The following is a 120,690-nucleotide window of genomic DNA, read 5'->3' as shown; positions in this document are numbered from 1 at the left end:
AAAAAGGATTACATCATGAAAAAAACGCCCCCTCTGTAATATCAGGGGAGTAATACATCCATCTGGCAGGTATTATCAAAACTGTGGATTACCTCATGTGACTTTGGTATTCCATCGGGCATGTTGCTGTGAATTGCCTCTGTCTCACACTGAAATAAAACTGCATATACTTTTCCAATGTCTGTTAAGGTAGTAAAGTGATTTATTTACAACAACATGCGGAAGCGAATATTTGTCATGGTGTTCTCTTGTAAACACACAGGATAGTTTTAAAATGTTAGTAGCGCCATTTCTTTGTGTAGGGCCGATTTATACCTCTGTAATGCTTAACAACGACATTGGCCCATTGGGATGCATGTATGAACATTTTTGTTCGTTTAAAAGTATTTCAAATGCTCCAATTATATATTTATACTGGTATACATACATATTCATAATATATGCGAAGCTTTTCATTAAAAAGACAATTTAAAGCAGGGTATGTTTTTAAAAGTACTGCAAAAATACGACCGATAATATTTTCATGGTTTGTTTTTTGTTTCTTTTTTAGCGATTTCGTTCATTGTTTTTGATTCAATTTCAAAAGCACGTGCACACTATATCCTAATTACAAAGAAAATATATATATGCAGCATACATGTAGCAACTGTAAGAAGCACTTGATCCCATCGCACATGATAACTTGAGCTTTTAATGCAAATATGCCATCAAGAAATCTGGATTCTTTATGGATGCTTTTGTTTTGTTCATCTTTCCCCACTTCACTGTTTTATAATGTATAACTGCTGCATATTGTATTGAATTTACAGATATCTAGATTTTGACTACGGATAAATCCGTTTTCCTGATCAAGATATATGGCTCATGGCGGTTGTGACCACTCGAAAGGGGATGTTTACTCCTGCTTGGCACCTGGCCCCACCTCTGGTGTGTACAGGGGCTCGTGTTTGTCCAACTATCTATTTTTTATTGCTTATGGAATTGATGGGATTGATCACTGCTCGTTATCTTCACCTTTCATCTATTAATAATTACAAGGGATTAAATTGCTTTTAGCTCTTACAAGTTTAATGTTATTTCGAATTTCCAAAATCTGGGCTTGAGCATCACTGAAGAGACATTATTTGTTGAAATGCGCAGCTGATGCATCAAAATTGGTACCGTATAATTATACATTGCTGTGAAATTGAATTATAAATAAAAAATCACGTATATTGCTTTGTTCCATTCCACTATGTACTTATTCAACATAGGAATCGTTTTTGTACCATTTTCTAAACATGTATATCTATAACTCAATACAACATGATGTTATGTTTGATATATTTGCTGGAATCCTCTTCAAAACCTGATCTACTGAATCAAAAAACTCAAGCAACATAGAGGTAGTCAACTTTGTTATCTCTCACGTCGACTATGCAATGTGGGATTTCATCATAAATTACCGACTTTCATTACTTGCAGTACCTTGATTTAGAAATGGATTTCATAAATATTACAATGCCGAAACAATATATAAATCCTAGTAATAAAATCAAATGGGACCACCACAGGATAGTAATTCCAAAAAATTAAAGTAAAGTCAGTAATTAAACCATATAAAACTATTCAATAGATGAGGAAAAATACCAAATGTAAGCATGCGGATCACATATCATTTCGACACTCTTTTTAAGTACTTCAGATTTTATACCGGATAATCAAGAATTTGCAAAAACACATAAACTTCCCCAAATGGAAGGGTACATAATGCCTCTTCCTATTACTGTCGCAGTTCTACGGAACTTTTATTTTAAAGTATTCTAAAATCATGAATCAATGTATTCACTTTATCAAATCCTTCCTCCATTGGTAACAAGAAAACAGTATAGCATAATTCATTGTTAAGCCGTTTTTGGCACACTGATTTGACTGCGGATAACTTCGTTTACCTGATCAGGATATGGGGCTCATGGCGGGTGTGACCGGTCAACAGGGGATGCTTACTCCTCCTAGGCACCTGATCCCACCTATGGTGTGTCCAGGAGTCCGTGTTTGCCCAATCCTTTGTGATATATTATGTTCTCGATATGTATATATGTTATAGACAGGACCACAATGTAAACTAGTTTATACAACTAATTGTGCAATCCTGTATAAATAAAGGATATTATTATTATTATTTTTAAAATTGTTATTTTTACATCCTTTTTGAGAAAGTTTCACCAAGATTAATGCACCATCAGATATGAGGAAAGGGTCACCAGTTAAACGAAACCTGCAACCTCTTCGGGTACGCACCATTCGCAGGTTAATAGAACCGATTTTGTTGTGACGAAAAATGTGTGAATTTTTCCCTTCCAAATATATATTCAAGTGATATACTAGCAAAACATGATGTCTCATTATCACTCGGTTTTGTGGAACTCGGATATGCGGAGACAGAAATTTAGTACGCTTGTGAATATTTGAAATAAAATAACTCGAAGAAAAATCGATATCCATCAATTGTCTTTGCTAAAACTAGCAATAGTGTCGATGAGGGGGCATATATAATCACTACTAACAAAAGAGCTGAGAACGCGGATATTGCGTATTTCGTCGGATCTCGTGATGTAAGTTTTCATAACTTTGTCGATGTTCATAAGGTTCTTTCCCCTACCAGTCATTTTACTGTGTCAGAGGACCGAGTATATGATGATTTGCTTACATTCTGCTTGACATTACATAATAGATTCCGGTAATGCACTTCTATCAATAATTTTCGTTATTCATTCCTTCTCCAAAGCTTTGTAATGAGTTTGTTCACTTAGTCACACATAAAATAATGTATGTTTTCAACATATATTGCATTTGCCCTTTGGTATGACTAATTATGAACAAAAACATTATCAAACATATCCCCCATGAATATACTGGTATTTATCTGTTTTATACAAAATGGTTGAACAGATTGGGAAGTATTTGAATAGGTAAAACAAGTTGCAACATAATAAAATGAAAGCCAATACTTAACAGTTTAAAGTAAAATGTTAAAGGAATATATTAGAAAATTACGTTACATGCGCATCACTTTCCAATAACACATCACTCTATATTTACATATTATAATCTTCACATATGAAACAATACCACATGGCATTGTCTTTGTTTAGACTGTTCAAATACTTGTATATTTTCTGTCATTTTCATCTATGAAATCTATAAAATTTCAGGCCAAATTCTTCTAAACAGCTTCGGTATACTGGTGGAGGTCTTCGTATGTGTTCGGTTTGTCGAGGTCTCCGAGTTCTGCATACGGAGATCTATCTCTGGTAAAAGGGAAATTCAAATTGAGATTTTTTTGGATTTTGTTACGCTATACATCACATCATAGTGTACATAATTCTCATAATTCTGAAAATGAAAATAGTACATACTGATTTTCGCTGTTTGGTATGTCTGAAAATAAAGTAATTCTGTTATCATATTTTACAGTTAAATTTGCATAACGATGTAAAACTTATACGGTACCAATTTTGATGCACCAGATGCGGATTTCGACAAATAATGTCTCTTCAGTGATGCTCAACCAAAATGTTTGCAATCCGAAATAACAATGAAGTTTTAGAGCTATTATAGGGAAAAACAGTGTGCCAAAAAATGGAGTCAAATTCGTATATTCTCTCCTGTAATATTAACACGATTATGCAACAAACCCTGTACCTTGGAATAACTACAACATATTAGCATGGATTGAAAACAAATTATAATGAAGTAAAATCACCAGATAAGAATATATAAATATATATAAATAGTTATTGTCTATAATGAAAAACATGAAAAAAGACAAAGAAGGCAAGGGAACGTGATACAAAGGCTGATAAATGTTGATCATTTTAGGTGATATTCAATACATTTAACAGCAAATAGTTTAATCTGAAATGTGCAAATATCGGTATGGTCATTTTTTGATGCAGGTAAATTAATTTACGTTTGGAAGATTTAAAAGTAAGCTAAAGTATAATCAAACAAGAGGCCCACATATCTTATTGATCACCGGGCATACGTTAAAACCACCAACAATACCTAGGCTATGAAATTGATAATATTTTTCATATTCTGCATATTTAAGAAAAATATCTAATATTCAGCAGCAGTAAAATGTAATACAATTCCCCCAAAATGTCCAAACTATTGAAAGACTTTATATTAAATGGCATGATAGTATATTACTATTTTGGGCCCGCTCTAGAGTTGTACAATTCACAATCTTGGTACATCTGTTTCTCTTTATGACTATATATGCAATTTGTTTTGTTTTTTTTACAATTGAAGAACTGTTTGAAATGATAAAAACAATAATCACTATGATATTTTGGGATCCATCTTAGAAGCAACACCCCTACATTTGGATGTGCTGTTTACAATGATGATGATAAAGGACCATCGTTTTCTTCTGAATATTTATTTATTTTAAATTTACTAACAATATTATTAAAATGTCATTTAAATATTTTACACATAAATATTATATGAAAGTTGTGATGTTGCCTTGGAGTCAGGATCTCCACACCCAGCATTAAGAAATTTACAATTGTTTTAGACGAGTTGCTGCTCTGCATGGGAATGCATGCATAGTTTTCTGTTCAGATGTGTGCTTTTACAGAGCAAGAGTTGTGGACATCAATTTTACCGAACCCCAAAGGTCCCATGGATGAAGGAACCCTAAATTTGGAATCAATGCCCCTTTTCCCCAATAGATAATTCCTACTAAATTTGAAAATTGAATAGAAGTTACATGCATTAAACAGTTGATAACGGACGATAGGTACAGATCAATTCTAAAAATACTTAAGAAAGCCGATGTCCATGCATACTAGTGATGTTTTACAGAATTAAAACCAGTCAAATAATGGTAAACATATATGATGCAAATAACTATCTCTAATTCAAAAAGTTGATCATTTCAGTTTTTAAGATTTGATTAACCCACCCTCCAGTTTTAAATAATTCCATTTTTTTATTGCCAACTTGTAATTTACGAAATGTACACTGTAGTTGTTGGTATTATTATTTTATTAATCCTGTCAACAGAAACTTTGGGAAGGACTAGTATTTTATGTTTTTAGATTAGATATGACGTCCCGGGTAGGAGTCCCCCATACAGTGGAACGTTGGTGTTTTCAAAGAATATCGCTACATGTATCATTCGCTAATGTCCTTGTTCAGAATTTACTGATTCCAATGAAATGAATACCATTTTTTTTGGTCTGATCTATTTACCACTAATAGAAAGTTGCTGTGTGAATATACACACCGGGATTTTTAAGTGTATCTACCCACTCAATCAGATTAAAATACCTATATCTCAAATAGTGTAGAGCGTTGTGCACTATTTGAGGGATCTGTATTTTAATCACATTACCACCGCATTAACAGTAGGTAACATTTAGGAGAATTGTATGAACTTATGTACATAATAGCTACCTAGGATGCATGTTTGAATTTTTATATTGGGCCCACGGTGGGTGCGACCGGTCGACAGGGGATGTTTACTCTTCCAAGACACCTGATCCCACCTCTGGTGTGTCCAGAGATCCGTGTTTGTCCACCTATCTATTTTGTATTGCTTATAGCTGTTATGAAATTGATCACTGTTCATTATCTTCACCTTGAACAGAGATTTCAAAGGCAAACTAACAATAAATTTATAACAAACATGATGACATCAACTTCTCTATCATCAATTTCCCATATATATGTAACATTATTTCTTTATCACCTGCAGATGCTTTGATACGCAAGAGCCTGTGATCGGTTTTTGAATCGAGGCAAACTATAGGGATTTCAATAATTTTTATTTACGGAGCAGTCACACCTTAGCGGGTGGTGTAAACAGATGTAGCACAGATAAAAACAATTTTGAGAAAATGATGTCCGTTGGTATCCGTTGATGAAAGTCGCTTCCACCGTTGTTCGGGTGTGAAGTGTATAAAACGCGCAAACGCCGCAGGATTACTGGACATGTACCGGAGAATTAACTTTCGATTAATGACATTGGCGTCTGAATAACGGACAATGGACACAAAAAAAATCTGATAGAACGTTAGATGAACTGATCAGTACCTGTCTTCCCGTTGACCTCTGTTTGACAACCTTTATTCGCCATGCCCATGCGGTTTTTTTTTTCGTAAGCATGTTGTTGGTATCCATTAAACATCTTCGGTTGAACCATTGCTTGTCCGAAATTTTAGAACTTCAGAATTAGAAAGAAATTATTTTGAAAGATTCTATTGTGCTATTAAAGTATGACCACTTGGTTTAGTCAACAAGAAATTGAGGTATATGGTCATCTGACATTTGCAGAAAAGTCCATTAGCGTTATCCGGTGAGTTGTGATGGCAGCTTCAATGATTTCGCAAAATATTTGGTCTTCATAATGATCCTAATCTAAATATTGTTTTAAATTGGGTCAAACTCTGTCGCTTCTCAGAACAATTGTTAGATCGTACTATATCGTCTAATGTTGACTACTGATTATTATGTTTGCCTCATCAGTAGGGCTTACGGAGGGTTTGACCGTTTGAAGATATCGAACAGTGATCAATCTCTTAACCCTTATAAACAATGCAAAATAGAGAGTTGGGTAACGACGGTCCCCTGGATATATCAGATGTGGGATCAGGTGCCTAGGAGGAGTAAGCATCCCCTGTCGACCGGCCACACCCATCGTGGGTCCTATATCTTAATCAGGTAAATGGAGTTTGCTTTCCCCGTTAAACAAAACTGTCAATGAATGACATCAACATACCTTCCTAATATTCATAAATTATCAGCGCTTCATATAACATATATATTCCATATATTCCATGCCATATATTTCAAATACTCCACATTTTGTCGATATTTACATGGCACACAGAAACAAATTCCTTACATGTGTCAATGCCACTCCATGTATAGTCTTGACGTCATCAGTTTACTTTCATATTAATCAGACAGAAAATACAAGACAACAGTATAACATTTTGAATTTCTTTGCAGCTAATAAAGTTGTAATAATGAGCCTAACAATCAAAGACATTGTTTGTACAAGCTTTGTCTGCTGGAATCAAAATATATTCCTCATGTAACCTATCTAATTCTTTCGTCACTTCTGGTTGACTAGATACAGAAGGATAGACGGTACGTACTTTTGATTTAATATGTCTAATACGGGATTTTAATATTCCTCTTATACTTTCAATTCATTCTGACAATGTATCAAGTGTTTCTTTTTCATATTTAGCCCATCGTCTTACATAATCCTCGACAGAATTCATAATAGAGATGAAGTTATGTCGCCAATTGAAAGACCGAAGTTCTCCGTATTTCGAGTATTTCAGAATAAGTGATTTGAGGTCCCCACTTTCAACTATATCAACATCAGCAGTAATGATACGTCAAGCTAGACTATAGTTGAAAAAAGATGAAGAAAAAGAACACGTAGTTGGATTAGGTACAGGATTGTCTATATCAAGGTACTGCAAAGCTCGTTGATGAATATTGTTTATAAATATGAATTTACCTGAAGGTTCATGCGCCGTGGTGTTTGGGCTGCTAGAATTTTCTTTTAATCTGAAAAGGGAAAATAAACATAGCTTTACCCGAACAATGACAAGATAACTTAACACACATATTTTTCATCAATTACAACAAAACATATTTACCCTCCTTTTACGTTCTGGGCTGAAATGAAAAAAAGATATGTGATCATACTTAAAAAACGTCAACTCTACCAAATTTAGCTGATACAAAATATACAGAGACTATAAACCACAGACAAATTCAAGGAAGAAATGTACCCAGTAATGCAACAGTTGTGTTCTAACAGGTAATGTATTATTATGTATAGATATTTGATGACAAGAGCATTACTCAAATTCTCTTCACTCTTTTGACATACTTTTGACTATTTCTAAAGAATGGCTTTCAAATATGAGAATTAAGCACTTATCAGAATTATTTGCCTCTTGTTGTAAATTGGTTTACTCACACTGGTTTCTTCTCCACAACAGGAAGTTTACGGCACTTCCTGTGAGAACAATGACAACAGACACTACAATGCTGACGATGATCATACTGCTGTCACATTCAGTGGTAGATGGTTACACATTTTCTGTAATAAATGTCAACAGCTATAATCACACACCAGTGGCTAATAAGTTTCGGTATAACGGCAAGTGCGTACAATCGGTATACGTTCATCTAAAAGAAGTCCTCAAAACGCGACTTTCTAATCTTTTGGTTCAGTATTTAAATGCATGTAGGTTGGCATTATGTTGGACACGCCTATGTATGTCAGTATTGAAACAATGGGGCAATGTGTATCAATGGCGAAGTAAAGAAAAATTGTCATGTATAATGCACATTTGTGGATCAATATATGAAAACATATCGTCCGACAGAGTTTACTTTTATTGAAGACATGTTATCTTTAACAACCTGTAGTCATTCCACAAAAAATATTTGATAAACAATTATCGTAAGAGAAAACGTACGATTTTCTATCTTTTGACAAAGAATCTTACTTAAGATTGGAAGTTGTAATTCGACGAAAACATCTACCCTATCTCTCTCTCTCTCTCTTCAGTTTAAAATAGCTCTCTTAAGTGCAAACTATTTGTCGTAAGATAGATTAAATGAAGTATGACTGTGTTGTTGTAGTTAGTTCTTTTTTTATTATTTTGGTCCACTTCATAAATGAACAAGCTTTGTGTCGAGATTTTTTTTTATTGGGGGGAGGACTATTCTGTTATATATGTGCGATGAAGCAGATTTGTTTGCAAGATATCGGTTGCCAAGACAAGTAATCCTAGAACTCCTTTCAACACTATATTTCCAGATCATACAAGTAAGATTTGGTTGGAGAGGTTCAAAAGGTCTTCGCTAATTTTATTTTCAGTGACAGATAATGTCCTCCCAATTTCAAGATATCATCCAACAACATTTGCTTTGACTGCAAGCCTGCCATAGCAGTTTACTTACCTTCGTTTATTAATGAAAGCTGAAGATAACGAACAGTGATGAATTTTATAACTTTCACAAGCAATGTAAAGTAGATAGTTGGACAAACACGGACACCTGAACACACAAGGAGGACCAGGTGCCTAGGAGGTGTAAACATTCCCTGTCGACCGGTCACACCCGCATTTAGCCCTATATCTTGATCAGGTAAACGGATATACATGTATCCGTAGTCAAAATCAGTGCGCCAAGAACGGCCAAACAATCGGTTTGAAACACGGCAGACAACATTTGACCCAATAATACACGGTGGGTTGTATTGGAAAATATATCGTTTTAACGACCATTCAACTTCAGAGTACTAGTGCGTGGAATTAGAGTGGTGTTTAACAAAGTTTTTTTTTTTGGGGGGGATGACTGATCATTAGATAGGAATATTTGCGTTTTCCATTTTTTGTTGAAGAAACAACTGTTTATGATGTGAAAAAGTGTAGTCTTTAATTTATCGCGAGGAATGGTCTTGTAAAGAGTTAAAAAGTCATACGTTATGATGTTGTTGATTTGAGAGAAGTTTCGTGATTTCAAATTTGATAAAAGTTCTTTAGAAGTTTTTATAATCCACATTTGATTTGACTTACACCACTTCTGGTTGATGTAGTTGCACAGTAGGTGTGAAGTTTCTCCTTCACAACTGTTAAATCCGTGATGCGGATTATAAAAAAAGCGTAAACTGGCTCAATCCAGGTTGTACTTGCATAATATGTCCCAGAACTATATTTTTTTTATAATTTAATGCAAGAGACAAAGGTACTGACCTTTGTTTATCAAAATGTACATCAATTCGGAAAAATACAAGTCAATGGAACCGCATAATAATTCACTTAACAACAACGACAAAGCGTCTAGCTGCGAAGGCAGCAATCTTTAATGTTAGTTCTACGGAGCCTATTTATCTAAATAGTGTACCGATGGTGAAGTTTGTCATGACAGAAAATATATGTAGGATATACATGCAATGCGTATTTTTTCTGCCCTTTAGAGATCGACTTTGAAGTCGCTCATCTCAGATAGATTGAGAAAATTAGGAGATTACATTGTTTAAACCTACCCAAGCTAAGGTTTGAAATATCAGAAAATGCAATAATTTTTCAGCTTTTAACTCTGTGAAAATTTCTACTACTTGAAAAGGAAACAATCATTCCCTTTAGACTGGACGGACGTGCTTTTTATTATAAGCACACTCACCGGATGTGCAGTGCTATGTCTTCAGAGTATCACTCCCGAAATCGATTTTGACGGGGAGGTGTTTTTTTCTAATACGGGTATCTCTCTTTGTCCATATTCGCTTGGGGAGTCTCACTTTAAACCAAACTTCCGACAGTGAAACATTTTTCTAGAATTAGATTTCATTAGAGAGTATCTCTTCAAACCCTGACACTTGGAGGGAAAGTAATCAATCTACAATCCCGGTTTGACCTCGTACTATTTCGTCACTTGCGGTAACCAATCTTAAAGTGCTTTACAGTTCGTATTATAATGAACAGGGTGTTTTATATTTAGTTCGTTTTTAAACACTGCTAAACTATTAACGTTTCATTGTTTGTAGTTTTGATAAAATTATTGTTTTGGGAGATGATGTTATCTTAAATCTTGATGAGATGATGAAAATATTTGCTGGTCATATATTTCTCATTATTTTGTCTGTATGCCCATATCTGTAGAGTTTCAATGTATGTAGAAAAACTAAAAAATATAAAAAAAAAATCCAGAATATGCAGTTTGTTTTTACTATTCAAAATACGACAAGTAGAATATAGGACGATTATTCAAAAAGTATCCCTTGATACATTCTAATCTTGCATTATTTTTTATCTCTCCAATAATAAAAAATAAAGAACTGGATACCAATTACTTTAATAAATCTCAACTTACTGTCACACTGGTCCCCAGCCCAGCTTGGTTTACATCCTCCGTGACATTTTCCCGTCTGTTGATCACACGTTCCCTCAGCACAGTTTACGCTACACGTGTCTCGGCAAGACGAACCAAAATAACCGCTGCTACATCCACTGCATGTACCGTTATATCTGTCACATCGTCCGGGATTACAATGAGCACTGCATTCGTATTCACATCTATACCCATAATAAAAATCAGCGCATCCGTTCGTACATACTCCACTGTTCTGAAAACAAGTGTTGTCCGAGCATTTTTCATTACATGTATATTCACATTTATCCCCGTATCGTCCTTGTGTGCCGCCCTTACTACAATATTCATTGCTTTGATCACAAACACCTCCGTTACAGTTTTGAGGGCATATCGTACTACAATTTTGTCCCCAATAGTTATCACTGCAACCGTTACAGTAACCACTGATCCTATCACAACTTCCACCCTGACAGTTTTGTGGACAGGTTGATGTACACCTGTTCCCCAGTATCCGTTAGTACATCCGTGTGTACAGTTTCCAGTCGTGGATTCACATACATCCCTCACACAGTTAGCACTGCAAGGCATCGTCGCTGTTAATTGTAAAATGTTTAATTATGATTAGAAATTAGTAATGTAGTATTCCTGGAAAGAGAAAAAAAATGTGTGAATATTTGTGAAAGTAAAGAAAAACTGTATCGGGGATATGTTTTACCAAAGGGGAGGATATAACACATATTTCAGAAGTAGATAAGCAAATGTCATTTAATTTCACTTACTGCATAGACCGCTGAAGACGTCACACGTTTGACATCCAATGCAATTTCGACATCCATCACCATACTTTCCAATCTCACATCCTTAAAAAGTAAATCGTTAAAATTATTCAGAATGTTTCCAAGGAATTCTTTTCGATTTTTTTTTCATAATTTCTTATCCAGTTATTTGCGATAGGATTTTTTAAATCACGACAAAACGACTCTAAGATGCAAAAATTGGGAAGTGACCGAATCCTTGTCGATTTTTTGGCTTTAAAAAGTGAGAGTTACGAGTCATTTGTATGGAACTATGAAACCTTGCTGATATATTTTGTCTTCTTTAATGTCACAAGATACCACTTGATATTTTCTTGTATCTAATCAAGCATCAATGTAAACTGCTTATTAACACAAAAAAATAATAAAACCTGAATATAAAGATGTTTAAACCGGTCATTAACACAAGAAAGGCCTCAATATGATGATGTTTAAACCGGTCATTGACACAAGAAAGGCCTGAATATAAAGATGTTTAAACCGGTCATTAACACAAGAAAGGCCTGAATATCAAGATGTTTAAACTGGTCATTAACACAAGAAAGGCCTCAATATGATGCTGTTGTAGAAGAATTTTCATTTTTAGTAATGTTTTCCAATGAATTTTGAAGTAGAAATTTGTGAACAATACAAAGATGAATGTGGTTTATGGGGAATATTCTGGGGTTTTAGCAATATCAAAACATTTACAAATCGTTTGATATGTACGGTGTGACGGTTGGACCGAGCGAAGCATGAAGTGACCATTGTCGTGTCCCAAATGATAATTATGAATCTGTACAGTACGTTCAAACATTTAAAACTATATTATTATCATTTATAAAATTGCCCTTTTGCTAAACGCTTAGCAACATATTAAAGGGGGTATATGCGGAAAATTGCAGGATCCACCTATTCCTTTACCGTCGAGGAATATAACGCTAACCGACATAAACCGTTCCTTGTTCCGTCACATGCAGACTTGACTTGTTCGTCTTTCAAATAAAACAATTACAAACAACAAATCCCGTTTGCAATAATAAAAAAACCCAGCTAACACTAAACAAACAAAATGATTACACCGATTATTTTAAACAGACTGGGTGTTTTAATTACAAATTGCAAGCCTGTCTTGTATTTTTATCATTAAAATCAAAACACAAATAACCAATGAACAAAAGAAAATGACGGCTCCGATATGGATCACAAAATTTTCAGTTAACGTATGCAGATATCATATCTATTCAATTGCTGATTTTTTCTCTCTCCATTTTTTCCTTTATACATACGTGTTAACTTTAGAGTCTTGCTTTGCTAGATATAACATGTTTTAACAGATTTATTTGGGTATCCCATGCCCTTAACATAATTTTGAAATAAACCCCTCTTTAATATGTGGCAAAACCAAAGCGTTTTTACAAGTGTGGTAAAAATTAAGATATCTGATAAAATATTTAGCCAATCTGAGAGCTCCTAATAAAAACCTTCGATTTACGGCGCAAAAAAATATGCATGGCTGAGACCTTCTACCGTTGTATTGGCATCTCAAAAAATAGCATAAAAATGCTAATATAGTTCCCTATTGCATTTGTGAAAGAAGTAAACAAAATCGAATAATTTTCTTTTAAGAGGTGCTCTCGGAGATAAAACATGCAACATAACTAAAATCCTCCAAATGGGTACATAGAAAACTCCATATATTTTGTTATATACTATTTTTATCTAAAATGTAACATGATCTGAAAAATGTACTTTGCAATTCCTCAACGTGTTTCTATTTTAAGGAACAAATGGTTTTAATATATAGTAATGACATAACAGTAACTATTGATGCTTGACGCTTTATCAAATAATTATAAACCCTTTTTTATTTTTTTTTATATCATCAAAGCATGCATTAGAATTCAATACTATTAATATTTCGCTATGATTGCCTCTTCGTGTGATTAATGGCAGAGCCACATGCAATTGCAATTTGGCATTACAGATGAAATATGGAAATTTGGTGGAATAGTGCAACTTTCGTGGAGATACCAATTTCCATGTAATGATGAGAGGTGAAGATAACGAATATTGAACAATCCCATATAACTCATATAAGTAATACAAAATAGATAGTTAAGTAAAAAAGGACACCTGTACACACCATCCCCATTTCACATCAATAACGGTTTTCTGAGATGACTTTGCTTTCATAAACAATTTAAACAAAGAAAACCCTAGATATGTCAACATATATAATATTCACTATATTACACCTTTGTATAGTTTAAACATGAAAATTAATTAGAATCCATAACCACTATTAATATAGGTTTATAATCTTGTACGAATGTATTATTTTTGTAAAAAATGTCTTACATGTATCAGGACATTATATTATGCCCAACCATCTTTTTTGTATTGGTTATACACATGTAAGAGTTATGAGATTGATCACTGTTCTTTATCTTCACTTTTCATATAGTTGGGAAATCACAGATCCTGGACACACCAGAGATGGGATCAGGTGCCTAGGGAGAGTTAACATCCGCTGTCGGCCGGTCACACCCGCCGTGAGCCTTATATTTTGATCATGTAAAGGAGTTGTACGTAGTCAAAATCAGTGTGCCAAGAATAACCTAATATTCGGTATGAAACACATCAGAGAGGATTTGACCCAATGATAGGTTGTATTGACGACCATAGCATTTGCTCATGCGAAATGCTGACTTCAATCGAAACTTTTGTAACCCCTCTACCATACTTTTACATATCAATATGCACCTTTTATCTCATCATGAACATGATGCTATATGGTAAACATTTGTCAATGTGAAATTATATTTCTTTTAACAACAACACTTTGTATCATATGTTTTACATCAACATCATTTCAATATCGTGGCAATTCCGAATCAGTATATACACCTGAATATGCATCTGTAAACAGGAACAAAAGAGAATTAATCGGGTATAAACATTTTGTGTTTTGAACACATGTTATGGACTATACATTAAGCGAACCAAACATTTATAATGAATAAAGTATAACAAAGAACATACCATAAACTTGTATTTCACAAATTTCCAAGATGGCACCTTTTTCCGGATCATCTTCAGGCGTGTCGTATGTTGTTTCTACAATGACGTATCTTGCCGTTTGATTACATGGAATGCCTATTACATTGTCAGGTAATCCCATGGATCTGTCGGTATAACATCGAGTTCTCTCTGACGTGGTAGTCACTGCAGCTGATGAGTTAGAGACGTCCAAATAAAAATATTTAAAGCGTATTTGCAGCCAATCATCTGAAGTGTAAAAATATAAAGATATAGGGCTTACGACAGATGTGACCGGTCGACAGGGGATGCTTACTCCTCCTAGACATCTGATCCTACTTCTGTTATATCCAGAGGTACGTGTTTAACCAACTTTCTATTTTGTATTGCTTGTGGATGTTATGAGATTGATCGCTGATCATTTTCTTCATCTCGGTAGGGGTGGAAGTGGGTATCCAAATAAAGTGATATTTTCTGTGCTTTGTATTAAATATTTCTTCACTTAAGGCAGTTATGTTCATTTAAGAGTCCATTACTATTTCCGTTCTTTATACAAAATACTTCAAATGCAATGTGTATCTTGTATGGTCCTTTTCAATGTACGTTAAATAACTGTATTTCATTTCCATTTTCAATGACCGTGTAGCATTTGACAGCGTGGCGAGAATTCCATGTAGGGCTCACGGCGGGTGTGATCGGTCAACGGGGGATGTTTGCTCCTTCTAGGCACGTGATCCCACCTCTGGTATGTCCAGGGGTCCGTGTTTGCCCAACTATCTAATTTGTATTGATTGTAGGAGTTATGAGATTGATCACTGTTCGTTATCTTCACCTTGCATAGTCAACAAAGGCAAGTTTTTTAACTTGCCTAGATGATCGAGGGGTTTAGCGCGCTGGTTACATGTTGCTAGGAGAGTTAATTCCGCAGGTCGTGAATTCAACCCCGGGTAGGGGTGGAAGTGGGTATCGAAATAAAGTGAAATTTGATGTGCTTTATACCAAACATTTGTTCACTTAGGACAGTTATGTTCATTTAAGAATTCATTATTATTTCCGCATATATATATATATATATATATATATATATATATATATATATATATATAGAGAGAGAGAGAGAGAGAGAGAGAGAGAGAGAGAGAGATTAGAATAGGTCCTTAGTAGCCCTTGCTTGTGATAAAAGGTAACTAAATAAGGAGGTCCTTCGGATGAGACTGCAAGAAACGAGATACCGTGTCACAGCAAGTATTATTACTCACACCCCAGAGGCCTTATACGCCGATCATAGGTCTACATTGTGTAGTCCTTCACCGGTAATGGTGACGTCTCCAAAAGACTGAAACATTCTCTAAACAAAGTACATCCCCCAACCGAAACCAATTAAATTGAAGCACATGTTGGTGAATGATTCGTATAAAGATCTACTGTACACATGTTTATTTATTCGCTTTACCTTGTTTTCTATAGTATATTTTGACGCTTGTTATGCTGTACTCTTCTCCCAGATCCACTTGTAACCAGGCTATAGGATTCCCATGAAGAGTATGGGCACAGAATGGATCATCTGTTCTCAAGTTATTATCGTTGGCATATGATGCAGATAGATTGTTGTACGTTGAACTTTGTGATAGTGTTGTTGTCCGTCTTCTGCTCAGGTTTTCTAAAGAAAAGATGAAATCCTTTGACATGCTCTGCACGTAAAACACAGGGTTTTTTGTGCGTGGTAAATCTTCAGAAATACATATTGCTTTTAAAAATGAATGTTATACTGCCAAAACTAGCATCATAATCATATTATGCAGTGCAGGTAAGACAATCATTAACTGAGAAAAATTGAAGATACGTTGATGAGACCATGTTTATTTTTCATGGCATTCATATCAGTTATGATGATGGTTTATAATAACATGTTATATAATGTTTACGATGTTTTTATTTGTGTTCGTCAAGCGATCGAATATTCATGTGGATGTTGTATCTCGTAAAAATGTAGGTCGACCTTGAGGTAAATGTTCAAGGTAAAGACTACACATGCGAATTTCGTTCACGATGTTCCTTTCTATGGTGATATTGTTAATCGGTTATTAAAAGGCATTAAATTGCATTAAATTGTAAACTCCGCCAAACGCAGTCAAGTGAATATGTTCCTGTCATAAAGATTTTACTCCAAGGACAATATTCATTCACGCTGTGTTACACATAAAGCATTCCATACAAGGATTGGTGTGTTTGCTTGTACAGACCTGTTATGTATTTCATTTCTGAGAATGTATATTATATCTATTTTTGTCTCATTGTTATCAAATATTTTTTTTTTGCTACATGAATTTAAGTTAAGTAGGGATATAACCCGAACGTACTTAAGGACGGATGTATATCATTAAAGAAATGAAGCCAGAAGGAAGTTAAATCCTGAACTTTTGAGCACAACTACGCGTATTTACGGGTTCAATACTGATCTCATCCGTGGAAACATATTACACATATATTCAGTTTAAAAATTGTGTCAATTCAAATTTTAAAGGGTTTGTCAGGAACTGTATTTTGTGGCAGAATGTTTGATTCACCGCACAGTTTCTAAATTTGCGTAATTCTATAGTTTCTGTTCCACTCAATATATTCTCCATGAAAGGAGAATATAACGAACAGGGATCAATAAGCAATACAAAATAGAAAGTTTGGGCAAACACGGAACCCTACATTTACCAAAGGTGAAATCAGATTCCTAGGGGGAGTAACCATCCCTTGTCGACTGGTCAAACCCGCCGTAAGCCCTATATCTTGATCAGGTAAATATCCTAACAATCGGCATGAAACAAGTCAGATAATGTTTGACCCACTGATAGATTGTATTGGCAAAATAGATCGTTATAACGAGCAAAAAATTGTAAAAATGCTGACATTAACGAGTCTGCTGACACCCTTGCCTCATTAATTTGTTTGGCAGCAGCCTGCTTCGATTTAAAACAAATGACCATATACAGAACACGATCTTGCGTATCGAATCATTTGGGATATGCAAACACCATATGCAGGTGATAATGGGATATTGCTATATAAATATAGGACGTTGACGATGGAGAAGCTGAAATCATCCTGTTCGTCATAAAGTTGAGTTGTTAGTTTGCCGTTGATATCGATTTCCAATAAAATATCTAACTATGATGCAAAAGTGGACGACTGTGTGGTATCCTTTATTTCGAGTCTACAGGGATATATCGAATCGACATATGAATAGAAATTTTGTTAATAGATCACACGTCGTCGATATATCTAAATGCAGACTCGAAGGACACGGTAGGATTTTTTTCTCACATAGAATTTTTTGAACAAAACAAATCCCGTACTAAAGGAGACCGAATCGTGCCCATGGGAATTCCAACACACCCTTGGAAGGCCTGATCACAAAAGACCATGAACATATTGTCAATGAGGCATTCTAACATATCTTTATTTCAGAGTACTTGTGCAGGGAATCAAAGTGGTGTTTAACAAAGCAAATTTTATGGACGACTAATCATGAGATATGATAGGAAGCAGCTGTCTATGATACAACAAGATTTAGTCTTTAATTGATCATGAGGAATGATTTTGTAAAGTGTTAAACAATCATGCTTTTTTCATGTTGTTAATTTGAGAAAAGTTTTGCGATTTCAAATCTATTAAAAGTAAAAGTATATACTTCTACACGTGTTTTCAGTTTTATAATTTCTGATAAAAGTCGTTGGATCTTTGAACTAGTTCAAATGTTGTAATTTATCACTTTGGTTGAGATACTTGTCTCAGGCACAACACCGATTCCTGTAAGAATCTAAATCAATCTGCTCGAAATTTTGTATAAAATTCAAAATGTTGGTCAATCATTTGAAAATTTGATCGGTAACCCCTACTTTGTAAAGTTTCATTTTGAATTTTAAGACAGAGGTCTATGGAATAGAGTTATGACCTTATTTTTGTCTTTTTGATTTCCAAATCCCCATTCAATGTAGAAATGAAAGACATACTCCCCATGAAATTGCTACTACTATAATTCTCAGGTGCGAACCATTTGAACAACACTCAAGACATTTACTCAGTCTTAGGTGAAATTCTAGAACGATTATTGATAAGCGTTTTATAAAGATTAAAACCTTATCCAGACTAATGTTTTCCGCTCCTTTTGTTATCGTGAATTGATCTTTAAAAAAGATATACCTACCATAACAATGTATACATCCTATTAATAAAATAAGACATATCAAGCCGTGGACGGCCATTCCAAACGACAAAGACAACTTTGAGAATTTAAACACGCGGATTTCTTAATGCTTTCAACTCTCTATATGATAAGTTAAGACAACATAATGCCGTATTTTGCAATGGCAATATAATTTAGACCCGGTCAGTGAGTTTACACGGACAGATGAACTTCCCTGTTTTAATGTCCAATTGACGATAGAGCAATTAAGTGGTTATTTCTTGTTTAGGTTTTGATAAGAAATGGTCTTGACTCATTCACATATCGTTGTCATTCTGCAGGAAGTGTTGTGAAGGAATACATTAATTGCGTAGATCCTTTGGTTATAATCAAGGGAAGTCAGTGTGCGCATGTGAAAGGGTACGTTTATTTGAATCCAATCGTGATCCACTGTAGTTAGAAAGAAAAACCCATTATCTTGATACTTTTGTTTATTGATCGAAATGCAAAAAGATAGACGCGAGGAAATCTTTTTGAATATTTCATTGTATATTGTTTAACGTCCCTCTCGAAAAATTTTCACCCATATGGAGACGTGAAACGCTTATGTAAGCACGCAAACGGCCTTTGAGCATGGAGGGATCTTTATCGTACCACGCCTGCTGTAACACAGATTCTCGGCTTTTGTGCTTTTATCCGACAGACCGCCCCGTTTATTCGCCAACGTACATAAAATAAGTAAAAATGTTTGTAAAGCATACATGCCCCGTGATGAAAAAGAATTATACACATGCATCATTCAAATCATTGTAGTCTCATTCCAATTTAAGATATAGAGCAGACAGCATGTCAAGACTAGATCGCCTATACGATCTAAATTTCAACGGGTGGCATCTACTCCTTTGATGCACCAGTCAATTTGTTGTCGATCAAGCAAATCATTCTTAAAACATAGGAGTCAATATATGGCAATGTTAAGTTTTACTCTTGACCGTTGACGATATGAACACCAATTTCATAGGGTTAATCTACTCCTTCTGATGTAAGAGTGTACTAAGTTTCATATCTGTCAAGCAAAGAGTTTCAAATACATTGTTCGGACAGTATTTTCCTATATCCAGTATGACCCTTGACCTTTCTCATGAGACCTCAAAATCGACAAGATGTGCCAGTGTACCAAGTTTGATGCCTGTTCAGGAAAAGGGTTATCAAGATATTCAGTGGAAAGTATATTCCTATGTCCAGTATGACCTATGACCATGTCCTATCAAAATCAATAGGGGTCAGCTACTTATGAATACGTACCAGTACACCAAGGTGGATATCTGCCAAGTAAAGAGTTATCAAGGTAATTAGCGGACAGTATCTTCTTATATCCAGATCATATTAACCCTTGGCCTTTGACCTTTTAACATGAAGTTTAAATGGGTTACCTTTCGTCTCATAAACAACCCACGTATGAGATATCAGAGTGATAAAGTGAATCGTTCTCAAGATATTGAACGGGCAACATGTGGTCTACCTAGCGACATACCGACCGATCGACCCACAGGTGCCTAGTACGAGATATCCCTCTTCTTTAAATGGTCATAATAATGTAAAACGTATACGGTGCCAATTTTGATGCACCAAGTGCGCATTTCGACAAATTATGTCTCTCCAATGATGCTCAACCGAAATCTTTGAAATCCGAAATAACAATGACGTTTTAGAGGTATTATAGGCAAAAACAGTGTGCCAAAAAGTGTAGTCAAATTCGTTTAAGGATAAGAGCTATGTGTGAGATAATCCTTAATTTTGAAATGAATTTCTAAATTTTATAACACCAATTAAATATACATCCGTATTTTCAAGCTAGTAACGAAGTACTTAGCTACTAGGCTGTAGAGACCCTCGAGGTCTAATAGTCCATCAGCAGAGGCCTCGACGCAGGATGTAAATGTAAATGTTAGATATGCAATCAATGTTTCTTCACAATCAAATATTAAACGATTTAAAAATTAACAAACATCCGTTAAGAAGGCGACCTATGTCAAACTTCAGCACTTGAGTTTAGTCATTGATACCGACAGTGTCTACTTCGAACAGCAGCTGCTGCGAAGACTCTTCTTTGAATCGCGTGAATGAGTCTGTTAAATGTTGTTATTGAGATGCTATCCCACTCTACCGCCACTGTTTGTACCAGCTCACCGGTGTTTGTCAAATGCCTTGATACTGGCGATCTCCTCGATCAACTTTATATCATAATTGTTCACTCGGATGACAGGTAGGTGCCGTGTACTAGCCATGCAAATGATACGATGTTGTCGCTTGCCAGAAATCCCTGAGCATGTTGATATCTTAAGAATCACACTCACAAGTATATATGCACAAATATGGATACACATTTCAAAATCTGCTCTTGTAGATGGATAATAAGTTTGAGGTGTCATACCATTCTTACCAGAAACAATTAAAACATGTGTTGTCAGCTTCAGCAATAATGGCAAATTTCTCGGCTTTGGATAATTAAGGGTGAATTCGATTAAAACAACTCTTGTTACACTATAGTTGAATTTACGCATGCTCAGTTAATGAACTCCAGATGTGAAAATAAAACATATCGTGTTGTGTGGTGTTTGTTTACAACATGGAGGGTAGGAACGTAAGGAATGCAAACTCTGATGGGGAAATGTAATATAATAAATTCATTGTTGTATTTACATAGGCAATTGTTTTATATCTTCTAATTATCATATAATCATTTATAATTGCATTTTGTAAAATTAGTAAACGTCAATTACGAAAAAAAAATCATTACATAGTTTTATTATTATTTAGTAAATTCAGTATTTCGACAGTCTGTACATTCGCGAATGTGATTTAAAGTTTCATTTTAGTATCCAGTTCAAATTTAAGTGTCAAAATTATGTTTCGTATCGTGTTTTTATCGATGCATTACATGTCTGGTACGAAATATAGACAAAATTAATCTTCACCCTATGTTTCTTCCTAACACGCCACTATATTGGAACACGTGTTACTCCTGGTAAAATGGGGAGTATACTTGAGTAACACGAGTTCAACACTAGTGTCGATAATTCGACATTTTATTTACAACTCTAGTTACCCGTGTAACTCAGGTGGCTTAATCGAATACACTCTAAGTGTCACTCCTGCCTCGCAACTGAGTCAGATTTCTCATGTGACACTATGTTGTTCTTTATTCCATGTTCTTGTCTATGATGAACATAGACATAATGATGAATGAATCTGATCCCTTCATTGTTTCTTACTCCCATGTAAAGCTTGGTATTAAGCATTAATTTAAGTAACTGTTCGTTACCTAGGAATCAACAAAATATACATGTACCTTAAACTCGACGCATGTACGTATTTGGAAAAGTATGCGATACAAATATGTAACTTACAATGACCAGATCATATATGTTTGGAAAAAAAAACCCGCATTCCTCTAAACGCGTGAAATATATTGCCGCTGAGAATATTTGCTGGCGATACACACACGACGCACAGAAGCTACTATATGTACATAAATGCACATAACCCACTACATGTACATGAACGCACAGAGGTTTAGAAGTCAGAATTCAAGTGGAATATGCGTACAGGTACGAACTATTGAAATGGAAATAGCAGTACTCCATTTTCATATTCCCATCTTTTATTAACACAAATTGACAATATAGATTGGTCACTTTCGTTATCGTCACCTTTCATAAGAATAAGAATAAGAAACAGGGGATCCTTACTCCTCCTGGGCAACTGATCCCTCGTATGGTGTGCCCAGGGATCCGTGTCTGCCAAATTATCTATTGTATATTGCTTATAGGAGTTATGAGATTGATCACTGTTCGTTACCTTCACCTTGCACATTATAAGCATTTTAATTTATTGATTTTTTTTTTATTTCTAAGCCTATTTTCACTCCTCTCTTTATTAGATAGAACCAGCTATTTGTGATTTTCAAATGAAAGGGTTTCCATTTTACAATTGTCAAATTTAATGTCCTCGGTTTCCTAAACAAACATCTATCTACTTTCAATAGCTTCAGAGAATTATAAATCCACAGACAACTTAAAACGACAGAATGAAGTTTCACTCTCTGTCGATTAGTGATTATTATAGCACGAAGTACATAATAAAATGGACACTAAGCCTTCACCTAGTTTTAGATTGGTAGGAGAATCCCTGCTTTTTCATATTCATTTCGTAGGTGTGTTTTTTTCCCAGAAACATGAAACGTAAATATAGATTCGGTAAGTACATGTAGTAGCAAATGACAAACTTATGAATTCCATCATGTAGTGAAAACGGACGGTCCACCTTCCCGAATTAACATTTCCGAACTTTAGACCTACATTTTCTTGTTCTTTTAATCATTTATAGTGTTTTTAAGGGTTTTTTGGGGGGAGGGGGTGTAGCTTATTTATTTATTAATGTGTTGCCTTGCATGCTGTCTCCAACCCCGAATCTACGATTTTGAAGTTTGGGTAAAATAGCACATTTTGTGTATTATTGCTCCCTTACCATTCATTGCAAGAGGAGATATAGTGATGTGAATGTTCGTTTGTGGGTGATTTATGTGTGCACCGCGATCTTCTAGATTCCATACTCCACATGTATCTTTGTTATCAAAGAGGAAGAACCTATAATTTTGGTGATCAAGAGTAAATGTTATTACGAGGCTTGATAAAAATGATGGTGGACACTCATTGTGAGGGGATATACTCCACCTTGTAGATATTTTATTTGTTTTATATTAAAAAATTAATTATGTAGTATGTTAAAGAAACAAAACGAAGCTTTTATGTAAAGGGGGTTGTTCTAAGTTATAGTTTCCTTTCCGGTGGATGTTTTTGAGCAGAAAAGAAGATAGATGTGTTTATTAAACTGATGCTAACGATATACAGAACCAAAATGTATTTGGCATAAACGATTTACCAACATATTACTAGACCAGTACAAGATACATATGTATCATCATTGATATGAGTTAATTTTGTTTTTGAAAGGTAGTATAATTCACATGTATTGTTTTGTACTGTTGTCGTGCAATTTCAATCTCTTTTTTTGTATATGAAATTGATATTTGATGGTTGTCATTTGAACAGATCCAGCATTAAACTAATTTATAATATTTCCTTCTGCAATATCGAATCTCGGGCGGGACAGACCTAGTTCGTTAAAACGAGTAGTGACAGTTCCATCGCCAAACGCTCGGCATCAGGTGTGAATGTCACGGGTCCTCGGAGATGACATTGAAACGGATGCCATGTGTCACAGTAGATGTGGCACGGTAAAGAACCATCACTGCTCATTGGTCGGATGCGCCGAACAAAGGCCTAAATTTGAAGTTCTTCATCGGTCTTTGTGATGTCTCCATATTAGTGAAAAAATCTTGACAGAGACGTTAAATAAGATACAGTCCGTTAATAAATCCATTTGCAAGAATAGCGCATGTTGTGTTGATTATTTCATTACATATCAACCCGTGATTCATTAAATATCAGCGTATTACGAAAGTCAACTTCCTAAGGGACATATTTTGGTAAAGTACATTGAAATTAAATAATAGATCATGTTTGGTTGTTCATGCCTCAAGTTCCTACAATTACTAATACAATAATGATCAACATTTATTAAATAAGACTTTGACAGACGCAATTTCGACTTCAAAAGATATAACAAGACCTAAAGGGTTTGGCTTTGTAGGTCACCTGAGTGATAATTGTGAATCATTGCATTTCTAAGTGATAACGGACCATTACTACATAGATATGTGGAGTTGACGATATAGAAACTAAAGTCACCCTGTGTGTCATGTATCTTGAGTTGCTTAGTTTGTCGTTAACACCTACAATGTGTATTTTGATACACCATCTACAGGACGCTGTGGACGACTCTGTGGTTTTTTTAAATTTTAGTTTGAATGTAGTTGGATGCATAGAATCAATATATGAATAAAAATGATAACAGTTATATATAAAACGTCATCAACATTTCTAAATTTGGAGATGAAGACCGCCATCAGAGATTCTTGTCCTCTGACGAGGAAACTTTTAAATGACTTCTGTCTCGCAAGGACATAAAACAATTTAGCTAATAAAGAAGCAAATATTGTACTCATAAGAATTCCATTACACTTTTGGTAGAGCCCATCGCTAAAGATTACGAAGATGTTGTCAATAAGGAATTCATATTTTCATATCAAGTTTAGAATAGTTGTGCATAGAATCAGAGTGTTGCTTTACAAAATACATACCTGATCAAGATCTATGGTCCACGGTGAATGTGACCGGTCCTAGGAGGAGTAAGCATCCCCTGTCGACCGGTCACACCCTAATCTAATTTGTATTGCTTATATAAGCATTGGAATTTTTGAATGGCTGTTTGATATGAGGGGAATTTTGAGGTTTTTAAGTTACTAAATGTTCTTTAAATGTGTGTAGAATTCCCATTTGATAAAGTTATCGAACCTTTACTGTATTCAAAAACTTCCCCAAACCTTTACAAACAGATATGCATTGCTGGATCAAGTTGCAGGCCATTATTTTTTTTCTTCTCACCGCTGTGAAGAAGAAACCTCCAAACTTAGTAGACTGTTACGTACTCATAATAATATACAGACAGGGGTAACAATATGGATTTGAGAAATCAATTTATTAACAAACCACCTCAATATAACAAGATCGTGGTACAAATAGTTTACGAAAATATTAATGAAAATAGTACTCTGTTTCAAAAATAAACTGCAAATGTTATGGTGTATTTGAAAATTGATATAAAATTTTATAATAATGATTGATTAAATATATATATAAAAATTAAAGGTTGTGGATATTTAAAAGTATACAGCTTAAGTACCAAAATTTACAACAACAACAAAAAACAAAAAAACCCAAAACCAAAAAATTCCACTGATATATGTGTTCATCGTATCATCGTAGCTTAGCAATGCATGTATGGTAAAATGTACTCTGAATAAAGTGAACATATTTAGAAAAAAAAGAGCTAGCATGTGCATTCATAGACAGTGCTCTTGAATTCAGTCCAACGTATCTAATATATTACAATTGTAGTGTATATTCAGAAAAATGTGTATCGGATTTGAGGTGTAAAACGTCAAAAATTAATTCGAGAGGCTCCTTTTCTAATTACAACATGATGATCGTTTTATAATATATTTCTGTTACTGATTAAATGCAAGTAAACTACATAAAAGCTACATATTTACAATTTGTGACACAATAACGTGTGGAGATCGTAAAATATCTAAACCACAATAGCCATCAGTGAAATCTATGCGCAATATGAACTCCAGTGAATATTCAATGCGTCTTTTAAAACTAATAGCCGAAGTTGTTGACCCGCCCTGACTTGGAAATCATAAATTGAATACAATTGAATCGACAGTACGATACTACCTTATTCTATCAACAAAATATTAGACTAATTGTTTTTTTTTTTTGGGGGGGGGGGTTGCGTGTTATTTTCCTTTCCATTCGAGAGGTTATTCACTTATATTGAGACATTATCAGCTTGAATTGAAATGATACAACACTTTGATCTATGCATGGCTCTTATGACCATGCAAATTATGTATGATATCGTGAAATGCCGATCCTGATTGGGGACTTCCGTGTTGAAGTTTATTACTGAAAAACCCGTTACTTTCACATTTGGGTGTTTGGCGTAGGCAAACTATTTCGGGACATGTTTGATTTTAAATATTTTGGAAAATACCCACAACATATGTAGGGTGTAAGTGATTAAATATAAATGTTGATCCCTCCCCAGTGCTATGATTTGAACAAATTTGAATTAACTTTGTATGAAGATGCTACTATTCTATTTGATAAACTGTGGACAAGTGGTTTGGGTGTTACATATATTGTGACCGACATTTGAATCACTTATGACGATCGTATGTAACGCATTCATTGACAATGCTTTTTGTACAGAATTACGATATTTCGACAAAAATATACCATGATATTTCGCATTAATATGTATTGAAGTTCGGAATATATAAAAATAAAGATTTCATCCAATCTTTAGAAGTGTATGTACTATTAGGGATAAAATTCATGTATTTCATTATTATTTTACAGTCCCTAAAATACAGCAAAATATGTCTAATAAAAGATGAATATAACGAACAGTGATCAATGTCATAGCTCCCACAAACAATACAAAATAGAGAGTTGGACAAACACGGACCTTTGGATATATCAGAGGTGGGAGCAGTTGCCTAGGAGGAGTAACCATCCACTGTCGACCGGTCACACTCGCCCTGAGCCCTTTATCTTGATTAGATAAACGGAGTTATATATAGTCAAAATTATTGTGACATAAACAGGCTAACATTAAGTATGAAACAAGTCGGACAGCATTTGACCCAATGATAGGCTGTATTGACAAACTAGATTGTTTTAATAACCATAGATTTTGCGAAATGCTAACTATAAACCGAGACTGGTCATACCTCTACACCACCAACTTGGAGATACTTTTTGCCGCACAACACAGTGCGTCGGGATAAACAGTGAAAAACATTGAAGATATGGTATCTAGAATAAAAACAAGGGTCGGAATGTCCAAGGAAACGGATTGCATATGTGTCGAATTAAGCAAAGTTCACTGTACTGGAAAACTGCTCTATGGAGACTGCGATGTGAAGTTCCTGAAATGTTGATAATCTTAAAATGTTATTGCAGGACATATGACAACTGACGAGCATAGACCACACACAGATGCCCAAGTAACTCGGATTGATTATGAAAATAATCTTAAATATCTTTTACCCATGCTTAATATTTATCGTGCTTGATTCATAGATTAGAGTTATTTCTCTTTATCCCCATATTAATTCTTTACGTGGAAGCTGGGTAGTTTAATGAATAATCACCTTACCATTATATCAACATCAAGTTACTTTTTTTTCAGGTAAAAAATTGAACTATGGCAAAATTGTCATAAACTATACAAATGCATAATCACTCTGACCCGGACGGCATTGTTTGTTTAAAAACAATCAAATGATGACTCATAGGTTCGATTGAAAATGGACATTGGATCAGGAATGAAATACCTGCAAAATACAGGTTTGAAATATAGCATGACCAATATCTCACAGAAATACTGTCTTTTAAAAACTAGCTGTATGCAGTTGATCACATTCAAAATACTTTTAAATCCCGATCGAAATGCTGCAATTCTTAAATTGACACAGAAAATCAATTTCAGATTTTGTCAAATACAATTGCTTTATTTGTAGATTTTGTAAACCGATCCACTGCTTTTCTTAAACCAATTGCAATAGACTCGTTGCTGTTACTTGCACATTCTGCTTGCAGAAAATCAATCTGATCTCCATAAACCATCCCGATTGCATACAGTTTATCCTTTTCCCGTGTCAAGACGATCGCCCCACTATCCCCTCTATCAGAGAATTTCCCGTGTGCATTAGATGCATCAGTGCTTTTCGGCACGATGATCATCACATCACCACCAAACATTTCAAAATCGTCAATTTTCTCAATAAAGCCAAATGTTTCCTTCGTTTCTGCCCCAAATTTGAAAACTTTTTTGTAATTCAAACTTGCTTTTGAGAGTTCATCGACAATGACTTTTTCCTTAAGTATGCTTTTTTGCAACCTTCCTAACATGCAGAAATCTAACTGGATAATGGATATATCGTGTAAGTTTAAAATCGGATTTTCGTTTCCTGTTGGCCATATGCAATGGCCAATCCTCTTTAAACTCTCACTGAAAGAATATTTTGCAATTTCCCCTTCATGAAAGAGGTGCCCCGAAGACAGAATTACGACCTCTGAACTCTCTAGTGAATTTCCACGCGTAGGGTCTTTCAATTCCCCGAAGATTCCTATCGTTCCTTTTCTATCTCTGTCAGCATTCTCCAAAAACTCTCCACATTTGACAGTGCAATGTGGCTTAAATGATGTATTTGCCAATGCGTGAAAGATTACTTTTCCTTGGAAATTCTCTTGGATGGATTTTCTAATTGGTAACATGAATTTTTCATTCTTCACGACAAGGTTTTCGTTTTCCAAGATATACAAAGTGTCCCCGCAGAGCCTGTATCCAATGACTCCAAATCGAATTCCACTGAAAGTGATATGCAATAATGATGTTACGCACACGCTGATTACGTACATGTGAAATATTTGGTTACTGGTACACGAATAAATCAAGAAAAATCATTTCATATAATTATTCCCGTATTCATATAATCATTAACAGTACCCGTGTAAATAGTTCGATGGATAACGAGCAAAGAGTTCAAAAGATAATGGGTGAACTCTATTTTCTAGTATAATTTATTCTATAAGGACTACAACTTTATGTTTGTGAAATAAAATGCTCTCGATACATGGTTAAACGAGTGGCCGTCAGGTGCAAACCAATATTTACCTATTGTTCAAAGAAGGTGATGTACATGATATGTTACATTTAGTGAAATATAGGACAACTTTTCTTACGCTTTGATTTTTCCGATGCAAGCTTCTCTCAGCTTTGACACAGTTATGGATTTCCTTGAATGAAGTTTTCCTATCAGAATTTCCAGCTGTGACTTGTACCAACTAAGATGGCGAGTTATTGTTTTCGTTTCCAAATCAGATAAAAACCTAGACAAATTTGATTCGAGTATGGCATAGAGTCCATCGTAGATGACCCCTTTGTCCCCATTTGCTCTGATGATATGAGAAGCTGGACATAAACTGCGACCCTTGACCAGCTTCATCTTTTTCTCAATTCCATCCTGCGATTCAATTACGATAAACAAACGCGAATCTTCAACATCTTTCACTGCATCACCCACCTCCTGCAATGTTACCTACAGTAAAATATATCAAGACATATCTCTAGATGTTAATAAATGTTACGCCTTGACAAAAATATACAGTTTGCTACATATGTAGCAAACATCTGTAATGAGATTGATAATTGTTCGCTATCTTCAACTTTCATATGGAATAAAGATACATTCTTTTTATGGGGAAATATATTCTTCTAACTTTAAAAAACCCAGCTTTATTAAGTCTCAAGGTTAACATAATGCTTGTAACAATAGCATATGGATGAAATGTAATATTTTGTGTTTAAAATATGCATCGTAATGCTTTTATGTAACTAATTACCACAGGAAAACATGTTTTTGAACGTTTATCGGATTCGTGTATTTAACATATGATGATTTAGTAATGTTTAAATGTAAATGTGACGTATACCTTGTTTTCATTCCAAAATGATACTCCAAGATAGCATACTACTATGTAGTCCTTTTCTTTAAGTAATCTTGTTCCAGCTGTGAATAAAGAGATGTACATGACCATATATTCTACAGTATTAGTGTTTAATCATTTTTACCTCTTTCAACACTGCTTTCAATAGCAGAGAATCTGAATTGCAACAATCTCCTTGCTCCCCCCAAAAAATTCAGAAGAATATGTAGTCGCCATTGTATCTGCCCGTTCACCTGAGCTCATATCATCACAAATTGATATAATCGATCACACTTGTTCTCGAGACAATTAATTGTAAACCAAGGCCATTTTTGGGAAACTTCAAGGGCACTCAGAACACATAATTGTCTTTATGTGAGCAGATTTTAAAGGTGTCTATCTCCCAAACTTTTCATCGGAAATTGATCATAATTGATAACAAACATTTCATAGACGATTTTTGGACCAAGATAATTTTTGGTAGGATAAAAGTCACTTGGATAATATACTTTATTGCATCTTTTTTGGAACATGAATTGATCTTGAATATAAAGCTTTCATTTCAACAATGGTTCAACATTGATCGATTTTTTGCACCAATATTTTGGAAAGGTAAATGTCACTAAGAACATATATTTTATATGAGGAAAATGGTCCTTATCTCAATAATTGTTTGAAACCGCATTGATGATATGTCACGCAGATAAGTAATAGGCAAATACCTTCCAAGCAAATGTCAAGGAATGCCATTTTCTAACGATCAAGGTCACTAAAATATATATATATATATATATATATATATATATATATATATATATATATATATATATATATATATATATAAAACTTCTTCATTTCTACAGTATTTTAGCTGTTATTGATCGTAGTATCAGTCGTCATATGAAGTTTGGGGAGCATCCATGGGTTTACTGATATTGTTTTGCCAATGCGCATGGTACATGGTAGTTTCTAACTCACGAATGTGTTTGATGACGGAACCCCCCTTATCCGATCATATCAGAGGACCTATGGCTTCCTCTTCTCGTTTTAGTTACTTTGTTAGCGAACGGTTACTGCCAACGTATCACTCACTTCAAAAATGTTCTTAATCATTGACAATATTGAATATACGTAAACATTAAGCATACATAATATGACATCGAATATAAATTGTATATATCCGCGCACATACATATTGATTTATCTAAAATTATCATTATATTAAAATGCGTTTTATGTTCCAAGGCAGTGCCGTGTACACAGTTTTACAAACTTTGAAGGTTTGGACATTTCTATCATACAATTAGTAACTTCAAAATATTGAGAGTAGAAAAAGGGAAAGTAGAGGGAGTCGAGTGCTGAGAGCATAGCGTTCAGAACAAGTCGTACATCAAAGGTTAAGCAAGTCACAGTGAAGGCAGCAGAAATGAAATGAATATATAGCATAAAATTTTTCAATCACATCCATGTATATATTTTTTTTTAATGTTTTAATGATTTTCAATATAAAACCCTGGGAGAAAACTAAAACGAGCAAATTGTTTCAGCTACCTAATCTTATTCATGTAATGAATATTTGGCAAATATATATTATTTAAATTGAACCTGAGCAAAGCATGAACATTATAAAATATGTGCATACATGAAGTTGCGATCGTTCAACGGGTAGCACTGTCAACATATTAGCATATGCGTAAAGTAATTAGGGTACGGATTATATCGGGAAGAGTTTGTAATTCACAGTACCAGACGATTCTCCGTACAGTATCGAATGAAAAGACCGTGTCTTCAAGATATCACACGTGCATCAACTCTTGGTAGGACTTAAGGTACCCATGTGTCCATAGGAACTGTACGTCGTAGATTAGATCAGGAGGGATACAGGAAAGCAAAATTCACAAAACATATAATATAGGTAAAGTCAACAGATAACACTAAATTATATAGTGCCGAAGAAAACAAGGTAATGGAAACCTGAACAGTTTCAGAAAGGTATTTTCTCAGACGAAACACAGGTAGGGATTGAAAAAAAACCCTGAGTCTATGGAGCAAATCATCCGAGATATGGAAGCTTTACTGTCTGAACCAACATAAAACACACTTGGAATTACGCTGCATGTTTTGGGGGTCTAACATAGTGCACCAATGCTAGTATTGGTGTTCCTGTACATATAAATGGAAATATAAAGTCAGTAAAGTATATTGAATGGTTGGCTAATCAGCTTTGGTATGTAGGTCTGTTGCCAAAGAGTTTAGAAGTTGGAATTCATTTTTCAAGACGACAAAGCCAGCCCTCATTCCTCTAGACATACCAATCCGTGGAAACAAGAAAACGGTATTCCAAACGTCAACGGGCCTGCACAATCCCCAAAGCTTAACGACAAGATTTGACATTGCATCAAAACCATACTGTCCCGCGAGATATGTAACATTGAAATCCGGGATGAGCTAATGGCCTGCATTATAGGAATCGGTATTTCCAAAAAAAGCTTTGCAAGAAAATACTAGTACAATAAGTAATGTTTAATTCACTTTAATTTGTTTTTGTTCACCATGTACCACTACATCCCCTACGGGGACCCCACCCAATATAGCTGCTGTTTCAATTGTGACGACGTCAGCCACCTTAGTTACATAACTTTTGGTCATTCAGTGTAGTGACACATTTAAAAATTCACTTTATCTTCCAGCTACTTACTTTCATCGGACTTTGTTGTCTCTGGAGCAAATTCAAAAAGCTTCAGACATATATCCTGTATATTATCCGATCCTCCATGAATGAAGATCAGTCCATCTAACGGCTCACTGTCATTCCTCAAGGCGTATGTTTCTTTGGTTTTTCTCCAAAGAAATGATGATTCTTCAGCAACGTATTTGTAAAGGTTAAGTTCTGATGGACCAAATTCAAATGTGATTAAGGAAGGTTGTAGTCTGTTAATTCTAAACTCTTCACAAGATGAACTGAAAATAATTAATTATCTAGTTTTATTGATGCATCGACTATGTTATACAGTGGTCTGAACTTACAAGTTTTTTTTATCGGAAACACATTATGTCGTAATAACCAGCGGAACGCAATTACAATATGAAATGTTGAATGAAAAAAAGGGTCCGAATTGACAGCAAAACGAGGTACACAGGTGCTGGATTATTCAGTGTTGCTGCAGTAGCTTTACAGATATCGATTACCATTATATCTGGAAATGCAAATTAAAAGACAATTCCCAGCATTTGATCAACTCATTTTTTTCAACAACAAAAAAATCAACAGAATTTTCATATTAAACACACATAACATATTTCATAACGTTAGCAATCAGTAGTTCTGATAGTGAACATGCAAAATAACAGAACACTTCAAATATTTTGAATGATCATTGATCCTCTGCAAGGTTCGGTAACTCGAACTGCATGTGTCAAAAGCACCAACTGCCACATCACAGGGTTAGTTCTGATGATATAACGGTATTTGACCTCTTTACAGAGACTTTACGGCAAGTCTAGGGATACGTTTCAGATTAAGCAATTCTACTGTGATAATTTCGGAAATATTGATGACCAATTATATCTCGAAATGCTAATGATGAAACAATATCAAACAGTTGTCAAGTTTCACCCCCTTCCCAAAATGAAAATCATTTGAATTTTCATATTAAACACAGATGGTAGGGTAAATAACCAAAGCGATCAGTCGTTCTGATCGTGAGTATGCAAATGAATGCAAAATCACAAATATTTGTAATGAACGTTGATTCTCCATAAGGTTCAGTAATTTAATTCTTGTTGTATTCTAGTCTCTGATTGGTCAAATTCCAATTGAGAAATGCAAGTTGCTTTTGTATAACCTGGTTTGGTAAAGGGACATGCACCATTGACAACAAGCTGTCGGAACTGGGTTTTTTCCTCTCTAAATTTACATCGCAACAGCTAGCACATCACATAATGGGCTGTGATGGTATATATGACTTTCAGTGCCTTCAAGGCAAACCTAGGGATACCAAGCGAACAAATATATTTGCTGCTCTCTCTAACTTTTTGGAAGAACCATAACTCATGATATTTAAGTTAAAGTTTAAAACAGTCATGTATTGTCTTCGTTGTATTTCTGGACACGATGATTTTTTTTTTATTATTATTTTCATAATCACTTCAACCATAAAATTGTATTGTTAAGCAGCAAACTAGTAAGCATAAACTGATTTGACTTGGAGTTATTTTGTGTGTGTTTTATTTACTGTTCAGGTAACGGCCAATGATCTCATCAGATAACTTGAATATATTGACATGCAGTGTTGAATTCCTTATCATAAGTATTGCATCAAAAGAGAAACTTTTTTTTTTTCATTTCGTCCCTAAGGGATGAAGTACCTAGAATTTTATTTTCACAACACTAAAATCAATTTAATTTTCAATCACATACAAATGGGGTATTTGTTTTATAGTACAGTAGTTAATATCATCCCTCATTATGAGCATGCGAATTCAGAAAATAGTCCTAAAAATTCGACCACGTTAAAATATATAAAACCCATTTCAATTTATATTTCAAGAACATGCTGGTCAAAAGCTCTGATCATGCGAATGCTAAAAACATTGCAAAGTGTTTATAAAGTTGAACATTGATGATCGGTACAATAACTGCAGCTGTGATCTTCCATTTGAATCGTGTGAAAATAGATATTCTTTTGAATTTATATCACATGCACATGCTAAAATTGACAATCACCATTGATAATGAGCATACCCATTGCAGATAAAATTGCAATCAGAATCCAATCATTTGATTACTTTCAATTTAAGTGCATCCAAGCCTGACTGATCGATGACTTGGTGCTGAAAATACAAGATCTGAAAAAAAATGGAATCAATCTGATTTCTTTATAAATAATAGCCATCATCACCTCTTATCTTAAACATGTAAATGTAAAGAACATTTCGTAAGATTATCCCTAAATGTCACCATGTAAAAAACATGATTCCCATGACTTCTCGAGTCAAATCCTTCTTGAACAGAAGCGTTTTAAAAGATACCGACTTATTTTCACTATTTTAGGATCATCTTCTGAAAAAGGTGTGATCTTTCAATTGACCAGCTTTTAATCCCCTTCACCTAAGGATGTTTTATTACAACTTTGGTTCAAATTTGCCCAGTGTTTCTAGAGAGGAAGTTGAAACCGTCAGTATATTTCCGGAAGGACGGACGCCGGACAAAATAAGATGAATAAAGTTCACTTGAGTTTCAGCCAAGGTAAGCTAAAACATTGCTTTGTAAATTAGGTATTGGTGACTCATCGCAAAACAAAAGTTGTTTTTAATGCATAGAAGAAGAATTGTACGTGTTCTTATAACTGTGAAGACATCCAATCAGTAGTATTATCACCATAAGCATAACACAGTTCAAAATTACCTGCTACGTACATTGTGGGACGGTTCGGTGCGTCTTGTGTTTCAGGAAAAAGAAAAAAAATATCATTTTGAAATGTTTTTACTTTTGTGTCATTATATACTTTAGGTGCATTCCACTTGTGCTCAACATTTGCAAACATAGATTTACCTCATTTGCAGTCTTGGGATTTTAATTGGCTTCGGAGGATTTCCATATAAACCTAAAATGAGAATGTACCGATTGCTTTTATTTTATAATAATGCAAAATATAAATTGCACTGTGTTCATAGCAAAATCAATCTGAGTTTCTCCATTATTAAAAAAACCCAGATAAACTTTCAACATGTCTGTTTAAAACAAAGAATAATCAATACATGAGGTGCAGTATTTGAAGTCAATATTACTCAAGATAAAATTTCCTAACATTGCATGACATAAGCATGTAGACAGCTTGTCTGCATAAAATAAATAATTGATCAACTTAAGCCTGAGAAACAGAATCCTTGTCGATAAAATCAATATTCAGGCATGATAAAGTATGATGAAATTACAGGGCTTTCAACAGTCTCGTTCAAAGTCAGCCTGTCGCAAATTATATGGTCGTTATAACGATCTATTTTACCAATGCAACCTATCATTTGATCAATGCTGTCTGACATGTTTCATGCCGATTGTTAGGACGTTTCTGGAACTCTGAATTTGACTAGGGGTTACTCTGTCTATGGTAACTACCTGATCATGAGATATGACTAAATACATGTGTGGCCGTTCGATAATGGGATACTTGCTGCTCTTAAGACCAGATCCATGGGGAGTCCAGAAGTCCGTGTTTGCTCTACTCTAAAATTTGAATTACTAAATTGATCAGTGTTCATTATCGATGGGTAGAGGGAATTCATATTAGTAACCACGTCATTTCTATTACGAAGCGAAGCTCTTCCACTTCTACTGAAGTACTGTACCACGAACGGTGTGTTGGTGTGAGAAATGTATTTGATGAAAGGCGAAAATAACGAACAGTGATGAATCGCATAACTCCTATAAGGAATACAAAATATAAAGTTGGGGAAACACGGACCCCTGGACACACCAGAGGTTGTTTGTCACTTGCAATTTCATAGTAGGATAGAAGTCGTTTTTTTTCCAAATACATATACATGTATATATTAGCAGAGAATGAAATGTATGTACACTGTGTAATTAAAGAATATCACAATATGATAGTAGTTAGGGCACTTCCATCATGAACAGAATGTTCTTAGTTCAATCCATACCGAGGACAGTGTCAAACTTATGACTTGTTAAAGAAGACAGTGGCTGTTCCGTCATCAACTGTTAAATAAGCGAATACTACAATAGGTGTTGTCACGATAAGACACAAAAACTCTTCCATTTTACGATTTTCAACTCCAAGCATAAGTTATTTTTTGACACTCCCACAAGTTACTGAAATTACACCCCAGTATAGGTGAGAATTCAGAGAGTGGAACGTAAATTAACAAACAAAACAGCAGGAAGTGACAGTTCACCATCTTACAAGTAAACAACTCTACCTACATGTATAAAATACCAAACTATATCGCACAACCCTTATAATGGAAGAACTCTGGGGTCATTTTTTTCCGTTTAAACACTTACAGAAGGCTATTGACATTTTTTTTCTTATTCTGGAGTGTTTGTCTCACCTACTCACTCTTCGCGCACCAGTGACGTATCTGAAAGGGGCTATGAGGGTATCCTCACCTCTGTTGAGTTATTTATGAAATTGTCATCTGTCTGCCTTTGATGGTATTCGGTGCTTTTAGACGGGGAAGCAACCGTATATGGCTGTAATTTCTACCTTGATGTTCTTCCAGGATTCACCCATGTGCTTTTCAAATTGCTTTCCTTACTTTTGGATCATTAGACAGATGTATTTCAATACAATATCACTAAGTAGACATTAACGGCAAACTGACAACTCAACTGTATAACAAACGGGATGATTTCAGCTTCTCCATCGTCAACTTCCCACATTTATGTAGCAATATTCCATTATCACCTGCATATGGTGTTTATATATCTTAACTGATTCGATATGCAAGAGGTTGTTCTGGGTATAGTCAGTTTTTAAATCGAGGTAAGCTACTGACAAACAAGTTGATGGTACAGGGATTTCAACAGTCTCGATTGAAGTCAGCATTTTGCAAATTTTATGGTCGTTATAACGATCTAGTTCGTCAATACAACCTCGCATTTGGTCAAATCCTGTCTGACATGTTTACAGATTGTTAGGCCGTTCTTGGCACACTGGTTTTGAATGTAGGATAACTCCGTTTCCTGATCAGGATATAGGGCTCAAGGCGAGTTTGACCGATCGACAAGGGATGCTTACTCCTTCTAGGCACCTGATCCCACCCCTGGTGTGTCCAGGGGTCAAATTTTACCCAACGATCTATTTTGTATTGTTTATATGAGTTATGAGATTGATCACTGTTCGTTATCTCGCCTTTCATGCTTCATACCAAGTCTGGTAACTGACAAATATTATTCAGAAAGCGTGAGGCCCTTCCTTGACGTATTTAATACCGATTGTTAAGCCGTTCTTGGCATACTGATTTGACTGCGGATAACTCCGTTTACCTGAGCAGGATATGGGGCTCACGGTGGGTGTGACCGGTCAACAGGGGATGTTTACTCCTCCTAGGCACCTGATCCCACCTCTGGTGTGTCCAGGGGTCCGTGTTTGCCCAACTATCTATTTTGTATTGCTTGTAGGAGTTATGAGATTGATTACTGTTCGTTATCTTCAACTTGCATGTTAGTGCAATATTATAGTGTCGAACGTATATTTTTCCGTATTGCTTCATTGTCTACCATTTCAAATCGTTGTCTTCGTCTTGTTTTATACCTATACATCCTAAGCAGATTTGTTTTGTCATAGATAGTTGCTACTTTGAACGATTTGATTATAATTTCAATAACTTGAAAGGTGTTTTCATTTGTCTTGATCAAGTCAATTCTTACGTTGATACTTTGAGAACATTTCAACAATATATTTTAGCTCACAGTTACCTATATCAGCACGTCTCCTTGTTACAACGCCAGCCATGATGTTTCCAGGTAGATCAAACTTCAGATTTCGCGCAGTGTAACATCTAGTGAAAATACAAAATGTGATCCTTTATTTAAACGGATCTGATTTCTCAATTATTTTAGTAATACATCATTCAGGTAGTTTATTCTGATTTCTCTCGTTTGTGCAGTGTTAACATTTGGACTTTTTTCAATTTCTCAATCTTCAAATTTCGCGCAGTGTAACATCTAGTGAAAATACAAAATATGATGCTTTATTTAAATTGATCTGATTTCTCAATTATTTTAGTAATACATCATTTAGGTAGTTTACATCTTCCAATTTCCCTCGTTTGTGGTGTATTAATATTTGGACTTTTTCAATTTCTCGGATGTGATTGGTCTGATAGTTGTAGTATTTATAAGAAACAATGATGGTGAATTTCGCGGTCTTTGCCTATATCTAGGTTAAGATAAAGCAATCGTTCATGATTATTTTCAGATGTCTAAGTCAATTTATGTGCATATTCATGTTTGGTAAGGATATATGTGTTTGTATAGAAATCGTAAATGTCATGACACCTTGGACAGGAATTAAGGCGGTCAAAGGTAAAAAATACATGGACCTCAAACGACCATACATATTAATATTGAACACATGTGTTTCCTCACCATATCTAAACTTGATAAACCCTGGACCAGGTATTTAACTCCATGCTATAGGAATCATGCAGTAAAAACTTACCATTCCATTTTGCATCATGGCATGGGTGTCCGGATTCAATCCCGGTGTCAAACCCACGACGTTTGAAATAGGTAACAGCTCTTCAGTCATCAATCGCTCGACATTAAAAGGGGAAGTTAGTAGTATTTCAATAACGAACCCTCAATAATAATGTTGTAAGCGCACTACTTAAGTCAAAATATGTTATATTCCATCTAAAATTTGTGACCTTTTTAAATCTGTGAAAAATTTTCGAATTTGACGTAGAACAATAAAATGAATTCTTGATTATAAAATGATTATAAACTGAATGCTTGATTATTGTAACATTTCTATTCTCATCTACAACTAAAATACGAAAACATCACCCTTTTAATTAATTTTAAATATTTCACGACCATTAATATGTGTATATATTTGAATATCGATGTCTACCCTTGACTTTAAAATTAATTATCATTTTTTTTAGAAAAGTTTGAAATATATTTTCCATACAAGAACTAATGACTTAATGACGGTTTATATCGACACTCTTTGGGTGTTAAAAACCCACAACATTGGCCAAATATTCGCAAATCCAAACACCCAATTAGGACCGATACTGAATAAAACCTTGATTCTCATTTCTAATAGTAAATGTAAGAGAACTCACCATAAACAGAAAACCTGCAAATATCCAAGATATTCCAATGGTCCCATCCATCTGGCAACTATCAAGCTGCAAGTCGTTCTTGTTTTTAAAACTTTAAATGTCACATTGCATATCAAGAGATCGAAAATTGATTGTGATACCATGCGTTTAAAACCTATACAATGGGATCCCCATGTTATATTCAGTGAACGTGAAGTTCGTACATTCAAATATCCGATATCTTGGAATAATGTAATTAATCAATATATAATTGATACCAAAAACGTATGGCTATTTGAAAAGCAGATTGGGTACAGAAAATGTGATGAATTTTATTGGCCTTAGATTCTGTAAAATTACCTCTTGTCAAACTAAAGATAATCATCGGTGAAGGCATAAAAGGCACAACTTGTTTGTTGTCAAACGACTTATACTTTCTCATTCAGGATACACTTTTTTTAAATTAATTAGGAAGAGATTGATTTATATATACAGGGTGTTCTTTGCATTATGACACACACTCATAGAATTAACGATGCACACTTTTGGTTTACGACAGAATCGACGGATATTTTGTGCACACAATGTTGATATACTGAATTACCTAATTATATATGCGTTTCAAAGGTCATAGAGGAAGAACGTTGTAATCATGGACGCCGTCTGTGTAGCATGTATTACTTTCTTTCCAGACTTCCTGTGTGATTATTTCCTTATATTTATTTTCTTATATTTTGACACATTTTGTTTACATCATTAATACATTGGAACATATGTTTAGGCAGACTTTTTAGCTCACCTAAGCCGAAGGCTCAAGTGAACTTTTCTGATCAAAATTTGTCCGTTGTCTGTCGTCGGTATCGTTGTTGGAAACCTTTCAAAATTTCAGCTTTTCCAGAACCACTGAGACAAGTTTAAACAAACTTGCCACAAAGCATTATTGGGTGAATGGCTTTCAAGTCTTTAAAAATGAAGGGTCAAGTACTTTTCAGAGGGGAAATAATTAAATCATGACCCCCGGGGTTAAGGTGGGGTCAAAATCCGAGGATCAAAGTTGTACATGGAAATAATTAGGGAAAATCTTTTAAAATATGTTTAAGAACCGCATGACCAGAAGAGCTGAAATTTACATGAAAGCTTCCTGACATAGAGTAGATTCAAGTTTGTTAAAATAATGGCCCCTTGGGGTACTGTGAGGCGACAATAGGGGATCAAAGATTTACATACAAATATAAAGGGAAACTCTTAAAAGTCTTCTTCTCAAGAACCACAGAGCCAGAAAAGCTGATATTTACATGAAAGCTTCCTGACATAGTGTTGATTCAATTTTGTTAAAATCATGGCCTCCGGGGGTAAGATGAGGCGACAATAGGGGGATCACAATTCTACATACCAATATATCGGGAAAATCTTCTCCTCAAAAACTACTTCGGCAGGAAAGCGGATATTTACATGACATCTTCCTGACATAGTGCAGATTCACGTTTGTTCAAATGATGTTCCCCAGGGGTAGGTTAGATGCACTATAGGGGATCAAAGTTTTGTATAGAAATAAGTGGAGGATTTTTTTAAAAAATCTTCTCAAGAACCACTGGACCAGAAGAGTTGAGATTTACATGAAAGCTTCTTGACATGGTGCAGATTTAAGTTTATTCAAATCATGACCCCGGGCGTAGGATGTGACTACAATACAGGATCATTTTTTTACATACTAATATATAAACACAACCTTTAGATGCAAGGTGAAGATAACGAACAGTGATCAATCTCATAACTCCTACAAGCAATACAAAATAGATAGTTGGGCAAACACGGACCCCTGGACACACCAGAGGTGGGATCAGGTGCCTAGGAGGAGTAAGCATCCCCTGTTGACCGGTCACACCCGCCGTGAGCCCCATATCCTGATCAGGTAAACGGAGTTATCCGCAGTCGAAATCAGTGTTCCAAGAACGGCTTAACAAGGATACCTCAATATTATGCTAAAATTCTTAAATGATAGTCCAATCATACAATGTTTTAATTTCCTTTAATGGGAACCTAAAAGCGACCAGTAGAGTCCTTCCTTCTCATATTATTTTTCCACGCCCATCTAATTTTCGACCAGGCTTATAAAGCGATTTGAATGATGATGGTATGAAAGTGAAAGAAACATGAGTGTCATTAGATTTTGGGTTTCATGAGATTATATTCTAAGCCATACACGTTTCAAAAATTATGATGGCAAATCTGTTTGATGGACTGGCTATATATAATGCATGTCTGTAACTCTGATTGCACACCACATTAAAATACACTCACATGTAAATATATACATAAACATCTGCAGCTGTAGCATATTTTATCCAAATTAACTTATTGTTCTATGTTCCACATACTGTCATTACGGGGGTACGCGTAACAAATCGTATAAAGTCGTATATTCATACTATATGTTTAGTAATGCATACCAATTAAACGTATTGATTTGGTAATGATGATATCCATGTTACACGTATTCCAAATAATGTTATACACATGATTTGATCAAAATATGGTGACAAGACGTAAAACATGTATGCTACTGTTGGTATAGTTCACGATCTTCTCTTAATTCCAGATTTTCTTCTTACATACCGCGTTACATACATTAGTACACAGCGATTTACAAAGAAATCCAGATGTTCTAGGGTCAGCCTCTGAAAGAAGAAAGGTACATATTTTAAAAATATATATAATCATGGTACTACCTTGGATTTAGAGATATATTTCATTATATTTCAATTCAAAGACATTTTGCTGCAAGAAGTGTTCGCTAGATTGGATGTAAGCAAGTTGTGTATCAGCTACTAGTTATTGACTGGTTCGTCTGCATGGTTGTCCATTCCACTTGTTTGTGACATATAGTTCGCTTCGCAGGGTTTGACACTAAGGCACGCACGACTGACTGAGTCTACTAAATGATAGGTCCGGTTGTGTAAAATTTCGATTTACTAGTTCGACTGGTCGTATTTAAAAAAAGAAAAACAAGAAACTTTACTTTAAACCATAATATATTTTATTAACTAAAACAAAATAACTGTAAAGAGTTTGCAAACAATCTTGAACCGTGTGATGGAATAATCTCTATTTCTAGTTCTAATAAATACGTCACAGTAGGAGGTGATGTTTTATGACATCTACTCGATGCTAATTTTAAACAGTTTATTTGAATTGACTACAATGAAGTGATTAACAAGTTAATAAATTACGTTGTAAACAGCTATTTATCGGTGTTGACATATATTTTAGAAGCGTGCAACCCAGTCGAAATCGCGCACTTATTCTGTGCGGTATCAGTACAAAGCACTTCGTGGTACGAAAGGGAAAATCGACCTGTAGACCCATGTTTTGTTGCAGTTTTCAGCGATAAGAGGCAATGGATGCAGTTATGTCATACATGTTTTTTAGTTGAATGATTGTACAATAGAACGGTAGTAAATACATTTGCATCACATATTCCCCAGAAGTTCAGAAGGCCGACATTCTCAGGGGGTACCATTCTGTGTCATTTGAAGGTTGGTGCCTTGTGTTACATGTATTGTAAGAATACAGAGGTCATAAGTTATTTACAGAAAGAAGTGCCTGTGGACCCCGTGATCGGACAAGAGTTGGCACGATAAAGAAATCCTGGATATCACGGTCATGGGCGCTAAGGGTGTGTATAGGTACTTCAATTAAAGCTCAATATGAGTGAACATACAACAAAGAAATCAACAAATTCTTTAGTTTATACATATGTTTATTATAAATGTAGCAATACGCATTTCCTAATGACAACGCGTTCTGTATTTCTATAGCGAGATTCCTCTATAAACAGGAGAATACTACATGCAGCTATATCTTTATCATGATTTCATAACAAACATGGCACCAACCTTCGTCACATTTCTCTCCCTTATATCCCGGTTCACATGAGTCAGGACAGGTTCCGTTGATGTGGTTACACGGTTCGTTGTTTGCACAATAACCACACCTTTCCATGCAAGCTTTCCCGTAAGATCGTCGGCTGCATTCTGAAATTCATCTTTGTTAAATTAAAAACATATCGGTTTATTTCATGAATAGAAATCATTATAATCTAAACAATTAAATCGTTTATGACGAAGATACCCTCTGCTTCATACAAACTGTGTCACAGAAACAAAAAACTAGCTAGATATTTTATTCCTTTCATTGAGCTTTACACAGTACAGAGAGGCATTTTATTCTTTGGGTTTATAAAGAGCGCATTGATCTCTAAAGAATTGACAGAAACAATGATAGCTACATAAACGTGGGAAGAATCTCCCATTACCCTAACGACCGTCCATTTCTTACTTCATATTCACACTCCAATAACCTGAGATTTAAACTTACGTGGGTTAGCTCATCTTAGTTTTACACTACATGGTTCCCTGCCATATTCATTGGAAATTCTTTAGATATATAATGAAATACAATATCGATCATAGTCAGACGATATGCTTAACCTAACTGTCTCTATGTGATTGTATACTACAACTGATGACTTGGTGAATCTAATGGAAGATACTGTTCTGTATAGCAGAAAAGACAAGCATTTGGATTTTCCCGTATTTGCTCATAGCAACCGTTCAAAAGTGTTTAACATGTCTTGTAATGGTGAACAATTGTGACAATCTACTCCAAATTATACTATTGATTTATAGTTAGTTTAACACACACGCTTAAGATAAAAAAAAATACTCATTATGATAGAGACCCTGTACCTTGTACTCGTATCTCGCTGCAGGACTGAAATCAAATTATCACCATTACCGTGATGGAATCCAAGGTTTTTGAATGAAAAGAGGCATGATTTTAAGGTTAGTTTGAAATCATTGTAAAAAAAAACCGTTCATGGATATATAACTGCGTTTGCCCAAATGATATCACCGTAAATATTATTTGGGATAGTAGTGCTCTCCTTTTATGCCAAGTTGAAAGTCTTTAAACCGTTATAATGCTAATAATGAGAATACAAAACTCTGGATTATTTAAGGATTGTTACATATTAAAGCTTGATTAAAAGGACATTTCTAAATGGGAAAAAAGTTACAGAAAGAGTGTAGTAAATCTACTTGGGTTGTTACTTCATAATGACATACTTTCGTTGCAATAAGGATTTGTCCATCCCTCCATACATTCCCCGGGACACACGCCGTCTGTTTTACTGCACGGCAATCGATCAGCGCAGTGACCATTGCAAGTCAACATACAATTATATCCAAAATTCCCGTCATCACACTCTGAAAGCAAACTTATCTTTATACTAAAAAGGGAAATATAGTTGAGATGCATATTATGTACAAACCTTGACCGATGGGTTTTGTAAAATGTAAATTGTGTTCTGGAGAAACTGGAACTGGGTTAAAAGTCACATTCAAGATTGATTGATTGATTAATTGGGGTTTTACACCGTTTTTCGAAAGCTGGTTAACTTTAACACATTGGTTAAGTTTAACGCAGTGTTGACTCCTAACCAAGTGATTAGCTAACACAATGGTTAAATTCTGTTTTTCGAAAGCAATTTAACACATTGTTAGTTAACACTGTGTTAACCGAGTTAACCACTTGCTAATCATTCGATTACCCATAATGTACATGTACTTCCTATGTAAAGAAAACGTATGCAGGCGTAAATAAGTCTTCTTTGTGGGAGATAGCTGATGAGATAGTTCTCATCGTTAGTTTCGAAATACATGACAGTGACTGTGAGCCAAGCACTTATATTTGTATAAATGCATTCATTAATCTATTCAATTTAAATAATCATAGAGGTATTAGATCATCATATAGTGTTTGCCCACATATCTATTTTGTATTGCTTGTAGGAGTTATGAGATTGATCACTGTTCGTTATCTTCACCTTGCATACTAGGCCTTTAGAAGCCTAGTTAAGAAAAACGGTGCTTATGTTGTAGAAAGCAGGCTCATTGCATAGTTTATCAAAGTGGGAGTTTATAAGGAGCAGACAAAGTTGACTTCACGATTGTCTGAAAATACTTGACAAGTCAAAACAAAATAATTTATAACCCCCCCCCCCCTAAAATGAGTTGTTCTGTACGGGCCGAACCTAAAATCCTAAGTTGCGTGATTGTGGAGGGCGGGGGGGGGGGGTCGGTTTCATTATTTATCAGTAAAATATACGCATTCAGTTCAAGCTTACATTTCAACTACCAATCACTGGTGCTATGATATGAAAAAGCGGGAAATGGGGGTGTCAGACTCTGTAGGTAAAAATAACAGTAAACGTATGTTGTCAGAAATAAGAGGATGGGGTGCTATATGTTTTGAACTACGAAATAAAACATATGGTTGTCCATATTGTTTGATTCATATTTGGACAACATTTATGGGAGGGGTTTAACGACGATGCTAGCCTATAAACAATTCTAAATTTCCAAGAATACATAACTTTCTTATATATATATACTTTAAAGCCTTATTTCCCCCAAAACAGTTAAAAATATTCATGAAGAAAATGATAAATTAATTTACCTTATGATAGTCTGTTCACATACATATCTATGCAAGGTGAAGATAACGAACAGTGATCAATCTCATAACTCCTACAAGCAATACAAAATAGATACTTGGGCAAACACGGACCCCTGGACACACCAATGGTGGGATCAGGTGCCTAGGAGGAGTAAACATCCCCTGTTGACCGGTCACATCCGCCGTGAGCCCCATATCCTGATCAGGTAAACGGAGTTATCCGCAGTCAAATCAGTGTGCCAAGAACGGCTTAACAATCGGTATGAAACACGTCAGACAGCATTTGACCCAATGCGAGGTTGTATTGACGAACTAGATCGTTATAACGACCATAGAATTTGCGAAATGCTGACTTCAATCGAGACTGTTGAAATCCCTGTACCATCAACTTGTTTATCAGTAGTTTACCTCGATTTTAACATTGTATATCTATGTTCTTTTTATGCATGTAATCATTATAATATTCTTTTTATTTTAAACATAACACGTGATCCACCACTCCATTTCCCCTAAGGGAGATTAATCAGGAATATCAACAATGAAAAACTCTTCTTCCTAACTTTGTGTTAACAACTATTCTGTATTAGCCTGAATTGAATACGGTTCATATTAGATAGCCTTCAAAAAGAAAATACATGTATGTACGTTCGATGCATGCACATTTTCATTTGAATCAGTTTTAAATAATACAAGGGATTTTGAAAAGGTCAAGGCCAGTGCAGACGATAGTGTTTTTAAAGTTGGTGTTTCATTGGAGATTATCATCATGGCCTAAGGGCCTGCATGCACTTTGACATTTGGAAGCCAAAAATAGGTCAAATTATATCTTAAGCATGGTTCCTGTTGCAGGGTTTCATATAAGTGAATATAATACGAGTTTTATTGACACCCACCTCCCCCCATTATTGAAAGTTTATGCCGGAAGTATCTATAGATGCGTGGAAGATATTTCCATTGACAGAAAAATGTAACACCATCATCAATCTGTACTAGTTTTTCTATTAGCTGTTCCCCTTAGGTAAATTTCATGAGATTTGACGAATATATCTATTTATGACAACATAAACAACACACCGTCATAGTTCAGCATCAATACACATCTCCTTTGAAATTTTCATGATTTGTGGTCTGAGACGGACAGAAAACTAAGTCGACGGTTATTTTTAACCACTGTGGTAAGACATTTAAACATAACACAGTGTGGACTGTTTTCTGTCAAAGCTGAATATATAACTACAGGTACTGGAGGTAGATTAAAGTGAACACGGAGTTAACACAGTATCAACGCAAACTCGCATTTTGAAAAAAGGTACTCACAGAAAGTAACACCGAGTTAACACTGCTAAAGTTAACCACCTTTCAAAAAACTGGGCCCAGATAACTTTTTGGTCTTTTGACATCTGTCTTTGGTATTTTGAATATGGTATACCATGATAAGAGTTTGTCACGCGCCATTTTTTATAACCTTTGACATTGACCTTTCATGTAAAGGTCAAATAATCGAAGTTTTGGGCTAGTCCTTTGACATTTGGTATTTTTGGTTTACCATGATAAAACAGAGTGTCACGTGTCACTTTGATGACCTTTTATGTAAAGGTCAAATAATATAATTTTTGGAGCATTTTTTGTTTTTCGGACCATAGCATTTTTGTCTTTTGACTCAGGCCTTTGATATTTGGTATGTTGGTACGTTTAATTTACTATCATACGTGCACAACACTGTTCCTCGTTTGAAGCACATATACATGTAGGGGAATGTACTGTGCTTTAAATCTTAATTTTCAGCTTTAATGATGATCCCTAACAATGATGTTTAAAGAATTATGGAAAATGGAACGGGAAACATCCGTTATAGTGCGCTAAACTAATTCTTCCTAGTTTTGTGAATAAAAAGTAAATTGCTTTATAACACAATCTAATTAAAATCAGATTATAAAATACGCTCACAATCGCAATAATAGGATCTGACATAATCCCATCAGGAGTCATGTCCACACGACCTTTCGTTTGAAATATCCGTGAGAACTATCAGCCAGTCATTTTGCGCCATACAATGATGACTATTTAGGTGGTTCCCGGCAATCTGTTAACAAGCTGCAGTATTTCTCTCCCACGAACTTTATTCCATACTATAAAATTGGATATTCTAATATAAAGAATTTCAAACTTTCGCAGCAATGCCTAATCTATTCCGTCCATACAAACAACAATATGTACGATGTAAAATACACCCATAGTAAATTAATTGTGAATTGTAATTTATGAATGAATAGGGGTGGGTACGATTTGAATAGTTTTCAAGATGTTTACATAATTAAAGCGAGAAATGAAATGTCAATCGACGTAAATGGTGCATTGCGACGTCACATCTAGCTGCGGTATGTTTTCTTTCAAAGCAAACAATCGCAGTGATTTTCCTTGAATTATGAACACCGATGAATTCATAGGCGAGGCGCTGATTGGCTAACATACAGTTCGTATGAACATGAGCCCTAGTTGGATTATGTCAGATCTACTTACGCAGAGTATACAGCGCGGATCTAAGAAGTCTGATTTTAATATGATTGATTGATTACAAAAAATGTATCATCAGACTACAGATACTTCGCCACTATATGGTACAATGATACCTTGGTCGCATTTTCCATTAGATGAGTGTTTCCATCCTGGTGCACAATACCCAGAGGGACATGAACCATTCACGTGATCGCATGTTGCGTTCCCTGCACAATGTCCACAGACATGAAGACAATTGGCGCCGAACAATCCTTTATTGCAGGCTGTAATTATAGGCGTTTTATGTCAAATATGTATTCATTGATGATTCTTTGCATGCGAATATTATTATCACAGATTGATCTAGAAGCTAGTACATGTAATGTTATGGTTAATTAAAAACAATTACAAATCTTGTTTAATAAAGTGGTTGAGAAAAATACATCAGCGAATCATTGTAATAGGTTACTGAATAAAAATACATTTCATATTCCATATTTCTTGCACAGTATGAAATCAGCGTAAATACAAATCAATAATATATAATGGTGTGAAAAAAAATAATAATAAACTATTTTACGTCTTTCAAATTATCCAAGAACAGCTGGAGTTCAGAATAGTTTGAACAAGAGGTACTGTGAGCAATGCTCACTAGGAATACCCCCCGCTTACCCCAATCTCCCAAAGGGTGTTGGTAATAGGTATAAACTACCTCTTTTCTGAGTGTAAAAAACAAATGGCATGCCAAACCGAACCATATTGCTACTTCAATGTCCAGTGCCCGTGACCTTTGACCTTTTGACCCCAAAATCGATAGGGAACATCTCCATCCCATGGGTAGTCCATATGTATGATATGGTGACTGTAGGTGGAAAGGATAACGCGTTAGCTCCTGGAAACCATATTGCTACTTCGATGTCCAGTGCGCTTGATCTTTGACCTTTTGACCCCAAAATCGATAGGGAACATCTTTATCCCATGGGTAGTCCATATGTATGATATGGTGACTGTAGGTGGAAAGGATAATGCGTTAGCCCCTGGAAACCATATTGTTACTTCGATGTCCAGTGCGTTTGACCTTTGACCTTTTGACCCCAAAATCGATAGGGAACATCTTCATCCCATGGGTAGTCCATGTGTATGATATGGTGAATGTAGGTGGAAAGGATAACGCGTTAGCCCCTGGAAACCATATTGCTACTTCGATGTCCAGTGCGCTTGATCTTTGACCTTTTGACCCCAAAATCGATAGGGAACATCTTCATCCCATGGGTAGTATATATGTATGATATGGTGACTGTAGGTGGAGAGGATAACGCGTTAGCCCCTGGAAACCATATTGCTACTTCGATATTCAGTGCGCTTGACCTTTGACCTTTTGACCCCAAAATCGATAGGGAGCATCTTCATCCCATGGGTAGTCCATATGTATGATATGGTGACTGTAGGTGGTAAAGATAATGCTTTAGAGCCCGGAAACCATTGCGTCTACAGACGGACGGACGGACGGACGGACAGACAGACGGAAAACCCGATTCCAGTATACCCCCCCCCCAACAACTTGTTGCGGGGGGTATCATTAGTGGAAATTTGACAAAGAGGAAAATAAAGAAATATATTGTTTGTGAAACATGCTTCATTTCTCCAGAAAAACGCACGATATCTATCAGAAAAATCGGCACTCTAAACTTTTCAACATTAGACCTTATTCATAACAACGTGGTGTTATTCAAATTGGATTCCATTACCACAACCGTTTGACTACGTTTGACTTTGATATTTTCTCCTATGGTTTATTCTATGTGAAGTGCTTGTGTACGAGTTCGATATTCGGGATCCTGCATTATTTCTTTAAATAATCATTATTGCGAACTTCAGTATTGTGGAAATGAATACACATTCGTTTCAATGACCCTTTAAAGGTTTTTTGCAGGATATCCAGTCTAGGATGGCTATACGAAACATAGCATTTGTCTCCCTACGGTACTAATGAGAATTCCAGCAAATCTATACACCCACCCTGCCTACAGCGAAACCCTTGATATCCCGGTATACAGCCCAGACAGTGGCCTGTAATGACGTCACATTTTTTTTCTTGACATTCATCGGGACACTGTTGATCACATTTCACTCCATAAAATGTTGGGTCAGAGCATCCTGTATAAAGGAAATAGAACTACTCAAGCTTCTAATGGTCCATTTTTTATTTTTTTTTACATTTATTAATAATTTCAAACTGCACTCCAAGCAAAGACAGACTGACACAATTCAGAAACTCACCGTAAACCTCCACTTCACATAGTTCATTATATGCGTATCGTGAGTAATAACTAGGATAGGTAACACCTGGCCTCCGCTCGTTGTAGTATATGACATATCGTCCATGAACAGAACAGCTTATTGTCTGGTTCTCTACTGGTGTACCGTTCACATTCTGTATTTCATGGAAACAAAGATGACCGTCATCCTTTGTCGTACTGTTGGATACGTAAAGGAAAAATCCGGCAAATCGATTATTATACACCCCGGGACCTACAGATAGAATCAACCTTAAATAAATTCCGACGGCGAAAAAGGGCCCAGATGAGTAAAAAACCTGAATTTATTTTTTTACTTCTTTATAACTTTATAACTTTGAAGAACAAATTAAATACAGAAAAAAATCATTTAAATATCTCTTAAAACAAAGAAGATATAGTCTTATATATACAACACATCCATTAAGATTCATAACGTCATCAAGCGTTCTGACGTATTTACAGCTTTCAGTCAATACTGAAACATTCTTTTTTTAATCTAAGCTTTAAACATTTATTAATTCCTGCTTTAAAAATGTCAGATAAAATCAAATAAACTATTGTATAAACCATTTTTCTGAGTTATTATGACAATGGAATTCATAAGGCTGACTATAATTTAAGGAGACTGTTGTCAACAAATGCAAGGTGAATATAACGAACAGTGATCAATCTCATAACTCCTACAAGCAATACAAAATAGATAGTTGGGCAAACACGGGCCCCTGGACACACCAGAGGTTGGATCAGGTGCCTAGGAGGAGTAAGCATCCCCCGTTGACCGGTCACACCCGCCGTGCGCCCCATATCCTGATCAGGTAAACGGAGTTATCCGCAGTCAAAATCAGTGTGCCAAGAACGGCATAAGAATCGGTATGAAACACGTCAGACAGCATTTGACCCGATGTGAGGTTGTATTGACGAACTAGATCGTTATACCGACCATAGAATTTGCGAAATGCTGACTTCAATCGAGACTGTTGAAATCCCTGTACCATCAACTTGTTTGTCAGTAGCTTACCTCGATTTAAAAACTGACTATACCCAGAACAAGCTCTTGCATATTGAATCAGTTGAGATATATAAACACCATATGCAGGTGATAATGGAATATTACTACACAAATATGGGAAGTTGGCGATGGAGAAGCTGAAATCATCCCGTTTGTCATACAGTTGAGTTGTCAGTTTGCCGTTAATGTCTACTTTCAATAAAATAGCTGAACAATACAATCATTTTCAACTATCTAAGACTTCTTAAATTACTAGTAGCCCATTTGACATTTTCATACATTTGAAATATATTTGCAATCAATTAATTATTAATTGCATTTTACATTAGTTAAAACAGTTAAAAGAACAAGCATTTTCTTTTTTTCAGGAAAAAGAAAAGGTATCTAAAATGACCATGACTACCTTGCCTCTTTAATACTTTTTTTTTAGACCTCAATGAAGAAGACAACAACTGCAGTTTTCATTTGAAATAATAAGATAAGAAGAAACATTATTTGCACAAAAACAAGCAATGAATGTTTAAAACAAATAAACAATGAACATTGGAATAAGAATTACATGCAAGTTACATGTAAATTGAAATTATATAGTCATTCCTACAAGATGTTTACATGTAGACAAGATATCATGTTCCAGTAAAAATGAGCGCAGCAAAAAAAAAAAATTACAAATCGGTACAAGTATCAACTGCAAGACAACCATCGCAAAAATAGACAACTATGTAAAATAAATAATTACTATCAACAGATAAATACATCCTTGCATTAAAATGCACTTTCATTAACAATATATACTGTTTATATCACACATTACATGTATCATAAATCATCTAAGGAGTAAACATTTCCTTTTACCCATGTGTGATGTGGCAGCGGAAGAATCGACTGTCGCCTCCTTTTAGGTACCACTGGTTTGGGACATGATATGTCTTTCGCAGTAGGGGACCGACAATGTTCACGAATTTCCTCAAATAAAGACCATCGTCTCCTAGGCTCAAGACCAGGTGCTAGAATCTCTTGGGACAGAGGATCATCTATGGAGGGAAGGATGTTCCAATCTTTCAAGAAATTTACACATACAGGGACAAAATTGCAAAGCTCCTTACATTCCACAACACCAGGAGTCTCAGCATGCACATAGAAATTATGATAACCTCTAATTTTTTTCATAGGCCTAAGATAGCGCTGTAGGTATGACTTCCAATCTCTAAATTGCACAGGTTTTTGTGGATCGGACACAAGCTGAGGAATGTTATGCCCTCGCCGAGATGAATGACGGACTGTTTCTGCAATCTCAGTCATTGTTTCAGCAGTGGATGAACGCCACTTCAATTTCCAGACTCCGAAATGCCAGTCCGGATCAAACGTGGTGTGTCCTGCGACCATCATGGAATATTCCACAATCATATGGAGTCCTAATTTAAAGATGTCACAGTCCTAAATTTTCTATCATACTTTCATTACATTTTACTGTACTTCATGTCACTTTAACAAGTCTTACATATGAGGTGCTTGCCCTTACTCAAGAAAACAATCATCAGAGATGAGTAGTTAAATGAACATGGATAATTGAAGACTAATTAAATTGAAAGATCAAAATATACTTTTAATAGTTAATACATATATATGAAACTTACCAACAAGAACTATCCATAGTCCATACCATAATACACAATTGTTTTTGTTTTGTTCATTGCAATTGTCAAAATGTATGGAGGCTATTTTCTCTTCATGATCATGGTGCTGAAAGAAGTGGTGAGCCATACTAATGATAGAATTTGCACCCTTCCCAGTGTTCTCAGCTTCATCAATCTATTAAAACATTTACCTTCCTACAAAAATTAAAACAACTGATTTTAAAGTGAACTAATCATAAAACTGCAAGTTGAATACTATTTAAACATGCAGCATCATTCATCAGGGATAAAATTTAGAATGTGACAATATATTGCTTAGAAATCCAAAAATGAAATAAGATTTGATATAAAGATATCAAATATATTTAATAAAATTTTGATTTACTGTAAATATATTTTACATCAAACAGCTGACTAAATTGATCTGTAACTGATTCCAAGTTTATTTAAAGATTTTACAGTTTCTTTAAATAATATTTTATACAACACATGATATAGGTATATGAAGCATGTAACAAAATGTCAAGTACATATTCACAAAGTGTTTCTATGATGCCTGATAATTTGCATAGTTTGTATGTATTGTATTATTCAAAGAACCTAATAATATAATTAAAAAATATGTTTTGTTTAGAAATTTATATACCTGAACCCTCGCAACATACACCAAACACATTACACTTCATTGGTGTCTTTAAAAATATGGGACCCACTTGCTGGGCATGATGAGGGAAATGGACCTCTTGTGCATAATCCCAAGAATAATGCATGTGCATGTCCACATAGCATGGTGGATTTTCTAAAATATGATTGCATATCATGTGTATGATAGTTATCGGTATTTCAAATCATTTTCTTGTAATGCAAAATCAATTAAAAATAGGAAGATGTTATATGTATCCACAAAAATAATTTTCCGTCATGGTTTTTCAATGATCAAAGCCAAATATTGAAAGAGGCTTTATCTACATTGTATATTTTTTTTAACATCATCATGATCATGGAAAGCATTTCAAAGTTTAAATTGATATCCTAGAAACGAATTACAACCAGAATGTATCAACTCATGTATTTTCATACGAAAAGCTGCCCATGACATACATGTGCATGAATATCTAGAACATACATCTATATGTCATAAATTAAGCATGTATGTAAATGAAAATTTTCAGTAGAATTTGAATTTACCTGTCTGTTTCGATTCATCTGATAAGGAAAATAATGTATCTTTATGTGTGCATTGTTGTCTGTAGTAGTCCCTTTGTTGTTTTGCCCCTGATACATGTTGAGTGTACTGGGACAGGATTTCTTTTTTTCCTCGTCATTCATGTTTGAAACCATATAAAATTTATGGGAAAAATCTTGACAAAGTTGACAGAGATCAATGCATGGTTTCATAATAGTAATGTATGGACATAACTCATGCGATGTTCTCTGGAAAGTCCTTAGATGTATACTTCTGAAGCTCATTTCTTTTGCTAGTCTCTCATATAGAGCATGCATATCAGCAGTTGTTGTGTCTGAAGGAAGAAGAATTTTCTCTGATTTATAGTTTGGCAATCGAGCTGGTAATGACAGTGCATGGTGACTAGCATACTTGGTAAGGAATGTTTTAATCCGCTCCCGATCCTTCATGGTTAAGCTTCATTGCGGTGCTTTACCACTGTTACCATGCTTTCTTGGTAAAAATCCATCTGTATCCAGATATCTGGCAAGTTTATGTAGCTTCTTCCTCTCAACAGCATGTACAAAACAAAACGTTGTACGACACACTCTGTGGCCATTAAAGAAATGTTCTTGAAATTGTATTTCTCTGTTTTTCTCTCTGTGTGTATTGGCCTGTGTTACAGAACCATACCGTCTGTGTGCAAATAACTCTGCCTTAATGATAGTGGCAAGTTCCTCTCTAGTACATTGAAGACAGTGATCACGGAATTCACATGCTGATTCAAAGTCAATTTTTGTGCTACATGCAATTCCATAAAACTCCTTACAACTGCAAGCGTCATTTTGAAATTTCGATCGGATTATGTATCCCTTAGTGTCCGTATCATTAAATTCATGTTGTACATAAACATCTCCATCATTGTTGTTATTTTCATATTCGAAATCATAATCATAATTTAATATGTCATCATTACTTGCCTGTGTCTCGCTGTCTCGCGTCTATATTTGAAGCGATAAGTTTGAAGAAATATAATTCATCAACACGTTCAATATCTTCTAAGAATTCATGATCTTGATAAAGAGCAATTTCTGGTGGTATACATATCGATGTGGAGGTTTGGCTCATTTCGTGACATTTCGCAAGCACTTTCATTTTGGCCGGAAATGTAAACATGTCTGCTTTCACTTGGCAGAGTTATTGATCTTTGAAATCGCGGTAAAATCAAATTAGATCGACAAATGAAGTCGTAACAATTTGAATATTGCAAGCAATTAAAGATAAGAAATAATATTTGTGCCTTTTTGTAATACATACATCAAATGCAAGGCAAAGAGGAAAAAATATAACCACGTGTACCGAAACAATTTTCCTCGCGTTTTTTTTTTTATTGTGACGCAAACATCTAGATATTTCTATCGCCGATTTCTCATCATGACGTGCTGCCGCATCTGGGCATTTTTTCGTAGTCGCATATAATTACATGAAAAACCGCTTAGTGTATACACTAAGAAATGAAAGTACATATTAAGAAATGAAGTATAATACGCTCTTGAACTTTTATTAATTTGTTTGCATGACATACCCGATGCGCTGATTATAGAATGCAACAATTAAATGCAAAATCATTTTTTTTCAATAACAATTAATGGTGCATATTTCAAATAAAATAAATCAGCAAATAACCATCCAGTAATTAGTTTCTACTTGTGCTCTTCCATTTGGCACTTAACAACTTTTGATAAAGGAGTAATGTGAATGTCACTACTTTTTTTCTTGCAAATTACAAAATCCCAAACAAATTATTTTACTACAGGTTTATTGTGCAAGTGCATGGAATACTATTCAGCATTTGAGAAGAGGTTTAATGGAGTTTCCTTTTTAATGAAGTTCTTACTTCTTCTTAAGATACAGAATGATCAACTTTCAGTTTTATAAGTGTATTTACTATATTGATGAAATAAGAAGCGCATACTAGTAATTTGTTGCTGACTTTTTCTAGATAATTGTGATGAGTCACCAAGAAACTAGGTTTGTACAGTGTTTTTTTTTTCTTCTAGAAAATGATTATTTAACATATTTAATAGGATTTTTAAATCAACCAATCTGAATAAAATCAGATCTTTGATCCGCTCCGTCATTTTAATGTCGCTACCGAAAGTTGAAATTTAATCAGATTGTTTATCAATAACAAATAAATAAAATCTTTCAGTGAAACTACTTACATCTTATGTATTTTGTCGTTGCAAGGTTAACACCCCCCTCTTCAAAATTACATTTTAAGAAGAGAAAACATAAGGGTATAGGATTTTTTATTGTACTGAAAATCCATTATATTCATGACAACAATTAGCAGTCATTCAGTTCTTTTTTTCACTTGCTCTAATCAACTGACTGAATTGAGTCCTGAACAAACTCCATAGAGGTCATTAATTGATATTTTATTTTTAAATTGGAAAAATTTGGATAACATATAACAATGTTTGGTAATAACTTCACTGGTAGCATAAATGTTTGGTTTTGAAGAGTTTTATCACTTTATATTATTTTAATGATTCTGCATTACAAATTTGTAAGGACAAGATGATTATTTTGATAACCAAACAAACAAATACTGCAGCTCAAAATTTCATACATTTTTGTTATTTTGATTAAGGATGAATTGCCTGTTTATTGCATCTGGTGTTATTGTTTATATGATATATATTTTATAGAATTTAAGGGAAATAAAAAAAAGTTATTTCCATAAATTTCTGAGAGCAGTTTCTGTACATCTCGATTGTTGGATGTTCCTAGCACAGAACAACGGTTCTCGATATTTGATTGTTGTCTTTTAATGGAACCTTTTTTTAAAGAAATGCTGCCTGAATGATGCTCAACAACAATTTCTTCTGCGACTTTGGAGGGATCGTCTTTCCTACTATTTTTCAACCATTAAACTCTCCTACATTAAGGCCTTCTGATCGCCAGTGAAGGGTATTTTTGTCTTTTTAGCTGCAATGTCAAATCACACTTTCCGTATTTAACGCAGAAACTCAAAATTTGCTGCTTTCAAGCTGTTTGGTACTTGACTTCCTAAGAATTTCTTTTTATCCCTATTGTTTAGGCCTACAGGGAAGTAGATTTGTCTTGAAGACTGAATTTATTTTCCCTTAGATAATTCACAAAAACAAGTATTGGTCAAGTGAGGATGAAAATCTGTTACTTTGCTCAGAAAACTCCATTCAGGTGCATCCTCCATGACATCGAGCGACATCCTTTTGGAAAGTGTGGCGATTTCATTAGCTTCCAATGGATGGCTGCATTGTAAGGAACATACTCCCATCACGGCAATGGATTCCATTGAGATTTCATTTGATTTTATTAAGCTCTGTGCGTCCACAAATGTGTAATATCGGTTCAGGTCATAATCCTTCACCTGCCAAACCTGTCGCTTTTCTACACACTAACATCAATGTTGGGTTCGATTCGATGCCAATAGACTCTCAACCTACCATCGCTAAAGCTAATGAGATATTGTGAGTTGTCACTAAATCTACATTTTGTCATTGAATACGATCATTATAAAACTGCAGAGCTGTCTGGAGACGTTGAGACAGCTTGACTTTCACCATTGTAAGTTGAGAACGTAATCCTGCTTCGCTAGGCTTATTTCGAACTGTTTAGGCATGAATTGTTACCTTTGGTTTTCATCTACTGTGGTGGACATGTATGGGATAAGCAGATGCGAAAAGTGAGCTCGACAGTCTTCATGTTGCGTAGTTTCTCTTGGACGACCACTCCGAGTATGTCATTAATAATGAGTCTTGCTCTTAAGTGATTCATGAGTTTGGTTATTGCTATCTTTGAGACCCAACATTGTTTGTAGCCTGCCTACATGTTCATGTAGCATCCCAACGTCTCTATTGCGTTCATCTTCAGTAAGTCATGATATTGTGTAGCATCAATATTTGAAGTTTAAAGCTACGTTTTGTATACACACTGAAACCGGGCATTTAAAGTAAATGTTGAATATAAAACCTGACGTTGTATCACACCTTTGTATACCCAGTGGTTCGTGTTTGCCCAACTATCTATTTTGTATTGCTTATATAAGTTATGAGATTGATCATTGTTTGTTATCTTCACAATTCTTGTGGACTTTTGCTCATAAACCGAATTCGTGTAAACGTCAACTTGTTGCCCTGTGAAGAATATTAACGCTCACATCCATTTTCATTATATATAATTACTTTATAGATTTTATAGTCGAAATACAGTATATAGTTTTTTATCAGAAAATCCAATGTACATGTATTTCAGCTGGTTTACTGTCGTAAAATGGCTGAAATATTGCCAAAACGGCGTGAAACGATGAACAATCACTTACTAATCAGACAAGATTATAATTTCATTTTGTTATTGCCTTGTATACATAATGTATAGACCATCAATGGTTTTAAACAGTAAGAGAGCAATACATTAACTTATACCTGAAATTTTTCGTTGCAAACCCTATTATTTCACGAAAAATTGCAGATATTGAGCACTAAACTTCTTTAGGATTTAGGAACATTCATTGCTCACGGATTATTAGGTATATGATATATACAATCATCAATTAACTTACTTGGATAATTGTCCGTCCTGTAGTAGATGTTAATGTGACTGATCCTGATCACACTCCCCAGGTCCACTCTCCACGTCGTTGTTGTTTGACCAAAGTTAGACAGAGTACATTGGTTTCCTCCTGCTGAGCGATCATTATACAGTCCGTCCACAGCCTTCGCTGCTCCCCAGTCCACTTCTTTGCCAGGGAAGTTATGTTGCACCCATGCGAGTTTCCATAACGCTAAATTGTCTTGAAAGTACGAAAGGTATGGAAACATAATACAGATTGAAAATCTTTTAGATTTAGTTTTATATTGCAATTATTTCATGCATCAAACGTGAAAATCAGATCAATACTTGTCAAATATTGTACTGAGTGTCCATACGTCAAGGACCATAGTGTACTTGATGGGCGATTTCGTCTATACAAGGATTACTTGTATCTCCTTAAAGGGAAAGGCAATCCAAATATTTTTACATGATAAATGATAGGATTAATTATATGATAAAGATTTGTCATACTACTCTGTTGATATACGGCCTAGATAAGCTTCAGTACTCATTTTGAAACGTTAAAAATTGAAAATCCTGCCATGATGCGAAACTCTTTTGCATTCAAGACCACGAAAATCAATAATTTTGACCTCACACTGTCTATTCCGGTTTTCATGAGATACAAAGATCATCAAATATCTGCATGTGATAGATTTTACGAATACATTGTAAATAGGTGGATGCCTTCCTGTGAAGCATTTACTTACACTAATGCGAAGGGGGTGTGAAAAAGTTTTCCCCCAAAATTCCTGACCCAACATAGTTATTTGTAAAGAAAATACTATATGAACTGTGGATTCATCAGTTGCGTAAAGACAAGTTGATATTACATGTATGAAACAACGAGTACCAGCCTGGTTTGCGACTCGATTGAACGTCTTCTTTTTTTTTTTCTTGCAAAAGAACGGGTTAAAATATACACGGCTCCAAACTTAACTGTTCGTGTCTTGTCATGTTTACAAATGCTACTGATGAAATAAGCCGAAACCGACGATGTGACGTAATAATTAAACTTCAATGACCGCTCTCTTATCGGCGGGTAATTTGATTGATTGATTGATGTTTTCCGCCACACTCAGCATATTTCCAGTTATATCGTGGCGCCTAGTTTTTATTGGTGGAAGATAGAACCCAGATACAATGTACCTGGGAAGAGACCATTGACCTTCCGAACGTAAACTGAGAAACTTCCTCACTTACAGGCGCGAGCGAGATTCGGATTTTGAAATTTAAGATAGATTAATATTGATTTAATTGTTATGCAAGGATTTCTGTTGTTAAAGACTGTCATTTACGATATCAGTAAGTAATACTTTATCCATAAAGGCAACGATTTCGTTAGGGTTGCCTTTCCCTTTAAATCTAAAATTTCACCAATTTGTTACATAACCTTACTGCATAGAGATATATTTAAACGTCCATGATATTCACCGAGTGTGTATAGGGCATTTCGTAGATATATACACCTGTAGGTATCGTCCAAAAATCACACATTGTTGGGAAATACCATCTTTAACCAGAAATCAAACATTCACATTGTTTTATTTTGGTGTCACTATACTTAATCTCGATGAATATATTGTGAGGGACGTGGGCATGATTGTTGTGCAATAATAAATATTTGGATACTTAATTAATAATATGACAAAATTTGATTCGTATAGAACATAGCAAGAAACCTAAATTTCAAAACCTTTTTAGAATGTATTTAAGACATTTACACTGTTCATTTTCAAAACAAAGCAGAAGCTCTGTTGATGTTTAACATGTCATCCGCCTTAACCATAAGTTATTGGCTTCACTGGGAAAAAACGAACCCAAACTTTTACAATGAAATTTTTCTGTTATTTCTTCTTTCTGTGTGTTCCCTATATTAATTCATCATTAACATTTGTAGAAAAGACGAATGCCTTTGACTAGCCACAATCGCGCTCGCTAGGTGGCGCGTCATGTTCTATTTTTATTTCTACAGGAAAAGTGGGACGAGGTTCCACCCTGTTTTTTACGGGCTAGTATGGATAAACCTAGAGCCTACGAATGATGCGAAGTTGGATCTATAATACCCATATTTAGCATATCTCACGTGATGAGGCACATTCCAGAAAATCCCTTTGAAATTGAAGCGGTTAAGCAGAGCGAATATATGTAAACATTGACTTAACGTTGAAATGCGCAACAAAGAGTGACATACTATTAAATTTTATGCATAAATAAATTATACTGAGGTTAAGCATGGACGATAATTGCCCGTGTTCATATAGTATTTGATTGATTTCAATATCCAAGGAAAGATCACTCTCATTATTAACGTACACACAACGTACCGGGAGTATACAACAATACAATGTTTATACATCATCACATGCATTTCTGAATGATGAGTTCATCAAAATCTTTTCCATCACACTCACAGACCAGGTCCCCACACCCCTACCAGTGTCAATCTGTGACTGATAGTAGTGCGGTATATAATTTGATATAGTCTAGAGGAAATTCGAAATATGGTAGTGACATTTCTTCTTCACTGAATTAGCAGGATTTTTAAAGAAAAGTGGAGTATGGACTGGGGGGGAGGGGGGCTAAAAATGCTGTTTTCCAAATTTTCAACAATATTAATTACAAGGCAAGGCAAATTTAAAAGGGGTCATACGCTACAGATGATACAATTTTCACTTGCAAGTTGCACTGCCACAGTGCCACTAGTTACACTCAAGGATTTACTTACAGATTAATAAAGTAACTTACAAACAAATATTTTATTTATTTAGATATCATGTCATTTCATTTTTTTTTAATATCATGGTTTGTACTTGAAGAGCCATTGCAATAAAAGGACATTATTGGTGTTACAAAAAAATCTGATCATGCAGTTTTTGAATTTCTGAATTCTGAAAAAAGAAACATAACTAAATAATAAACATTTCAACCATTCATTCTCAGACAGATTCTGATACCATTCGGACCCCAGACTGGCCAGATAGTTAATCTGCTTCTGTCAGTTCTGATGCAACTCAGCCCCCAGACTGGCGAGAGAGTCCAGTGTTTCGGTAAGTTCTGACAATGATCCAACTCAGCTTCACCCCCCCCCCCCCACCCCTACAGCTCTACCAGAAGTTCTCGAAAAATTCTTGCTGATGTTTAATAAATCAGTTTTCCTATTAGTTTTACTTTTGCCCCTGTTTATCAGTTCATTAGGCTTTGGCCAAATCTGATTTTATTTAAGATCTTTGATCCGCTCCGTATACCTTTTCCTTTCCTTTATATGTGAAGTCCAGAGGTGAGATATATTCTTTCCAAAATCACTAAGAATGTTCATGGAACAATTTAGTATCAACTGTTTTCTTTTCCATGTTGTATGCCTTCATGCCTTATTTCAAGAAATAACTTTGGGTCACTTTTTAATGTGAAATGGAGCATTTTCCGTTGTTGACAACCTGACAGTAGGGGTGTTTAAGACACTATACCTCATTTTCTATAAGACATTGGAGTAAATGGAATTCAGATTTGAAGTCAGCATACTCAAAATTGGTAATTACACCTGATTTTGATTGTTTGGGGTATTTCTTTTTAAATGGGCGGTGGTTGCTACTTTGACATACTTTTATTAGAAATCGTGGTATTCTTTATGAGTATAACATCCAGAAATTCATTTCAAAATTAAGGACTATCTCCCTCATGCATAGCTCTTATCCTTAGACAAATTTGACTCCACCTTTTTGGCACGCTGTTTGTGGCTGTAATAGCTCTAAAATTTCATTGTTATTTCGGATTTCAAACATTTCGGTTGAGCATCATTGAAGATACATTATTTGTCGAAATGCGCATCTAGTGCATCAAAATTGGCACCGCATAAGTTTTACATGTACTTATTTTTTCTCCCACGTGTGTTGAAGTAGAGAAGAAAAGTTTTGAAAATATGCCAATTTTAGCATATATGGCCCGTCCATGAGGCGCCAGGAAAAGTAAGGTGATATATTCATAAATTATGTTCCTCTTATCCTAGAGATGTTTCACACCAACAATGGTAACAATTGCCTTTGTAGTTTTCATTAAGTTAGAAATGTTAAATTGTCAACAGACGACGAGGGACGTGGATGGATGGCACTACGTCACCTGAATGATTCGCATGATCTAAACAAGAGGTCAATGGACAACATCGCTCACCCGAGTCGCATTGGTTCTGTTGTTCAGTAGCTGTACATAGTGTTTTAAACAATGTTTATTAATATTAATTCCCATGAAAAGAATTACCTCTTATTGTGGTCGCAAAGGATGACAACGTGAATGAAAATAAATTCATAAAACACGTTTTAAATCACCACAGATATGACTAACACTACCTTCCTGTTTTGCTTAAAGCAAACGCCACAGAGTCATAAATCATGGTGTTAAATGAAAGATCATGACATGAGAAGCTATATCTTAAATATTTTATTAGATCTGGTTTTTGTCAAAGTCTCAAGATCAAACACGAATGTATCACAACGTTTTGTCATAAAGTATGCATATACAAAAGGACGCCGTAACTGGAGTAGTTCCAACATACTTTAGAGGTTACATTTTTTAATAAGTAGGTTAAACTATCAGGTCACAACATCGTAGTGTGAAATGAAAAGTTTTGCGGTAAACAATATATGTGCATATTTATGAAAGTTATAATCTTTTAAAATAACCCAGAAATACTGATTGGATCAGATATGTAAAAGGTAGATTCAAAATTAAGGTCAAGGTAACAAATTAAACTTCACAGAATCAAAAGGTCTTTCCATAAAAAAGATATATAAATATATGACACATCTACCGTAAATAGTTCATGGAATATTGAATAGGTCAGTTTAAAAGTGGGTCCAAGTACATGATCAAGGTCACACGTTCAGACGCAGAATAATAAGGTCTTGCCATAGAAACTATATACAAAATATGATTGATTGATTATAAATTATTTAATGTCCCTCTCGCAAATCCCTCACCCATATGGAGACGTCACCAATACTGGCGAGGGGCGTCAAATCAAAGCACATGTTTGGCGTTTACAGTCATTGAGCAGTGAGGGCTCTTTAGCGTGCCATACCTACTGTGACCGGGCCATCCGTTTTTAAGGTCATCTCCGAGGACCCATGATATTCACACCTGATACTGAACGTTTGGAGATGGAACGATCTTCACATGTTATAATGGCTTAGGTCTGCCGCAGCTTGGAATCAAACCCCGCCCTTTCGGATGCAGGGTGAACGCTCTATCTCTAGACCACTGCGGCGGTACAAACATGAAAATCTGGTGTTATATATTTTATAAGATATTGAATAGGTGGGGTTTTTCAAAAGTAAGTTAATCTCCAATATATAAAGATCAAACACTATTGTATCACTAACTTTACCCATAAAGAATGTATATAGAAAATATCAAAGCCCTACCTCAAATAGAGCTCGTTAGATATATCTCATAGGGTATATTTTCTTAAAAGTAGGTCAAACTTTTAGAATAATCTATAATAATAATATTATAATAAGCTACTGACAAACATGTTGATGGTACAGGGGTTTCAACAGTCTCGATTGAAGTCAGCATTTCGCAAATTCTATGGTCGTTATAATGATCTAGTTCGTCAATAGAACCTCGCATTGGATCAAGTACTGTCTGACGTGTTTCATACCGATTGTTAAGCCGTTCTAGGCACACTGATTTTGATTGCGGGTAACTCCGTTTACCTGATCAGGATATAGCACTCACGGCGGGTGTGACCGGTCAACAGGGGATGCTTACTCCTCCTAGGCACCTGATCCCACCTCTGGTGTGTCCAGGGGTCAGTGTTTGCCCAACTATTTATTTTGTATTGCTTATAGGAGTTATGAGATTGATCACTGTTCGTTATCTTCACTTTGCATCAGGATATCATACACCTCTGCATAACAGAAAATAGATTGCTGTAAAGAGCGTCCATACAAAATAAGAAAGACCAAAATTATGTAATTTCAATATTTTTTTCTCTCTAGATTTAAGGATATGTAAAACTTCGATAACCTATCCCCCCCCACCCAATCCAACCCACCCACCCAGCCAGGGACCATGATTTTAAAACACGAATCTCTGCTTTGTCAGAAAGCTTTAAATTAAATGTCAACTGTTCAGTACCAGTTGTTCTTAAGAATATTTTTTTAATGATCTTACAGTGTTTTTACCTTTTCGTCATTATATCCCCTTTGAAGCGGGAATGCTCCTTCATTTGATTCCGCTTCACTCAGGGATGTTGTATTTTTGATTGAAATTAGCTCAGTGGTTTTGGAGAAAATGTTCCCTTATATCTAACAATTTTATGACAAACGGGTGGATTTCAGCTTCTCCATCGTCAACTTCCCTTATTTATGTAGCGAAATTCCATTATCACGTGTATATGGTGTTTATATCTCTCAACTGATTCGATACGCAAGAGCTTGTTCTGCGCATGGTGAGTTTTGAAATTGAAGCAGGCTGTTGACGAACAAGTTGGTGGTGAAGGCTTACAACTGTCTTGTTTAAAGTCAGCAATTCGCTAATTCTATGGTTGTTATAACGATCTGGTTTGCCAATACAACCTATCATTGGGTCAAATGGTGTTTTGCGTGTTTCATACTGATTTTTAGCCCGTTCTTGGCACATTGATTTTGAACACCGATAACTCCGTTTACCCGATCAAGATATATGGCTCACGGCGGGTGTGACCGGTTGACAGGGGATATTTATTCCTCCTAGACACCTGACCCCACCTCTGATATATCCAGGGGTCCATGTTTGCCCAACTCGCTATTTTGTATTGGTTATAAGAGGTATGTGGTTGATCACCGTTTGTTACCTTCATCCTTTATCAACATATCGGCTGAGCAAAGCTGAACACTTTCAATTGATCAAAATTATGTACATATCCCTCTAAAGTTGACAACGCATTAAGAATGTAAATGGAATCCAGGTGCACACCCGCACTCCAGATCTCCAGATTTTTTCCGCATTTGAAATATGGAAAAAATGCGGACGGGAGTATTGGGACTTTTTTTTCCGGATAAATTTTTAAAATGTGGAAACGAGAGAATATGGAAATATTTAACAGAAATGCCGAAATTTGTTAGTAAAAATGCATAAATACAGAAGTATGTAATAGAGATACTGAAATCTGTAACAGGGATACGGAAATATGTAACAAATGCACACAAAAAAAAAACAAAACAAAAAAACTCTTCAATAAAGTTCATATAAATTCTTACAGGAATATTTATTACATCCTAATGAAACTTTAAGAGTTACAATTCAAAACTTTGTTAACAAATGTACAGATATATTGATAAAACGAAACATCTGCAGCCATGTGCAGTTCTTTGATTTGTTCACTTCGACACTTGTTCAATATTTGGTCATAAAATCACTCGAGTTTCATCAACAACAACTCTACCGGCCACCGTCAGTTCCATCCATTTTTTTATGTATTCCAAAGGATCCATACTCATACACAGATTGTCGCAGTATAAAAAACCCACTTACAAAAGTCATGGTTGAAGGTACAATTTGGATAAAATGCAATTTTTAGATTATACATTTTAAAAATCCTCATTTTGGAAATATTCAGAATCATTAACCGTGACATGTAACCGTATGCATTGTATCTGCTACTCGGGAGGGAAAAAAGACAATTTAATTTGCACGAGTTCAAAAAAGTATGTTTAGGCTACATGCATACTGTATTGACAGATAAAGTATATCAGACTTACCCTTAGTACTTGGAGATCCTACATGTATTTAAATGGCAAATGTGCAAAAAGTTTAAATATGAATGAACGTCAGTTCTACGTCACGAGTGCTGGCGCCGAGCCCCGATTAGGGCAATTCCCTCTTCGGTGCAACGTCCTCTTTCGTAATCAGTGGTATAAACACGGAGAGAAAATAATAAATAGGAAATGTAAAAAAAAAGTTGCAAATGAAAAAGGTTATTCTTTGATTTTTCTATTCTTTATGGAAATTATTAGATTAATCACATTGTTCGATATCTTCATATTTTCATGGAAATGGATCACCATACTTCATACAAATAATTAATGAAAGAGAGAAAAGGAGAGGAAGAGAGAAGGAGAAACATACCATACGCTGTGGTGTATATTGCACACAGTAATATCTGAAAGATTATGGCTACCATGTTAACATGTTCTCCCTCCGCAAGAATAGAAATCCTTCAACACAAACCACAGTTATAAATAAAACAAACTCCTGTACATTGCTAAACTTCCCACGATTCTCGGTGTCCTATTTCTCTAGAGGCGAAAGATACTATCTCTAGAGCAGATGTTTTGTTATAACACGCGCACGTGTTTACATAAACAATATTTTGTCAATACATAATCCTTTACTACTTGAATATTTACAAACTTACAAGCAAGTACTCTTGGTTGTTTTGTATGGAAATTAGTCGGAACATAGTTTCAAAGATAGATAGATAGATAATTACTTCTCGCAATGATCGGTAAAAAAAGATACACGGAAACGTTTAGTAACAGCTGTTTGAGACGTAACGTTGCTATGTTACTAATTGTAAATCTTCTGAAGATTTGAAATGAAAGCGCTAAAGCTTTACTAAGCGTCTCCGTGTATCTTTTTTATGTTTTACATATATATATATATATATATATATATATATATATATATATATATATTCTTCTCCCATGGTTTGTGGTTGGATATGGTTATTATTCAACAAGTATGTTTTATATTTTCTATCTCCGGGCTTTGGCTTTAAGTCACCGCAACCTTACAATTCATTCAGTTATCACAATAGAATGGAGAAGTGTTGCTGGGAATTTCAAGATTCATAGCTGTTTTATACCGCCAAGTGATAAGCAAACTATTATTATGAATGACATTGATAATTGGATTCATCATCTTAACATTTTCAGCAAGTTAGCGTATGCAGTGCTGTTGGGAGGCACTCTAGATGTTGTTCATCCCTGTTTATACCGGTCCAGCATATGCGATACAATTTGATAAGTTGGATGTTTACTGTCTATTACCACGGAAGTCTTCTACTAAAGACTGACTATTCTATTTAGTATGGATAAAAGGTGAATATCACGAACAGTAATCAATCTCATAACTCCTATAAGCAATGCAAATTAGAGTTAGGCAAACATGGACTTCTGTACACACCAGAGGTGGGATCAGGATCCTAGGAGGAATAAGTTCTATATCTTGATCAGGTAAACAGAGTTATCCGTAGTCAGTGTACCAAGAACGGCCTAACAATTGGTATGAAACACGCCAGACAGCAATTGATTATATCATACTTTATATGACCACGGGGAAACAAAACTATTCATGTTATAATATGTGAAACTTCCGACTATAATTTATTGATGATTGCAGCTTATCCGTCGTAAATTTCCAATATTTATGTAGCTATGTTCCATTATCACTTGCATATGGTGTTGATATATCTCAGCTTATTCGATATGTAACAGTTAGGTGCGATACGTATTTTTTTTAAATCAAGGTAGGCTACTGTGACATGGGTTTCAGCAGTCTCGTTTACAGGCAGCGCTTCGTCAAATTACATGGTATTATAATGGATCATATGCTGTCTGACGTGTTTCATTACAAAATCTTGGGGGCGGGGTGTGTGTGTTTTTTTGTGTTTTGTTGTGTGTCAAACAATTTTTAGAATAACATCCACTTTTGTGAATAGTTTTTCCAAGAGTATGTTGCTGTAAAAAGTACTATTCAGAAAAGATTGGAAGACAATTTGGTAGAATTGAGATATTTGAAAGCGGGATGCTAAACTCTAAGACGACACTATGGAATTTATATTGATTATGTGCTATTTAAAGTAAATGTTTTAAAATTTTGACAGGTCACAGTATATCAATGGCAGATATATCATTTCTTAGCAGGGAGGACATTAGTTCACCCGGTTACATATTTGCAAATTATAGAAAGTGCGCTCTGTTGCTGTGGATGTGCCGGACATACATTTTAAAAGAGTAAATATTAATAAATCCTGACTGTAAATATTAATCAATACTGACTGTATAATATTAATCAATACTGACTGACTGTAAATATTAATCAATACTGACTGTAAATATTAATCAATACTGACTGTAAATATCAATCAATACTGACTGTAAATATTAATCATTACTGGCTGTAAATATATAAGTATAGCTAATACTGTCTGTGAATATATAAATACAATTCACACTTGATATACATAGAGGATATTGGAGCTGAATATGGAATTGATTTCAGTCGGAAATCGGGATTTGTATATACATGCATATAAATTTACTTTGCATTTTAACGATGAATACTAGTGCGAAGATGGATAATCTTTTATAATAGTTATTATTCAGATAAAAATGATTTGTTTGTCTTTTAAATTCGATAAGGGAATACATGATTGTTTCAATAAACATGGTAACTTACCAGGTTGACTGATGTAATATGCAATGATACCCGTACTGTACAGGAGGTAACGAACAGTAATCAATCTCATTACTCACATAAACAGTATAAAGTAGAGAGTTGGGCAAACACGGAGCCCTGGATATACCGCAGGTGGGACCAGGTGTCTAGGGGGAGTAAGTATCCCATGTCAACCAGTTACACCCACCGTGTACCCTCTATCTTGATCATGTAAACGGAGTTATCCGTAGTTGAAATCAGTATACCAAGAACAGCCTAACAATCGGTATGGGGCACTTCAGACAGCAGTTGACCATATGATAGGTTGTATTGGCAAATTCAATTGTAAAAACGACCATAGCATTTGCGAAATACATGTAAACTAGCTGAAAAAAGAAACTGCATTATTCAATATATGAAAAAATAAAAACAAGCATTCTTTTTTTGTAATACTGTTAACAAATGCATTCGTTACATTTCATAATTCATTAATGTTAACGCCGAATAACGTCAAGTTCAGCATACTCGAAAGACACTGGTATTCGAACTTGAATTAACAAAGTTAATAACGCTTGTGACCATTCCATTCACGTATGCTTGACAATGGTGCATCATTGATGCCACTAAGGTGTTCAGAAATGCTTGAGGAATGTTGCTCCAGATATTGATTAAAGCCTGGCCTAAATCAACAATGTCACTGGCTGATTTGGTAAACAGCGTAGACTTCGTTCCATTTCATCCCAGACGTGCTCGATCGGCGATGAATCGGAAGAAACAGCTGGTCAAGGCAAGCCATCGACATTCTGTTGAACAATGCAGTCCATGAGTACATGTGCAACATGTGGCCTCCCGTTGTCTTGCTGCAGAGTGATGTGATTTTGCTGTCTCTTTGTGAAAGGTATCACATGACGCTGAATAATTTCGTCTCGATAGAGTACGCCGGTGAGATTTCCATTGACAATTTGTAGAGGAGTCCTTCCACCTGCTGTTATTCTACCTCACACCATAACGCTACTTCTACGGAATTGTCGACGTTGCACAACACAAGCGTCCTGACATTGTTCCCCAACACGACAATACACTCTATCTGGATTCTTCGGTGAACATAATATTGGCCCAGTCCTCTATTTTGAATCGTAGATGTCGTCTGCACCATGTTAGTCTGGCGATATGATGACGTTGAAGCAGTATTAGGCGCACCCATGGACGTCTTGGTCTGATGTGCTCGCGGAGACGATTAAGCACAGTTCTTGGACTAATTGGTCGAAGTCTAGGATTGCTACGAGCAGTCAAACTTGCTGTCTGGAAACGATTTCTCAGATGCACAAGTATAATGTGGTTGGGTTGTCCAGTTGGCGGGACGTCACACGAGAACACCCAGAACGTGGTCAATTACATGTGTTACCAGATTGTTGGAAACGTTTCCATTATGACTGAATGGTGTTCCAAAGAACTTCAATGTGTCTTGCTACGATATTGTGTGTCATTCCAGCTTGAAGCATCCCAGCATCACGATTACGTTGGTTTTTGCTGAGTTCTGGCATGACAGAAGGGTAAATGTTGTCAAAACTAAAGTGCTTTCCTTAACAAATAATGTCCAAACCAACCTTTTACACTTCTTACTTCAAACAGTATTGAACAGTAAAACTCGTGCGTACGAACACTTCAATAAACAACATATGTTCACTAACCATGAAAAAGTTCGTGCATCTGAGTCGGGTGCTATCTGATATTGTTCAAAACCATCACCTTTATCGATTTTTTAGATTTTATAAATGTAAACAATAAATATAGAAAAAATTATACTAAATTGTATAATGCTAGTGTACATGGAAATTACTTTGAAGATGCCTGTCAACATTTAGATAGTGATATCAAGGAAGACACGGGACCTGTAGGGATGAATCCGTCTCAATTCTACCACAGACTAGTACAGCATTACTCTCGGAACTCCTAGTGTCTGGCACCACACCAATTTAAATACAAATTTATTTTGTATTTTGGCATTTGTTTGTTTCAAAATCCTCTATCGACAAATATTTAAAAAAAAACTACGAACTTCTTTTCATCACGTAACATTATCGTTATTTACTTATTCTTTAAAATGAGAAATCCATTTTCACATACGTTTTTCAGTAAGCTGATCTCAGTTCATAATCTTTGGAGAAAGTTGATTTCCTTTCTACCCAATGTAAAAACGTGCTCTGCCGTGTTGTGGTGAATTGGTAGTTTATCTGTAAACTTTTACGGATTTGACTATGGAAAGTCCAACATTGTGCAACTTAAGAATATTGTGTCGAATCGAAAGAAACTGGGTTTTTTTCTGCCTATGTAACATCTAGTTAGGAATGCCAACTTCCCTGTGTCAGTCCGTTGTCAAATGCTGTGTGATGTTGAACAGTGATTACCCGTGTTGTAAAACGTTTGATTTAAGTGGCAGATGATTTGCTATCATGGAATTTGAACAAGTCGAGTATTTTATTCCTTTATTACACCTCATAGGAAGGTACAAAACTGAAAATCTAAAGATACGAACAATGACGATGAGATTGGAATATTAAAAAAAAAACATCATGACAATATTGCCTTTATATTTGTGATAAAAATATCAATCAAAATTACTTTGAAATATGACACGATCTTCGCACAATATACAGTAGACGTTTAGAAAATCAGGAGTGTAACAAGTATTACCCAAATGGCTTTACATACAAAAAACTATTTCGGCAAACTCATGGTGAAGACTGAATATTGAACAATTTATGGGGATAATACATGCCCTACTTAGTGCAAAGTGAAGATAAGGAACAGTGATCAATCTCAAAACTCCTACAAGCAATACAAAATAGATAGTTGGGCAAACACGGACCCCTGGACACACCAGAGGTGGGACCAGGTGCCTAGGAGGAGTAAGCATCCCCTGTTGACCGGTCACACCCGCCGTGAGCCCCATATCCTAATCAGGTAAACGGAGTTATCCGCAGTCAAAATCAGTGTGCCAAGAACGGCTTAACAATCGGTATGAAACACGTCAGACAGCATTTGACCCAATGCGAGGTTGTATTGACGAACTAGATCGTTATAACGACCGTATAATTTGCGAAATGCTGATTTCAATCGAGACTGTTGAAATCCCTGTACCATCAACTTGTTTGTCAGTAGCTTGCCTCGATTTAAAAACTGACTATACCCAGAACAAGCTCTTGCATATCGACTGAAATATAAATACATCGAAACACAAAGACAAGCAATGCACGTCACAAAGGACTTTACAAGAGTCGAAAATATTATTGACCTTTGACTAGTCACTTCCGTCACTTGGAAATCTTGAATTTGTAATATTCAATTATTTGAAAAACATGTTTTCTCTTGCAATTGAAAACATAATTTTGAAAAGATGAAAATTACGAACAGCGATCGACCTCACAATTTCCACACTGGACATAAAATGACAGGGATCTCTGATACACCAGATGTATCAGGTATCAGGTAGGGTCAGATGCCTAGGAGAAGTAAAAACCACCTGTCAATCGGTGAAGCCCGTCGTGAGCCGTATATCTTGATTAAGTAAACGAAGTAAACCATAGTTAAAATCATTGTGCCAGGAACGGCCGTACATGAGGAACGAAACATGTCATATAGCATTTAACCCTATGATAGGTTGTTTTAGGAAGAAAGGCTGTTGTAATTTCCAAAATGTTGACTTTAAACGAGACTGTTGATACCCCTGTAACAGTATCGTATTTGTCAGTAGCCTGTCTTGATTTCAAAACTGACCATACGAAGAACACGTCCGTGTGTAGCAAACCATTTGAGAGACATGAAAAAAACATATCCTGACTGTGTTTAAGATTTTATCAAAATAAAGATTTCGATTCTGTTGAATGTATAGCATTATATTGAAATCCATTTATACTCACTAAAAATTTTCAATATGTTCTATGTGAAAGTTCACCAGAGAAAACTGAATACGGTGGAAATATATGCAAGGAAACAAAGTTAATTTATATCTTCGTCTTATATTTTTCCAGCACATTTGGTGTAATTGTGGAGTTCCTCGTACATGTTTGCCCTGTCGACGTAACCCAGTTCTGCATACGGAGATTCAACCCTGTTATAGAGAAATACACGAGAGGCAAATTTCAGTTGATGTCATTTTTTTTTTAATTACCGATTTATCCCATTGTGCATTAATTCAAATGATGAAATAATAATTTGATTTCTTTTTTGTAGTGTTTTGCATTGTAGTGTCAAGATATTGCCAAAAGGTGGGACAGCAAATAATGCAAGGTGGACTTGTTTATAAACCACCCGAACATTAACTTAATTCATTAAACAAATCAACACATACATACCCACTCGAACTGCTTGGTTTATCTGGAAAAAAATCGACTCCAAATTTAATGAGGATTATTTAAGGAATGACTTTAATTCTGGGGCAAGTTATACGAGTATCCGTATACAAAATCAGTATGCCAAGAACGGCCTAACAATCGGTATAAGCACATGAAGCAAGTAAAGCAACTAATCTGGAGCTTTGAAAGTAATTAAGAATATATAAATTTTATCAACCGACAAACAAATGAAGATCGATTTCCTTCCACATACGGATACAACGTAACGTGACGTGACGACGAGGAATGTTGTAAAATTATATCAAGTGTCAAAGTTTTGGAATATGATTCGCCGCGGTTTTCAGTATTACGTCATTTGACGTGAATTCAAGCATCGTTGGACATAACCATTTGAAAAGAAGGCAACAGCTACTGTACTAAAACAGAGTAAACAGAAAACAATGAAATGTCAATTTCATTATGTAACATAGCATGTTTAGATCTTTAATTGTATGTACTAATGCACATTTATCAACAACAGTCGCATACTAGCTCCAATGCAGTTATTTAAAGTGTGCAAAATCTATAAAACTGACTATATCGTGACAGGCGGGTTATTATTAAATACTGCCCCACCTGTATTATGATCAGTCCTTGGTTCACTTTTAGAGTTTTCTCTGAAATTGATAGTAAAAGATATATCAATAATAATAAACATGTATAAGCAACTCTTCATGCGCGTTTTAATTTAGAGAAATGATATACAAAATTGAACATAATAATTACCCTCTCTTTACGTTTTCGGCTGAAATAACAATACAGAAATGAATGACATGTATCAGCCAGACGTCTATATGATACACATGTTATGGATACCGAAAAGAAATGTATATTAATGTAAAATAATTGTAATGTGAGAACATTTTGAAGTTAATAAACACTAGTAGTATATCTTACAATACAACATTTGTAAAGAGGTTTGTAGATCGATGTTGTATTTATGTCTTCCAACTGATTTGAAACACGTGAACCTTTTATATGCATGATCAGCAGGCTACTGACAGATAAGTTGATGATACAATGATTCCAACAATGTCGTTTAAAGTCAGCATTTCGTAAATAAATTATTTGTAGCTATAATACGACCTGACGTTAATATGATCTGTTTCATAAATAGTATGGTATTCATACTGAATTTAACTACACGTCACGGTTCACCTGATTAGAGCATGGGGCTGATAGTGGATGTGACCGATCAACAGGGGATGCTTACTCCCCGTATGCACTTGATCCCTCCTCCGGTGCACCCAGTGGTCCATGTCTGCCCTGCTTTTTGTGATTTATCATTTTGTATTCTTCATAGCATTTTAAAGAATTTATCACTGTTCATTATAATTCCGTTTATCATAAAGTTCAGTTTCTTAGTTTGCTGTTAATATTTATTTTCAAAGTATGCTGCAGAAGTAGGCGACTCTGTCTTTTATTTCGAGTGCACAGTGATATATGAAATCGACATACATTTCCTGTAATATACATCTGTCTTAACTTGTTTTTACTCACGATGATTTCTCTTCCATATCAGGAAATTGATGACACTTCCGATGAACACTATGGCAATAGATACTACAAGACTTATGATGATGACGGTGTTGTCATCCGAACATCTTGTAGTGCATGATGTTAACTCTTCTGAAAATAAAGGTTATAAACTCGATCAGCAATACTTAATGTTAGGACGCAATATTCAACCTAAGCTTTAAGAGCTGCTGTGCGGTGGTAAATATTAAATTACGTCCTTTTAAATTGTCGGAAAAGATAATACCTCTAAAACTAAACCGTATGAAGAGCAAATTAAGACATTGATATATCGATAGCATGTTGTCTATTAACAAAGTTCACCTGCATCAGTGCAGTGAACTCGAAATCAAAGACACCAAAGAATCTTCCATATCTGCTTCATCTTGGATATTTCATTGAACCTAGATTTTATTGGCAAACTAACTAGTCAAATGTACGCCACGTAGCTAAGGCTTCCCGCAAAACAAAAGAAAATCACAACGCTGTTTAAAAATCGCATCTCGGTGCACATCATACTTTATGAATTCATAATAAAAATGTAGGTCAGGACGTACAGATCGGTACACTACTAACCAGACCCAATATTACAGAAAACAGTCCCAGAGCAGTCCCAGTAAACAATCAGAAAAACAGTCCCAGCAGTCCCAGTAGGCGGGGTTAAAACAACTAATGGGAGGAGCTAAACCGACAGTGAGATTATCAATAAACATTGTCGATAATTGCTGGAGTGCGTCAATGCGATAGTCGAAATCGAAGATAAATGACTTAAATTGCAACTAAAGAGAAAAACAATACATAATACATGAAAACAGCATATATTCAAAATACTTGTGGGGCACCTTTTCTTGGCTTTAGAACAACATGATAATTTATGAATACGTGAGAAAAAGATACATGCAGAGTTAATAAGTCTGATAACCACAATTTCACAACGTAAAATCAATTGACGTCCATGTTTTATCAGGCAATTTTGTTGTTGTTATTCATTATTATTATTTTTAATATTTCATATATGTAAAGTGTATCTTGGGTTCTGAAAATCATGTAGCATAGTTATATTTATTTCTTTACTGGGTTATTGAAATACGTGTGTTTAAATGATTTATTCACTTATCGTCTATATTAAACTAGCAAAAACTGCTTTCCACTTACATGTAAGTGTACATGTATTTTTAATTTGTAAATGGTTGGTTAGATATGGGTTACTTATTGCCATCATTGTAAAATTGTTTAATTTAACTACAACATTTAGATAGACTTAATTAATTGTGAAGATTCCAATCAAAGTGTATATGTACACTTGTTATTTTAACCTGAAATCTAAGGTACAGTGTTTGTAAAGTGCATGTTCCCGAATAGACGTGTTCAAAGCGTTACAGACGACAACATTTAACAATAATCGCTCTTTTCCTACTCACGGTAGCCCTGTTTGACACCTGTAAACACACGACGGCATCCCATATCCCCCGTCTCCATGGACACATTATACCTGAGTAGCTTTCCCCTTCAGATCGAAGCTGCCGACTCCATACACCATTTCCCCTCAAAAATCATCTATAGACTCGTCTATCAAATGAATGGTCAAATGGATTTCATTTTATCAAATATTCTGATATTCCTTGTCTGAATACTAGAACATTATCTTCACTGTTGATGGATTCGCGTATTTGGGAATTATTCAATCCATTATCTTTAATCAAAATTATCCGCCGCCGAAGGTAGGGAGATATTCTTGTTATTTTATTTCCATCCATTATTTTCTCAAATTCTCTAGTGAAAGTTTGTCAGTAAGCGGTGAAAGAACCTGAAGTGATTGTGTATATTTTGAATACACGATAGGCGAGACTTTCTTGTCAATCATAATAGCTCGTGATTCAATCACGCTTGATTGAATAAAGCAGTCTAAGAAAGCAGTACCGGGGACTGATGGGAGTGCTTTCTAGAGCAGTCCAAGGGCAGTCCCACGTTTTTAGAGAGCAGCCCCAGGGCAGTTTCCGGGACTGCTTTCCAGGACTGTTTGGGTGTCAGTTTGGGTCTGATTGGTACTGTAGTTGTATAACGACCTTATTGCATATGTTGTCGTTATTTACTAATTATATCAAGTATATTTGTTTTCAATATAATTTATTCCTCAATTTTTTACATCATCTTACTCGCTTATGTGACCTGGTCTACGTACGTCGCCATGCGTCGTTCATTAACAATTGAACCATTTTTTTAAATTTCCTCTTGATAACTACCCTTTTAATTCTTTTAAAATTTGGCATGAAACACCTTTGTGGTAAGGGAGACGTAAGCTAATACTTTCAGGACTCCTGCACCCATGCAGCAAAAGTGCGAGGTTAAAACTGACAAAATATGAACAGTTTTCAAACAATATCTTACATATAATTGCACATCTGTAAGAATATAAAACCAAATAGTTATGTTTCATAGATATTGTAAACTTTGTAATATCAGGGGAAATATTTAAATAACATCTTGATTGATGCTGAATTGGAACTACATATATATTTAGAAGAAGCAGGTACATATAACAGTTCACCAAAATTACAAATTGTATCATCATGGGGGTGGGGGATTTTGGTACCAGTGTTGTAACATATTTATAATAGTGATTATATGTGTCTTCAATTGAACATTCTCAACTTCGTCTTGATAAGTATCTACGGGGTAGATACTTGGATCCCATGTCAGGGTCTAACTTGGGATATAGTGTTTATGTATAAAGCATTTAAAATATTTTTCATGCAATTAAAAGTAAATGGGTATGAAGAAGGAACAGGTAGTCCTTTACCAATATTTTAACTATCATGACCCTGGAGGTAAAGGGTTTGGTTACAGGATGGGTCTGTAATCATCAGAGTGATTATCAATTTTATCAATTGCAAAACTTTGATTTTGCTGATACAGTCTCAAGATAAGACCCACACACCTTATAGGTAACCTGATTATTAGTTAAAAGTACCACTAGCGTCATGGTTATACAATATATACGTTTCCTCATGTACGAGTATATCAATGAAATAAATTATAATATTCCACAACAGTATAAAAGAATGTGTGCTCTTAAAACAAATGCTCAAGAAAGTATGCATACTGATGGGAAAAAATGTGCACATTATATAAGTTATCTTTACACTACATTACTATTGTGGACCCTAGAGGCAGTACCCAGGGGTTGCAAAATTCACAATTGTTGTAGATACCTTTCTGATTTTCCTGACTATGCATTTAGTTCCTATACATTTTCAGCAATAATTGAAAAATCTTATCTATGATAGCTATGTTATTTGTCCTTTTGACTTATCTTTAAAAACATTTGAAATCATTATTTTATTCCTGTGTATGTTGTTTCATCTTGAAGACAACTACATTCTTTTATTGTAAAATGGAATGTTACAAATATATTTGTAACAAAAAAAGATCTGATTGACACTTCCGCACAGAAGTTGTCGTTCAAACAGTTAAAACGGAAGGTTACATATTTCTGTATATGATTACCTGCACCGCAAAGAGGTCCGCTCCAACCCTCTATACAGCCATCGTCACATACCCCAGTGATCCCGTCACAACTACCATTTCTACCACAGTACACCGTACAGCTGTTCTCACAATTGATACCGAAATATCCACTGGTGCAATCTAGTGAAAAGAATTATTGACGCTTAAATGTTATAACTATAACACAATTTTAAATAACAATATATATGGCGCCCAGCGAAGTCATTCTCGCACCAGAGGGCGCGTTACGCAACCTTCACATACACCTCTGTCAACGCTTGGAATCACGTGACAATATAATCACATGATATAAACAATAATTTTCGTTTTTCCCTTCCCTTTAAAGGTTCTGGCAATAAGTGGTACATAAGGTTCCTTTCATAGCTCTATGGCACTTTAATGAGTACATATTTGCCATTTAGCTGTTTATCTCTTATTTTACAAGTTCTATCGTATTTTTACAACCTTTCTTACTTTTGATTCCATGTTTACATTTAAATCTACACCACGTGGATGCCCTGCATTCATACGCATATTACGAAGTAGTTCCAAATTTAGGACAAAAATCGGCGATTTTAAACAATTTACAGTAAGCATATATTCAATTGCACCAAAAACATTTCATAATATGATTAAATAATTAGTCCAAACATAGATGTAGAATATTAGAAACTTTTTACATGATTTCTGTAAAAAGCCGTTGACAGAGGTGTAGTGCGAGAAGCGCACGGAACTCTGGGTAGAGAATACCAACGAAGTGTGTAGATGTATGCGCGTTTAACCTTTTTTAAAAGTTTTCATTACAAGGCAAACGATTTATGCCTGAGTAACTCCATCAAATATCTCGCCTCTGGAGGTAAACTTTCTTTTTATAAATATACAGATCCTGAAGTGCACTGTTACATCACTTAAACCGTTCCGTTCCCGATAAGAACTGTTCCACTCCAGTATGAAATTGTTAAGTTCCCAGACAAAAGCGTTCCATTTCAATAACCAAACCGTTCCGTTTTCATCTGAAACTGTCCGTTCCTTTAAACATTTACTCCCTCCAACTGTTTGTCCCCGTATGTATGTAGTTATTGGGAACTCACGCGTCAAATATGTTATTTTAGGTCAACATGGCGCTTTGACAAGGAGGAAGAAGACTCGTTTTTGATTCAACACAATATTTAAAAGTTGTACGAGGTTGGGGATCTCTGCAGTTCATATCTTACAAGTTTACAGACAAATTACCAGTTCTTCACGATACGACAGAGCATGTTTTGGCTGGTAAACGACAAATTTATTTTCGTCAACAATGTGAACGGACATTAACTTACTGAAGAAAAACAATATGTGAAAATACATAGTTCATGTTGAACCCGATAAATAAATAAAAGGGGTATTGTTGATGGAAAAAAAATATGCAGATTCTTTTTCTTTTTTTTTTTGATAGTGGATATTGAAACTACTTCTTCGTCAGATCGGAAATGACGTACATGGGTATCTTTCTTCAAGTTTCGGAATAGGAAGAAGTCGCTAAGAGCTAGATCAGGCGAATTGGCAGGATGTGGTATTAATTCATACCCGTTTTGCCCTACAGCATCCATTAAAACTTTGCAAGCGTAGACTCTTGCATTGTCCTGTTGCAGCAAAACATCTTTAGAGAGTATACCTCAAGGCTTTTTTTCACGGATGGCGGTTCTCACCTGGTCTACCAAGTTTGCATGGTACACTCCAGTTATTGTACTTCTCTTGGATACAAAGTCCAACATAGTAACGTGTTTACGTCCCAAAATACTGTGGCCATCACCTTGCCAGCAGATGGTTGAGTGTTGAACTTCTTTGGCATCGGGAACCCAGGCCCTACCCACTGCCGACTCTGAGATTTATTATCTGACTCATAATAATGAATCCAAGTATCATCTACAGTCACCAGACGCAAAATTAATCTTTTAGCCGAGTTGAAACGAAGTTGAACTCGGCTATTAGTTTGATGATGCGGGCGGGCGGGCGGGCGTCAACAATTGGTTTTCGGATGATAATTCAAAAAGTGTAAAATTTAATAAAATGAAACCTTGATATATTGTTGGGTACCAGGTAAGGAAGACTCCAATCAATTTTGGAGAAAATGGTCAAAGATCAAGGTCACAGTGACCGAAAATGAACATTTCAGAAAAATTTGGTTTCCGGATGATAACTCAGAAAGTTTAAATCTGAATCAAATAATACTTAGAGATATTAGGTACCAGGTAAGGAAATCCCCTATTGATTTTGGAGAAAATAGGTCAAAGCTCAAGGTCACAGTAACCGAAAATATATTGAAGATTTCATAAAAAATTGGTTTCCGGATGATAACTCAATTTGTTTAATCCCAATCAAATGATACTTAAAGATATTGTTAAGTACGAAGTAAGGAATACCCCTATTGATTTTGGAGAAAATAGGTGAAAGGACAAGGTCACAGTGACCGAAAATAGATCTAAAATTCAAAAAATTTTGGTTTCAGGAGGATAACTCCAAAAAAATTAATTTGAATCAAATGAAACTTAGATATATTGTTGGATACCAGCACAGCAACGCCCCTATTGATTTTGGAGAAAAAAGGTCAACGGTCAAGGTCACAGTGACGGAAAATAGATTGAAAACTTCAGACAAATATGGTTTCTGGACAGTAACTGAAAAAGTTTAAAACTGAATCAAATGAAACTTGGTTATATTGTTGGATAGTAGGATAGGAAGACTCCCTATTGATTCTGGAGAAAAAAGATCAAGGTCACAGTCCTGAAAAAAGATTGACAATTTTAGAAATATCCGGATATGCATATTAACTCTAAAAGTTTAAATCGGAATATTCACAATTATAAATATGTCACATCATTCCTGACTTTACAATGTATTCCATGCAACTCGGCTCATGCAACCATGGGTGCATATATTGATTTTGTTTACCGAAAACGCTTCAACCAGGCGGTGCATATTGATGCTCTTGTTGCCATTTGCTCATCACTAAGGGATTTGGGAACTCAACGGGCTGTTAGCTTGCGCATGCCTAAACGATCATGTACGATTGTTGAAACGTTACCACGTGAAATGCCTAATGCCTGCACTATTTATTTCACCTGAATTCGCCAATCACAGTATACCAGGACCCGAACTTTCCTACACATTTCTTCGGTGCTGGCAACTAGTGGGCGTCCAGAACTGGCTTCATCTTCTAAAGACGTTCTACCGCGTTTGCATTCCCCTACGCAGAATTTAACCTGAGCATAAGATGGTTCAGAATACCCATAAACATCTACTAACTCACTGTGTATTTCTTTGTCTGCTTTACCTTTAAAATACCATTACCGAATTATAGCACGGTACTCAACTGTAAATGAGAAGCATGTCTTTGCATCGCTATCCATGTTTGACATTCAATATCGTATTAAAGAATGACTCGATATCTTACTCAAGTAAACGGAGTTATCTATAATCAAAATCAGTGCCAAAAAACGGTCACAAAATCGGTGTGAAACACGTCAGAGAACATTTTATCCAATGATAAGTGTATTGACAAACTAGATTGTTATAACAACCATACAATTTGCAAAATACTGATTTGAAAAAGTACCAAAATATCAGATCGACAGAATTTAAAATCGAGGTCAAACCGTGCGTTCCTATCTTCGACCAAACGTTCCATTATCGACAAAAAACCGTTCGTTTCCAATCTCAAAGCTCTACGTTCCAGATAAAAAAAAATTCGTTCTTGCTGAGAACGATTTCGCTTAAACCGTACCCAAACCGTCCAGCGTTCGTTCACAGTTCCTGTGATGTAGTGAAAGCCATTCAAAATATACAACATCTAATCCTTGGTGTATTAACGCTAGTAGCAATGCTAGTAATTACCCTCCAATGTTTTATTAGCATTGTCAATGTATTCATTCCTAAGGTCATATCGCTGTACTTGCTTTGGATATGTCTATTTGATACCGATTACATGTATACATAGAGTCACGTAAAAACTCACTCTCCTCACAGTGGCCTCCCTGATATCCGGAAGAACAGCCATTCAAGCACGTGCCGTTAATATGGTGACATTGTTTGTTGTTTAGACAGGGACCACATCTCTGTGTGCAGTCTGCGCCGTACATCCCACCGCCACATTCTGGAAGAAACCAACATATAAAAATAAACTATATAGAATATTTAAAGTCAGCATGAAAATCATAAAGATTTCATTCCTGAACGAAGGAAACGAATTATTTTAAAGGTACAATAGAATCATTATAAAAATAAAAAAAAAATATTATAAAACTATATTTTCATACCAAATACAACGAGGAAGAATTGTTTTAGCACAATAAAACTGATGTTTTCCCTTCCATATTCCATGGCTTTTTACAAACAGTTTAGGAATCATCTTCAATGTAGAAAAATAAGGCTTACGGTATATTACATTCGCCTATATGTACAGAAAATGTGTATGTGCTTCAAAAAAGGAACAATATTGAAAATATGGTAGTAGAGTAAACCTACCAACATACCAAATATCACATGCCTATGTCAAAGAACTATGGTCCGGACAACAGAAATGCCCCAAAAATTGTATTATTTGACAATTACATAAAAAGTCAAAGGCCATCAAAAATGACACAGGACATATTGTCGTATCATAGTATACCCACATACTAAATATCAAAGGCCTATTACAAAGACAAAAAACTTGTTACCCGGACAAACTTCGTATGAGAATCGGAAGAAGAAAAAGTGGGAAAAGGGAAAAGCGAAAGAAGTACACTAAAACAATATGTCCCACTTCTGGGAGGGGGCATAACAAGAGGTGGGGCAAATCCTCTAACAATGAGTGTCTATAAAACTTTATTTTGAAGTCCCGTAGTGGTCTTGAGTTTTGCCTCCCGAAATCGATAGGATGTTTCGTCTCCTGACAACAAAGTTACATGTGAAGTATGAAAAGTGAAGATAACGAACAGTGATTAATCTCAAAACTCTTATAAGCAATACAAAATAAACAGTTGGACAAAAACATAACTTGGATATACAAGAGGTGAGATCAGGTTCTTAGTAGGAGTACGCATCCTCTATCGAGGGTCACACCCGCCGTGACCCCTGTATCTTGATCAGGTAAACTTAGTTAATCCAGTCTTCCAAGAATCAAGTATCAAATCAAACGCACAAGAAGGTGGAATATAGATTTTCTTCACGCTTCTTATGTGAAGTGAATTAGAAACTTGAATTTTGAAGTCAAAATAAATAGGGTTATTCCGATCTTGATAATAAAGGTGTATGAGAAATATCAAACCAGGCACACAACAATAAATGTTTGTAAAACATATGTTCTCCATGGTACAACATTGAAAAAGTTCATACACATGCATCATTTAATTTATAGCAGTGTCAAACCATTTCAAATTATTGAGCTAATAATATATCCCTATGTCCAGAGTGGATTGACCATGTGACCTCAAAATCAATAGGGATAATCTACCCATTTTGCTATACCAGTATACAAAGTTTGGTGTCAATCAAGCACATTACTCTTAAAATATAGTATACAATATATTACCATGTCCAGTTTAACCCTGATCTTTGACCAGTTGACTTCAAAATCAATAGGGGTCATTTGCTCCTTAATATGTATCAGTATACCAAGTTTGATGTATGTTAAGCAAAGGGCTCTCCATACTTTGAACAGACAGTATATTGCTATGTCTAGTTTGACATTTGACCTTTGATCACGTGCCCTCAAAATACATAGGGGTCATCTCCTGAAGATGTAATAATGTACCAAGTTTGATGTATGTCAAACAAAGGATTTTCCAGATATTTAACGGACAATATTGTTCTATGTCCATTTTGACCCTTAACCTTTACTCATATGACCTCAGAATCAATAGGGGCCATCTTCTTATGAAGTTTGATGTCTATCAAGAAAAGGGTTCTTATTATATTGATTTGATAGTATATTCTTATGCCGAATATTATCCTTGACATTTGACCATGTGACCTCAAAATCAATAGGGGCCATGTACTTATGAAGATATAACAGTGTAACAAGTTTGATGTCTGTCAAGCAAAGTTTTTTGTAGATAATAAGCGGTCAGTATATTCCTCTGTCCAGTTTGACCCTTGCCTTTTAACCATGTGACCTCAAAATCAATAGGGGCATCTGCTAGATATGTACTAGTGTAACAAGTTTGATGTCTGTTGAGTAAAGGATTCTCCATATATATTCAACAGGCAGTATATTCCTCTGTCCAGTTTGACCCTTGACCTCAAAAATCCATAGGGGCCATTTACTTCTGAAGATACACCAGTGATGTCTGTCAAGCAAATAGTTCTCTAGAATTGAGCTGTCAATATATACCTATGTCTAGTTTGACCCTGTGACCTCAAAATCAATAGGGGGTCCGTGTTTGCACAATTCTCTATTTTGAGTTATGAGATTGATCACTGTTCGTTATATTCACCTTTCATTTAACCATCGATCATATATCTTTACAGGTGGGTAGTATGTTCCCGAGGATACGTGTCGCTCGATATGAATATAAATACTGACTGACACGTCGTCCAGTATGGGTCACATGCTCCAACAGTTTGGTTGGTGTCCCTTGGATTACTCTTCAAAACATAAAAGATTGGTCGTATGTAGTCAAATAATTATCAGCTTTGGTACAAAAATTAAAATACTTATACCCAAATTAAATATTGTCATGTTCTTTTAAGAAATATTGTTGATGATTCCTTTTCAGATCTCATGTCCTGGGTCTCCAAATGTTTCGTACAACAATGTAGAAATTAATTTAGTAGTAATCTCACCAGAAATATTTTCTGTACCAAAACTTTTGATAATTTGACTTGTAAATCATTTAACGTCTACAGTATTGGGTGTAATTTTAATTTATGTAGATGATCTTAAGTGTTTACAATAAAATGATATCGGGGCACATATTTCAAATAAATGATGGTCTTTACAAGCAGTTCAATTCACCGACCACTCCATCTTGTCAATGAAAGTCAGGATTTTGGGGACAATACCAATACACAAAAAGCCAAACATTAAGCACCCCTTTTCGTAGACAACGAGATGATAACTGGATCAGGACTTTAGGTACTGCATTTCCATATGGATGCAATGACCATGTATATGATGTGGAGAATTTGATAAGTCAACAAGGAAATAACATGAATGTGATGCGACTCTTTCTCAATATTAAAAGACGGAAACGCAGTCATGAACGTCGTTCATATAAATCACCAAATATAAATTATGTCACGTTTGATTCACTTTTACCTTCCGTCAACAGGCAATTAGGTCTACATCATATTCGCAAAAAACTTTACTCTGTTCCACTGAGAGTTTTACACACGTTATTTCAAGAGGCCACCGCTAGTCTATACTTGGATTTGTCAACACCTGAATATACACTTAACTCTATGATTATTGGTGTTGCCAATCACAGACTCTATAAACCACCACGGGTCATGGATGATATTCCTTCCAAATCACATTGCCAGTTCCTTAAGCTCAAATTCTCAAACAAAGGACTTGATGCCGTCAACATGATCAACATTCTTCGTTATAAAAGAGTTCAGTTGTGTATTTCAACTTATTTTAAGTTCAAGTTTACACACAGTGTTTCCTACAAATATGCATCTACTATTGTATCTAAACTTGTTGATTATAAACAAACTTTGTAGTACATAGATATATACCATCTTATACTTAATCCACCTACGTGTTCTTGTTCTTCATCTTCTTTCAGCTATACTGGTTATGTTCATAAAATTGAATTTCATATAACTTATTCGAAAAGTTCCTAAGTACAGAGAACCTCGGTCTTTAAATTGACGACAGAACTCCATCTCTGTTATGATTTCTGTCGAGGATTATACCAGACAATGGGCTAAATATGAAAAAGAAAAACTTGATACATTGTCAGAATGTATTAAAAGTATCAGAGGAATATTATGATATATTTTGGTTCCAGCTGACAAAGCGTGTAACAACATTATCTTTGTTTGTAAAGTTCATTGTTACAACTGCATTTTAATTCCATTTTTGCTAATCGTAATCATAATCCAACTGCCCTTTCAAAAGAAGAAATTCTATAAAACCATGTCTCAGTTTTAGATACATTTAATATCCCAGTCTGTGGGTCGGATACATATGAGTTACCGTGCCTATACTGAATTCCTAAAATTTATAAAATCTTTACAAACAATGATGCATGTTTTATTAAGCCACTATCTTTGCTCCTCCCGAAAATATTAACAGCTGGGAGGGAGAAACTACAAACGTAATGTGCGACTGCATATGCCAGAAGTGGTGTAAATCAATTGTGGATTCAAAAATATTCTAAAGAACTTAGTAAACTTGAATTTGCATAACTTTTCTCAAATCAACGACATTAAAACGTATGGATTTTCAAAACTTTAACGTCCCTTCCTCACGATAAATTAAAGACTAAACTTTTTTACATCATAGACAGTTCCTTCGTCAACAAATATGGAAAACGCAAACATTCTTATATAGTGCTCAGTCATCCAAAAAATGAATTTGTTAAACGCTACTCTGATTCCACGCACAAGTACTCGGAAGTTGAAATAAAACACTATGCTTGAGTTCCTCATGGACACTATGTTTGTGGTCTTTCGTGATCAAGTCTCCTAACAGTCTGTTGGAATCCCCATGGGAACGAACTGTGCTCCTTTGTTATTTAACCTGTTTTCATATTTCTGTGAAGCAGAATGTATTAAAAAAAATATGCATGAGAAGAAAAAACATCTTGCTGTGACCTTTAATTCGACAAATAGATTTATCAACGAGGTATTATCTATTAAAAATACTAATTTTCATTCAGATGTTGATTTGATATATCCCAGTGAACTCGAAATGAAGGACACCACATAGTCGTCCACTTCTACTTCATAATTGGATGTTTCACTCGCAACTCAACTTTGAGGAAAACGGGATGACTTCAGCCTCTACATCGTTAACTTCGCATTTTTATGCAGCAATATTCCAGTATCACCTACATATTGTATTTATGTCTTTCAACCGATTTGATACGCGAGAACTTGGTCTGCTTATGGTCATCTTTTTTAAATCGAAGCAGGCAACTGACAAACAAGTTGATGGCACAAGGGTTCCAACAGTATCGTTTAAAGTCAACATTTTGCATACTCTGTGGTCATTATAATGATCTAGTTTGCCAATACAACCTATCATTGGGTCAAATGCTGTTTGACGTGCTTTATACCGATTGTTAGGCCGTTCCTGGTACACTGATTTTGACTACGGACAACTCCGTTTACCTGATCAAGATGTAGGGCTCACGGTGGTTGTGACCGGTCTACAGGGGATGCTTACTTCCCCTAGGCACCTGATCCCACCTCTGATATATACAGGGATACTTGTTTGCCTAATTCTTTATTTTATATTGCTGATAGGAATTATGAGATTGATCACTGTTCGTTATATTCACCTTTCATTATCAAATAAAATATTTTTAAACACTGACCGCTAATTTGTTTTAATTAGATTCCCTCTGACATATATTTACCTTCCTGACAGGTTGGCATCTGCCATCCCGGTTTACAGTCCCCGTCACACTCCCCTGTGAATCTGTTGCAGTGGTGTGTCACTTTACAGTTCTCACTGCATCTCTGTCCGCAGTTCTTTCCATAAAAACCAGGTATACAGTCTATAAAGATATAATGTAAAGCAAAACCTTCTCTCGTTAAATGTCTCAATCTTACAAACATTCGTTCCTCGTTTTATTTGGCGGTACAAATATGGAAACAGTTGTTGGTACACAATCATTGTATGCATCTAATTTACAAATTCAACCTTTAGTAGATCATATGCTGCCTGGCGTACGTCATGCCAATTGTAAGACCGTTCTTTACATACTGATTTTGGCTACGGATTACTGTGATCAATATGCAGGGCTCATAACGGGTATGGTCGGTCAACAAAGGATGCTAACTCCTCCTGGGCATCTGCTTCGTTCTTTAGTGTGCCCAGGGGTCTGTTTGAAATACTCTTAAGGTTCTATTTATTATTGAAACAATGAGATTGATCATCATTAATTATCTTCACCTTCTTTATTCATCGAAAACCAGGCTATGCAAGATAGCTGATATGAAACAGTATATCCTTCTTGATTTCAAATAATTTCAACCGTTCCTAGCATTGCTATTCATAAACAATCCCTCTCTAGTAACATGTACAGTGTCACATATGGCTGGAATCAGACATCATCAATACAATAATAGTTTAATAGAACCTTGGAGTTTAAGATTGGGAAACTCCGATGGGATGACAAGATTTGAAATATTGAGAGAACATTTCCCTAAGTACTAAAGAGCAAGTCTTCTTCCAGAGGTTATCAATTTTTCGTTTATACTTAAATCCAAGAAAACTAACCACAAAACTGAAAAGTCAGAAACAGCCCCGCAATAAATCTGAAAATCGAAAGGGGTCTTCCTCTGCATAATCCCAGGATTGGATATACTTTAAACATATTTATTTCCATGGCGTCATCATTTTTTTATTTTGTCCGCGTGTATACAATCCTGCATAGTTTACATGAATTTAGATGTAGCCTACTAGCTTATGTAATTTATGTCTGCTGGTATAAGATTGCACGATTTCTGAGTGAAAGAAGATTTAACGAAAACAAGTATCGCTCGTAGAAGTGTACGATTAGAGTGACATAATGAAACTAGAGATTGTTTATGACAACAGATGTCTCCACAGTTCCCCAAACCTAAAGTGTTCCAAATGAAACTTCCTCCTTTTAATGTAATGCACGGTATGAAGGAGAACGCATCAGCTGGAACATACACATTATGAACTCCGATAAGCTACATATAAGGAATGAAAACAAAATAATTATAATAGGCTTTCCAGTATTGCTTTTAAATTCTGTGAAAATTTTCTTAATCAAACTCAAATTATTGTGTGTCGTAGAAAGTGGTACTATCCAATTAATGTTTTTAAAAATTATGTCCCACGGGGTTTTCTTGTCTGCCTAATGCAAGTTTCATGTGTAAATTTTATCTATGTTCGAGAAACTAAAACAATTGCGTGTCAGATATTATTAACGGAAATACAGACAAAATGAGTACTATTGGACACCCATCATACAACTGATTGATTGTGTGTTGTTAACGTCCTTGCAGATAATTTTTCACTCACATGGAGACGCCACCATTGCTCGTGAAGGGCTGCCAAAATTAGGCCTATGTCAGTGCGTATGTCCTTTAAGTAGGGAATGATCTTTATCATGCCAAACCTACTGTGACACGGGATCTATTTGTGATAATATTGATAGTTTCCAACCAAAACCTACATGACCCAGCGGAGATTCTTTAAGTATGTGGGAAAGTGAATGGTCCCATGTTTGAAGTAGAATTAATTTGGTTTTTCTTCTACACAGTGTTTAAATACCCTTGCATGGGACTCTGATGGGGTGTGGATTTAGTCAGAGTTAGAGAAAATATAGATAGGAATTGGCACATGCTTATCAAATTATAGCATACCAGCACCAGCATGTATGAATCACAGGCAATGTTTGGTCGTAAGCTACACACTAAATGCACATAAAAAGACATGCATCTAGATAAAAAAAAGAAATATGAGTTTTGATGAGCCTGTCATAACCAGACCTTGACTGATGTGCAAACGCGAGCCTCTGACTAGGAATTTTCAGGTAATTATCGTTTGATTACAAATAGGATGAGGATACGAAACTGCAAATACAGTTGCGATTTCCCATATTTATGTAACAATATTCCATTATCACCCGCATATGCTGTTTATATTTCTCATCTGAATCCATATGCGAGCGATTTTTCTGCGTATGGTCAGTTTTTAAATCGAGGCTACTGACAAACAAGTTGATGGTACAGGGATTTCAACAGTCTCGTTTAAAGTCAGCATTTGGCAAATTTTATGGTCGTCATAATGCTCTAGTTTGCCAATACAACTTATCGTCGGGTGAAATGCTTTCTGACGTGTTTCATACCGATTGTTAGGCCGTTCTTGGCACACTGGTTTTGACTACGGATAACTCCGTTTACCTGATGAGGATATAGGACTCACGGTTGGTATGACCGGTCGACAGGGAATGCTTACTTCTCCTAGGCACCTATCCCCACCTCTGGTATATTCAGGGGTCCATGTTTGCCCAAATATCTATTTTGTATTGCTGGTCGGAGACATGAGATTGCTCACTGTTTGTTATATTCACATTTCATAAGAATTAATTTCAAACAGTTACAATAAACAAATCCAATATAAGACAATCTTTTACATTATGTCAACATTTGAAATTTAGAAAGGAATCCAGTACCTACATGTCAAACGTAAAATGTCACACATACATGAGTTATCTTTTACAGTACATGCATTCTGTTAATCTAACATGACAATATTATAATAGAGATCGGAAATAATAAAAATATCAAAATATTCCAATTCACTTTTCACAGTAAGTTTACCTTGAGCAAATACACAAATGACTATTTTCCTCTTTTACAATAAATGTTAATGTATATTACAGAAACAGTACTCTTGAGTTACACAAACAATGGAAAGGTGTTCAACATAGAGTTTATATACATCCAAGTCAAACTCAACTAAATGGCATGCGGCACGAAGCCATGGTGTTAACCGGGTGTTGCTAAAACGTGGAACGGAAAACGAGACGGAATGGAAAACATTTTATGCAAGAATGTTATGAGATCAGCATTTTGTAAAATCAAAAGGCTCATTAGGAAGAAGGGAAGCAGAAATTACAGAGAAAACAGAGAGTCATCTTCAGAATCCACCGTTTCAAATTAATACTTCATAATAATACATTATTATGAATTTAAAGACGGTGGATTTTGTGGATAAATGTATACCAACAGGCGCTTTCTTAATATTTGACATAGCAAGTTTTAATAAAAAATATCAAGCAACCGCCTGTTGGTACTCCCCCCCCCACCCCCGATTGTAACAGTATTGTAGTGATACGTATTTGTGTATATGTATGTACTCGTAAATGGTCCTTGAACTGGTATGTCCTATTCCTACCCCTTGACCTGCAGCTCCAGTTCACTCAGCCCTCCCCACCTACCTGTCCAGCAGTCGACGATTTACCCCACACCTATGATGATGTGTCCCTATGTGTTATGTCTGATATTCAAGTTGCATGTCATTTGATGGAGCCCTGCTGAATTAAGGCAGGACATTGTTTGTATGTCCTGTGTTCGTTTGTCAGGTAATATATCGGTTACACGATAGAATGTTGTTTCACAAATGAACAAAAAAAAGATAGAATATAAACATACTGAAAAAGACTTGAATTATAATTTCAAATTATATTACTTTATTCTGGCTGCTCCCTTAAGAAAAGATCCCATGTGGCTACCCAAGGAATAAAAGGTACCCCCCATCCCCGTAAACAACATTGTAAAAGATGAAATAATGTTTAATACAATTTCCCCAAACATAGGCTTTTTAAATCGAACTTGTTTTTAATCGAAGTAGATATGTTTCAGATAACTGAATTCGAATTTAGTTCCACACCTGATAAAATATACATTTATGTATTGTTTTAAATCTTAATATCTTATATCAGAATCGTAAACCGTTCTATCAAAATCAATGTAAAGAAACGCACGTGTCTGACATTTCTCTCCCTCCACACCCTCGTTACATCTCTGTAAACACGTGCCGTTGACATGGTGACAGGTCTCTCCATCACTGCAGTTACCACATAGTGAAGAACACTCGGGTCCATATGTCTGCACATCACATGCTGCAAAATATGCCTAGATAGTTTATAATAATTGCATTATAATAAAAGTGTATGATATAAATGGTATCTGAACCCTATGTTTGACGATTATTTAAATGCATTTCACTGTTCAGTGGCCGTAAGCGCCGAGCATAGACCTAAATTTGAAGCGATTCACCGTTCTCAGTGACGTCTCCATATGAGTGAAAAATTCTCAAGCGAGACGTTAAGCAATATTTAATCAGGATACACTCAACCAATCATATCCTGTTCCTCTTGTTTAAAAATGTGCTCGTTATGTGTATACATCACAAATATTCAAGGATTGCAGATATTCCTCGACATTAAGAAATTTTCAACGGTTTTAAAACATCTCCAAAGAGCGCGAAATTGTTGTATAATTTCACTTGAAATGAAACTTGAATTGAAGAAAGGTGAATATAACGAACAGTGATCAATTTCATAACTAATATAACCAATACAAAATAGAGAGTTGGGCAAACACGGACCCATCCATGATAATACATCTGTTGTCGACTCCCTGAACGTAAACATCATATTTCCATTCAGTTTTGTTTTTTCTAACACTAAGCAGAGGATTACCGTTCTTGATAAGATATTGCCCTATAACACATTAAACCAAAAAAAAAACAAAAAAAAAAAAAAAAAAAAAAAAAAAAAAACAACCCCACAAAAAACAACTACGCTTTTCCTACCAATATTGATCAAAATATATATACCTTGACTACAGCGAGGACCTTGATATCCGGGAATGCAGTTCATGCAATATCCTCTAATGACGTCACACCATTTATCCTGACATCCGCCAGGACACGTTTGGTTGCAATTCTCTCCATAATATTTTGGGTCAGGACACCCTATTTAATGAAATTGAAAATATATATACATTAAGATATCTATTTCAACAATAATTGATGAGCACATCCCATTAATGAAACGAATATATGCCATTTTGTGTAAGTTTCGAACTTACCATAAACTTCCACTTCACACAGTTCATTGTATGCGTATTGTGAGTAATAACTAGGATAGGAGACACCCGGTGTCCGTTCGTTGTAGTATATAACATATCGTCCGTGAACAGAACAGCTTATTATCTGGTTCTCTATTGGTGTGCCGGTCACATTCTGTATCTCATGGAAACAAAGATGGCCGTCATGCTTTGTCGTAGTGTTGGACACGTAAAGGAAAAATCCGGCAAGTCTACTGGGGTACCTACCCGGACCTAAAATTACATGTTTAAATCAATTGGTTTTGTTAGAGTAAAACGTACTGCATTACTTTCATGAAAATAGAGTATCCACATTGTATGCACTATGTCATGAGCTTACATGATATGTTGCCAAATGCTGAATTAAATAACTAAGTGATTGAGCAGCGGCTCACTTTTGGAATTACTTGATACCTTTGATATAAAGCTGATCGTTGTTTGTTATTTTACATTTCTCATTGGGTATATTTTGCGTATATAACTTGCTTAATGTTAAGTACGTACTAACATACAGTGTGACAAATTCGGGCGAAGAGTAATCGATATATATTTTATCGTTAATGAAGCAGATGATTCGGCTGTTTTTCTTTCACACACAGGACCTCGATTGAAGTCAGCATTTCGCAAATTCTATGGTCGTTATAACGATCTAGTTCGTCAATACAACCTCGCATTGGGTCAAATGCTGTCTGACGTGTTTCATACCGATTGTTAAGCCGTTCTTGGCACACTGATTTGACTGCGGATAACTCCGTTTACCTGATCAGGATATAGGGCTCACGGCGGGTGTGACCGGTCAACAGGGGATGCTTACTCCTCCTAGGCACCTGATGCCACATCTGGTGTGTCCAGGGGTCCGTGTTTGCCCAACTATCTATTTTGTATTGCTTATAGGAGTTATGAGATTGATCAATGTTCGTTATCTTCACCTTGCACAATCGTCAGCTGTTTCTTATTAACTATTGTAAATATTGAGAACTTGAAATTACAGGAGCTCAAATCTTTTACATTCTGAACACTTACTGGGGTCCTTTTCTTTTCTGTAGTAGATGTCAATGTGACTGATGCTGACCACACTCCCCAGGTCCACTCTCCACGTCGCTGTTGTTTGACCTGGGCCCGAAATGGTGCATTGTTTTCCTCCTGCTGAGCGGTCTGTGTATAGTCCGTCCACAGCCTTCCCTGCCTCCCAGTCCTTATCAAAGGGTTCTTCAGGCCAGACATGTTCCTGCCATGCTGGTTTGTTTAATGCTAGGTTTTCTACCAAAAACAGACAGAATGATTTCAGTCACTCACACTTTGTTTTATATATACATGGTAAAAATTATTTACGATGACACTAATATACATAAGTTAAGAAAACGAATCTACATGTACACTCTTTAGAGTTGGGCAAAATTAAACATCCCAGTAGCTTTTATTTGAGGCTAAGCTATTATGTCATTCTGTATGATTTCAAGATAGACACAATAAGTAGGTAAATGTAACGTTTTATCCCCTAAAGATTACTTACATTGCTCCATTGGGATCACATTATATCATATTTTCAAATTATATTTTCGATAGAATTTACACTAATTATTCAGTCATCTATTGTGTTTTAAATACCTATATATGTATGGACAATGAAATAGTATTCTCGTATGCTTTGCAGATTTAATAACATATAACAAAAATGGGTGAACGAGTGAACTGAATTTTACCATACGCCTCTGTATAAATTATCAACAGCATACAATGGGCAGCGGCGCATGTCATTGTAAAATTTACCCTGGAAAAGAAGTTTTGTCCCCTGAAAATAAAATAGATACATTAATAGCATGGGAAGAACTTACATGCTGGCGTTAGTTCTAGTATGTGCATGCATTGTAAAAAAACAAAACAAAACAACAACATACAATTCAAACCCAATGTTTGCATGTGTTTCTTCTTTTCTTAATTGCTATGTAAATGTTACAATTCTGCCATCCGACGGACTTCTTTCACATTAGAAAAAATAATGTTTTAACATGAGTTGATAACCTGTCAAATGAAGGCATCTATAGTTATAGCTCGTTGAATATGAGTTGCAATGCCATGGGCGTGTTTGAGATTTAAATTGCATTCCTTGTTAGTACATTTGCCGTTGATACAGGAAAATGGATTGTTAAGCATTACGCACTGGGTACAAAACTTACAGAGCGCCAATGGGATTGTTGTGGATGAAAATTAATCAAATCGTACAGATCAGTTTGTTTTAGCAATAGTGATCTACAGACGCTGAGGCGTAATATTACACCAAAAGATTCGTTCCCTTCCGTTCTCAACTTCAATCATTGCATCCCCCACACCAAACAGTTCCGTTCTAGACGTCATAGGCTCTGTTAACGGTAAGTTCCCAAAAAAAAGTTTTCAATTATCATCTAAAACCTTTCATTTCCTACTGTATATAGTATAAACCTTTTGTTCCCACATTGTCATTCAGAACTCTTGCACTGTCACTGAGTCATTGTAGACAATATGCCGCTCGATAGGGATGAAGGATAACTGCTGATCTCGATTCGAAACATAATTTCACAGTTGCATATTCATGGATTTTAACAACTAAAATCCATAGATATCCGCAGACAGCCCACCGACTCGCGAATCTGACAGAGCATTAACTGCTTTGAATTTGGGAACCAAATTACGGGAAATGCTGTACTTGATTTCCAATAATTTGAGCTTTTTATTAAAAACTTGTATTCCCTCATATCATTCTACAGAAATCAATGTATTAACATTCAGTCTAATATTACCAGCTTACTATTTTTTTTAATTTCACTTTGAATGTTAATGAATCGCGCACCTTGATCCGCATCGTACACTGACCCGTCAATAAACATTTTCTTATATTTGCTTGGCACCTTTAAATACAACGGTATATGAAAATCGTCTAAGAAACATCGGTAAAATAGGAAATGCGATTTTGGTTTTTTTTTTCCATTCGCCATGATACTTGACTTTGAAACAAGATAAATTGTCAAGATCAGTAATATTTCAACAGGTTATTCATCCACGCGCTCGCGTATTCATATGCACCAAACGCTTTTTAAAAGAACTATTGTTGTCTTACGTCAATAAAAGATACGACGCACTTGTATACAAATACAAACAATTTAAGGTAGCGACAGACAGCGACCATGTGATCAGCAAACTTGTGCAACATGAATTCATTACTTGAAATGCCTCACACCGTCATAGAGTACTTGACAAAAAAAAAATGTGTTCTGAAAGTGTGTTGTGGCTGTGACTGACTCGATGATTGAGAGGGAAGGTCTGCCGTGTAGTTAAAGACGTTTAGAGTATTAATAGTATACGTCAATATGATAATGGTATATCAGATATTTCGTCCGTGGGGTACTTCCCACCAAACGAAATGTAAACCACCACGCATAGCTGCTTTACGTACACATGTTGTCCATACGTCGTAATGGCTAAGTCATGCGAGTTTAGATACACTTTATACAGCCATTTAGAGTACAAATAAACTTTCTTCTGAGAAGAGGAATTCAGTGTATACATTCAACTTGGAAAACGAAATCATAATTTCGATTGGTAATTGAAAAAAATGTCATAAATTATACTTGAAATCAACTCATACTTCTGCTATTTCCCAATGTGATTTGTAATGACAGCTGTAACTTTAAACACACGATTTAGAGTAGCTGTGTTATTCTGCATGTATTTATGCATTTCATGCGCTTCCAAAGTACAACTCCTACAAGTAATTGTAAATTGATGTGATATGTATATACCATATATTTAAGCAGGGATTCTCATAATTGTATCTCTTTTATCATGAACATAGCTTACTCGGAACTATTTGTATTACAGTTAACAGAAACTATGAAAAGGGTATGGGGGATTGTATTTTGCCATGGTATGCTGTTTGAGGAACTGAGTTTGCATTATTATAACAGGTATGGTCGTTATAACGATCTAATTCGTCAGTACAACCTCGCATTATGTCAAATGCTGTCTGACGTGTTTCATACCGATTGTTAAGCCTTTCTTGGCACACGGATTTTAACTGCGGATAACTCCGTTTACCTGATCAGGATATAGGGCTCACGGCGGGTGTGACCGGTCAACAAGGGATGCTTACTCCTCCTAGGCACCTGATCCCACCTCTCGTGTGTCCAGGGGTCCGTGTTTGCCCAACTATCTATTTTGTATTGCTTATAGGTGTTATGAGATTGATCATTGTTCGCTATATTCACCTTGTAATTGATATGTTTGTATTCAACACTGTGTTTATTACACAATAACCACACAATTACATAGTTGGGTAATATGGTGTTGCCAGTTAAATACACAGTGTGATAATGCAACTTAAATTCCATTATCACCTCAAAGTAGCGTCTATGTATCTCAACTGATTCAATACGCAAGAGCTTGTTCTGCGAATGTTAAGGTTGGCGAACAAGTTGAAGTTACATGCGCTTCAACAGACTCGTTTAAAATCAGCATTTCGTAAATACATCGTCTTTATAACTATCTATTTTTCGAGTATAACACGTCTTTGGATCAAATGCTGTATGGTGTGTTACACACCAATTGTTAGATAATTCATGACACACTGATTTTTACTGAATATTATTCCGTTCATTTGATCGAGATATGGGACTCACTGTGAGTGTAACCGGTCAACAGGGGATATTTACATCTCGCAGACACCTGAGTCCACCTCTGATATGTTAAGGCATCCGTGTCTGTCCAACTTTTTATTTTCTATTGCTTATAGGAGTTATGATATTGATCTCTGTTCGTTATCCTCACCTTTCACACCTACCTTTCAAGATTACACCACACCAATTAATTCATTTTGATTTTGGAACGCTTCCACCAAAACATGTAAAATTCATATTAGTCTAAGAGTTTTACGTACTTAAAGTAGATCGTAGAATTTTTACATTTTCCTTGTTTTAAAGTCGTCTATCGACAAATTAAAAAAAATAATGAAACAAAAAAAGCCCATCGCCACTGCAAGGACTTTTGTTCATCAACAGGGACATTCTCCTCTTATTTTTATTTTTATTGTTTTCAAAATTAATGATCCATTTCACATATTTTCCTTTTCAGTAAGTTCATTTCCGTTCACAATCTTGATAAAAGTAAATTTGCCTTTCACCCAAAAATAAAAATAAAGATATGCTTTGTCGTGTCGTGAGGGTATTTTGTCTTTATGGTTATGAACTGTGGGACTAATCACCCTTGATCGCCTTATACAACTTTAAGATATGGTGTTGAATCAAGAGGATAATCTTCTTCCACATCAACTAAGCGCCACATTAACCTATTATGAAGTACTGACGCGCGATGACCATGCGGTAACGAACGGTTTGAGGGAACACACATTTTTAGAAGAGAATGGAATGTTTTGTTCTGAGAATGCAACGCTTTTGACTGAGAACGGAGTGTTGAATGGTTTGAACAGAACGGTTTGATGTAGGAAAGGGATGGTTCTTATCGAGAACGGAACTGTTCAGATAGTGTAGAGGTACGCTTCGGGTCTGTATGTTTTCTGATTGACATGACCTTTTCAAAATGACCTTCCGAGACCTTTTTCCAAAAGAGCAATAACTGCTGAAATATCGTTGAGATAAAGGGTGTTTTTCATATGTAAGGTATATGTTCTGAGTGACCCAGACCTTTCCAAAAAAATACTTGTTAGAAAGGACCTTTCTGATGAAAAGTTTAGAAGGTATCAGTTCGAACGGACATACACGACAATGACTATATGGTCTCCCAGAACAAGTGTCGTGGAGTGTAAACACATTTTAAAAGTCGTAATTCACACAAGGCCGTGTTTGATAATTGAATCCGATAACCCGTGATTGAGTAGTGAACTACTTTAAAAGTCCAATAGAAATGAAAAGTTAATAGAACTAATTGCAACAAAATGTATTTTAACGAAATAATGTGCCTTGATATATCATATTTAAACTTCAGAAAGGTTATATAAATACATGAATGTTAATTAAAATATGGTAATTTTCACATTCGAAAGTGTGACCATCCGGCAGTCCATACACGACCTCATTGAATTGGCACCTTGCGAAATCATTCACTTTGAAGTGTTGATATGATATTGAATCTATAAAATAAAAAAAATCCACATTAAATTATATAATATATGAAAGGATGTCCATTTATTTAAAAGTTCAACAACTGGTTTCTTTTCAAGATAAGAATCCTGACAATGTGGTATACGTAGAAATATTCAGCAAATAGAAAATAACTTGATAACTGAAAATAATGTCCGGCAGACACTAAAGGCAGCTTAAACAAATCTGATTTATCAAATTAGAGGACAACATAAGAGGGAAGGTCGTCCAGTGATCGAGATTGCAAGATACATGCATGTACTTGCCTTCCATGGTTAATGTAGGCAATCGGTCATGTATTGTTTACCAACACAAACATGACTGAAGCATGCACTTTCTCCAAGGCCGAGGTATTAATAAAGTTCATTTAATATTTGGTCTACCAAACGTCAACATTTTACATAATGTACAACTATCTTTCAAATACTGTTTGCATATAGCTATGAAACTTCACATTAAGAACTTCTGTCACAAAAGGATTATCCTTATCTTCTATAGGTAAAGCAGTCGAATACCAATGTTACATGCAAACTATCTGTTTGTAAAGAAACTTCAAATAAATGTAAATTATAATTGTATGGTTTTTGTTTTCTTTTTCTTTCCTATGTTTTCTATTTCCCTGTTGAGCATCACTGAAGAGACATAATTTGTTGAAATGCGCATCTGGTGGATCAAAATTGGTACCGTATAAGTTTTACATTATGATCCCTGGGTTGAGGCTTCTGTTGATGGACTGTTAGTCCCCGAGGGTCTCTACAGCCCAGTAGCTAAATACTTCGTTACTAGCTTGAAAATACGGATGTATATCTAATTGCTGTTATAAAATTTAGCAATTCATTTCAAAATTAAGGATTATCTCCCTCACGCATAACTCTTATCCTTAGACGAATTTGACTCCACTTTTTTGACACACTGTTTTTCCCTATAATAGCTCTAAAACTTCATTGTTATTTCGGATTTCAAACATTTCGGTTGAGCATCACTGAAGAGACATTATTTGTCGAAAAGCGCATCTGGTGCATCAAAATTGGTACCGTATAAGTTTTACATTAATGGTCATTTTCCCTAAAATGAATCATTTATGTCATGGACTTCGGTTTTTAAGACTCTAACATAGTCTTATTTAGGTTGGTTTTGAAAATATCAACAATGGATTATGAATGAAATTCCATAGCTTTCGACGATGTTCAGTTCAAACTTGACAATTTGACATTACAGTTATAAATTTCTATCCCGATTGTACTAAGTTTTTTAATGTGTCTTATATGATGTGTTGATTAGTCTAAAAATGGTGTAAAACAAATAATTCCAATCAATTTATAGATATGAATTTGACTTCATCTTTCCATCGATTTTTGGCAGTAAATTCTGTTTTAGCCTCAACCTAACAGCTCTTCCTTTAGCATTGTTCCTAAACTTGTACATTTTTAAAGATACATTAATATACCCAAACATAATAAAGATCAAAGAGTTTTAATTCAAACATATTTTGATTGGATTTTCAAATTTTCAATTAATTCTTCATCAATGAATGGTGTTTCAGTCTAAAAAAAAACAACAGTTTCCCCTTCAGTATTATTCATTTAAACTTCTAAAAATATGTTAAAGTATGCATTAATATTTCTAAATACCATACCAAATCAATTAGTTTCAATTTCCTATTTTCAATGTGTTTTTTTTTTTTATCAATAAATAGTGTTAAGCCAAAAGTAACAATCTTTCGTTCAATATTTTTTCCTAAGCTTGTTATACGTGTTATATGATAGATTAATATATCTAAATTTGATTGATCACTGTTCGTTATGTTTGCCTTTCATAGTGAAAAAGATGTGTTGAAATATGAATTTTAATTGGATTTTTGAGTTTTCAAATACTTTTCTTTAATAAATGGTGTTTTAGGCTCAAAATAGCAGCTTTCCTATCAATATCTTTTTTTCTACAGTTAGCATAAGTGTTAGAGGATGCATTAATAAATCCAAATACTGTAAGTTGGTTTAATTCCACGTTGTTAAAATTTCACGATTTGTTACAAGGGTACCAATCGCGATGGTTTTATTTTCACGCTATAGGATTATCTACTTTTTAAATTTCGCGCGCTCAGTCTCGGTGATATGTGTACTTTGTCACTGAGATGACCCGCAGTCTGCGACTAGTAGTATCAACTGCTGAGTAATATTCACAAGAAACTTACGTTTTGTGTGGTCATTTAATGATTTCATTTTCAAGGTAGCCTTTGGAGAGTTAACATGTCTATTTTAAACTGGGTGAAAAACGGAAAGCTTGCGATAAACCCCCCAAATTCTATGTATCAACATGTACAAAATACAATGCCATGAAAACACATTTAAATCATCTATTTTGAACAATTTAATAAATGAAGTAAGATCAATTATCTTCTCAATTATCCTTAGGTGCTAAGTAGGCGCCAATTAAAGCTGTCGGCGACAAGCGTCAAATAACTGTGGTAATAGCGGCAACGATGCCTGGTATATTGCTCCCTACCCAACTTTTGTATCGGGGTCTCACCGATAAATGTCACCCTCATACAACTTTCCTAAAGACTGGGACATATTTCACAGTGAACACCATTGGAGCAATGTAGAAATAATACATACACTGTAGATATATTGCGGAGATCACCGTCCCCCATTTTGAGCGCGTGCGAGACGAGTTGGATTTGCTTTTAAGGCAAATCTTTTGATGTTTATATAGCTCACGAAGACAAAGCCTTACTTACTATGCTGGAGGAAAAGGGAATTCAAGTGGTGGTCGTCCCCACTGCGTATACGAACAACCTGCAGCCTCTTGATATTCAGATTAACGGACGATTTAAAACGCGTTTAAATCCGAATTCCAGACTTGTTATGCAAATGAAATAAAAACTTCTCTAGAAAAAGGTGTCGACATTGAGGATGTTGAAATCGACTTGCGGTTGTCGAAATAAAACCGACCCACGCTAAATGACTTGTGAGAGCCATTGATATACTGGGTCAAGACAAGGAAGTCATAACAAGGGCTTTTGATAAGGCCCGTATATTATTCAATGCGACCTGCAGTGTAAAAGCAGTTAAGAGTATACAAGTACATGTATACTAAATTTTCATATTGTGTGTATGCATTCATATGTTAAATGATGTAACTATTCAATACTTTTCCCAAGCTGATCATAGTATCCCGTCCCCAAAAGTAAAAGTTATCTCTCTTTGTTTTTAATTATAGCCGCATTCAAATATTTTTACTTCATTATTCACTATGGGTTTAATTTCGCGAAGAAAAGATAAATCGTGAACATAGTGAAATTAAAACCATCGTGATTATTTCCCAATCTACAGTATATAAATAAAAAAGTCGAATTGAAATATATTTTGATTAGTTTCCAGTTTTCAATGATTTTTCATCAATAAATAGCGTTTTAACATCAAAATAACAGACATCTCCTCTATATATCTTTCTACACTTCCCACATGTGTTTACAAGTACATCACACTAACAGAAAATGAAAGAAAAAAAGAACACCTTTAGTTGCAATTATTTCTCATTTCAAGAACATTTCTCTATTTCTACTGGAGTAAAATTATATTTGAAGAGTAAATGAAGACAACCAAATACTTCTTAGCCTTTCAATATTTTCTTGATTTCTCCCCTAGCATGCATGCATTTCATAGTGATTTCAATAGAGGCTCGACAAAATTAAAATATTTTAGTATTTATTTCTTTTTCGCTTAGTCAGCTTATTCAGGTATTTAATTTCTATACACTGTGTACTTATGAGTATAAGGTCATTTAACAATGCACCCGGTCCGTCACGTAAAGACCTACCTCGAAACATAAATCACACGGACACCATCGGTATATTTGGAGCTATTTTTTGTGACATTGAGTAATTAAAAATTATATCACAGGGTATATAAAGTACAACACAAAACACAAATAAGAAGTAACAAGTAAGCATTGCACACAACATAATGATTCCGCATGCTTTAAAATCGATATTATTTCTTCAAACGTACATACTTTCGTATCCCTACCTTAAGACGTGAATTTAAAACGAAATGTAAGCCCCTTCATTCTAGTGCATCAGGAACTAGGAAGTTTATTTAGGTACGGCTGATAACACAAAGGTCATTTTATCAATCGAAAGAGATGTCTAGATAAAACATTACATTTGCAAGGGGAAATGTTATTAAGATCATTAGACACTGCTTGGTATGTGTAGGACGAAAATAATTCAATATATAAAGAAGGGCAGACATGAATGGTTTTTGGGGTAAATTAGTATTTACTATCCATATATTTGGGCGTTACTTTTTCTCCATCAAAATACGTGTACTTGATTGATTTCAATTGTTATATTTTGTTCTAACTTGCCCTGAACAGCTTTACATTACGGAGTATACACGTCAATGAGGCGTCGAGTTCAATATTTTTTTGAACTTTAGATGGGTTCCACATGTGTATAAGGACATGTTCTGTACACGTTGTGATATTTTACAAGTTATAACAAAGCTAATAAAATCATGTGCACATGTCATAGCATGTATAGTATACCAGATATATACTAAATATAAACATAAAATCAATCTGATTTTATCGCATAAAGCAGGGCAATACGATATCATCTGACGGGAATTCGAGTACATAACAGTATAAATATGGACGTTGTGCTGAACTATCAGGAAACAGATATAATGGCGAGATATAAAGGTACGGCAAGATATAATCCGGCGTGTTTTATAAATTGTAATTCGATTTACGTTGGCCAATATACTATATGTTGAGGATAATGATAAAGTATTTCCTTTTGTATTAGTGTAGATATTTGTCACGTGTCATACATGAATTCACAAAATGGCCGTCTTAGTATTTTCGATAACAATAATCTTAGATAAAAAACAGTTTTACTTACTCACCACCACATGCGATCTCATAAAACGTCCGGTATGAAACTCCTATGACTTAATTTTTGTGTGGAATACAAACACGAATGTCGTCTGCTTAACGACTTTTCACATCACGGAAAAGAAATGCGGACACATCAGGAAAAACATCATTCCACGGATGTCAAATACGAGTTAATGCAGTTACAAATAAAGGAGTAATGGGAATACAAACAAGTTTACTATCCTTAACATGTAAAACTAATACGGTACCAATTTTGATACACCAGATGCGTTTTTCGACAAACCATGTCTCTTCAGTGATGCTCAACCGAAATGTTTGAAATCCCAAATAACAATGAATTTTTAGAGCTATTATAGGGAAAAACAGCGTGCCAAAAAAGTGGAGTCAAATTCGTCTAAGGATAAGAGCTATATGTGAGGGAGATAATCCTTAATTTTGAACATCTGATTTATCAAATTTTACAGAAAACGAACAATTTTATAAGATTGAAAGAGATGTGAATTTTAGCGCTTATGGAGTGAAAAGTCGTAAGGTATAAAGACAATGAAATAATTGTAATGTAAATTACACTGACTAGAGTTGACAATACTAGATACATTTCCTTTTATAGAAACAAATCACCCGTACTCTCAGTAGAATATCCTGTTATTTCCCATATTAGCTCTTTATGTCACAATGTTAAAAAAACTAACTGGTCAACTTGTTCACAAGCGAAACACCCCCCCCCACTGTGGACCGGTTACACAGGGTGTTAGCCCTCTGTTGTGATCAGGTAAGTAAAGTAATTCGTATGCGTATAAATCAGCAGGCAATAAAAGCCCTGACAATTGGTATGGAATGCACCGGACAGCATTCTACCTAATAACACATGTTGTATTTGCAAATTAGATTGCTATAACGACCATAACATTTTCGAAATGTTGACTTTAAACGATAGTGTTGAAACATCAGCTTATTTGTCAGTAGTCTGTCTATATTTGGATCCGTGTTTGCCCTACTACTAAAAAAGTTGTTATTGGTGTTGTTTAACTTTGCTAAATAAAGACTCCAGAACCCCATTGTCGTTTACTTGATCAACGTATAGGACTCACGGCGGCTGTGACCGGTCAACAGGAGATGTTCTCTCCTCTCAGGCACCCAATCTTACCTCAGGTGTATCCAAGGGCCTATATTTACCTTGTATTATTTTGTGAGATTCATAAAAATAGTCATTGTTATCTTCCTTTTTGCATTGCTACATTTACGTTTTGATCGAAGTGAATAATGAATACCATGTCCTTTGGTTTCTGTTTTATCAATAGTCAAAGGGTAAATTATGTCTCAGCTTTTATAACATAATTTTGATATATCTACGGCACATACTGACACACATGTATATGCATGCAAATCTTTTTTTTTTTCTTTTAGATTATCTAAACAGAGTACTATAAGATATTTGCATGTCCCTATTTATTTTATCTGCACAGGTAAATCAGTGACGTGAAGTGAAACATAGCAGAATTCATTCTCTTACATAGTATGCCAAATCTATTATAGATAAAATAGAATAATAAGACGTATGAATAGAAAAATGTAATGGATAAATAGAGAAATATAGCGGACACTGAAAATTGCAATTAGTAATTATTTGAGAATTCTCGTCAGCTTTAAATCATTGCATCCTTGTATTTCATTCAGTTAACGCTATGGACTCCAGAAGTGTTGTTAATAATTTAAAGATTCAAAGTTATTTTATACCGCCTAGCTATAAGTACGATACTATTTTGAATAACATTGGTATTTCTATTCAATATTTCCAATGCGCCAGTGTATACAGTGTTGCTAGAAGAAACTGTAGTTGTTGTTCATCTGTTTTAATATGACGACCCATCACATGAAATAAAATTTTAGAAATCGCATGGTTTTCTGTGGGGCAGATGTCTGTACTTTTTATGTTATAATATGTGAACAGTCCGACTATATTTTTATACGACTTCTTTTATTTATGTAGCAATGTTGATATTGCTTTTAGCATTATTCCATTGTCATTCGCATATGATATTTTTATCTCTCAACTGATTAGATACTTAAGAGCTTGTTTTGTGTATGATCAATTTCTAATCAAGGTAGACTAACAACAAAGAAGTTGATGTTACAGAAGTTCCAACAGTCTTGTTTAAAGTAAGTTTTTCGCAAATGTTATAATCGTATAATGATCTAGTTTGTGAAATAAACATATCAATGGGTCAAATGTTGTCTGACGTGTTTCATACCGATTGTTAGGCCGTTCTTTGCGCATTAATCTTGACAGTGGATTACTTTATTTACCTAATCAAGATATAGGCCTCACAGCGGGCGTGACTGATCTACAGAGGATGCTTACTCCTCATTGGCACTCGATCTCATATATGGTATGTCCGGAGTACGTGTTTGCCCAACGTTGTATTTTGCATTCCTTGAAGTTAAGAGATTGATCCCTGTTCGCTATCTACACCTTTCATTGACTCTAGCGTAAAGTTTGACTGTGACATGTTGATGACTATCGGAACTATTTTACCAGCATAAGACGTTTCCAGTAAATGTAACACATGCTATGTAAAGCCAACAATATAGAAACCTTCATGTTTTAATCATAATCAAATCTTATTTTTTCCTGAAGTCAATCATTCACTATAGTTCATTCCGGCAGAATAGATAATAAGCAGCTTTCACATCCAAAGAAAAGGAAATTAGGGGTGTGTGTTCTGATTTTTTGAATTTTTAACATAAATGTAAATTTAAAAAGTGTTTATTACCCATATGTAAGTTTGTACATGAAGGTCAAAGTTATATAAATATTGATACCATTTAATCTTAATGTATATCATCAAATCGGTTGATAGAAGTTTGAATATTCTCAACTATTTCGAAAGAAACACAGAGAAAAAATATTAGGGAATATTTTATTTAAAATCGGAAACTCAAAGGAAAAAATTAATTTGAACATTCCTTTAAATATCCTTAATAATACTACAGCTTGTTTAAGAACACTTTAATTTTTTCAAAAAAAAAAAGTTATAATTATCTGAAATGTCATTTTTTACGGAATCAGTATTAAATGTATCCAGTTAAAATCGCAGCGGAACTTAAAATGATTCATATTAAAATCAGCAGATGCAGTTCGAAAGATTTCAAACTTATAAGTGCTACATCATGTATACCGAGGAAGTTCAGAGACAACATAACAAAAACGTACGTCACACAAGACTGTCTATGAAAAATACTAAACATGATTGGATGAAGTTTAAAAACACAAACAATTCTTCCCAAATTAAATGCAGAATGTGTACTTCAAGATTACATTAGCTTTACCCCAGATCATGGAACTTGGGGTACTCCTGGGCCCTATCAGAGCGAACTGGCAATCTGAAAGCGGACAATAGAGCCTTTGTCTATCAGATGTTTCCCACACGCATTAAAAAAAACAGCCGTCAATGCTTATAAAACAATTTGCATTGAAGAAGCTAAATTGATTCATAAAATGTTGTGGTAATATCTTAGTGGTATGCAAATGAAGCAAACATGAGTATTGTTATTGGATTTTGAGTTTCCGTAGAATGTATTCAAAGCCAAACATGTTTCTATAACATAATATTCACATGTGATGCAGTAGCACCTGTCATTGTCTTCGATGAGAGTGTTCAAATACTAATATACAGTTTTATTTTGATCTATAAGCATACACATCCAGGTCTCATTCTTTTAAACAGCGTTGGCATATTGGTGGAGGGCTTCGTATGTGTTCGGTCTGTCGAGGTCTCCGAGTTCTGCATAAGAGGATATGACCCTGGTATAAATGAAAATTCAAAATAAGTTCTGATATTTTGTCATGATATATATTACATCACATTGAACATAATTCTAATAAAGCAGTGAATGGATATAGTACATACTGGTTTTCGCTGTTTGGTATGTCTGGAAATGAAATAATTATGTTATCACATTTTACATTTATATCTGTACAATGCTTGGTTAATTGCTTTAATAGTAACGTAATTACGCATCGAACAAATGTACCCTGGATTAATAAGAACATACTAATATGGAGTGAAAACAAATTATAATAAAATAGAATCATCAGATCAAATTATATCAAATGAATGTAAGAATTGTTTTTGCATATAATTAAAAAACAAGAAAACGTCAATGACAGCAATGGATTCTAATGCACACGTTGATAAACAGTGATCATTGTAGATGTTATTATATCTCAGTATGAGAATTCTATATAACGCGGAATCTGATTGGTATAGTGTCAGGGATGATAAAACTTCATTTATCCCTCTCAAACATCATACCTCCCTATCATATTTCACCACTTGGACAGCCTCATGCATTTTCCATAAATCTTAAGGCCGGCAATTCGGTATAAAAGCAGCAAGGCGGTGAAAATTGTGGAAAATATGAATATTCTGGTTAAGATTAAGCTGTTGTACTGAAATTTTAAAATGGGTATGCTTGTTCCCCTCATAACTGCGCATATATTGGCCATATCTATTTGAGATATAAACTCTAATGAGATTTTAATTTTGCCTTAAAAAATTGAAGCAGGGCTAAATTTTTATTTCAAAGTAGAAATTGGCAGTTTGTGAGTGTGCTTATCTTTTGTTATTGTTTACACCGGGTTCGGACACACATATTGCACGAGCATTCTTGTCTACTTCTAGATAAGAGGGATTGCACCAAAGGAAGCATGCAATCAAATCACTGTATGACGTGGGAAAAAAATACTTACTCACATATCATTGGTAAATCCAGATTTTAATAATATATAATCACATTCCTTCAAAAAATTGGTTAATTTTATAAAAATAACTCATAATTCAATCTGATAACTGTTTTACAGGGTTTGCGGTAGCTTTTTCTCTCGACTAATGTCAAGTATGATGTTTATTTGGTTAAGGAACAATCTCCTAGTTCAGTTGTGTAACTCCCATATTATCTCACCAATAATAACAAGTGTTCAATTGATCAACCATCACATTAAACTTACTCTCAATCTGGACTCTTATGTGTGAACATTACAATGTCAGAAAAGGCAATCACAGATAGGTCTCCAAATGTCATAACGGACAAAGTGTTTCTTAATAATCCTTCAATGCACATGTCCTCCATTGCACAGATACAACACCCCCCACCCCCAATTCTTCTCAAAATTGAAAGGTACTAACATGAAAATCATAAGTAATAGTATATCATATATACCGATATTTGTGTATATTATCTAAAAAATACATGTTTTAAAAGACATGGATAAAACAATGATGAATTCATTTTGTAGTTCCTAGGGTGAAGTGTTGTCAAAGTATAAACATACCCTTCCAGTGCCTCACATATGGAGCAGAGTGGTAGAAAAATCGGGAAAACTTAAGTTCATTTTGATACATGCATGTCAGTCTCCCTGTTCAAAATATCGTCTGCTACAGAGCACGTGTAGAGATGAACATCAGACTACTGCTTCTAATGATAACACTGCTAAGTCCTTCCCTCTTGCCATATATGCTTAATTACCGTAGGGGCGTAACTTTATTTAGGTTATTCTCGGTATTTAACGGCAATGTAGACGAAGTGTATTGTGACGTCACAATAAGTCACAATAAGTCAAGAGTCATTCTACTTTCATAGTTCGCAAGACACAAAATATGAGGGTATCTAATACACAGTTGAATCACCTGGTTTTGGTCGATACACAAAACAAGCAAGTAAATCAGCATTCAGGGAGATTGGAAATACAAAACCTGGTTATCGCTGTACATGCATTTCGTTTTTTGTACCTTCCAATACGTTGATGGCGCGGTATTACCGCTAGGGAGATCTCAGCTACATAAAATGTATAGATGAGCGGACTCCAATTTTAAATGCATTTTTGTAGTCTTCTTTTGTTTCGGTATAATGAACAATTTATTGCATGAATGTTCGGGATATATGAAAATTTAAGCTAAGTACTTCGTTACTAGCTTGGAAATACGGATGTATATTTAATTGCTGGGATAAAATTTAGAAATTCATTTGAAAATTAAGGAAGATATCTCCCTCATGCATAGCTCTGATCCTTGGACGAATTTGGCTACAGTTTGTGGCACTTAGTTTTCCTTTTAGCTCTTACGAGTTTTTTGTCATTTTGAATTTCCAACATTTCGGTTGAGCATCACCGAAGAGACATTATTTGTCGAAATACGCATCGGGTGCATTAGAATTGGTACTGTATAAGTTTTACATTATGACCCCTGGGTCGAGGCCTCTGCTGGTGGGCTGTCCGTCCCCGGGGGTCTATACAGCCTAGTACTTAAGTACTTCGTTACTAGCTTGAAAAATACGGATGTATATTTAATTTCTGGGATAAAATTAAGAAATTCATATTAAAATTAAAGATATATCTCCCTCATACATAGGCTGATCCTTGGACGAATTTGACTCCATTTGTTTGGCACTTTAGTTTTCCTTGTAGCTCTTACAAGCTTAAATTTTATTTCGAATTTCCATAGTTTCGGTTCGAGCATCACTAAACAGACATTCTTTGTCGAAATGCGCATCTGTTGCATCAAAATTGGTACCGTGTACGTTTTGGGTCAAATGCTGCCTGGCGTTTTTCCGACCAATTGTCAGGCCATTCTTTACAATCCGACTTTGACTACTGACTATTTCATTTACGTTATCAAGAGGGTTTACGGTGAGTGTCACCGGTGAACTGAACATGGTTATTCCTCATAATTACATGTACCTGATCCCACCTCTAGTGTTTAAGGGTCTGTGTGTGCTCTACCCTTGATTTCAAATTCAATATAGGGATTATATGATTGATCAATGTTAGGTATATTCACATTTCCATAGCGATACTAGCTATTCAATGCGGTGACACACTCATCATTCTATATCCAATATTAAGTTACCTGAAAGTCCGTGCACTGTAGTGTGGCTATTAGATTTTTCTTTTAATCTGAAACAAGAAGAAAAATAGACTGTGGTTTACCTGCATAATGGGGAAATAAGTGAACATACCTGCTATCAACAATTACACTAAACATGATAGTCACCTTCTTTTTACATTATGGGCTGAAATAAAAAAAAAATATATCAATTAATAAAACATTAACTCTATCAAATCCAAGTACATGAAATATACGGGGAATATAAGCAACAGATGAATTTAGGGAAGATATGTGATCCAACAGTTGGGTTCTAAGATTAATTTATGATTTTAGACAATTTATGACAAAAAAATGTATTCCCTTCATTCTTTTGGTATATAATTTCCAACTTTTAAACAAGGGCTTTAAGATATGAGAATTAAGAACTTATCAGAAGTAGTTACTCTTGTTGATAATCGGTTTACTTACACTGGTTTCTCCTCCACAACAGGAAGTTTACGACACTTCCTGTGAGAACAATGACAACAGACATTACAATACTGACGATGACCATGCTGTTGTCACATTCAGTGGTAAAGGGTTGCACATTTTCTGTAATGAATATCAACAGCTATAATCACACACAAGTGGTTAATAAGTTTCGGTATATATATATATATATATATATATATATATATATATATATATATATATCAGCTTACAAAACAAACTACATATAGTTAACGTTCATATAAGAAATTTACTGCTTTAAAAATGATATCTTTAATCATGTGACATAAGACTAATTCTTTGCTTCTAAAATTAACAAAATGCCCATGCATGGGATACTAAAAATCTTGCTATTATTGATGATCTTTCATACAATATCATATAATCATCATGTACTCTATATTTTTTTGTTATTGTATATTGAATTAACATTTTTTCATATATTATATGTACCATGTATGGTTTACTAGATCTAAAAATCAAATAGTGCGATATGTGTACTGAAATGTAGTAATTCCTTTGTACTGAGGTGATAGATCATACCAAGGGGCTACATAATTATGTCTCCTACCTTGGGTACACTTGTCATTACTTAATGCACCAGTACATCCACCCACGCACGTCCCGTTGTTTGAAAAGCAGATTCCATTTACACAATGTGAGCTACATCGTTGATCACATGACTGACCATAATGATCTGAGCTGCACTCTGGAATGACAACAAATCCTTTTCATTAACTTTCCATGCAACCCTGCACTTATTCATATTGATTTGCTTTACGTCCCTTCATAATAATAGGGTGTATATTGATAAGTTTAAAAAGTGTGTAACAAATCTTAACAAAGAAAACATGAAATCAAATTTAAAAAATATTGGATAGTAGATATTTCTCTGATTAAATGAAGCTATTGTTTTTGTGATTACTACACATATTACAAAAGGATAGGTAATGACCTAGAAACAAACTACAGAATAACCTATTTTTACCATCACATTTGTCCCCTTTCCATCCAGTTTTGCTTCGCCCCGAAAACGGAAGGTCGGGGTTCGAATTCTAGCAGCGACAGACCTAAGGCGTTAAAACAGGTAGTGACATTTCCATCGTCAAATGATCGGCACGCTAAAGAACTGTTACTGTTCAATGGACGTAAGCGCCGAGCATAGGCCTAAATTTCAAGCCCTTCACCGTCCTTGGTGACATCCCCATATGATCGAACAATTTCTCATGCGGGACGTTAAACAAGATACAATATATTTTCTTTTAGTGGATATAGTAGAATAATTGAATCCATCATTTACATTACATGAAATAAATATACGTTTAAAAAACGCGACAGGTGATTCCCGTTAAATTCATATCCCAGAGGCCCGTGATTATCAGGTCTGAATGTCAAGCGTTTGGCGAAGGGAAAATCACTTCCTGTTTACATCTTAGGTTTGAGATGTTTTTGTCGTGTGTGGTGCTTGAACTTAGGAGGTCACGGTTATGTATGGAACGACCTACCACTGAGCTAGTATTGTGACTGGTCATCTGTGTGGAAGGTTGGGGAATATCTTTCTAAGACGAGGTTCACTTGAGGAGTCTGACTTTAAGCCATACCGCCGGGATGAAATACATGTATTTCTCAGGAACTAAATTTTAACGAGTGGTTCTCACGTCAGAACTTGACACCCAGAGGGAAAGTATTCACTCTATAAAAGGTTTGATGCCGTACCATTTCGTCTCTTGCGGTGACCAATCTTAAAATGCACTATAAACCGTGTATTGATAAACATAACGTTTTACATTTAACTGCTTTGACATTATCAAACAGTTAATGTTTCATCATTTCTAGTTTTGAATAAAAATACAGAGTCAAACAATTAAAGTGACCTTTATCTTCATAAAAGATTTGGCTTTCTTATGATTCATTTATCCACCACAATGAGTTTTGTCTGTGCATAAATATAAAGTTTCAATGTAGGTTTTCGTCAATATATAATTCTACAATATTTAGTTTGTTCCTATTATACAAATCGCGACCAGGAGATTATCCGATAATTAGTAACAATTATCCTGATCAACGTACTATTATTGCACTATTTCTATATTTCCAATAATATAGACAACTTGATATCAATTACTTTAGTAAATTTTTACTTACTGTCACATTGGTCCCCGGTCCAGTTTGGTTTACATCCTCCGTGACATTTTCCCGTCTGTTGATCACACGTTCCCTCAGCACAGTTTACGCTACAGTTGTCTCGGCAAGACGAACCAAAATAACCGCTGCTACATCCAGTGCATGTAACGTTATATCTGTCACAACGTCTGGGACTACAGTAAGGACTACACTCGTACTCACATGTATACCCATAATAAAAATCAGCGCATCCGTTCGTACATACTCCATTGTTTTGATCACAAGTGTTCCCCGAGCATTTTTCGTTACAGTGATGTTCACATTTATTTCCGTATCGTCCTAGTGTGCAGCCATTGCTACAATATCCATTGTTTTGATAACACACACCTCCGTTACAGTATTGTGAGCATGGTGTATTACATGATTGTCCCCAATAGTTATTATTACTACAGCCGTTACAGTAACCACTGATCCTATCACAACTTCCACCTTGACAGTTTTGTGGACAGGTTGATGTACACGTGTTTCCCCAGTATCCGTTAATACAGCCTTGGGTACAGTATCCAATAGTGGGATTACACAATCCACTCATACAGTTTGCACCACAAGGTACCGACGCTGTTGATCATAAAATGATTGATTGTGTTTAGAAAATATCAATGTATTCCTGGAGAAAAAACGAATGCCATGGAAATATGTTGGAAGTAAACAACATCTATATTGGGGATATATTAAGTTTCTCACCGAAAGGAAGGTTTATACTAATATTTCAAAACCAGATACATCAATGTTATTCAATTATTCTTACTGCAGATACCGCTTATGATGTCACATGTTTGACATCCACTGCAATCTCGACATCCATCACCATACTTTCCAATCTCGCATCCTTAAAAATAAACCATTAAGATTGATTATTTGAAGTGTTTCCTAGCAATTTTTCAAGATTTTTTTTTTTATAATTCATATATATGCGATATATTTTTCCATATTTACATTTGCCAATGTTTTTCCTTATATGACAATACTAATATAATTGACATTCAATGTCGTAAATTTCCGTGGGGATACGGGTTAGAATATGCCATCAGTACCCCCTTGCTTGTCGTAAGAGGCGACAAAATGGAACGGTCATTCGGATGAGACCGCAAATACTGAGTTCCCGTGTCACAGTAGGTGTGGTACTATAAAGATCCTTCCATGCTCAATAGCCATAAGTGCGGAGCATAGGCTTAAATTTCACAGCCCTTCACCTCCATGTGAGTGAAATATTATCGAGAGGGACGTTAAACAATATTCTATCAATCAATTTCGTAAGGTGAATATAACGAACAGTGATATATCTCATAACTCCTATAATGTAAAAATTATTCGGTACCAATTTTAATGCACCAGATGCGCATTTCGACAAATAATGTCTCCTCAGTGATGCTCAACCGAAATGTTTGAAATCCGAAATAACAATGAAGTTTTAGAGCTATTATAGGGAAAAACAGTGTGCCAAAAAAATGGAGTCAAATTAGTTATAAGCAATACAAAATAGATAGTTGGGCAAATACGGACCACTAGATATACCAGAGGTGGGATCAGGTGCCTAGGAGTAGTAAGCATCTCCTGTCAACTGATCACACCCGCCGTTGGCCCTATATCTTGATCAGGTAAACGAAGTTATTCGTAGTCAAAACCAGTGTGTCAAGAACGGCCTAACAATCGTTATGAAACAAGTCAGACAACATTTGACCCATTGATAGGTTGTACTGGCAAACTAGATCGTTATAACGATCATTGCAGTTGCGAAATGCTGAGTTTAAAGGAGACTGTTCAAACCCCCACACAATCAACTTGTTTGTCAGTAGCCTGCCTGGATTTGAAAGTTGATCATACACAGAACAAGCTTTGGCGTATCGAATCAGTGAGCTATATAAACACTATATGCAGATGATAAGGGAATATTGCTATATAGATATGGGAAGTTGACGATGAAGAAGCTGAAATCATCCCGCTTATCATAAAGCTGAGTTGTTAGTATAACATGAAGTCAGTCACGTGAATGGTCTTCCTTGCGTATCAATACGAGTCAGGTAATTTCACCTGGCCTATGCAATACAGCTGGGGAATTGAAGGCTCTACCCTTCTTTTTGTCACAAATTTGAAAAATAGAAATAGTATGAGTAAAATTTCAGATTAGCACCCAAAACGGTTAAGTATTTTGGCTAATACTTGACTTTCACACACACACCACCTCCCGTGGAAATCATGGAACCGCCATCATAAAAGAAACAAACGCATGGGTATGTTTATACAGAGTTTATTTTTTTAAACAAACGATACGTTCATCAATTAATAAAACAGAAACATTAAACATACCGTTCAGTATAATTTTAAACAGTTTTATATACCGTTTGCAATTATGCCTTAACTGCAACTTCTGCAATATGGCGAATTCATAAGATGACTTTGATATTGGAAGCGATTAAATGGAGGCAGAGTTATCGGCCTATTTACTTTTTGATGATGATAACCAGTTGTTTCCGGACTACTGCAATCACGGCTATGACTCGGCATGAGCGAGGCGGGTTTCGAGGCTCGAAAAAATATGTTCATGTCAGGGTACCCCTGCGAGTTTTCATTAAAATCCTACAAAATAAATCTTTCATGTTAGCAAAAACTCTGGTCGTTCGTTTTTAAATTCTGTTACACACACTGAAGGTAAATAAAAGACGCAACCTATCTGCACTTTGTCAGAATATGTCCTACTGTCTGGAATCGTCTCCTGCATGGCTACAACCGCGAGTCTTAACGATGAACATGCCGGTTTTTTTCTCCCAAAACTTGCAAAACCCGAGAAAGATCTTAACGTTAACTTGATCCATCTATCTTCAGTCAATTTTTTCAGATCCTTTGAATTTCTGTAGAAATGTGTGGCACACACACAAACACTGATTTGGAATTCTTGTTTTTACACCCCATGGTTGAAAAAAATAAAGTATGCGGAATAAAGCCAAGAATCTTAGTACCAATAGAACGAATATTCTATTTTATTGAACGCCAATGACTTTAAGTTTATAAAATATCAATATCAAACGTAGCGGCATCTTGTCACAAGAATTTGGAGTAAACCATGAAACTCGTATTTCATTTACAATAAAATGCGTGGTCCGCAAAAAACCAAGGTAATAGTTGTTGCTACCAATGAAAACTACCTGTGAAATTTGAATTTTTGTCAGGTACAGATCAACACATAAAATGTGATATTGATTTATTTTTTTTCAATTGTATCAAATGTCACCATCAATGTTTAAGTAGGCACCTTAAGGAAAAATACATTCCACACTAGGTTAACTCGATACCTAATGAAGCTGATCAAGTCAGCACCAGTTTAGTTAATTTGGCACGGTTTTGATGAGAGTGTTATTTTTGTCTCCCCTCGTTTAGGGGTAGACATAATGTTTTTATGCTTATCGGATAGATTTGCAACTTTGTACAATGCTTCATTGCAATTTGTAGATGTGCATTTACCAAAAGGTGGGACAGGAGGATCCAAATATTTTTGAAAAAGTTTTAGTGGATCTAAGAGGGGTGGAGTATGCAACATATCTTTTAGATACTTCTCCTATGTGGATTATCAGGTAGATTTGAAACTTGTATAATGCTTCATTGCCATTTGTAAACGTGCATATTCTCGGGACTGGAAGATCCAATTATTTTCCTAAAAGTTATAGTGGATCTAAGAGGGGTGGAGGATTAAAAATGGCTTTTGAACACTTCTCCTCCTATACGGATTATTGGGTATATTTGAAACGTTGTATAATGCTACATTGCCATTTGTAGATGTGCAGATTGACGAGACAGGAGGATTAACTTAGTTATAGTGGGTCTAAGAGGTGATGAGGATGTTAAAATAACTGTTGTACGTTTCTCCTATATGGTTTAGCATCGTGCTCAAAATAACACGGCATCCCACCTCTGTCGGCGCGGGTTCGAATCCCGCTCGCGTCGGTAAGTGAGAAAGTTTCCAAATTTACTTTCGGAAGGTCGGTGGTCTCAACCAGGTATTGTATCTGGGTTCTCTCTTCCACCAATAAAAACTGGGAGCCACCATATACCGGAAAAAAATGTTGAGTGTGGCGGAAAACATCAATCAATCAATCAAGCATATGGAGACGTCACCATTACCGGTGAAAGGCTGCAAAATATAGGCCTATGCATGGCGCTAACAGTCTTAGAGCAAGGGGGTCCTTTCTCGTATCACAACTGCTGTGAAAAGTGGCCTCGTTTTTGTAGTCTCATCCTAAAGACCGTCCCATTGAGTCGCCTCTTGTACAACAAGTAAGTGGTGCTGAGGACCTATTTTAACCCGGACACGAAGGGAAGTACAATTTTAGACCTATGCTTAGGACTCAGGGACGGAACAGTAAAGCCAACAACGAAAGACCCGTGACTCTCCCTTATAAATGCCTTGAACAATCACTATTCATTTATAAGTTTTAAGCATAGATATTCGAGGTTTTACATATCTATAATTAAAAAAATGTATTCAATTAACAAACTATTCGCAAGGTATATCATGCCGCCATCTTGGTTTTCTTTTGTACTAGCTACATCGCTTGCAATTTTCGACGAAAATTTCGAGTGTTGCTAAAACGTGGAACTGAAAACGGAACAAAAGGGAAAACGGAATAGAGTTGAAGAATTAGAATGATTAATGTATCTAAACTAACATCAAAAATCGGAAGAAAATACTTTGTTATGATTAAAATCAAAATATTGGGAATTTGTTTACAAGCGGTAAAACAACTTTATCTTTAAATTATGCATCATAGATTGATTAAACGAAGTTAATACGCAACTTCCGATATACCAGCTCTTCTGTGATAGAGGTACGTTCAGTGTTCTGTTGAACGCTTGGGTGGGTACAAGATGTATACATATACTAGAGACTAGCTATGTAAATACGGATAAAAGTCATGAAAGTGTAGATTTTGTTTATTAAACTGACAATATCAAGAATAATATTTGATTGAATTAGGCCATTGAATTAAATACGAAATTATTTTTTATCTCCTCTCCTGCACGAGTGATATTTTAATCAAAGAAAACAGATGATTATCGATTTTTGTTTGAGCTATTTTATTATTAAATACTAATAAACTTACTAATATTGTGTGTCTCTGCAGTTTGGGTGATTGCATGATGTCTGATAATCGGCCTTTAGGCAATATATGAAGGCAGCGATAAGCATTTGTACCCACCGCGTGTGGACCATATTATGTTTTGCGTCTCACTCTGCGTAAGAGTTCCACAAAGGAAGAGAACTATTGGGCAACTCGGAAATTGCGTATTCAACGTTTGTATAAGAATTTACAAAGCGTTTTACAAGAATTTTGAAATTTTGGCATTGTCAGATGTGTTAGCGAACAGCGACATATATCGGTCGGGAATGGAAAAAAAAACCCACACTTTATATGCCCTCTCCCCCCGTGGCAAAACATCATTACCGTAGATTTACATGTAAATCTATACATAATACCGTGTATGTGTATACTTACAACAGTGTGTGTGGTAGTTGTACATAATAACGACAATTCATGATACTGTTAAGTCAGCAAGTTTGATATATTATTTTTTAACTAACGGAGACTTGGGGGACCGCAACACCTCAATCTTAAATGGGGAGTACTTCTAACAGTTTATTTTCTAATTAAATACTTGTATCTTAATATTTATATTAATAATGAGATTACCTTTTAATTCCATTCAAGCATAAATTGTCTGTTAACGTTTTTAACTATTTCATATGTGTTAATTCCTC

General features: G+C 35.3%; 5 protein-coding genes, 2 long non-coding RNA genes and 1 pseudogene across 16 annotated transcripts; all 8 read right to left on the bottom strand.

Moving 5' to 3' along the window:
* Nucleotides 1–2,068: 2,068 nt before the first annotated feature.
* On the bottom strand, nt 2,069–7,579 carry LOC130049131 (uncharacterized). The gene is made up of 3 exons (XR_008797640.1): nt 7,529–7,579; nt 3,399–3,420; nt 2,069–3,290 (listed from the first exon to the last, which is right to left on the bottom strand). It is a non-coding gene; the product is annotated as an uncharacterized LOC130049131 (long non-coding RNA).
* Nucleotides 7,580–10,983: 3,404 nt separating this feature from the next.
* LOC125663289 (uncharacterized) lies at nt 10,984–16,423 on the bottom strand (annotated as a pseudogene).
* Nucleotides 16,424–26,789: 10,366 nt separating this feature from the next.
* Nucleotides 26,790–40,118, bottom strand: LOC125660908 (uncharacterized). Of its 5 annotated transcripts, XM_056146256.1 has the most exons (9): nt 38,602–38,617; nt 35,716–35,767; nt 35,580–35,601; nt 34,950–35,009; nt 33,244–33,358; nt 32,860–33,122; nt 30,168–30,244; nt 29,418–29,773; nt 26,790–29,043 (listed from the first exon to the last, which is right to left on the bottom strand). In XM_056146256.1, the coding sequence occupies exons 5-9, from the start codon at nt 33,351–33,353 to the stop codon at nt 28,158–28,160; spliced, it is 1,692 nt and encodes a 563-aa protein (XP_056002231.1). In that variant the 5' UTR covers nt 33,354–33,358; nt 34,950–35,009; nt 35,580–35,601; nt 35,716–35,767; nt 38,602–38,617; the 3' UTR covers nt 26,790–28,157. The 5 variants fall into 5 exon arrangements, with proteins under 5 accessions (XP_056002231.1, XP_056002228.1, XP_056002229.1 ...); XM_056146253.1 differs by lacking the exons at nt 33,244–33,358; nt 34,950–35,009 and adding an exon at nt 39,978–40,091 and having other exon boundaries at nt 35,569–35,601; nt 38,602–38,684; XM_056146254.1 differs by lacking the exons at nt 33,244–33,358; nt 34,950–35,009 and adding an exon at nt 39,347–39,960 and having other exon boundaries at nt 35,569–35,601; nt 38,602–38,684.
* Nucleotides 40,119–41,977: 1,859 nt separating this feature from the next.
* LOC130049107 (protein draper-like) lies at nt 41,978–68,042 on the bottom strand. Of its 4 annotated transcripts, XM_056146306.1 has the most exons (8): nt 67,830–68,042; nt 59,692–59,922; nt 51,252–51,503; nt 50,991–51,128; nt 49,106–49,255; nt 45,083–45,223; nt 43,853–43,990; nt 41,997–42,634 (listed from the first exon to the last, which is right to left on the bottom strand). In XM_056146306.1, exons 1-8 carry the CDS (start codon nt 67,882–67,884, stop codon nt 42,546–42,548), a joined length of 1,194 nt encoding a protein of 397 aa, XP_056002281.1. In that variant the 5' UTR covers nt 67,885–68,042; the 3' UTR covers nt 41,997–42,545. The 4 variants fall into 4 exon arrangements, with proteins under 4 accessions (XP_056002283.1, XP_056002282.1, XP_056002281.1 ...); XM_056146308.1 differs by lacking the exon at nt 45,083–45,223 and having other exon boundaries at nt 41,978–42,634; XM_056146307.1 differs by lacking the exon at nt 50,991–51,128 and having other exon boundaries at nt 41,989–42,634.
* LOC125669265 (uncharacterized) lies at nt 52,739–56,027 on the bottom strand. Of its 3 annotated transcripts, XM_056146318.1 has the most exons (3): nt 55,106–56,027; nt 53,918–54,112; nt 52,739–53,695 (listed from the first exon to the last, which is right to left on the bottom strand). In XM_056146318.1, exons 2-3 carry the CDS (start codon nt 54,042–54,044, stop codon nt 53,100–53,102), a joined length of 723 nt encoding a protein of 240 aa, XP_056002293.1. In that variant the 5' UTR covers nt 54,045–54,112; nt 55,106–56,027; the 3' UTR covers nt 52,739–53,099. The 3 variants fall into 3 exon arrangements, with proteins under 3 accessions (XP_056002293.1, XP_056002294.1, XP_056002295.1); XM_056146319.1 differs by lacking the exon at nt 55,106–56,027 and having other exon boundaries at nt 53,918–54,200; XM_056146320.1 differs by lacking the exons at nt 52,739–53,695; nt 53,918–54,112 and adding an exon at nt 54,491–54,716.
* Nucleotides 68,043–72,621: 4,579 nt separating the features above from the next.
* Nucleotides 72,622–96,940, bottom strand: LOC125661342 (multiple epidermal growth factor-like domains protein 10). The gene is made up of 13 exons (XM_048893321.2): nt 96,052–96,940; nt 95,372–95,608; nt 94,331–94,582; nt 94,077–94,214; nt 93,220–93,357; nt 89,110–89,250; nt 83,553–83,690; nt 79,559–79,699; nt 76,037–76,165; nt 75,263–75,281; nt 75,113–75,153; nt 74,498–74,519; nt 72,622–74,253 (listed from the first exon to the last, which is right to left on the bottom strand). Exons 1-13 carry the CDS (start codon nt 96,104–96,106, stop codon nt 74,160–74,162), a joined length of 1,545 nt encoding a protein of 514 aa, XP_048749278.2. The 5' UTR covers nt 96,107–96,940; the 3' UTR covers nt 72,622–74,159.
* An 11,035-nt stretch (nt 96,941–107,975) lies between these two features.
* On the bottom strand, nt 107,976–112,326 carry LOC130049129 (uncharacterized). Its single transcript, XR_008797638.1, has 3 exons — nt 112,287–112,326; nt 109,290–109,311; nt 107,976–109,183 (listed from the first exon to the last, which is right to left on the bottom strand). It is a non-coding gene; the product is annotated as an uncharacterized LOC130049129 (long non-coding RNA).
* A 266-nt stretch (nt 112,327–112,592) lies between these two features.
* Nucleotides 112,593–117,511, bottom strand: LOC130049110 (scavenger receptor class F member 1-like). Its single transcript, XM_056146317.1, has 5 exons — nt 117,384–117,511; nt 115,687–115,767; nt 114,900–115,496; nt 113,326–113,463; nt 112,593–112,856 (listed from the first exon to the last, which is right to left on the bottom strand). Exons 3-5 carry the CDS (start codon nt 115,468–115,470, stop codon nt 112,726–112,728), a joined length of 840 nt encoding a protein of 279 aa, XP_056002292.1. The 5' UTR covers nt 115,471–115,496; nt 115,687–115,767; nt 117,384–117,511; the 3' UTR covers nt 112,593–112,725.
* Between the last annotated feature and the right edge of the window lie 3,179 nt (nt 117,512–120,690).

This window comes from Ostrea edulis, chromosome 8, assembly GCF_947568905.1.
Source record: "Ostrea edulis chromosome 8, xbOstEdul1.1, whole genome shotgun sequence".
Lineage (NCBI taxonomy): Eukaryota > Metazoa > Mollusca > Bivalvia > Ostreida > Ostreidae > Ostrea > Ostrea edulis.
Note: the sequence above shows the minus strand (reverse complement) of the source record. Positions and strands in the feature narration are given on the sequence as shown.

Bases quoted from the DNA above. Each gene is read 5' to 3' on its own strand.
- LOC125660908 (XM_056146253.1), bottom strand. From the start codon at position 38,638: ATGGCTGGCGTTGTAACAAGGAGACGTGCTGATATAG. The intron at 30,245-32,859 runs GTAAGTAGCTGG...CTTTATTCACAG, and splicing joins GACAACAAAGTCCGATGAAA to CTGGAACAAGATTACTTAAA. The intron at 29,044-29,417 runs GTAAGAAAAGTT...TATCACTTTCAG, and splicing joins TGCATCGGAAAAATCAAAGC to TGGAATTCGATTTGGAGTCA.
- LOC125669265 (XM_056146318.1), bottom strand. From the start codon at position 54,044: ATGGCTCACCACTTCTTTCAGCACCATGATCATGAAGAGAAAATAGCC. The intron at 53,696-53,917 runs GTAAGTTTCATA...TCTTTAAATTAG, and splicing joins ACTATGGATAGTTCTTGTTG to GACTCCATATGATTGTGGAA.
- LOC130049107 (XM_056146306.1), bottom strand. From the start codon at position 67,884: ATGGTAGCCATAATCTTTCAGATATTACTGTGTGCAATATACACCACA. The intron at 49,256-50,990 runs GTGGGTGTATAG...CTATAATTACAG, and splicing joins AGGGTTTCGCTGTAGGCAGG to CCTGCAATAAAGGATTGTTC. The intron at 45,224-49,105 runs GTATCATTGTAC...GTTTGCTTTCAG, and splicing joins TAATGGAAAATGCGACCAAG to AGTGTGATGACGGGAATTTT.
- LOC125661342 (XM_048893321.2), bottom strand. From the start codon at position 96,106: ATGACATGCGCCGCTGCCCATTGTATGCTGTTGATAATTTATACAGAG. The intron at 95,609-96,051 runs GTAAAATTCAGT...TGTTTTTGGTAG, and splicing joins AATTTATACAGAGGCGTATG to AAAACCTAGCATTAAACAAA. The intron at 94,215-94,330 runs GTAAGTTCGAAA...TTCATTAAATAG, and splicing joins GTGTGAAGTGGAAGTTTATG to GGTGTCCTGACCCAAAATAT.
- LOC130049110 (XM_056146317.1), bottom strand. From the start codon at position 115,470: ATGAGTGGATTGTGTAATCCCACTATTGGATACTGTACCCAAGGCTGT. The intron at 113,464-114,899 runs GTAAGTAAAAAT...TTGTCATTCCAG, and splicing joins GACCGGGGACCAATGTGACA to AGTGCAGCTCAGATCATTAT. The intron at 112,857-113,325 runs GTAGGAGACATA...TATTCATTACAG, and splicing joins TAATGACAAGTGTACCCAAG to AAAATGTGCAACCCTTTACC.